Genomic DNA, 144,179 nt, shown 5'->3' on the forward strand with positions numbered 1-144,179 from the left:
TGCTTTGCCTATTTTCTCTTATTTAACATTCACAAAAGTGTTCCATGATGAGTGATAGAAACTACGCCCTTCACTGAGAGGTGTCAAGCAGAAACACTCAGTCTGCCATTCCCTTCCCTTCTCTCCTTGCAATAATCCATCTTCACCAAGATACCAAAAATGTCAGGACAATGGTGGTGCACACCTTTAATCCTAGCACTCGGGAGACAAAGGCAGGCAGATCTCTGTGAGTTCCAGGCCAGCCTGGTCTACAGAGCAATTTCCAGGACAGGCTCCAAAGCTACACAGAAAAACCTTGTCTCTAAAAACCAAAAGGAAAAAAAAAGTCAGGAACCTGCATATATATTATTTACATAACTATTCTGCAATGTTTAGTTACTGTATTTAATTACTATACTTAAATATTTAACACTGTAAACATCATTCTGTAATATTTAGTTATTTCCTCCTTCTGAGGCTGACCACCAATGTCCATCTATCAAAGAATTGAAATCCAGCAATCAAAAGCCCCTTTGACCCTAAATAATAAATCTCCTAGTTGTAATATGGCATTAAAATGCTATAGAATATGCTATACAATCCATCTGATTATTAATGTGCACAAACATTACCTAGACTTCTAAAAAAACTAAAGGAAGAAAGAGGCATTTTTTACAGATGTAAAAAAAGTCTAATATTCTACACATTTCCATATTACAAATGACATAAATGACCTATAAAAGGGAGGTAGAAGTCACTTGAGAAGAAAAAATTTGATTGATCTGTGAGTGGCAGCACAGGCCTGTAATCCCAGCTATCCAGAAGATGACAGACTGCAAATTCAAGGGCAGCCTGGGCCATTTAGCAAGACCCTGTCTGAAAACAAAAGCAAAACTAACAAAAAAAAAATTGGTTAAGATAAATAACGAGTGATTAAACAGCCGTTAGCCCATTGTCACTGCGACGGTAGACAGTCCTGCCAAGGTCCACCTTACCCAGGTCTCTTTTTGCTGAGTGTCAATAAACAACAGATGTGTGGCCGTAAGATACAGGGTTCCCGTCAGTGACTTGTTGTTGGTACTAAACCGGTCAAGTAACTTCACTTGTTCAACCTAAGAAAGAAAAAGATGTTATTTTTCATTTCAAATATAATTATTTTTATTTCTGTTGCTGACCAAAACACTGACCAAAAGCAACATAGGGGAGAAACAGGTTTATTTGGCTTATAGTTCTAGGTCAAAGTCCACCACTGAGGGAAATCAGGGCAGAAACCTGAAGCAGAAGCCACGGAGAAACGCTGCTGGCTGGCTTGCTTGTGTGCTCCCAGGCTGACTTAGCTGGCTTGCTTACACAGCCCAATACCATCTGCCCAAGGAATGGTCCTGCCCACAGTGTGCTGGGCCCTTCTACATCAATTAACAATCAAGACTCAGAGACATGACCACAGAGCCATCTCATCCTGGCAATTCCTCCATGTGGATGACCCTACCCTGTGCAAAGTGGATAATCAGGCTCACCAGGACAGTAGCTGAAGTGCTCTAGTAGGCCTGAGCATGGCAAACAGGGCTCTGGCAGGCCTTGCCCTTCCCCGATTTCCTCTGCCTTGCTAAACTATTAGATTACATTTCTTTTTTTTTAATTTATTTATTTATTATGTACACAATATTATTCTGTCTGTGTGTATGTCCGAAGGCCAGAGGAGGGCACCAGACCTCACCACAGATGGCCGTGAGCCACCATGTGGTTGCCGGGAATTGAACTCAGGACCTTTGGAAGAGCAGGCAATGCTCTTAACCACTGAGCCATCTCTCCAGCCCTAGATTACATTTCTAAAGCTGGCCACCAAGGTCCATTCCCTTATTTGGCCACTTCCTTCTCCTGAGGCTGACCACCAAGGTCCAGCAATCAAAGTATTGAAATCCAGCAATCAAAAGTCCCCTTTGACTACCCTAATTAACATGTCCAATTAAAATTAACTAACTCATCCAAACACAGGGCTTCCCTGTTTAACTTTATAAACTGTCATTTACCTGTATCTGTCTCTTCTCTAACCACAGGCAGTTCTTTGTCCCTCTGGGACAAATATCCCTGCCCTTTTCCCCTTGCTCCCTCTTCTTCTATCTCCTGTCTTTGTCTCTTATTCCCTGTCCTCTGACTCTCTGAAGCAAATAAATCTCCTTTGTGCTGAGAGCTTAGTCTTGGGGTGTCTTGTCCCAACTCTGAGGTCCTTTCAGCAATATAAATGAAATTTTTCTAAGCCCAGAAACCGCACGCATCATTATGTTTTTTCCTCCTCTTTGTCCCCAAACACAATAAGTTAGTTGATTAATATTCAGGGTAAAATTTCATCTGTCCTTGGAAGAACACAAAAAAGTCACAAGCAACACAGATATTATTTAGATGCCAATGCAAACCAGGGAAGATTTTAAGAAACACCAACACTAATATACAAGAAGTGTGCATTGTGTGAGCAAAGTACTTTTCACATCTAAAAGCCCATTTTACTGTATGTGTTGCCAAAGAGTATCTATTGTGCAGCAGTTTCCTCCAAGATTGAAACATTCCCAGTCTCCTTAATCAAGAAAGTAAACAACTCAAAAGAGCGTCAGGAAGTCCCTGAAACTGACCAGATTCACTAAGCCCCTCCCTTCCAGAGTAAGCAATAAAGTTGCTGAGAGTCATTCTTTAGACAAGTCAAGCTACAAAGCAGACTCTGTGCCCAGATCCTCTGCCTGAAAGAAGTAGAGACTAGAAACCAGCTGAGCTGGCTCAAAAAGGTTTAGATCAACCAAACTGCTTAGAAGGGACACTCTCAGCTGGGCAGTGGTGGCACACACCTTTAATCCCAGCACTGAGAAGCTGAGACAGGCAGATCTCTATGAGCTTGAGGCCAGCCTAGTCTACAGAGCAACTACAGAGCAAGTTCCAGGACAGGCAAGGCTACACAGAGAAACCCTGTCTCAAAAACAAAAAACAAAAAACGGGTACTCTCCAACCTGCAGGTTGTGTAGTGTGTTCCAGGTACCAACTTTTATGTAGTGTGACCAGTGTTGGGATGGGCTTTTGGTGTGGGAGGTCCTTCTGTATATGTGTTACTTTTATTGGTTAATGAATAAAGAATCTGCCTTGGCCTGTGATAAGGTAGAATAGAACTAGGAGGGGAAAACTAAACTGAATGCTGGGAGAAAGAAGGCAGAGTCAAGAGATGCCATGTAGCCACTGCTGCGAACAGACATGCCAGAACTTTGCCAGTAAGCCACAGCCACATGGCAATACACAAATGAATAGAAATGGGTAAAATTAAGATGTAAGAGCTAGCCAATAAGAAGCTAGAGCGAATGAGCCAAGCAGTGATTTAATTAATACAGTTCCTGTGTGGTTATTTCAGGGCTGAGCAGCCAGGAACAAACAGCGGCCTTCCACTGTTTGTTTGGTGATGCAGCTGTCTTGGAGCCATGTATGATGTTGTGAGTAATCCTTCACTTACATTGCTGTAAGTAACTACAATAAAACTCATGGTTCACCAAGTTGAACTTCGGTGGTATCCTGTACTTTGGGCTGTTGTGGGCTCCCTATCTGAGCTGAGTAGAGATGTATGTAGTGTCTCCTCAGGAAGTTTTGTCACATGACACTATCCAATCATATACATTTCTAGAAGTATATGACTGGGCAAATTAAACCATGAAACCACTGTTTGCGAGCTCCAGCTTATGTTCTATATTCTCCCTGCTGCACAGACATGGCTGCTGTGCAGCCAGCTCTGGCTCTTGCTCTCCTATCCTCGACTCACCAATGCCCTACCACCAAAAGTAACTCTTACTTAGAAAGTTAATTTGTTACTTATATCACCTTGTCTCTTTGCTCAGTTCCCTAACACAAACTATCCTAAGTTGCATTGGCTTCCTATGGTATCCAGGATGCTGAGATCTACAATATGTTATACAGAAGTATAACAGCATTCATGTCTATTAATACTGGTGTAAACACACAAACACACACAGAACTGCTACAGGAGTGCAGAGTGGAACTGGGACTAGACAGGAGACTATAGCTTTAAAATTTAATGTCATCCATTTTATAGGAAAAACATATAAGTGTTTAATGTCCAGCTCTGTCACAGGAGGTTGTGTAGATCTTCGGACCAGAGAGCTCACCGTTCTATCATTAATTCTATACTTACCTGACATGTTTACTGTTCTCCTACCAGCTCAAGAATGATACACTCCCATTATGAAGTGGTTAATCAATAGCCACCACTCAGAAGGCTGATCATCTCACCCTTCTTCACTCTCTAGAATTTTCTTCCACGGAGAATGAGCACTTATAATACCACTGTTCAAATGAGTCAAAACTTCAATGTAATTAAAAATGTTTAATACAAGACTTTATTTGTGTGATTAAGACAATAAACTTATTGTGGATACTTCCCACTGGAAACTAAGAGATATAATCTAACATGCAACTCAGGTCTGACAGTGGATCTGACATATAACAAGTGATCATTTTACATAGACTCTTAAGAACACAGGAAAGCCAGGTGTGGCGGTGCCCTGGAGTGGCTGAGGAAGGAGGATCAGAGGTTTAAGACCAATGCATGGGGAGGAGGGTGGTAAGAAAGTTTTGTGCTCATGAAGATTTCTCCTAAAGGTCAACATTTCTTTAATTGTCTAGGCCATTTCTTTCTTAAGTAAAAAATATGTGTAGTGATATTTCATTTGTATTTTAATAAATAAAGCTTGCCTGGTGTTCAAAGAGTAAAACAGCTGCACTGATCAGTCTTACAGACCAGGCAGTGGTGACACACACCTTTAATCCCAGTAGCCACACGAGTTTGCCAAAGAAACCGGGTGGTAGTGATACACACCTTTAATCCCAGCACTAGAGAGAAATATAAAATGGGAGGAGACAGCTCTCAGGCCCAGTCTCATTCTGAGGTTCCTGGAGGCAGGATCGCCATTTCAGACTGAGGTAGAGGTAAGAGCCAGTGGCTGGCTGTTTTGCTCTTCTGACCTTCAAGCTGAACCCCAATTTCTGTCTCTGGGCTTTTATTAATCATGCTATCAATATGGCTTCATTTTATCACACTGAAAACTGAAACTTTAATTTATATACCTTTAAAGATAAACATTCCTCTCCAACTGTCAAGAGCTGGCTGAAAAGGAACAAAGCTAGCAACCAAGACCAGACCATGGTGGGCTCTCAGGGCAGGCTCTCTTACCTCACTTCCTTTCACAAGAGCGGTAGTGAACACGCATGGAGCTAAAAAGTATCAACACCACTGGGAAGATCAATGACTGGAGTACTTCAAAGAGTTCCTCAGAGAAAATAAAACAGGGTTTTAAAGGGTGTGGCTATGAGCAAACAGGAAGTCTGCTTTAAAAGGAAGCCCATGTGAAGCTAAAGACAGAAATGCTTCTCTAACTCCAGCCTTAAACTGTCATTTTATTTCCATATTCGGTGCAAATCGCAAAGCTTGTCTGTAGGGAAGACAATCCCAGTTTCCACTCCATTTTAACTACTGGTCCCTCGCAGCTCTGCATTCCAGTACAGACTAATACATCCTATGCTGTGCTGGCCTCCTGCAGTGCTGGAGACAGGGAAGGGCTGCATGTGTCTCTATGGAAACTAGTGCACATCAACAGCCAGTTTCAAATTGAGGGAAGAAGAAAGATAGGAAGCATCTTATTCACCCAGATGAAGATTACACCTACTATTCACTATTACTTTTTCTCCTTTCTGGAGGGTACGGGAATAGTTTTGCTACGTAGCCAAGGTTATATTGGACCTTTCCATCTTCTTGATGCAGACTCCTGAGACTTGGGATTGAGGCATTACAGGCACACCTTGCCTTAAGCAGCTAAGGGTCCATTCCCCATATGAATCTTATCCATTACCATTACATTACAATATATTATCACTACATCATTAGCAAATCAATCTATTTGCTAATGACTCCCCAAACTCTGACTGAACTCTCCGAGTTCTTACTGTTTGCTATACATGTAAAAATATTTCCTTGCCGGGCAGTGATGGCACACACCTTTAATTCCAGCACTCAGGAGGCAGACACAGGCAGATCTCTGTGAGTTTGAGGCCAGCCTGGTCTACAGAGTAAGTCCCAAGACAGGTCCATAGCTAAAGAGAAACCCTGTCTCAAAAAAAAAAAAAAAAAAAAAAAAAAAAAAACAAAGAATATTTATTTCCTGACAAAGTAGTATGATAAATTCTTGCCATCCATTATTTTCATTTTCACAAGCCCAGTGGGGACTTACTACCGACACACAACTAGCAGCAGCTAGCTGCTAACCAGGACAGATGTTCCAACCTTGTGTGGGTTCACTCCTGAACTACAACACTTGGCCTAGCATTATGTTGTCTGCACTTGAACATCTTAGGAGTCACAAATCGCTGATTCCCCCCCCCACACACACACACACAAACACAATCCTAATTCTGCATTTCACACGTGACTTATATCATGCCATCCTCATCAAGTCGCCAGCACTGGAAATCACCCTACTGATTTCCTGACTCATCCATCACCCACTCAAACTCTGCTCCTCCTACCAGTATCAGAGTACCGACAGAGCTAAAATGACCGCCTCTTCCAGTGCCTGTCTCTCCCACTAAAACTGGAAAGTATCTCAGGGCAATCACTGCCTCCTTTTTCCTTCTGAGCCCCTCCAAAAGGCTAGAATAGTGTTTGATACAACAAAAGTTTACTGACCTGGATGAACTGCCACTGAGAACTTACTTCTCATACGGGAAAAGCAAATGGAAGATGTAACACAACACCTGATGACGGAAGTCACAAAATAATCCCACACCAGTTCAGAATTATGAATAATAAAAGGGTTTTTTATTTAAGGGGAAAACTTATAGATCACTGTCCTAGACAACAGTCCTCTGCACCAACAGGAGCTGAGTCTAGCAGCCAGAAGCAGGAGCCAGAAGCAAGAGAGCAGGCACATGCTTTACAACTGCTTTTAGAGTATCAGAAACCACACCTAAGTGGGCTGGTATCTTAAAGGCTATTGGCTCAAGGAGTAGAATGTACTCCCACAGCACCTCCACCTTTTGTTTAAATAAGAGAGTTCCAAACCCAATACAAAACTATATACACTAGGAACAGATATCAAGTATAATTAGAATTACAACCAGCATAAACAATATTAAGCAAGGAGCCCATGTTAAATGTTTTAATAAACATTCTATCCTAAGGAGTCTAAGTCTTGTATAGGAAATGGCTTGGCTAGATCATAAGAGGGTGGTAATTATGACTATCTTATCTTCAACCCCATTGAAGGCCTAGAAGGGAGATAATATTACTTGAGCAGGCAGGAAGTACAATCAAGCAGCTTCCAAAGCAAGCAATATATGACGGAGACAATTAGCTACCTGAGCAATCACCCAAACTCTCATTTGCAACTGGGATGGACATAGCATAAATATGATAGCAATAATCTGGAAAATGCCCTAGCAAAGATAGTCATTGTACAAGATAGCCACAGCAGTCGTCTGGCTGATGGCAATTCCGGAGCAGCCACTACAGCCACAGTGATCCCAAAGTCTCTCTCAGCTGGGGCAGCTCCACTAGGCCGGGCACCACTGGGCTGGGGCAACGTGCCTCCCACCACTGCTGGAGGGGCTGAAAAGATTGCTCAGCGGTTAAGAGCACTGACTGCTCTTCCAGAGGTCCTGAGTTCAATTCCCAGCAACCAAATGGTGGCTCATAACCATCCATAACGAAATCCGGTGCCCTCTTCTGGCCTGCAGGCAGACATGCAGGCAGAACACTGTATACATAGTAAATAATTCTTTAAACATACACACAGACATGTCCCTGAACATGTACATAAATACACAGTATTAAAGAAAGGGCACTTAATGGGTCTCTCAGTAAAAATCTATTGGCTATTAACTCAAGGCTAACCCATCTGGGTCCCTCGCCTGGAACACAAAAGCAACTATTACTAAGGGAGGAACAGGTTATACAGTGAATGCCAAGTATTATACCCTGGGTGTCCTACAAATAGAGGCAATAAAATAAATGAAACAAACCTTCACAAAATTACAACAGTTATCTGGTAAGGCAGCCTGTGGCCTACATGTCCTCGTTTTACCTATCTGAGCTCAAAAAGAGAAAGGAAAAGTGTACATGGTGTTTAAGATGGCCCAGCAAGTAAAGATGCTCGCGTCTCTCCAGGCATGACCAGCTGAAGCCAATTCCTAGGCCCGCACATGGGGGAAGGGGGAAACAGGCAAAGTTGTTCTTTGACCTTCACACTCGTGCCATGGCAAATGTGTACCACAGCACATAGTCCTCATCCTACCTTCCCCCCACACAAAATAATTTGTTTTTAAAAGGCAAATTTAGTACTTAATTAATTAAGCTGTAATGTGGAGTAAACAGAACTGTCGATGGAGGAGCCACAGCAGCGTTGTATCTGATGGAGGAACACAAACCGGCTTTTAAGTGCCCCAGTTTCAACAGGGAGGGGAAACGCTGGGCCGGGCGAGGTAACCATCAGAGACTAAGGAACTGCAGATGTGGATGAGGGCGACAATCGGGCCTGAAGTAAGCAGAGCAGAGAGTCTAATAATTCTGGTCTAACAGCAAAACTGATGTCAGGAAGGAGAAACTGAAAAACCCTGTTTATTCATTAGTGTCGCCTTTAAGCTTGTCAGAATGGACACCGAGAAGGGAAAGAGTCAGAGAACAGCCAGTCTTGAGTACGGTTGATGATGGAGTTAATCGCTGCCTTAGTAAGGGCCAGGTTACGTTCAGACCAGGGACTACAACCGTGAAAATAATGACATAACCAGCAGGTTCTACAGCATCTTGGCATACAGATGTTACAAATGGAGACATTTACTCTGAAGTTAAGCCAAAACATTTACTTTCTGCTTAAAGTTATAGAGAATATAAGAGTGGTTTGTGGGAAATACACTCATCATTCTGTCCTTTGCTGCAAATCAGCCTCCAAAAGCCAGAAGTACACCATTTTCTCTGCTATAATCATCAGCATACAAATTACAAGCCGGACTAGGGCCCAGCACCTCCTTTCCATTTCCCCGCCCTGGGAGGAAGCACCCAGCTTCTCTTGCGGGTGCCTAACGGTACCTGTTTTGGAAGCAACTACAACTATTTTAGGTCACTACCACTGAAGCATCATAAAAACAGCATCAGGACCCTTAGAAAGCAAAAAGTAAGTGGGGGAAAAGGTAATGGCAAAAGAATGAAAAAGTAATGGGGCAAGGAGAAAGAAACTGGAAGGTGTGGTCACTTTGTCCAGAGGTGATAAGTGCCAGCCACGTTACTTAACTGAACTGTTACCAACTACAGGCTCAGGGCCTAGAGGAGAAATTCAAACTTAGCTGACACTGGAGATAAAAACACAGGCCATCACAAACAGAAAATTATAGTATAAGAAGTTCAGACCCTGTTCTTCCTTCTCTGTGACGGGAAGGGACCAAGGGCCTCCTTTGACCAAACTTCTGCGACTAAGAACTGTGGCTACTCTTAGCTATGCTACACTGTGGGCGATGGCTCCGGTGCACAGACCACAGTTAGCTACCGGGAGGACTCAGCTTCCTCCCTCCAGCCAGACCGCTCCTAAGACATTGAGACTGTTCCACAGACATCCTATGCAGAACTAGCCATAGGAAAGGAAGAGGACATTACACTGGTGTGTACGCGGCAGACATTAAGTGAGGCACCGCCTCTTCGATTCCGTGTCCTCAGTTGCTAGGACATCTGGCAGCGTAAATTACCAGTAAAGCAATTACGGACTTCCTAAGACAGGAAAGAGCAGTCTCGGATCATAAGTCCAGTGGGGACTTTTCAGTTCTGTTTCACTTGCTCTTCTGCAGTGTTGAGCACAGAACTTCCTATCTCAGAGAGAAAGCAAAGGTTTATAGAGGTGGCTCCATGGGTAAAGTCACTTGCTGCCAAGCCTGATGACCAGAGTTCAAATCTCAGGACTCAAGATTGAAGAGAAGGGTAGAAGAGACATCTCCTGAAAGTTGTCCTTTGACTTCTATATATACAATGCAGCGCGCATGTCTGTCTCTGTCTCTCCCTCTCTCTCACACACAAAACTTTAAAAAGTTAAAAAGGTTTTACAGTAGCTTGCCCTCCCCCAATTTTAACACTCTATAGAAACCTTTATTGACCCCGCTCTGGCTTCCTCACTAACTAGTTCTTAGCTACGAGGCTGGCAAAGGGGAATGTTGTTGCCTCTGCTGCCCGCCCCCCCACCCCCTTCCGATTTCTGTTGTCCATCCCACACGCCCTGGTAACCTCCAGAGTCCCTGCTTGCTTCATTTGCTCTCCCGCCTTTTCCACCACCTATCACAGCGTAGACCCGATCCATCAACTCTATTTATTATTGTCTTTCCTGATTCAAAATAGATTTTCTCAGAACAGCTTTTGCCTGTGCAGTTCACTGCCATCGGCCTTGTTTCCTAGTGTGTAGGACAGTGCCTGGCCGGGGCAGAGCGGGCACAGAGAAGGGAGTTAGGGCAAGGACGGAGCTCTCCGGCCATCTCACTCACAGGTGAGGTGGCTCTTCCACCTCAGCGCCCCAACTTTGGCATGCACCTGTCTGCAGGTCCCTGGGCCCTAACACTCCTCTTTTCACCGGAGTCTCAAAGGGTTCTCTTACACACTCTCCATGATTACCTAGACATCCACACCCGCTTCTCTCCCTCGCTCAACAACCTCCCGACTAACTGGTTACTACACAAAACCTCACTGCCTAGCTGCTCTGGTGAATCTCTCGGTCTCCACTCCTACTCAGCTGCCCTGCCCCCACCGTCTAACCTCTTCACCGGGGAACTATTCTGTTATGCAGGTGACTGTGGTAGTGAGAGAGGCCTTGTACGAAAGACCTGGCTCACAGAACCCAGCTCCTACCAGCAACCAGTGAGCCAAAAATTCTCAGGCAGCTGATACAGGATGAGTTCATCTGACAAACTGCAGGTTTCTCACCTGTAACATGGGATAGCACTAAAGACGGACAAAATGGTGTCCTGCTTGGGGCAAGTGTTCAAACGTGTCTCAAAATCTAAGATCTCAGGGGCTGGAGAACTGGCTTGGGGGTTAAGAGCACTTGTGGCCCCTTCAGAGGACCTAGGCTTTGGTTCCCAGCACTCACACGGTTGCCCACACTCATCCCTAACTCCCGTTCAAGGACATGACCTCTGTGGGCACCAGGCATGCACGTGGAACACATACATCTATGCAGGCAAAGCACTCGCACACGTAAAAATAAATCTTTAAACACAACTGGGGACTAGAGAGATGGGCCATGGGGTAAGGGCATTGTTGCTCTTATAGATGACCCAGGGTCAGTGCCCATTACCCACATGGCATTTCACAACCATCAGTAACTCCAGTTCCAGGGAATCCAACCCTCTTGGCCTCCTTGGGCACCAAGCATACACATGGTGCACAAATATATACATGGGCAAGCATTCACATGTAAAAGAAATAAATCTATTTTTTTTAACTGTGCTATACATTTTTCTCTGCTCCCCTCTCTCCTTCTACTCTCTCTTGTGACCCCCACACTATATTTAGTAAGGCCATGAATTTGGGAGTATGGGGCAAAGGAGGAATTGGAGGGGGATGAAAGAAGTTGGAGGGAAGGGCAAAGCTTATGTAAACAAATACAGTACTTATGTATGAGGTTCTCAAAAAAACATTTTATTAGATTGATTTTTTTACATTTCCAGGATGTGTTAACTAATTACATTCCGGATTGCCCCTCATCCCTGCCAGTAGTCATTTCCCAATCTGGAGCCTCTAGCTGAGACTTGTAGAGGAAGGTACTTGCTAATCAGGATTCTAGATCTAAGTCTTCGATTATGGTTCACTGTGTTTCCTTCGGCCAGCCTTGACTTCTTCATTTGGTAAATAGGTGTGGCTGTCACATAATTAGCATCAGTACAGCACCAGTAATAAAGTCCAATTGGATGGTGCCACAAAAATAAAATAAAAAATAAATCTAATTAAAAAAAAAACTTAAGGTTGCACGGCTGGGTAGATAGTTCAGTGGGTAAGAGAAATTGTTCTGCAAGCACAAGTAACTGAGCACAAGACTCTTAGTCTCAGGGTTGTCGGTTTGAGCCCCATGTGGGCACCATTTTGTAAACAGACTGCTCTTTTGTTGCCAAGCACCCAGACCCGAAAAATAACACAAAAACTATATTAATTACAACACTGCTTAGCCTGTTAGCTCAGGCTTCTTACTAACTCTTACATCTTAAATTAACCCATTTCTCTTTACCTGTGTGTATCGGCATGAGGCTATGGCTTATTGGTAAGAGTCCAGCGTCTGACTCCTTCAGCAGCTACAGGATGTCTCCCTGATTCCACCTACTCTTTCTCTACATCTCTGTTCAGATTTCCTGCCTGGCCTTGCTCTGCTAAGCCATTGGCTAAAACAGCTTTATTCATCAACCAATAAAAGCAACACATATACAGGACATCCCACATCAGTTTGAATTTCCAGCACCCACTTAAAAAGTTGCACGGTCATGCGTGACTGTGGCCCCAGCCTTGGGGAAGCCAGACAGGAGACCAAAGGAGCTCAGGCAGCCTGTCTGCAAGGTTGAGCTTCTGGTTCAGTGAGAGACACTGTTTCGAGGCAAATGTGACGAAAATAGGGCAACATACTTAACACTGCATTTTGGAGCTAGTAAATTATTTAATTAGTACTCAGCTAAAAAACTAATCTCTAAAGCAGACCACAAAGCAAATAATAACTCTAAATGATGAAAAAAACAAGAATATAAAACTATTACTTATTATAAATTTAAAAAGGAAATCCTTTTAGCCATTATTTCCTAAGTGAATACTAATTTAACAATTTTATTAAAATATTCATTCTGGGAAAAGCACACCTAGCTTTTGAAATGAGACATCAGTTTAAACTCTGACCGCCGTACTGTATGTGGCTAACCTGGCAGGTTGTCCAAACTCACCAATGTCTTCCTTCTCTAAAACCACTGCCAGCATCCGGTCTTAAATCAGTGACTGTCCTAGTTCCATTTCTGTCACTGTGATAAAATACTCTGACATAAAGCAAGGGTCACAACCCACCATTGTCGGGAAGTCACAGGAGCAGGGGCTCGAGAGTCAAGAGCAGAGAGAAAATAAATGCATGAAAGCTGTCCCCTTACTTTCTCTACTTTATACATTCAGAACCCAGACCACAAAATGCTGCTACCCACATCAGGATGGACCTCTACCCCAACCCAATTAAGAAAAAAAAATCAATTAGGAAAAAACAAAACCCCTCACAAGCATGTTCTCAAGCCAACATGATCTAGGCAGTCCCTCATGTTCTCAAGCCAACGCAATCCAGGCAGTCCCTCATCGGGATATGCGTGTTCCCAGGCCAACGTGACCCAGGCAATCCCTCACTGGAACAAGCATGTTCCCAAGCCAACAAGATCCAGGCAGTCCCTCATTGGGCCTCCCTCCCCAAGTGATTCTATACTGTGGCATGTTGATAATTAAAAGGAACCACCATAGTCATAATATCTAATGAATTAACATGTTTGTGAAATGTCAACATTGGGGAATTATGACAATATTACATAACTGTGTCCACTGATATAATTGCCAACAAAAGGTAACTATAACTTTTCAAAAACAGCTGTTAAACAACATAAAACATCACTAAACAGTCGTACAGCATTATAGCCAATTAAAAATGTTTATTACTTTTCCTCGGGGTGGGGCAAGGCGGGCAAGCATAGGCCATGTGTGGAGGTCAAAGGGCCACGTTCAGACAGCGGTTCTCCCCTTCCACCATGTGGGTTCTGGAGAACCAATTCAGGTTGTCAGGTTTGGCAGCTGGCATCTTTTCCCACTGAGCCATCTTGACGATTCTACAAACAATTTCGGACCATGCTAACTAAATTACGCAGCAGAGTTGAAAACAGCAATTTATTTCCGGCTTTGAAATACAACTTTTTTTTTGCAGCAAATTAAATATGTCTAGATGAAAAGTACACATAACAAAACCAAAAATGCTGGCTATGTTCAAAGCAATTGTGTAAGAATATGCTCTTTTTCCAAACAAGGACTTACGGTAATGGTACGGTCTATATGATATATACACAGTATCAGGCTACATGGCGAGGTTCGTGTTGATCTTGCTGTGGTCTGCCTAGTGTCAGTCAAGTGTGTACACACTAGTACCTAGCAAACTTCTGTTCCACTGTAGTCCACATACACCCACTTAAGATTATTCCAGAGAAGTGATTGGATGCCACAACAATCACACACAGTAACAAAGGAGCTCCCCTGAGAAGCAACTTCAGTAGGAAACCAGCCGAAAAGCTCTTAGCCTTTAAAAAGACCTTAAAGGACCCTTATCCAAACACCAGCAAAAGCAGCCTACCTAACGCCAGCATGGGCCAGCCATGAAAAGTCAGGCTTAATCAAGAACAGTCTTCAAGATCATAAAAGCTCCAGTTACACACACACACACACCCCAAAGCCAGAGATATTTATCAATCATAAACTGAAGGAGGCCATTTCTTAAATAATAAAGCGAATCATCGAGATTTTTTCACCAGTGTTGACTCTCGCCATTCACTTAGCGATAGGGCGTGTTCTGCTCAGTGGATTCAGTGTGCTTTCACTGTGTGTGTGTGATTCATAGCAGCAACCAAATGAGAGCTGCAATGAGGTTCAAAGAGTAGAAGGCAGTTTCTGCGCCAACAGCTGCTAGAGCCCTATGACAGGGACAAGAACTGGTTCTCATGCCCACTGATCCCTTCCCTACCTTCTACTGGGTATCTAATCACCCTCCCGTTTCAAATTTTAAATGTCAGCTACTTAACCTCCCCAATTATTTTATTTTCCTTCTCCTTAAAGAAAAAAAAAAGTCTTGGAAAAGGATTGAATTTTCAGCATTTCCAATTTTACTATAAACTGGTTAGGCAAACTCCAAAATAAGTCCTAACAACAGTCCGTGTTATGTTATCCACAACACAGAGAGCTGTGAAATGTTTTGCAGAACAGTGAAGATAATTCAGCTTGTTCCCAAATGACCGGTAACTTTAAGACCTTTAGGACAGGTAGCAAGTGACTGGTATGGCTTTAGCAAAGCCAGGAGAGCTAATTTTCCCATTTTTTTTTTTTTTTGGTATTTTTTTTTTTTTCGAGACAGGGTTTCTCTGTGGCTTTGGAGCCATCGTCCGGCTAATTTTCCCATCTTAAAATGATATTCAAACCTATTGATCTCCGTTTCTGCTTTGGTCCTTCCCTTATGAAGCTGGAGTTTGGCTAACATATTGTTGGTAACAGTCCGGTGTCATTTCAGCTTTTAAACTTAAAACAAAAATCATTTTTAAAAAATCGTTCATTCTCTAAATTCCTTTCACACAGAAAAATGAAGCACGAACTTGACAAGCTCGGTTATGGGGAAATTCCATGGACCTTTTACAATATGACACAGCCTTTCCCCTTCTGCGTAACTGCTGTCAAGCTGGCTCCCGACACTTAGGACAATGCTGAAAGTTGGAAGCACAGAAGTACCAGATCTAAGTGACTGGCGGACTGGAAAAGTGAGCGGGCTCGGATGCTCTAACCTTAGCACCCCGAATGAGCGGGCGAGGCACGTAAGCTAGAGTATGGCCAGTTCAGCCCAAGATGCGTGAGCCACCCGCCCGGGGGCGAGCCAGCCGGCGATCGGCCGAAACCCCAAAGTAAAAAGCAGCCCCGATCTTGCCCAAGAGAGTGGAGCTCCCTGGGCTGCCACCGTCCGTCGACTCCCCAAGCACCTCCGCCAAGGCGCCTGCGCCGTCCTCACGGCCTCCGCACCCCCAAACTGCCGGCCCGCAGCTGAGGCCCCGCACGCCTAAACTGCCCGCCCGCCTCCGCCGGATGGACCCCGGCGGCCGCGAGGATCTCCGCCGGCTACCTTGGTCGTCCGGATGTGCTCCATCACGGGGCGACGCCCGCAGGCAGCTGGCTTCAGGAGCGCACCATCGGGAGAGAAACGGGGCGGTGACAGCCACCGGCAGGAACTCCCTCAACCCGCCAGCGTCAGCCAGCCCGCCGGCGGCGACCACTGCGCAGGCGTCGTCCGCGAGCGCTGTCGCCTAGAAACACTTCCGCAAACCCCAACCACCGAGGGGATCCTGGCTGCGAGCAGAGCGTCTCCAACCGAGATGGGCGCTGGCAGGGTCGCACCCGTGGCAGATTATACAGCGCCCTCCCTGGTGGAGGACTGACATTGCCAAGGCCGACCCTTGTTCCAGTCAAAGACCAACAAAAGCTGGGTCCCTAAGAGGCTAGAAGACATTTCTAGGTTTGAAGATCAGTCCGAAAGGAATTGGCCAGTGAGGGAGAGACTGGATGTTTCTAAACTCCATTACCATTCCAGTTTAAATCGCATTTAGAAACCCACGGGGCACTGGGCTGGTGTAATGAACTATTAAAATCCTATTATGATTATTAGTATTAAATCTGAGTACATTTTATTTGATCTCTGTTGCCAAGAGTTAGGATATAACGCTTAGAGGTTTGTAGGCACGTCTGTGCTTTGACTTAAGATGCTACATGAATGCCTTTTTTTTTTTTTATTTGAAAGACATTTTTTTTTTCAGGGCTGGAGAGATGGTTTATCAGTTAAGTTTGTATTGGAAACTTTCCTGAGGTTTTGTTTTCCCATAAATAAGCAAAGGTAGCTGGGGATAAACAGTTTAACTTCCTAATAGTTGTAGACCCTTGCTCCTCTGGCTGCCTTCTGCAAAAGACTCTTCAATTAAACCAATGCTTTTAAAACTGTGCCAAAGCAACACAGAGAAACCCTGTCTGGAAAAAAAAAAACTGTGCATGGGTGGGGGTTAGCTGACCAAAACTTAATTAAAAACCAAATATGCAGCCAATCGGAAGGATACAACTGTTTCTGGCATTACTTTTCTTTGTGGACTTCGTTCATGCCAGTAACCACGGGTGCAGTGCCCCTGCTCAGATTTCATCTCTATATGTTAGGAACTGAAGTGTTTTCACCGTTCGTACAAAATGTTCTGCTCTTACAGAAACAGTGATTTAACTACAGAAAGCAAAAACTATCATATTTTCCTGTTATCATTCTTTAGTGCTGTCAAATTAGTGTATATTTGGTTTGAGCTGTGTTAGAAAAACATACCCATCTCGCTTTTAGTCCTTAATAAGTAGTTACAACAAATGTATCCAAAAGAATTGTTTTAAGAAACAATTTATGCTCGGGTGTATTGGGGCATGCCTTTAATCCCAGCGCTCCAAAGGCAGAAGCAGGTGATTCTCTTTAAGTCTCAGGCCACCCTGACCCACACAGTGAGACTGTAAAGAACAAACAAAAATATGTTCAGCAAATGTCTGATTTGTACACACACACCCCCACGCCGTTAACACTGCCATTTTCTATGCAGACTTTTTAAAAGTCACTAGCACATCATTGGGCAAATGTCCAGATGCTGAATTCAGCGTTATCTTTTCTTCTCCTCTCCCGTTCTTCATTTCACCATCGTCATCGTCATCTCCCTTTAAAATGCATTGTTTGCTATGTGGACATTGATAGTGCAGTAAGTCAGCGCTGCTGCAGGCGGCATCCTCAGAGCTTAAGAGCTAACATCTTCATCAGGGCAGCTGTGATGCTTGCACACTCAGGCCTGTTGACAAGCCCTCGACGGAGGAAGGAGCAAGGAGGGTCATGGGGCCATGAGGTTCCAGCCAGTCCCTCCAGAACCTCCTATTGACATTTGTTGTATGTTTCTGCCCTAATTGCACATTGTCTCAAGTCTCCAGACATGCTGGAGTACGTAGTGTGAGAAGGTTCACTGACAGAGGGACTTCATCTGTGCAGCTGGAGAAGTAGGAGGCGAGAGCTGCTGGGAACATGAGAAGCAGCATTGGGGTCGCCCATGCTCTGTAAGTAATTCGCTCACTGGTTTGTCAGGTTAGACTTTGGTGGAATCACACTCGGGGTTTGTTGGTGGTGTCCTGCAAGGAAGAGGCAGACATTTGTTGAAGTCTCCTCAGAGAAAGAGTTCCTCAAACAGTTAAAAATAAATTAAATGGAGCCAGAAAGGTAGCTCAGCAATTAAGAGAACTGGTTGCTCTTCCAGAGGACCCTGGTTCAATTCCCAAAACCCACATGGCAGCTCACAACCATCTCTCACTCCAGTTCCTAGGGATCTAATACCCTCTTCTGACCCTCACAGGCATGTGGGGTACACACATACATGCAGGCAAAATACCCGCATACATAAATGTATAACATTTTTTTTTTGAGACAGGGTTTCTCTGTGGCTTTGGAGCTAAGAGGCCCTATTTCTAGGCTCATCCCAGAACTGTGACAACTACACAGCTTTGCATGCCAGTACCTGAAGCCTGCATGGAAACTTAACTCTTAGTGGCTCCTGCCTGCGGAGGCTTTCACCAAGTTGTCCTCAGCTATCAGACGCTGAGGGCTACACAGACTGTCAGAAGACCAGCTTGTTCCTGCTCACTCCAAGATTTCTGTACAGGTCTGTGGTGAAATAACCTTTTTGTACACTGTGAAGATGTGTCTTTGCCAAGGTGCCTTCTGATTGATTTAATAAAGAGCTGAATGGTCAAAAGGGCAGGAGGTTAGGTGGTACGTCCAGGCAGAGGGCAGAGAGAGAGAGAGAGAGAGAGAGAGAGAGAGAGAGAGAGAGAACACATCTAGGCAGAAGAGAGCCAGCAGAGGGCATGGAGAGGAACCAGGAAATGCAAAAGAGGTAAAAAGACATGAGGCAAAATGTAAATTAATATAAATGGGTTAATTTAAGTTATAAGAACTAACAGAACAAGCCTAAGTCATAGGCCAAGCTTTCATAATTAATAAGTCTCCATGTCTTTTTGTGAGTTGGCAGCCCAGAGAAAAATCCATCTGCACAGATCAATTTAAAGGACCCAGCCAGTTGGTCTGAAACACTTGCATTTCAGTTTGAGAAGCAATTCTACTACCCCCTAGGATTTACTTCAAAGAAATAAGACACTGTAGTTTTATTTGAAACAAATTCCTCATTTCCTCGTAACTGCAGTACATTCATTCAAACGTTAGGGTAGACACCCATTAAAACTGACCCTGGGGAGGAGGACTGTAGAGGAGGGAGAGGGGGATGTAAGGGGGAGTGGGGGAGTGGGGGGTGGGCTAGGGCTGGAGAGGTGATTGGTGGCTTAGCAGTTAAAAGCACTAGCCGCTGTAAAGCAGAACTCAGCTTTCAGCACCCACATCAAAGTCAGATGTGGTAAACCAAAAGCTGAGGGCAGATGAAGACGGGATGGCCAAGGTCTGCTGACCGCCAGCCTCACGGACAAACACCACCTTCAAGTCCAGTGATAAATCTTACCTCAGAGGAACGAGGTAAGAGTGATAGAGGTGGTCACCTGATGCCTGCCTCTGGCCTCCGTGTATGCCCCTCCTCCACACACACCTCATACACATAAACTAACTCAAACGGTGATGATGTATTTCTCCAGGAACAAAAAGCTAGCCACAGTACAGCAAATTCAACGAGACCATAAAATAGTTTGTAGGGGTTGCAAGCAGAGCCACGGGCAATTTTTGTAACTCCTCTGACATCATTTAGGAGCGTTTTCTTTCCATGGGACGTAAAATCTGAAGATGTTTTTGTTGTCTTGGCTGGGGAGGTTGGCATAATACCACTGACATCTAGTGGATCCAAGCCAGCTGCAGTGTGCCAGAGAAGCCCACACAACAAAGTCCTCCTTCCCACCCTAGAGGGCACCAGTGGAGAGGTGGAGAAGGCTGCTCCATGCCCTTCAAGACTTCTAACTCAGCAGATTCACATTCGTAGGTAGAAAGTGGTACTTTTAGGTGGCTCAATGTGGAAAGCACTTGCAACAAAAATTTGATAATCTGAGTTCAATCCCCAGAACCCCAGAATCCCCATGTTCTGCAGCACAATTGTGACACACACACACACACACACACACACACACACACACACACAGCTCTGCAAAGAATGGAAATGAGGAGAGTACAGAAAGGCAAATTCCACTGCATAACACATAGCAAGATTCCTACAAGGAAACTTTCATGTCGTTTTGATTCAATCTCTTATCTGCTTTTCACCCTCCCCCTCTTACTTCCTGACAGTTCCCATTTTCTCTCTTCCAAATGATCAGGCGGTAATCCTGATGATAGCTAATGTCTGCTGTGATTATAAGGTAACAGGAGGGCTGGAGAGATGGCTCAGCAGTTAAGAGCACTGGCTAACCTTCCAAAGGTCCTAAGTTCAATTCCCAGCAACCACAAGGTGGCTCACAACCATCTGTAATGAGGTCTGGTGCCCTCTTCTGGCCTGCAGGCATATGTGCAGATAAAACACTATATACTACATAATAAATAAACCTTTAAAAAAAATTAGGTGCGGGCCGGGCGATGGTGGCACACGCCTTTAATCCCAGCACTCGGGAGGCAGAGGCAGGCGGATCTCTGTGAGTTCGAGACCAGCCTGGTCTACAGAGCTAGTTCCAGGACAGGCTCCAAAGCCACAGAGAAACCCTGTCTCGAAAAAAAAAAAATTAGGTGACAGAAAGGACACTAAGTACCATTTCAGTGTTATGGGGCAAGTGCTGTCACTTCTCTTATTTCAAAGATGACAAAGCTGAAATACAATGAAGTAAGTTGTCTGATATGACAGAGTAGAAAAAGCCAAGAGTCATGGCAGAAAGCCAGACAGCCTGACTCCAGAGCCTGTGTTCTTATAAAACATTCTATATTGACTTGCTTTTCAAAACCCCTATTAAAGTTCCATCTATTGGTAATATGAGAGGCCAGAAAAATCATTCTGCTTAAAACAAAGCTCAAGTAATGGAAAACAGAAACTCAAATTCCATGAAGCACTGAGTAACTGGTAAGATAGTTAGAACGTGTATATAGACATCTGAAGGGATGTGTGAGTCCTCAGAGGCCAGCAGGACACTGACGCTGATGCCGCAGGAAGACCAATTCAGTCAGGCCAGTTGACTGTTTCGATACCCTCCCAGCACGCCCAGTTAAAAGCCCGAGTGCAGGGCCCAATTTAGGCGGGAATCTAATAGTCAGAGAGACACTCTGAAGAAGGAAATCTACCTTGGCATTGAGACGGGAAATGCCTGACATTACAACATAACAATGTCACGAGACAGATTTACATCCTAGATTCATTTTCAGTTACCCAAGAACTGAAAATCAAGTCCTTTAGAGGTAAATAGAGTTTAAATGGGCCGGGGTTAATTGCACCTCAAGACCTTATTGTAGCAAACACAAATCCTTCCTGGTAGAATATGCCTCTAGTAGTAATAGAGAGAGGGGGCCTGCTTTTCATCCCAGCACCATTCTGTAACAGGAGGAGCTGGCTGTCTCCTTCTGCCTGGCCAGCTTAACCCCCAAAATAACCACACAGAAACTGTATTCATTAAATTACTGCCTGGCAGGGCTGGAGAGATGGCTCAGTGGTTAAGAGCATTGCCTGCTCTTCCCAAGGTCCTGAGTTTAATTCCCAGCAACCACATGGTGGCTCACAACCATTTGTAATGAAGTCTGGTGCCCTCTTCTGGCCTGCAGACATACACACAGCAGAATATTGTATACATAATAACTAACTAAATAGAAAATATATTTATATAAAAAATTACTGCCTGGCCCATTATCTCTAGCCTCTTGTTGGCTAACTCTCACATCTTGCTTTAACCTATTTCTAATAATTTGTGTATTACCACAAGGTCATGGTTTACCGGGAAAGATTCTAACTAACCAGTGTCAGTCTTAGGTAGGAGAACCATGGTGTCTGTCTCACTGCCCTTCTTCCCAGAATTCTGTTGTGTCTTCTCCTCCTACCTGAGTCCCACGCTATCAACTAGGCCAAGGCAGTTTCTTTAATAACCAATGAAAGCAACACAAATACAGGAGGACCTCCTACATCAACGTCTGTAATGAGCCTCAAATAATTCTTATAATTAATCTCCTAAGGAATTTAAATTAAAACCACAGCAAAGTAGCATAGGAGGAAAAGATCTTGAAGTAGGAGCAACACAATGACAAAAAGAGATTATATAACGATCAGGCTTAGCTTACTAAAAAAAATATGCTAGATATGTATAAGAAAATAAAAGACAATAGAAATATGTGTACTTAGACCATCCTTGGAGAAGGCCTTGTTGCTTACACTGGACTATGTTCTGTGTGACCTTGTCCTAGGGAGCTGTGAACGAACGGCCACTCACTAGGTAGAACACAAAGGACACACCCCACCCAAGTCTAGTTTGGGCAGCCAACAAATTCATTGGGCTTACTTTCAGGAACAGGCTGGGGGCGGTTATGAGCACAAAACAGCTGCACACTGAAGTCTTAGCTCAGTACGGGGAGTGACTCCCGTCTCCACAAGTGTGTAGATGTAGTGCTCGCTTCACATGGTGTATCTTTACACACTACACACTCCAGCACCTCCTGACACCACCTGCTGCCGGGGCAGAACTACTATGAATGGGAAGTGTCAACGGAGACAGGACTTTTTAAGTTTGCTGTTCCTGGTAGCATGCCATAGGTAATACCTCCGATCAAACATTCCAGGTTGTTTTTTGTCTATGCCCCGAGTCTCTGTGGAATATGGGGCCACTTATCACTGTAGAATAACTGGACTTCGCCATACACCAAACAAGAATATCTGAAAATTTTATTAAGTTGAAAGAATAATTTTCTTGTTAACTTGGAGGGCTCATCTGAGAGCACAGCTTTTCTTCTTTTTCTATTTCTTCTCCTTCTCCTTCTGCAAAACCTTTTATTCGAGTTAGGTTGAAATGTTTAGTAAACTTTGAATTTTAGAGTTATAGATTTACAGATTACTGAGTGTAGTTGTTTTTGTTTGTTTGTTTTCTTTTGGGGGGCCTGCCACCCAGCTGACAAAGAAATACACGAAGACTTATCTCTACTTAGGAATGCCTGGCCTTAGCTTGACTTGTTTCTAGCCAGCTTTTCTAACTTAAACTATTCTACTTCTCCTTAACTACAGTTTGCCCCTGGGCTTTTTTTAACTTTCTTTATCTATATCTTTTTCTTTCCTTCTTACCCCATGGCTGACTGTGTGGCTGTGTGGCTGGTCCCTGGCGACTTCCTCTCCTTTTCCTTTTCTTGATCTGCCCTTTCTTTTCCCCAGATTTTTTCTATGTATTCTCTCTGCCTGCCAGTCTCGTCAATCCTTTCTCCTGCCTAGATCCTGGCCAGTCAGCTCTTTATTAGACCAGTCAGGTGTTTTAGACAGGCAAAGTAACTCAGCTTCACAGAGTTAAACAAATGTAGATAAAAGAATGCAACACATCTTTGCATCATTGAAACAAATATTCCACAGCATATAAGAAAGTAGCACATCTTAAACTAATATTCCACAACAACTGTTCCAATATGCCCACAGCCAGTTTTTCTAATCATGAACTTGCTCGTCTCTACTATATTTTAACATAATCAACCCTTCCCACTGACTTCATGTGTCCTAAGTGCCAGACATGTTGCTCTTGCTAATTTTATGTTGGTATCTTCACGCTTTGGAAAGAGTACATTTGACAACAAAAAAGACTATCTTTCTATAAAAATCTGGGCTCATCTTTAAATTTTTTTTTCAGTCAAAAGGAAATATTCTCAATTGTAAGACAGCCCTACCCTCTAGCCATGGTGTTCTCTAGATTTTAAACATATGATAACTATTTGTTTTCTCCATTTCAGCAGCTATGATTTTTCCCATACCAGTTCATGTCCCTTTTCTTTAAAAAAAAAAAATCATTTCCACTATCACTTTTGCTTCGAGTGCTATTTACTTTTCCTCTAGCATAAATTTTTGTTCATTCTTTGATAATTTCATACATGTAGACAACGTGTTTAGGTCATACTACCCCCCCATTCCACGTTCAACTCCTTCGATATCCTCCACCACCACATGCTCCCCCCAACTTTACAGCGTCTTTTCACAACCCAGTGAGCCCCATCAGCACTCTCTTTGTGTGCGTGTGTAGACCACACACTGGAGCACGGGTGCTCTGATAGAGGGCACCTCTCTGAAGAAAACAGACTCTTCTACCCCAGAAATTAGCAACTGCCAAAGCTCCCTAGCTAGGAGCAGGACTCCACGAGCCCTTCTCTCACCTGCACCGGCATTTTGGCTGCTTGATCTTGTGTAGGTCTTGTGTGGCTAACCATATCCACTGAGTGTAATGGATTTTACCTCTCTAGAAGCAACCTTCTTAAACCCATCTTTTATCTTTCTGTCTCTTCCTTTAAGATGTTCTCTGAGCTACGTGTGTGTGTGTGTGTGTGTATAATATAAATATCTTATTTAGGAGTATGCATTCCAACACCACTCATTTTCTCCACTCTGCTAGCTGCAGGTCTATGCTAATTTCTGTCTGCTGCAAAATTAAGCCTCTCTGATGAGGATCGAGTGCTGCACTAATCTTTGAATACAGGACTAGGCATTAGAAGGGAGTTTGTTCTGATACTATGCCTGGTTAGCAACATAATATCAGATTATCCTCTTGGCCAACCATGGGTTCTTGGCCAGTTTTACAGTGCCAGGCATGAGTTCCACCTATGGATTGCATGTCAATTTCAAGCAAAAGGGGACTGGTTACCTCTATATCCTTCATGCCACTACTGCACCAATAGAGGTATCTTACCAGGTTAGTTCTTGTAGCTTGCACAGTTCACTGCTGAGAAACTGTTGATTTTTCTCACTTAGTAGACTGCAAAGCACCTTCCGGCACTATGTACACTAGCCGGCAGGAAGGAAATTTTCAGGTCAGTATCTGCTTTATCCCTTCATATTCTGTGATCTAAGTGTGTGTGTGTGTGTGTGTGTGTGTGTGTGTGTGTGATATCTTCTCCAACAGGGTCTTACCACTAGTTCTGGTGAGTAACCAAGAGAAAATGGCAATAGCCCTTTTTGTTTTAGTAGTCTATGGGACCCCTCTTTCAAGGCATAGATGGTATGTTAGTATGCTTGGGCTACTGTAACTAAATGTGTTCTTACAAATGCAATATACCAGAGTGGTAAAATACTTGCTTCTCACTGCGTTGGAGCTTGAAAGACTAAGATCAAGGTGTCCACAGACTGAGTTCCTGCAAATGGTCTTACTCCTGCCTTTCAGAAAGCCCCTCCCAAGGTAGAGAGCTCTGTAATCTTAGAGGGTACTAATCTCATCATATGCAAAACACACCTTCTGATGTCATCTAACTTTAATCACCTACCAAAGAGAAATGATGAGGAACAGCGCGTTAACATTGTAAGTAAAGGGACACTAGCCCACTGGAGCACGTGGCTCTGGCTTGCCTTGCCCTTCTCTCCCTCTGCCTTGCTAAAAACCCTATATTATTACATTTGGAAAGCTAGCCATAAAGTCTGTTTCCTTATCTGGTCACTTCCTCCTTCTAAGGCTGACCACCAAGGTCTAGTTATCAAAGTACTGAAGTCCAGCAATCAAAGCCCCGTTTGGCTCCTCTAATTAACATGTCCAATTAAAATTAAACAGTTCATCGTAACCCGGTGTTTCCCCTTTTACCTTAATAAACCGCCATTTTTCTATGGGCCATGCTGTCTCCTCTCTGTTCAGAGCCAGTTCTTTGTCCCACTCCGGAACAAATATTCCTGCCTCTCTCCCTTATGCCTTTTCCCTTCTCCCCTGTCCTCTATATTCTGTCTTTGTCTCTTGTTTCCTGTCATCTGTCCCACTGGGACAAATAAATGTTTGTGCTGACATCTTGGTTTTGGTGTATCCTTAGCCTATATACCCTTACAATAAGTATTTGGGGGACAGGATAGGACTATACTATGGATTTGGATGATGCCCTAATTCAGCCCACTGCAGGTCGCAATGCCCAACACAAAAGAAGTGCTGAATTATGGTTGAATTGTAAGAAAGAAAGTTTCAAGAATTTGTCATATAGAGGGCACTGAGTGCTAGATCTAGAGGCCTGTGAGCTTTTGTTCAGAGCACGACCATGGTAGGTTGTGCTTTAGAATAAATCTGAGGGATGGGATGATGGGATCAACTTCGTTGAACGTGACCCTGCAGGTAGGCAAAGCATTTGCAGGAACAACACGCCAACTTCTGAGGGAGAGCTAAGAGCCACATCATGATGGCGGCGCCTCTAGACCGACCACCTCTAGGAAGCTTTTGGTGCTCATGTTACACCAGGCCCCCGAACATTCTCTTAGAAGTACGTTTCTGTTGTTGTATTTTCCACTTTGTAGTTCCTCCAGTAAATAGCCCAAGGTGTGGGAAACACGCGACCACGAAGCAGCCACTAGGGAAGGTCCCCAAGAATGGCAAACGTCACACCCCCAGAGTGGCAGCGGAGACAGGGAGTGCAACGCCGCTCGAGAGCCCATCCGGAGGCACACCGTGCGCGAGTCGGGAGCATAGGGAGAGGATCTGGCCGGAAGCGTGTGTGAATTAAAACCTTTGGATTTCCGGACCATCAGAAAGTAGACACTCTTTTATATGGGGTGCAATGACACCCAACGAAACCCAGATGCCCCCTTGAAGGAATATGAGGGGGGGATGACCAAGATCCTTTCCAATTCTGCGGAAAGAAACAGCCCTTGGGGGTCTTTATTCAGGAAGTAAGGCACAAAGTACCGCGAGACTCTCCGGAGCAGTCGGCACTCCGGTGTTTATCTCTTCAAGAGAGTAGGCGGGGCGCCCAGCCGGGCAGCCTGACGCTAGGACCACCTCCAATCCGATCCCAGGGTTCCTTGCGCGGCGGGTGCGCTTCCGGTTCTGTCGGCGCGGGCGGACGGCGGCGCGCGTGTGGCTCCGCCTCCTCCGGTCTCGCCGCGCAGCTGCAAGGGTTGAACTTCCCGCCTGGTCCCTGCTGGGCCACGGCGATGCTGCAGGTCCTGGCGCGGCAGTGAGGGGACAGAAGCGTCCCAGGTCTCTCCACCGTTGTTGACGGCGTCGCGCCCAGGGCCGCCATGTCCACGGGGTTCTCCTTTGGGTCCGGAGCGCTGGGCTCCACCACTGTGGCTGCCGGAGGGACCGGCACGGGCAGCGGGTTCTCCTTTGGGACCGGCACGTCTAGGTAACCGTGTTAACAAGTCTTCAATGGCCTGCTGCTTCCCCGCGTGGCTCGGCTTGTCGAGCTCTGCCTCCAGGCTGCCTGGCTGCCCTGCCAACCCCGCAGCGGGCCGGCGACGGCGGGGTTGGGGACCTGTGATGCCAGGGCTCTGCGGTCCCCAGCCGCGCGGAGGCCCGACTGCGGGAGGCGGCCTGGCATCGCGCCTACGCCTTCGCGACACCACGGTCTCAGGAGTGAAACGGGTGTCGAATGAATGACAGCTTGTTGCTGGCTTTTCGGAGTAGAAAAATAGGAGGGGCTAAGTAAACATTTTCCCTTGATAGTTAAGATTTCATTAGTGTTTACGATTACGGTGCATTTTGAATTTGTGATTATTTTTGTTTCACGAGATTTTCAAGTTTTTGTGCCACAGAGGAACCAATCCCGCCTTTTTAAGCCTTTATAGCACTTATTAGTAGTAATTTTGTACCGTATGCATAACCTAAAGAATTTTGTATTATAACCATCAACATTGTTTCCTTTCACTCCAAGCTTAAGTACATTCATCAGTTTGTGTAATATATTCAGGTCAAGTGACAGATGCATAGCTAGGGATTTCAGACGGCCATTTCAATGAAGGAGCTAAAGGTTAAAACGCAAGTCTTTTGTAAAGAGTTGATAAAATCAGGAGCTGTGTACTGGAAGGACAGGGTATCACCTGAAGCTTAACGATAATGCGGATGTAGACTAAAATGGCTAGGGATTTAATATCCCAAGAAAGCTCATTTTTTCCCCCATCCCATATTAGATACAGAAGATCTAATAACAGTACTATCAGATACGCCTTCTTGTACTACCTGTGTGCTGTCCGGACACAACCCACTGTATGCTATATTGTCTTTTTTTTTTTTTAAACTTTCACTTTTTTCTTGTTTGATTAATTGGCTTTAGGTTTGTCGTTTTAATGGTGTCACTTAGTTCTTTCTTATTGTTTTTGTTTAATGTGTGTGTGTGTGTGTGTGTGTGTGTGTATGTTTTGCCTGCTTCTGTGCACCATGCCTGTACATTGCCCTCAGGGGCCAGAAGAGAGTGTCAGATTCTCCCCAGGCCTGGAGTTAAGGCCCACTGTTGAGCTCCCACGTTTTAAATTTAATGTGTGTGTGTGTGTGTGTAAGTGTGTAAGTCAGACCGTGCTTGCTACAGATCAGAGGCTGTGGTAAGTCATCTCGTGCGGGTGCTGAGACAAGAAGCACTTTACCTTGCCTTTTTTACACTGCCCCATCTCTCTAGCTCTACTTGGTTTTAATTGTAGTCAACAGTATGTTTTACAAATACTGGTTTCGAGCCAGTGGAACGACCAGCACAATGGAGTGCTCCTGCTACTGAACTCAATCCTGAGTTCCAGCTCTTCAGGAAGCTCCTCTGTCACTACGAACCACTCATTAGACTTCATCTGCTACTTCAGCTTCCGTATTGAACCCATACATTCCTACTGCTTGAATTGCAGCTTTCCCCCTTGGGCTCCTAAAAGTGTGCCTAAAAGTGTGCCGAAAGCTGAATGACTCAACTGACTGGGATTGATGGTTTCTGGACTTCAGTAACTTGGAGTGATTAATAATCTGACCAGGAGTGATTGTCTTAATTTAGCTAGCCAGCAGTATGTTTGTTGAGTAGGAGCTGTCTTGGGGGTTGGTTGCACCTGAGGCTTTGTGCTTGGTAGGTGAGCCTCCACTCCTGAGTCATGCCCTGCCTCTTTTTAGGGTTTTCAAACAAGTATTCTGCTGCATTCAGCTGAAGGTGTTACCCATGTGCTCCATTACTGAACTGTATCCCCAACATCCTTTTTTATTTCATGGTAATCTGAGATGTCCAGGTTGACCTTGAACTCACTCTGTAGCTCAGGTAGGCCTTGATTTGGCAACTTTGAGACTCTCTGAGTTGCCTAGGCTAGCCTCAAACTTGTAATTCTTAATTCTCAGCTTCCTAAATAACTGGTTGCAAGCATGTTAGCATGCTTGGCATGATTTTGGTTTTCTGAAAGGGCAGAATTAGAAGTGATGAATATATATAACATGAGTAGTGAGATTGTAGCATGAATAATAAAACCCAGAGACAAGGTTCAACCTGAAGATCCGAAAAGCAAAGCAGTCAGCCACTGTCTCTTACCTCCTCTACCTCAGACCGAAATGGCGGTCCCACCTCCACAAATCTTCAGAATGAGACTGAGCTGAGACCTGTCTTTTCCTGTCTTATATTCATTCCTCTTTAGTGCTGGGATTAAAAGCTTGTGCCACCATCGCCCAGCCTCTATGATTAACTAGTGTGGCTACTGGTGTGCCAGCCGGGTGGTGGTGGTGCACGCCTTTAATCCCAGCACTTGGGAGGCTGAGGCAGGAGGATCTCTGTGAGTTCAAGGCCAGCCTGGTCTACCAAGGGAGTTCCAGGACAGGCTCCAAAGCTACAGAGAAACCCTGTCTCGAAAAACCAAAAAAATAAAAAAATAAAATAAAGGTGTGTGCCACCACTGCCTGGTCTGTATGGCTGTTTTACTTTCTGAACTTTAGGCAAGCTTTATTTATTAAAATGCAAATGAAATATCACTACATAAAATTTCCGATTGTGTTTTATGTATAATCTATTAATTTCCTACATGATTTTCAAGGTGTCAGATTGTTGAAACTTTCTATTTTCACAACCCCTCCCCCCATGGATAGCAAACACGGGCCTCTGAGGCTTGCTATGAATAATTAATTAAGAAGTTTTGAACTTCCCATTCCCTGTTTTTACCAGCTGTTCTTTATTCAGGTTTCCAGAAGTCTGTCCAGCTTCTTCTGTGAATACAGTCTTGACAGAGGACATGGTACTTACTATAGCAGTGATGGGGTAGCAGTGGAGAGACCTAGAATATTGGACTGTGTGTCTTTCCACATGTGTGTTCTCACAACAGCTACGTGAGCAGCTGTTGAACTGTTGTACTTAAGTGTGAACTGTACTTAGGTAGTTCAAAGGAAAAAACAATCATTTTTGGCAATTTCAAGTATTCTAGGGTTCAGATTAAAAACTTCAGAGCCACATGTTTGTGCCCCTGCTGCTGATTGTCTTACAATCCAGTCCTCATTGTGAAGTAGTGAAGCGGTAGGGTCACGTGCTCCCTGCTGCACTGTACCTCAGGCCACACGGTTTTCTTAAGACGTGGTCCCATTAAGCTGCCCGGACTGACCTTGTACTCACTCTGTGGTCCAGCCGTGAAGTTGTGATTCCTTTGCTTTAGGCTCCTAAAGAGCTAACAGGTTCAGGTGTGTTTCCATATTGTATTACTTAAGATTAACTTTACATTTGGCTTGTTTTTAAGGAGAAAAGGGAGGTATTTGAACTTGTTAGGGAATATTCTTTTTTTTTTTTTTTAAATATTTATTTATTTTGTATACAATATTCTGTCTGTGTGTGCCTGACGGCCAGAAGAGGGCACCAGACCTCCTTACAGATGGTTGTGAGCCACCATGTGGTTGCTGGGAATCGAACTCAGGACCTTTGGAAGAGCAGGCAATGCTCTTAACCACTGAGCCATCTCTCCAGCCCGGGAATATTCTTTTTAATATCTTTTGGATCAAGATGTTATGAGAGAAAATTCTAAGCAGTTGTTTTTTTGTTTTTTTTTTTTTCCAAAGTAAATACTAGCCTTCATAGCCTTTTTGTTTTGTTTTGTTTTTATAAACAAGCACACCTTCTGTGGGACTCAACTTTGGAACTCTCGGGAGCTCTGCCACCCCGGCATCTACATCCGCTTCTACCAGTGGTTTTGGAACAGGATTCTTCGGAGCTAAGCCTTCCACTGGCTTCACTCTAGGAGGAACAAGTTCAGGTAAGGTGGATAGTTTTGTTCTCCAGGGTAAATGAGGTATTTCTTTCCTGCTTTCCACCTCTGTTTAAGAGGCCGTCACTGATTGTAGAGCTCTAAAAAGAAGGAAAGATTTGGAGGATTGGGTGAAGGCGCAGCTCCAGACAAGCACTTGAAAGTAGCAAGTGTGAATCAGGAGGATTCTTGTAGTAGATTATATAATGCAGTATATTTTTCTTCTTTAGTAAAGATTGCTTAAGGCACTTTTACCTATTTGTTTTAGTTTTTACTATTAAACCAGTTGTTTTAGCAGAAAAATGTCATTCTTGAAAATTTCTGATATACATTTGAGTGATAGCTTTTGTTTCTAGTACTTCAGAGCTCTAGTACTAGATGCTTCAGATAGCTGTTTCCGTATTTACCGTGCCTTTTTCAGTTACAGAAGTATTTAAAGCATACATGGCTTTTGATGTGGAGGTTTATGTCACACTACATTTCCAGGTATATGACTTTAGTGGGAAAAGTAGCAGACTAGGGGAGAGGTTTAGGATTAAGCTCTGGTTGCATCTCTGAAAAGCTTTGCGTTGTTAATTGTCCTATCCTATCTTGGAGCAAAGCTTTTTGTTATCTCTAATATTATAGAGTTATTGGACATGGGACATAGCTCAGTGAAAGAACACTTGCTCATTTGCATGTGGGAGGCTGTCAAAATGAAAAAAATACATTAATGAAAAATTTGGATTCGCTTCCCCCTTGAAGACATGGTAGTTTCTTAGCGATAAGCTTAAGGGAACGTGAACAACTAGAGTGTCAGCCTGTCTTTGGGCTGGGTAGCAGCAGATAATGGGTGGCCACAAAATAGAAAGAGTGAAGGGATGTTAAAGCCCGGTGTATGTCTGTAGTCCAAACACTCAGGAAGATCACAGGTTGAATACCAGTGTGGGCTATTCAGTGACTCCTAGGCCAGCCTAGGATAGCTAGCAGGATTGTCTCGAGAGAGAGGTGTATTACGTGTGTGTTAAAAGTCTTGTGTAAGATTAAGGTCATCATTGGCAGACTTTCCAACTGTTTGCCAGTTAACTAATAGTTTTGATAGCATTGGCTGTGAGGGCAAACAGCAGACCTTGTTCTTGTACAGCTCATCCTCACATAATTGTAAAGCACTGTGCCTGGTAATAAGCTCCCAGTTGTCCTGAGGGCTACCCAGCAGCCTGGCTCCTCACTTCTCAGTAACTCCAGGAGAAGCTCAAATATGGGTTGCATTTCTTCATTTAACATGATTTGAGCAGTTAGTGCTTCTGAACTGTGTAGCCTGCATATACATTATGCCTTGGACATTCAGTAGTAACTTGAATTTACAGTGGCGAACATGGTACTAAGAAGATGATTGTGTCAACTAGTGCAGGGACGAGGCATTTGTGAGCTCTGATATGGAAGAACATGTTCTTGTGTCTGATACAGTACTAAAGGACAGGGATGGCAGTGTGGAAGACAGAGGAGAGAAGGCTTATCTGGAGTGGGAAATATTTTACACAAAGCAGATAGAAATACAAAGTTGAAATTATAAAACAGTTTAAGGGAATGTAAAAAATATTGTTCTTGAAGCTTAGGATTCAGAGGTGGAAGTGGAGGAATAATTGATATGTGAAGATCTGGTTAAGACCACAGAAGAATGAGCAGTGTTTTGCCAGGCTCTAGACTTTTAGACATGCTTGAGAGCTCATGGGATCTTTAAGGTGGACAGAGTTACCAGATGTTGTAGAGCACTGTCCTCTTAGCTTTTGCTGTTTCAAAATGAGGTTAATTGTGGTCAACTACCTGGGCTCATAAGATTGGACTCACTAACATTCCCTCTTGGGGAGGGGAGGCTCACTTACACTGGGTTGCTTGCAAAGGCAGGCCTCAGGTCCTAAGAGTATATAAACAGTTTGTAAATGCTGTGGGCAGAGAAACTTTTTCCAGTGTTGTAGTTGCCCATGCTCCTATAGCTAAGCCATCAATCACTCGTGCTTCTTTGGGTCTCCCCAACTAAACTCATGGTTGACCAATGATTTCTTTTGTTTGTTTGTTTTCATGTGGGATGAATAGACACTAGCTCATGTCTCCTAAAGGAAAGTTAATGCCAACACCAAGATGCCGTTAAAGTGACTGAGAAAATACTAAGAGTAGATGAGAGATTGGAAGAGACTGACAGGTTAAGAGGTTGTTGTTAGAGATGGCAGGTGCCAGTAATCCAGCAATATTTTTGAAATAGAATTATTAATAAGATTTGGAATTAAAGCAGTGCACAAGTAGGAAAAAGTATCAAGATTTCTGCCTTGAGTGATTGAATTGACTGAGGTGAGGAACTTAGTAAAGTTTTGTTGTGGTGAAATGCATGAGTCAAAGGGACATTAAGGTCCAGCAACCAGTGGGGATTCAGGTAGACAGATTTAGACTCATAGGGAGGCTAAACCAGCAGCTTTGTGAATTCAAGGCTAGCATAGACTACTTAGTGAGATCCTGCCAGTAAAAAAAAGAAGCTGGTGGTGGTTAGGGCTAGATTCATGTACCTGTAGTTGGAATGATGACAGTGGAGAGAGCAGTGGAGGAAGCAGCAACAAAACCTGGGAGTACTAAGGCCTGAGTGGAGGAAGGAGATCTAGAGGCACAGACGGGAAAGGCAGAGTAGGAAGAAGCTTGGTGTTGACAGAAGTGGGGTCCAGGAAGAAGAGGATTTTCAGGAGTATAGAATGGTGCTTGTGTAGTCTGGGAGAGCAAGGAGAGTGAAGGGGATAAGTGCTATTATAGGTGAGTGTCTCTTTTTCTTTGTTTTTGTTTGTTTATTTTTTAGATAGGGTCTCACTTTGTCTCTCAGGCTATCCTGGAACCCACTCTGTAGACCAGGCTGGTCTAGAACTCACAAGAGATCTGCCTGCCTCTGCCTTCAGAGTGTTGGGACCAAAGGTGTGTGCCACCACACCCATCTTGCATTTCTTTTCCAAAGGACCATCTTTTTTTATATTCAGCATGATTTAGTCCCAACTTAAGTCTTTTGTTTCATACCTAAAATCCTTTTATCCTACTTATGATAGAGAAAAGGATCACAGACATAAGGATACTAATTAAAACCAGCCTAATATCTATATGGTTGAGGTAAAATGAGATTTTTTTTAAACAGGAACACCAGCTACTACATCTGCATCTACAACAGGCTTCAGTTTAGGATTTAGTAAACCTGCAGCATCTGCCACACCATTTACCCTGCCTGGTACTTCTACCTCAGCGAGTGGGCTCACTCTTTCATCTGCTCTGACATCCACTCCAGCAGGTGAGACAGAATGGGAAGAAAGTTGAATTAGAAGAAAATTACATTAAAATTTTGTCCAGTTAGAGAGCATCAGTAACCATTTATATTAAACATAATATCAGGCAGGGGAGATGATTCAATGGGTAAAGTGTTCATTGTACAAGCATAAAAAATTTTAAAAACAAGCATTCTTTGGAAATTTTCTAATTGGATTAGTTAGCAATTTTGTCTTACTGAACTATTGGCTTTTTAGAGCCAGGTTTAGTGGTCCACACCTAATGATTTGGGAGGATGCGTCAGTAGGATGTGGAGTTCAAGGCAAGGTTGCCTATGTGATAAGACTTTATGTGGACTTAAGTTAGCACGACTGCCATTAAAGCAGTAGTGGCCATCTTGACATATGGCCTCTACTCAGAGTAAAGAGGATCAGAGGGCTGAAATGCAGAGATGTTTTATCTTTGTTTTCAAGGGATTGTTTATGGCAGAAAGTATAAAGACATTCAGAAACTCACCCGGCTCAGGATTCCTTTGCTTTTAAAGGCTGGGATTATAAACTATTGCTGTTAAGAATCAGTTACTGGATCCATTGTAATAGTGCCCAAAGCTATTTTGTTGAGTGAAGGGACAGAGGGCAGGGTTCTGCCTTGAAGCTACCATTCCTCTTTATTCTGAGTATTTCCAAAGCTTTCTTGAGCAAGTGGTTTCCCCAAAGATTCAGCTGTGTCAATGGGATTCTGTTTTTGAGAATGTACTATTTTTCTGTGGTGTTAAGTGCTATTTCTATATGAAGGCTTATTCTTCTCTCTCTCTTTTATTCTCAGCATCCACAGGATTTACTCTAAATAACTTGGGAACAACACCAGCCACAACTACAACAGCATCAACAGGGCTTTCTTTAGGGGGAGCCTTAGCTGGTTTGGGAGGCTCACTTTTCCAGAGTGCAAACACAGCAACATCAGGTAATTGATTGTATTTTTTTCCAGAATAGTAAATACTTGTATTTAAATTTACTTTATTTTAGCTTGTTAAAAAGAACACTTTTTAAAGATAATCTATTTTTCCTTAAGTATAGAAACCAAAATAATGGTTTTCCCATGTAAGGGAACATCTTAGCCATGTTTTAGAATAGTTGTCCTTTGTCCCCAGTGAGCCTGTTTAAGGAAATATTCAGAAAGCTTCCACAGAAATTTGTCTTTTAAATGAATGTCAACTAAGTCTTGGGCAGGGGATGTGGCTCAGTGGTGAAATTTGCTTAGTTGGAGTTATAAGAAAGGCTTACATCCTCACTTCATGTGGTATAGCCAGGTAAGCCTGGTTTTCTTTCAGGAAGTCTAGAGAGGGCGTTTTTTGAGAGTAAGTAAAGCTTTCCTGTTACTTGAAGACATTGTGTAATTATTTCACATAGGAATGTAATTTCAGGAGTTTCTGGTTAATGGTTCATTAATTAGAAAAGGTTTATATTTATTTAAATTACAAAAACTTGAAAATATATCATGGGAAACAAATTTTGTAGAAAAAGTTAAATAAAAATTACCTATATCAAATTAGATATAGTTGGGCCCTTTGATAATGAAAGATCCCCAACTTCCAAACTAAATATATTGTTAAACCCAATGAGATTATCAATATTTACCCAAATCCTTTGCTACAGAGTTGTTTCATGTTATCTTCCTAAAACAGATAGTAAGAAAATTTGTATCTTAAAGTATTGAGTCTTTGGTCAGTAACAGGGGATTCTTTTAAAGTCAGGAAAGTTGATAAATGGTATTTGGTTCATTTACAGGCCTCGGACAGAATGCTTTAAGCTTATCTTTGGGAACTACGGCACCTGTTTCAACTGCAGGCAATGAAGGCCTTGGTGGTATAGATTTTAGCACCTCCTCAGATAAAAAGAGTGAGTGATGTTACTCCAGTTTCCTGTAATGACAGCACTGTGAAGACGCTTCCTCAGTTCCTTCCTGAAAGATCACTAGCTGTATAGCCATTAGTACCTTTAAATTTGTTTATATTATCATCCATATTTCACAGATTTGAGCATAAAGTACTGGCTTTTGTGAATAGTTTAAATTTGCATGTGTATATGTCTTACATAGCTACAGTAATGTGAATGTCAGTGCTTATTTATAAATCAAGATCATGATCAGTGTGTTTTGTAATCTACTTTTACTCAGCTAACGTTGGAAATACTTATGTCAGCAATTTTAGTTGATTTTTTTTTTTTTAACTCTGAAGAGAGGAGTAAGAGAAATGTACATCTTTATTTCCTTTCTTTCCTGATCCCTCCCCATTGTCCTACTTTTATCCTGTGTCTGCGCTGGAGTAGAACAAAGATGATGTGAGAATAAGTACCCATGGTCACATGTACCACCTTCCCTTTCCCTTCGTTGGGATTGTCTGTTAGGAGTAGTTTGTTAAATCACGGGATGTTTTCCCCCGTTCTCTGTTATGTGTGTATGTGTGTGTATTGGAAGATGTAAAGGCTCACAGAGTTCAGAAAAAGAATCAGATCCCCTGGAGCTGGAACCACTGACACGGGCTCTAGTAACCTAACTGGGGTTCTGTGTGAGAGCAGTACATGGTCGTGGTCCACTTGTGCTGGTTAGTTTTGTCAGTTGAGAAAATGACCCCCTTAGATTGGCCATGGGCAAGTCTGCTAGGCATTTTCTTGATTGTTGGTTGATACAGGAGGGCCCAGCTTACTGTGCACTGGGCTGGTGGTCCTGGGATCTCCAAAATAAACCGTTTCCCCATTGTTGCTCCCATTGTTTTTTATCACAACAGTAGAAGCCTAACTAAGATACCATTGATTGTGTCTCCAGCCCCAGGTGTCTCTTTTTGTCTAGTAGCTATAGCAGTTAGCTCTGGACTTATATCGATGGGATTTAGCCAAATGGAGGAAGAATAGTAGGAAATAAAGAAGAGGCAACGTGGAGTAAGACTTTGCCCTTCTGAAGAATTAACAGAGGACAATATAGGCACCGGCATCAGATGTCAGAAGTTATTAATGACTTTTTATACCACATTGAGTTTTGTAATTAAACTGGAGGGTTTTGATGATTTGTTTTAAGATTTCAGAATATTTCTTACTGTTCATTTTAGTCAAGAGATGAAACCAGCCTAGATATCAGCAGATGAATGGACAAAAAGAAAAGGTGGCATATTCACAGTGCAGTTGGGTTCAGTTGTAAAGAAGGAAATGATGATACTAGAGTAAAATTAGGTGATCCTGGAGATCATGTTAAACAGATAACCCAGATATCCCTTGATTCCCTCCTGCTTCCCCTCTCGTGTAGGGGGTGGTGGTCATGAAAGGAGAAGAGGACTAAGGTCTAAAGGAATGGGGGAGCAGGAGCAAAAAATAATCAAATGTGTATGCCATGGAAGCAGGAGTGGGAAGTGTTTGAGGGGAAGAAAGGGACCACTGGGATGAGAGATGGGGAGTGAGGAAATAAAGCAAGTTTAGTGATGTGTGTGTGTGGAAAATAAAAGGGGGGGAGTGGAAGGTAGAAGGATGAAGGACATTTGGCTGCGTGAAAAGTAGCAAGCCAAAGACTGCAAGAGTAGGATAGGAATGTTTCTAAGTATGTTTACTGAGGCAGAGTGGGTGGACGGATAGGGCCTATGATAATGTAGCCCTTTTTGCATGTTGTATGTAGAGAATTATAGCGCAAAAGTAAAGTATCAAAGAAGCAGCACATGATGAATTACTATTCTATTGCTGTGTTATAAAGGCAGCATCTAGAAGAGTTTATTTGGCTTACATTACAGCTCTAGAGGGGTAATAGTGTGTGTAACAGAGCAGAGATGGTCGGTGGCAGGCAGCTGGAACAGCACTTGAGAGCCCACATCAGGAACAGCAAACAGGAAGTGGGGAGAACAAACTGGGAATGGCGTTTGGCTTTTGAAAGCTGAGCCTGCCCCTGGTGACACACCTCTCCAGCAAGGCTACATATCCTAATCCTACTCAAAAAGAAAGCACCACAAACTGGGATCCAAGTATTCAAATTCCCTAGTTGATGGAGGACATCTCAATTCAGACCACCATAATACATCAGTTTTAAGAAAATGTGCTATTTGGGTTAAAAAAAAATTAAATTCTTATTTTTATTACCTTGTCTCATCAAATCTTAGACATCATTTATAGAAAAGGAAGGTTCCAAATTCAGAAACGTTGAGCTGTGAAAGATAATGATGACCTAATCCATATTCTCGTGGGAAAATAAACATGAGTAGTCATATGGAAGAACTAAGTCAGAACTCATCTGTATGTAAAGATAAGTGACATTACAAAGTAGAGGACTTGATTTTTGCATGTGTTCTCATATTTTAACATCCCTGAAATCAATATGTGTCTTATAGATCCAATTTTAGAAACAGATGAATGAAATGTGATATGTCTGAATCAAAAATACGCTTAATATTGAATAGCTTGACAGTAATGTATGGCTCACAGGCGTGAGCAGTTCACAAATGTAGGAAGCGTATTCATATAAAGAACATTTGAAAAAGTGTTTCCCTCATTACTGCTGTAAGAGAAAGGTAGATTGGCATTTAAGAATGATGCCCGTTGCTGAGAGTGAGATGCGTTCTGTGTTTGGGCAGATGGAAATGTACATGGACACAGTTAGCTGTCTTCAAGGATTAACAGAATGTTTTATTGAATTGTTTTAGGTTGGAGGCTTTAGGGCATCGATACTGGTGATGGTGGTATCTAAGTGTCTAGAGTTAAATTGATGGACAGAGACATGAAAAACTGTCCATGCAGGAAACTTTTTTGAAAAGTTTCTTCTTGAGGGAAGTGGAAGCAGCTGAGCTCTGTAATGTGTTTGCTTGGTGTCAGATCACCATCATCATCCTGTGTTCTTCTTCCGAGTTTAGGACAGGGAAATCACATTGCATGATGTTAAAATACGTGTGTTTGTATTTTATTTAATTTCTGTCCATTTAGAACTTGGAATGTGTAAATGTATTGTTAAATGACCTATTTTTACATTTTTATCTAGGTGATAAAACAGGAACAAGGCCAGAGTAAGTTTAAAATTTGACTTTAACATATTTTAATTACATTTTATTACTAAATTGTTGGCAGATTGTATAGAAAGAAGTAAATTATTACAAAGTATGCATTTAGAAGGCAAAAATTAGTGTCTACCAAAAATGATAAATATATGTTTGGGAAAACCTGAAATGTCAGATCTTTGAGGAAATATAAAGCCGTTTTTCTTTTTTTGGAAAAGGTAGTTGACATTTCCCAAATAATACAAATACTTTAGTTTTAGCCTTCTCAGTATTGAGTATTGAGCCCAGGGCTTTGTGCTTGCTAAGTGTGGGCTGCACTACCGAGTTATTCCTGCAGCTCTTACACTATTGGTTTTCCACCCACAAATTACTATGCCAGTACCATTTTACTCCTTCGTGTCTTCAGCCAAGATCATGCCTTCCATATGCATTATGTGCATGTCTGGACTATGATCGCTGCTTTACTCGCCAGCCACTGAATTTCTTTATTGCCAATTACCCGCCCAGCTTGTGTTCTGTCAGTCATTGTGAGGACATGTCAGGTCCACTCCTCAGAAACGTGCATTGCTCTAACCTGTTAAGGTCGAGTATCCATGACACCAGAAGTGTTTCAGATTTTGGGTATTTGTATAGATTAACAAGTTGAACATCTATCTCTAACCCCAAATTCAAAGCTTTAAAAGTTTTGAATGAAGCACCTGAGAGAGATTGGGGGTTCTAGCCAGCATTGTAAAATGACTTTCTTAGAGTGTGCTAACCTTTATTCTCTGTGTTATTTGTAATTAAGTAAGTAGGCTGTATTTTCCCATTTCAGAGAAGGTTATAAAGTACTAAACTATGTTGAGTACCTTGTGAAAAATGCTGTAGGTTTTCTTTAATTAATATCTTTCTGTTTTTTAATTGAATATCAATCATAGAATCTTTGAATAAGTAGAAACATAGTTCAACATTTCATTCAGTCTAGTATTTTCTGATTTTTTTCAGGCATTTATTTAAATATTTGTAAGGATATTTATGATGGACACCAGTCTTTAGTAAGAAATGTTGGTGTCAGATAAATTAATAAAATTATTTACAAGTCAGCAAAATTATTTTCTTTATAAAGACTTTGAAATCAAAGAAAATATTAGTAGAGAACATTGCTATATTTTCATTTCTTAATATAGGAAAATACAACTCTTTGTCAGTTCTTAGAATCTGCATAGTAGTGATGCATTTGTGGATGGCATTAATGTAGGTGTGACTCTTTCTTAGGGATAGTAAAGCACTGAAAGACGAGAATCTGCCTCCTGTCATCTGTCAGGATGTTGAAAATCTCCAGTAAGTACCAAGTGTAAATAGATAAATAAAACTGGAAAATTCTTGGGTACATTTTAGGGAAAACATCTTTGTGCTAAATATTTTGTGGACTGGGCCTTCCCACATTAATTAGAGAGAGAGAGAGAGAGAGAGAGAGAGAGAGAGACACCAACCCAACAGACTTGTCCACAGGACAATCCAATGGAGGCAATTCCTTAATTGAGGTTCCTTTTCTCTTTATAAGTGTCTCTAGTTTGTGTCAAGCTTGTAAAAATTAGCAGGCACACACACAAATAATGTTGAAAAAAATTTAAGCGGAAAAGTAAGGATTATAACTCTTTTAAGTATCACGCTGTTAAAAATTGTGAATTGTAGTTTCGAACATTAGACTTTTGACCAACTTATTTTAAGTGTACTTCTTTTTCTCTAGGAAAAAAAACTTTCTTTTTAAATTTTGGTTTCTTTTAATTTTTAGTTTTTTTTTTGTTGTTGTTGTTGTTTTTTTTGCTTAAATTATTCTTCTGGAGATTTACTTTACATGTATGAGTATTTTGCCTGTCTGTATGCCTGCATTGTGTGTGTGCCTGGTGTCTGCTGGAAGAGGACCTTGGACTGGAGTTAGAGCTAGTAGTGGGCTGAGTGTGAGAATAGCATATTGCTCTTCCTGGCAGAGCTGTCTACGTGTATATCATCTTCCTCCCTTCCCCAGCTCTAGCCCCATCCCCATTCCTGTCATTTGTTGTGTTCTTTTGTTCTTTTAGGAAATTTGTCAAAGAACAAAAACAAGTCCAAGAAGAAATTAGTCGAATGTCTTCCAAAGCGATGCTTAAAGTCCAGGAAGACATCAAGGCTCTGAAGCAGCTTCTGTCGCTGGCTGCCAGTGGGCTGCAGAGGAATACCCTCAATATTGACAAACTGAAGTTGGAAACAGCTCAGGTATGCCAGTCATCAGCCATATTACTGTGTACATTTGGTTTGATTTTTTTTCACCCCGAAATAAGCTGAAAACTCTTTCTAAAGAAGACAAATTAAACTTGCAATAAATTTTATTGAAATTCTTTTTGAAGAACTGTGCATAAAATTCTGCAAACTGATAAAAATATTTTCAGCAATATGTATAGCAGCTTGTTCTATTCCGTTTTTAAAGCATGTCTATCCAATTGTTTGACATCGCAGTCCAGAAATGGTTTGTATGCTAGCCTAACTCTTACCTATGCTTTTTTGTTTGTTTCCTATATGTGTTTAAAAAAAATCTCTGCTGTATTAGGAGTTAAAGAATGCTGAGATAGCTTTAAGAACCCAGAAAACACCTCCTGGACTTCAACATGAAAATACAGCTCCTGCTGAGTAAGTTATTGGGTCTTTTTTTTTTTTAATGAAAGTTTTTCATTTAAGCAGAGCATTAATCACATACAGATTTTTTTTGAGAAGGCTTAACTTGAATCTTTATTTTGATTTCTCCTAATTATCCTAAGAGGCTAGTTTATTTCTGGCTCACTGCAAAGAAAGGCTAAGTAAGATCTGAATTTCCAGCCGTCTTTGCTAAGATAGCAGCATGAAATAGTCCACATGCTCACCTTGGTCCTGAGCTACCCCATCTTTCAGTCTGTGACTTCTAGTCTTCATGACCTTGGAGTTCACAGAAGCTGGTCAGAGTGTGTGTGTGTGTGTGTGTGTGTGTGTGTGTGTGTGTGTGTGTGTGTGTGTGCCTGTGTGCGTGCGCATGTGATTCTTGCCCCTGTACTTTCCCACTTTTTACTTTTCCTTCAGAAAGTTATTTTAGAATTGCAGAAAATTTCAACAACAGAAATTTCCTATGTACCTTATCCAAATTCCCTACTTCCTAAATTTATCTTGTGTATTTTGTTTTTATATTCTGTATGTTTACATCCCTGCCCCAACACCTTGCATTATTTGCAAACATAATAGTTTAACTGTGAATTTCTAAAAAATAAGGATAATTGCTTACATTATGCTATAGTTACTCAAGTTGAGGCAATAACTGTGATACTGATCTTACTCAGATTAACATGACATGCATCCATAATGATTTCATCTTGCCTTTTTCATACCAACAACAGAGTTCATGTTGCCAAAAGCTTTCATTCTTTCCTCCTGTCCCCCTTTCCTCTTTTTCCCTCTCCCCTCCGCTCTGTCCCATTTTCCTCCTCTTTCCTGGCAAGTAAGTGCTTCATCACTAAACTGCCCTTCTATCTGTTACCCATTTCTTACCAAAAAAAAAAAAAACAAAAAACAAAAAACAAATTTCCTTTATTATTCTAAAAGCTGTTAAGTACTTTATTGTAAAATTTAGTGATAGCCACACTTTAATTTTAAACTTTACACTTTCAGAGAATTTATAAAAATAGTAGTACAAAGAATTTGCATAAATTCCTTATTTCGTTGTCACCAATATTAACATATTATAGAACTATAAAACTAACATTGATAAAATGATTTTTTTTGTTTGATTTTGGTTTTTGTGTTTTCCGAGATAGGGTTTCTGGCTGTCCTGGAACTCTCTCTGTAGACCAGGCTGGCCTAAATTTAGAGATCCACCTGCCTTTGCCTCCCAAGTGCTAGGATTAAAGGTGTGCACCACCACTACCCAGCTATAAAACGTTTGTAACTAAAACAACTTATTAGAATTTTACTGATTCCCCTCCTCCCCACCTAAGCTTCTGTTGTGGGGTTATATTGCATTTATTTGTAGTTTCCTTAATCTCTACCTGTCTGTAATAGTTAAGTTCTAGCTTGTGTTGGATGACCTTGCTGTTTCTAAAGACTGAAGTCACTTTGTGTAATTTGTCCTCCATGATTGGAATAGTGATACATCAATAATGTTTAGTGCTTGGGAGTTGCTTCAGTGCTATCTGTGAATTGTATCTTCATCCTAAACTGAAAGCCCCACTTAAAAGAGGACAATTACTACTTATTTTTTTTTTTTTTTGCTTTTTCGAGACAGGGTTTCTCTGTGGTTTTGGAGCCTTTCCTGGAACTAGCTCTTGTAGACCAGGCTGGTCTCGAACTCACAGAGAACTACCTGCCTCTGCCTCCCAAGTGCTGGGATTAAAGGCGTGCGCCACCACTGCCTGGCCTACTTACTTTTTTTTTTTTTTAAGTATAAAGGAAATAATGTTTTAAATATTTGATTTAACTTTTTATAGCTACTTCAGAGTCTTGGTTCAGCAGTTTGAAGTACAGCTTCAGCAGTACAGGCAGCAGATTGAAGAACTAGAAAATCACCTTGCCACTCAAGCAAACAATTCGCATATAACCCCTCAAGGTAATATCCCTACCATGGCAGATTTTGAGGGCACCATTATGTTTATTGGTGGGTGGTTAAACTTGGATAGTAGACAGGCATACAACTCCTAGTGCTTGTCCTAAGCTGCTTTAAGAAAATTTCCTAGAAAGTTTTTGGTAAGTCTTGGTTCCCTGGAAATTTACAACAGTCATTGCTGTGGTAACGGGGGTGGGTGGTAGGGGGCTTGGGGTGGGGAGCCTTTCCAGGTCACTGATGGAAACGGCCTTCTCTCAGGCTTAGTCTACTGTCTTCTGTAGTTGTAGAGGAACATTGATAGAGTCTTTTCTAAAACTAGGACTGAGTAGTAGAAAAACAAAATAAAAATTATTACATATTTGTTTCATAATTTTCTGTTACAGATTTATCAATGGCTATGCAGAAAATTTATCAAACATTTGTAGCTTTAGCTGCACAACTCCAGTCTATTCATGAAAATGTCAAGGTAAGTGTTCATTGTCAGTTCACCATCTGCGTATGTAGATGCCAATATTTACCTGGTAACGTTGCCGTGCTTTTTCAGGAACAGCTCAAATGATGTGTAAGTAAGAAGGCCAGTACTACTCTAACTCATGATCATACCCAAACACATTCATTAATAAAAACTAAAAAGAAAGAAAAAAGCTTTAAATTAGTACCTTGGGAATAATTTCGATATCAATGCCCATTTTCCCTCATTACTGTTTTTGATAATTTACAGTGATTGTGTGTTCGTGTGATGCCTGTGTAACCAACATTCAGGTTTCCATCTCTTTCCCAGTATAAATAGCACTATAGAAAACAAATATCCATAGTGGCAAATTCTTTTTTATGCTGACCTAGTCTAATTGTGTTTTATTAATATTTATTTATCATAAAGTTAAAGAAATTTTGCTTAAAATTCCTTCTAAGTAGAGGAAATCTTCTTACCAAATAATATATTTGTTTAAGTAACGTATATTGAATAATGTAAATGAAGTAATTTTTCACTGAGTATTTTGATCTTTATGTAATAATGCTAATTTTAAATTTTATTTATGTACAGACCAGATAGATGGCCCTCTTTTAAGTGAAATGTAAAATAAAGTACACTTTTCTTATTTGCAGCTAATTAAACAAATATAAGTTTTTAGTTACCTATACTACAGAAAAACCTTGAAAATTCAAAGAAACTAAACCTGAATCTAAGTAAATTATATGAACATTTCATTGAGTATGATCATATCTGCTTGCTTTGTGATAATGGAGTTTTTTTTTTAGTTAACTTTTAAAATGGGTCATTTTTAAGCTTTTAGCACTTGTGAACAGATTGGAAACAAAAGCATTTTTAATTTCAGTTTAATTTCTGAATGAAGGTTATATGATTCTTTAAAATCTCATCACTATAACAAATGTTGCTTTAAGATTTTAAACTGATAAAAATGATTTTGTGTTGAGGTATGTGATGATATTAAAATTAGTTTATCGTGAATGTTTCTAAAACAAACAAAATAGTAGAACACTGTACAATGGGTGCCTAGGTTCCTCTGTTTCCCCTCAGCCATCACCAGAACCTGATTGTTTGATGATTATGCCAGTCTCAGAGCTTTTGCTTCTTTGATTATTTTAATTTTTTTTTGTTTTGTTTTTTCGAGACAGGGTTTCTCTGTGGTTTTGGAGCCTGTCCTGGAACTAGCTCTTGTAGACCTTTTTTTAGAAGTTATTTTTATGTGTATGAGTGTTGGCGTGCATATGTGTGCACCATGTCTGTGCCTTGTGCCTATGGAGACTGGAAGAGGGCATTACCTCCCCCTCCCCCGGAACTGGAGTTATAAATGGTTGTGAGCTAATAAGTTGCACAAGTCAGCCTTGAGCTCCCTCTACATCCCAGGCAAGCCTTTAGTTAGTTATATCCTGCTTATCCTTTAGAGTATCTGGGATTATAGACCTTTGACACCAGGCCTCATCACAAAGTTGTCTAAAATGGACTTCTTCCCCTCTGGTTTGAAAAATAACCTTTTTAGTAATGAGACCAGAAAATGGCTGATATTGCCATAAATAGATATTTGAATAGCCTGTTGTCTTTAATCTGCTTTCTGTTTGAGTCAGTGTCTTGTATATCGCTAAATAGGCCTGGAGCTCCTGTTGCAGCTCCCCTAGTTGTTTCCAAGAACTAAAGATTTTACTCTGATCAGATTCATTATGTGTCTTAGTTAGGGTTTCTTTGGGGTGAAAAACACCATGACCAAAAGCAACTTGGGGAGGAAAGGATTGATTTCCTCTTATAAATCTCTGGTCACACTCATTACTTAGGAAAGTCGGGATAAGAACTGAAGCAGAAGCCATGCAGGAGTCTTGCTTACCAGCTTGCTTCTTATTGCTCGCTCATACAACTCGGGATCACCTGGCCCGGGTTAGCCTAGGTCCTCTCACATCAATAACTAATTAAGAAAATACTTGATAGACTTGGCAATAAGTCAGTTTTATGAAGGCATGCTCTCATTTGAGAGTCCGTCTTTCCAAGTGAGTCTAGCTTGTGTCTTGATAGTTAACAACTATCTAGGAAAGTATTTTACCATTTATCTTCAGCTGAAGTAGTAAGTGAGCTAAACATAGAAGCTCTACATTTGTTCATCTTTGCAAATCTCACAAGAAATTGTCCAGCACACCCCAGTGACATTAACAAAGTGGGAAGTTTGAGAATTCATCATATAAACCGAGACTGGTGTTAGGTATGTGGTTGGTCCCTTCCCCCCCCATGTTTTTGTAGTCTTAGGTCATTATTTCTCATTGGAAGTTGTACTATATGTGGGAATGTATATGAAATGCAGGGAAAGTAAGAATGGATTTGAAGACAGTAATGAGATTGTTTCCTTCACCTGCTGCTAATGCCACATTTGTTAATATTCAGTTCTTAGCAGGTCCACTTTGGTCCTTTATAACAGTAGTGAAGCTTGGAACTGGAATATTAAAAATGGACAGCCACACAAAGGGATGATAATTACTTTAAGTTCTATAAGTAATAGTAAAATTTTAAGTGTGTTTCTGGTAGTGGTAAAGAGCTTAATGTTTAAGAAAGGTAAGAAATATGAAAACTCTACCTCTCTTTAGAACTATATAATTAAGTTACATCTGTAATAAAAATGTTTAATAATTAGTGTGAAATAGGGTTAATGGCTTTAATGGGGCTTTATATTGCATTAGGTAACTTGGTAATTTTTTTTACCCTGGAGTTGTAAAACTCCAATCTTAGGGGTGAGAAGGAAGACTTAGGCATACAGGCTCACATCTCCATTGTGTAATCATCGATTAGAGTTAACAAAGTTGAAGCTCTGCTTAGACCCTCAGCCTTTCTGTGCTAAAGGTGTAAAATGTGGTTCCCACTCATTTAAAAATGTTTACTTAACTGGTATATATTTAGTACTTCCATCTAAAAGTTATAAAAAAAAAACTGGTTGCTTAAGGGGAAAGTTAGGTGATAAACTATAGTATCTGTTTAACTATTCTGCTTGCCTATAATGTTAGCCTAGGTGGAATATTGTAAAGATTCGTGACGGCAGTGACAAGCATTGTTTAAGGTGGTGCTAGCGCTCTCAAGCCCCGCTCTTGTCTTGTCAGGGTCAGTGGGTCAGTTAGTAGTTTTATTTGTAGCTCACCTGGAGCTGGAATGTCTAATATGGCCACTGCCTTGGACTTTTGACAGCTTATTTCATATGAATACATATTCTCAACCTAGAACCTAATTTCTTTTTCCCTCCCTCCACTCCTTTTTTTTTTTTTTTTAGGTGCTTAAAGAACAGTACCTTAGCTACAGAAAAATGTTTTTGGGTGATGCAGTAGATGTGTTTGAAGCCAGGAGAACTGAAGCCAAGAAGTGGCAGAATGCACCCAGAGTTACTACTGGACCTACTCCTTTCAGCACCATGCCAAATGCAGCAGCCGTTGCCATGGCTGCAACACTTACACAGCAGCAACAGCCTGCTACAGGTCTGAACGCATTCAAGTTATAGCTTCTTACTGTTCAAATGCAGAGAACATTATGTGCATTTTTATAAGTCTTCCTTTTGTGTGAGCACTGACAAAATTTCTATCAATAGTTGTTCTAATACAAATCTAAAAATTGTGGTAGACACAATTATAAACACACCTGAAACAAAAGGCAGGGTAGTCTAGCAATAATTATACATCAGATGTTGAATATTGTGAATTTAAGTTACTGTTACTTGCTGTATTGCTATAGATGCCCTTTAGAACATAGTGTTTCACTGCTGAATTACATTTAAGAAAAACATTAGATTCTCAAGTTGTGATTGTATCCTTTATTGGTTTAAACTCAGAGGTAATCCCACCCATACGTTGTGTTTTTTAATGATAATAATAGATGGTGCATTCTTACTCTCATACATATTGATTGCAGAGTACTTGTATTCTGGATGCAGTATCTTTCTGTTGACTGTTGGTGTATTGAAGGTCAGTAGGTTCATTTGGTTGTTATTTGACTGGAAACAAAATAACAGGTTCTCTATAAGAGTCCAAACCAGAGTTGAAGAAGATGCATGCTAGGGTTTTTATAACTCCAGCATGGACTGAACAGTAGCAAGATTAGGAAGAAGGTTTGAGATGGATTGTACATTATGTAGACCTTAGTGGTTGAACACCATTTGTAGTGTTTATGAGATGTGATTCCTTGGTGATTCATTTGGAATTTTGGAAGTTGCTTAGTTGCCTTATTCTTGGTAGTTTTTTTTTTTTTTTTTAAATTAGGTTTCATGTTTGACGTAGAAAGTGCAGTCTTAATAGTTTAGCTTTTTTCCCTGGTCATTTACAGATTTTTGAGTGAGGCTTACTTATTCTGTATAATATATGTCTTTCTGACAAATTCTGTATAATCCAGTAAATTGCAATATTAAAAAGTGAAAACCAAACAAAACCCATGTTTGGATTACATTCAGGCCACCTATACTAAAGAAGCATGCTCTAGTTACTGTCTTCATATTTGAATGTCAGCATTGACCCTCCATCAGTAAAGAGCTGTTGATGGACTTAGGCCAAACCCTCCACATTCCATCCCTGCATCTGTGTAAATGGTGGTTCCATGAGCACTATCTAGTAGCTCTCTAGCTAGCTGGAGTATAGACTTCTGTGGACAGATTGTGGGGAGTCTTTGCTCTATAGTAGGATTTTTCATTTTCACTGTTTTAACAGCTAATAAGTCACAATTAGTCCTAAGATAGGTCAGAGAAATGTGATTTGGATAAGTGTTAATAAATTATAGTTTATTTTCAAGAGAATAAACAAAGCTTGAGAAAAGTGAACTGTCCAAACTCTTGTGCTTTAAGTTAATCTCTTCTATGGTAAAGAGCTAAATATGAAGCAAAATCATTTGTCACAGTGCTTTGTTTTTTTTTTTTTTTAATAGACTAGAGTTTCTCTGTGAATCCCTGGCTATCCTAAAACCAGAGATTTGTCTGCCTCTTTCTCCAGAGTGCAGAGATTAAAGTCATGTGCCACCATGCCTGGATTTTTTTTTTTTTAATCGTGTAGACTATAATCTCGATGTTTGTAGGGCGCAGGCATGAAGACAAATGCTTATTCTATAAATGAATGTCTCCTATGAGGTAGGTTTGTGGAATGCAAAGGTAGTCAGTGCAAGAAAGGCCTTGGCTTTGTGTCATTTAAAGAATATTTGTTTAACCTTGCAGGAATTATTGGGAGCTTTGCTCATGCGCTTTAATTTTGCCTGTACTTTTACCAGGCTTTGCCCTCCCCACACCCCACATCCTCCCACCAGGGGCAATAACTGCTTTTAGTGTATCCTTGTAGTTTTTAGGGTGTATATAAGACTTTCTAATTAGGTAGCAGGAATTGGAATTTATCAACCTCAGAAATATTATGGTATGTACTTTGGAGTTGTATCAAGTTGTTGAACTATTGATAAACAACAGTGCTTACAATGATACCTTCTGTTTCTTTCCCTTTTTTATTTTTTCCCTAAAAGCTTCTCCCAGGTTCTGTAGTCACTCTATAACCCTCCCATTACAAATGCTTGTTTAGTTCTCTTAGGACGCTGGATTGTGGTGGTTAGGAGTTTTGTTAGGTCCATGGGTAATGGTGTTATCAACTGCATCCCATTTAGTAAAGCCCTGTTGTTTTGTTTTGTATCAAGGGAGGCACTCCTGTGCAGTACTTTTCATGAAATCCTTCTAAGTCCCAATTTAAAACAACTTGCATAATGTTTTTATACACAATCATTACTGTATAGATGTATTAAAGTATTTGCTTCATTTACATATGGATTCTTGATTTAATTGATGTGAACAGGGACACAAGGATGATAGCTTTTCTTAGATTGTTGCCTCTTTTTGAAGGTAGCTTTTTTTCCCTCTTTCTAGAAGGTGGAAAGGTGGACTTAATTTTAAATGACTTGTTGGGTTTTGTTTTGTGCTTTTTTTTTTGTTTGTTTGTTTGGTGGTGGTTCTGGGATTGAACCCAGGACCTTATATATGCTAATAAACACATACTCTACTACTGAACTCCTCCCCAACCCTTCATTCTTTTTTAATGAAAACAAATATACATTTGGGCTTAGGCATGTTCAATTTGTGGCTGTTTGCTATGAAGGCTGAGTTCATAAAAACCCAATCAGCTATTCATGCATAAGATAAGCATCGATGCATGAACAAGTTCATGTACACTCACCCACAAATGTTCCTCAAACCTCCCAAAAAACTTAGTAGATTTTATATTGGGATTTTCAATATGAACTTGATTTAGAATAGATTTTTTCAGTGTATTGAGGTTGAATTTTGTTGTGTTTTCACACTTAAATGTTGTTGATGTTTACATAAGACTTTTCTCGTGTGACTTAGCTGCTGCTTTTACGGAGAGCTGAGGTGTTTGTGAGGAATTCCTGCTTTCTGACTCTAGGTGAAGGTTTGGACATTTAAGGTGTAGAGTTAAATCAGAAATGTTAAGTATTTCATCTTAGTTTCTTATGGATTTGTGATTTTGTTGTTTTAATAACCAAAGGAACATTCCCCATTAGAAGTAACAAGAATAAATTTTTCTTACCAGGGGAAGACATTTTTTGTTATTAAAAGGTAACTTATGAGCAATGTTGGTAGTTACACTAGACATTTTTTGTGACTATGGAAAATTATAAGAAATTCTAGCACTTTAGCTATAAATGGAAGTTTTACATTAAATAAGGTAATATTTATTCTAGAAAATACGGATTACAGTGCAAACCTGATTTTGTTGTGTGAATTTATCATGGAAACTTTTGTAAAATGTTTCTTTACATGGAAATTTCACTCTAGGCAATCATTGGTTTATATTTATTGATTTGATTTCACTTGTGGAACTAAGAGCCTCTCATTGAATGACTATTCAGATTTCAAAGTGACTTGAATTGTTTACATAGCTTCTACCTGAAGGATTTAGAATCTGTTTTCTGATAGTGAAACTAATATATATATATATATATTATGGCCAGAGTATCATATGTTAACACTTTGGCGTGGGAGATAAGTCATCATAAGCTTTTACTACTTAAAATGTTATACATTTGCCTACTAGTTTTATAAATGATGTTGCCTTCAGAATTTGTGTGAAGGTAGAAACTCAAACTATCTCGCATCTATTGTGCAATGGGAGTCTGTCACTGTTAGATGCGTTCTGTGTCCTTATATGATGATTGCAGAAACTGTTTTGTTGCTCTTAAAAATGGACCCACACATAACAAAACCATGGATTTGGGTGACTCCCCATTTGTAAGGCTGAGGACTGTGGTGGGCATTGGTCTTTAGCGTCTTCACCAGCAGTGCCTCCTGCTAAAATGTGACAGTCTCCTAATGTTAAAGAAACTGGACATGTGCTCTCTCTGTTATTTTTGTTAGATGTAGAAAGTAATAAGCAAATTTCTTTTCCCTGTTGTAACATTTTACAAAAGAGCTGCTAGTCAGGTCTTTATTCTTAAATTAATCTCAAACTGGATGTAAAAACTTAAAAATATTTTTTAATTTATTTTTTTAATAGTAGTGTAAGAACTCTGGCTGCTATTTAGTTATTCTGTTTTCTGGATAGAAGCTATTTGAAAAGTCCAGTTTCTGTCCCAGGGTAGCAAAATGTACTTCCTCATTTTGTTGTTTTGTGCTTTATAACTTTACACTACCTTTTGAATATACAAACCTCATTCTTCATTGAACAGCGTGAAGACTTTGATTTTTTTTTTGAAGTTAAATTTGAAGATGCATATGTCTTTGGCATTCCCTTGCCTCTGAGATGTACTAACAAATGAGTGCAGAGGCCAGAGCTAAGACTGTACTGTGAGATTTACTGAGGAGTTTCCATAAATCAGTATCAAATAACAGTCCTTAAATTTTTGTATTCTGCTTAGTTGACAAAAAAAAAAAAAAGAAAGAAAGAAAGAAAGTGTAGTTACTGTGAGGGGCCTAGTAATGCTGTTCTTGCCAAACAAACTCAGCCAAAACCCCGAAAGTGGCAGTGTGGAGAGGATGACACACGGCTCTGAGTGCATTTTCACGAGTGTTGGAGCTTCTGAAGTCTTGAATGTATCGGGTCTGTCAAGGTACACACGTGCCTTTGTGAATATTCATTCTGGATCTCACGAATCAGGCGATGAGTGGTGGAATGTAGTAGCAGAGCTGGAGGATAGAACTCATAACCTTGTGAACAAGTTGGAATTGTCATGTTACTGTGTAATTGGTTTGCTTTTAAAATGAACAATAAATTAAATAAAATAAAACATTGTCTTGTTTTTTATCTATTATATATACCATTTCTATACTATAAGAAGTCATGCCTAATTTTTTGGGTACTTTATGAAGTAACATGATAGTTTTGCTATGTTAGTGTCAGTCTCTTGATTATTGGGACTTGACTCTAATACTGGGAGCTTGTTTTTTTAAAAAGGGAAGTGAAATCTTCCTTATTACACCAAATAGTTGTATCAGAAAACAAATAGAACTAAAACAGTTCTAGAAACAATAAACCTATAATTTGTGATGCATTAAGTATTTCAGACTATTAGTACATTAAACATTTGAACATTTTTCATTGTGGTAAGCCTCTTAACTGTAGCTATACGCAGATTAATTAAAAATTCTTTTTCAGATAAAACATTTGGGATAGATAAGCTAGGTCAGAAAGGAATCTTGAGATCAAAGTTTTAACATGGAATTTGTTTAAAAAGTAATCAATGTTCAGTTTTAAAATAATCTCATATAGGAACTTTAATCTTGAAAGAGTAAGGCAAATTTGTTTTCCCCCCGTTTTTTTTTCACACCAGGGCCACAGCCATCTCTGGGAGTTAGTTTTGGAACGCCATTCGGCTCAGGTATTGGCACTGGCTTGCAATCAAGTGGCTTAGGTTCTTCAAACCTTGGAGGTACACTTTCCCTTTTCTCCTATTTCATTGAGCAATGACATTTGAACTGCTGGTAGCTATAGCACGTTTCTGAGAGGATCTGCTGCTGCTTGGGAAGTTAAGGCTCCTTCCACCTGGCAAAAAGGATTCTCCAAACATAATCACTGCTTTCTAGCATTAGCTTCAGAGCTTAAAAAATTCTGTCCTCTATGGAAAGTAGATTTAAAAAACAAAACAAAAAACCTAAGTGGCAGGGAGGGTGTTTTTCAATCAGAATGCTGAAATGTGAACTTGAGAATTAGTTTAAATCAAATTAGTTTTAATTGGAGTTTTAAATATTAGTTCTAAGTAACTTTGAGATCCAATCTACACCTAGATTATATACATACTCCTGATCATTATATTTTTACCTGATAGTGACCTCTTAAAATGTAATTAATTGTATTGTAAATTAAATAGCTCAGCTTTTGTCATTTCTATGTATGCTAGGCATATTTGACTGTATGCATACATAAGCAATTCAGATTATTCTAATTGTTTCATAAATTAGTAAGGTAAGTCTATAAAACATGTTAATTATAAGTGCACTCACAATTCTTTGTGCATAATTGGGAATTTATTATATTTTGACAGAAGTATGATATTGTAAAGAAGGTTCCTGTATGAAGGTTTCACTAAAATACAAAGAAAGGCTACATGCTATCACAGTTATTTCATACTATCTGTTCTAATTGAGAATTTTAGAACCACAGCAGGTAGCATAATCTCTCGACTACCATCCACTTTCCATAGTGTTTTTATAGCAGTGATAGTTCACTTTTAACTATTTCAGTAAAGCCATTGCAGAATAGCAAGAGGAATTTGGCTTTGCTGGAGGTTCATCTTAGCTGTACAATGCTTATCCAGCACACATGAAGGCCTGGTTCCACCCCCAACTGCAGATAGAGAGAGAGTGGTGGTGCATCCCTGGAATCCTAGCACTCAGGAGGCAGAGGCAGGAGATCAGAAGGTCATCTGCAGCTACATGGGAAATAACATAAGACTGTAATAAAAATAATTGGAGTTTGTATAGAGAATTTCTGGTGAACTATCTTTGAGTACTTAGAATTTCTTCATGGGCTTTGTATGATAAAAATGTTTTAAGAGGGAAGACAGTTTTTTTAGTGTTAATATGGAGAGTAACATGGCAAAATTGACTGTAACACATAGAATGAGGTAGCTAACTGTCCTGTACTTAGTAATGAGCGGAGAGCACATACCTTGGAATATTGTAATATTTACACTGTTGTGCAAGTTACGCTTGCTTATGAATTTAGTCAGCCTTTTTATTTTTCCAAAATGAAGTAATGTTTTAGCTAGGTATATATTTAACAGTCTAGTCATTTCAGTGGTCAGAATACCAATATGATCTTGACTTTAGTAGCCTCATTTTTAAAAATTGCTGCTAGGTCCTGAACTAGTCTGGATAAAGTAGTGTTTTATTCAGAATTAATCTGCTCAAGAAGTCTTAGGTAAGGGAGTAGGTCGCAGACTTGCTGAGTCGTGTGTAAACACCGTTGACTTGACCTGTGGTGGTGGTTGGTTTTCTTGAGTGCCCTGTGAACTGTGTTTTATGCGCACTGTGTATCTCTCTGTTACCTTCCACTAGGGTTTGGAGCTAGCTCTGGTTTCGGATGCGGCACCACAGGGGCCTCCACATTTGGATTTGGAACAACAGATAAACCCTCAGGAAGTCTTAGTGCAGGTTTGTGTGCTTCTGCCTGAATTCCAGGCAGGCTAAAAAGTACAAATCATTTTACTAAAGATTACACACGTTCTTATTCCCAGTAACCCCTGGAGATCCCCAATTTACTTTCTACTCTGGGGAAGCATGTTCGACTGACAACTGACTAAATTGTGTAGCCTTACTTTTTTGTTGTATGTAACAAGACCTGTAAACAGTTAACTAGAGAGTCATTTGAATCCTAGTGAGTGACTTTATGGTTAAGGCTTCTTTCCTCCCTAGTAACCCAGTAGTTATAGTTGGTGCTTTGTTTTTTCATGCTGGAGAACTTTTTTTTTTTTTTTTGTACTGGGGGTGGACATTATGGTTTTACCCATGATAAGCAAGGAGTATACCACTGAGCTATTTCTCCAGCCTAGTTTTACCTTTCACCTTGAACCACAGTCTCACTGAGTTGTGCAGGCTGCTCCTGCCTCAGCCTCTTGAGTAGCTGATACAGTAGACCTGTACACCAGGCAGCCCAACTAGGAGATGCATCTTAGTCCAAGCAGGTCATCTTTGGTTGTTAGTACCTCTGATTTTAAGGTATAGTGTAGTTTATGAATAATGGCTGACTTGGTTCTTTGTTCATTTTAAATAGGTTTAATCTACTCCTAGTAGAAAACTCAAAATTATGTTTGCCTTTCTATTCACTTTATATTTGTAAATATTATTTGGTTTGATATGTAATGTGTAGGGATAAGTAGCATGTCTAAAATAATGATGTAACTGTTAAAAATGTGCTCAAATTTAGGAAATTCCACTTATTATAAGAAGTGTTTAAAATCAGCACTGCCAATGGAGTAAGATCTGTAATCATTGGTATCAGGACTAGAATCTAAATACTACATCGGACAACCAGGCAGTCAAAACACTTGCTCTTCATTGTAAAGGCTCTTATAATACACACTATTGCCTTCTCTTGAACATTGAGGTGGGTTGAGGCTTTGCTGAAAGGGCTTGGAATCTGAGGGCAGGTCCAGATGCCGTGAAGGCCTTTTCTAAAATGTTTTTGGTGAGCTTGAGTAGGAAGGTACTAACAATGTGTATATAATGATGTAAGGTAATTTTATACACACAGCACATAAAATGTTAGCATACAGACAAGGAAGTTTCTGGCAGCTTTAATTTCCTTGCAGATTTCAGTTATCTGTGCTAGCTTGCTTTCTTGGCCTGTATCACTGGACTTCTATCTCAAGATGCTCTTTAGCTGTTATCTAAATTACTTTTCTGTGAAGTTCCATGTTAGAAATTCAAGGGCTGTAGACATTTTCTACTCTTAAAAATTGTATATTCTCAGGTAGAAATTTCCACTCATCCTTGTTTTTTATACTTGTTTTTGTGATTTAACTTCTCATTTGAATATTTTCTTCCTTGAACATAAGGCTTTGGCAGCTCAAGTACGTCTGGGTTTAACTTCAGCAATCCTGGCATCACGGCATCAGCTGGTTTGACATTTGGGGTGTCCAATCCTGCCTCTGCGGGGTTTGGAACAGGAGGACAACTCCTTCAGTTGAAGAGACCTCCAGCTGGAAACAAAAGAGGAAAGAGATAAACATACGGGTCGATGTGTTGGGAATGCTTAGCAGGCGCCGCTCATTCTATGATTCTATTTTTCTAATGATGTAGTAATTGAACTGCATCTCGGGAGATTTATAAAGTTTTGATATTCTTACTCTGGAAATTGAACTTTGTTTACCTTACCAACATCTTTCTTGTGAATTCAAAATCCAGTTGCAGTTTTGTTGCTATTATTTTTGACTCTTCCATGTAAGAAATATCGTGAAATTACTGATTGATAGCAGTTAAAAAAAACCATCAACCTATGATTTATTCTAGTGTTAATAGCAATGCTTTTGTGGCTAAGGTTTATGCTGTGAATACATGCACATTGATTTCTTACACAGATTGTATGAACTCCAGGGCTTTTGTTAGAAGTAGTTTGTTCCTTGACAAGGCCTTTAGAACTGTGCTGCAGGGCATTTTGTGGATATGTATGTAATTATATATAGCGTAATGCACACAACGTGTGTGCACATGAAATATATATTTACACACCTATAACTCTTGCCTCAGACTGTTCTCCTTTTCTAGTGTACTCAGTTACTCATTTTATGCTTTAGATCCTCAGTGCTTATCGGAGGAGCTCGGGGTACCTTGTCATTTCATTTGTTTACTAGAAGTGATTATTGGCATAAATATTTAATCCATTCAACTTTATTTATATTTTGACCCTTAGTAGTTACTCCAACTGAGGAATGCTCTAAGGTTCATCAAACAGATTTTAGAAACCTTTATTATCCTATATATTCTCATGGTACTACTATGGAATCTTTTGTCATAAATGAATGGACTTTAAGGAGTGTATGTGAACTCCAGACTCATGCTCTGGGGCAAAGAGCTATTAAGCCAAATTGAATCTATGCAGGTAAAGGATGCAATGTTAACTGAGTGAGAACTTGTTTAGCTGTTCCAATACAGAATTCCTTTTTATAGGTCTATTGAGAAACCAAATGAGGTGGCTTCTCAGCCTCTTAATATTTTAAGTGCTTAATTTGGACTAGAGAAACTGCATTTTAGGATAAGTCATTGTAGCAACTGTAAACTTCCTGGTTTCAAGAGTGGGTAGAGTTCCAGGAGTGCCACAGAAGTATGTTAGATTGTGTCTGTGTGACCTCTGTCTGTGCCACCATCTGGTGTTGAGTGAGTGGAGAACATTGTAGAGGGAATTGCTATAGGACCATGTCAGCATGAAATGTCGCTCGATAGTTTCCAGGTGTAAGGAAAACATGGAATTGCACAAAAATAGGCTAATTTTTATGTAGAACGTTTCATACATAATGTTCATCAGTGAATATTTTCAGAATCATTTTTCACCGAGGCACCTTTTTTCTAAAATAGGTGTGGTGTATATAGATGCATATATACACATATATTTTTAGTATAATGTTAGTTGGGTTTGAAGTATTGTTGGTCTGTTTTATTTATCTGCATATAACTGATTGGCATTCCTGAATTCAATATTTGCATCTTGATGTATTAACATAAGGAGAGCTATCTGTCTCTGAGTACTAAACTTGTTTTTATTTGTATATTTTTGTAATTCTGCAATCCTCAGTCTAGATTACAGGGGAGGATAGGAGAAAGGTGTACTTTGACATTTTAAATTACTGTCAGTTACATATACCATTACAAAAATAATACTGCTTTGTTGTTTTTTAAGACATTGTAATGTGCTGCAAATACCTGAATATTTATATTTCTCTTTTTTTTCTTTATATACATTTTCATATGTTGAACCACTGGAGACTTGTAATGTTCATTTGTGGTAGGAGTCAGTGTTGTCCTTGTCTCCTTTGTCTTCACCTTGTCCAGAGCCTGTTATGGAAACAATAAAATGTGTTAGTTGCTTTCAATCCTTGTAGGTCTCAGCAGTTGTACATATGTAATTTTGTTATTGCTTCTTTATTCTCTCTCTCTCTCTGTCGTTTCTTGAGACAGAGTTTCTCTGTGTAACCGCTGTGGCTGTGCTGGAACTTGCTCACGTAGACCAAGCTGGCCTCACTTCCTTATTCTCTTTGGTGGACTTTTAGTGTTTCCTACACTAGTAAGTTATAGTCTTGCTTTCTTCTTTTGTTTGTAACAATCTAAAGAAAATAGAGTGCATTCTGTCTGGGCAGATGGCCCAGTTGTTAATGTGCTTGGCAAGTGAGCGCTGTGTGTGTGCGTGTATGTGTGTGTGTGTGATGGCCCACCTGATTTCAGCCACGTGAGCTGGTTAGGGAGACTAGTCACACCAGCAAGCTCTGGGTTTGACCAAGAGACTCTGCCTCAATGAATAAGGTAGAAAAGCATTCAAGAATGAGTTCTAGCTTCAACCTCAGTGTACCCCTCCCCCCATACATATAAATGGGAAGAGGGAAAAGGAGGATAGTAGGTTCTTTGTCATTTGGTGTTGTCTTCTAAAACATATCATTACACATCATAATTAGGCAGGTGGACATGGGAGTAAAAAGCTAAGGCTCCTTCAGTCAGCCTCAGTCTTACTTGACCAAGTGTGCTCTTTAATTGCTTGGGTCTGGCTTGCCACCCTGTTCTACAAATATCCTTTCAGTATGTATGAGTGATCATTCTGCTTTTTTTTTTTTCCTGTGCTATTCTCATTTTATTTTCTCTTAGCTTCTTTTCAACAAGCAGGTTGCTAACAACAGAAATACCCTCTAGCTTTGATTTCTTCCCCTTTGTGGTATATTAACCCCTCTTCCCATGTCAGTTCACGGAGATTGCCATTTGTACACTTTCCCTCTCCTCCCTACCCCAATGGCCTGTTCTCTGTTGTTGGGTTCAGTTCTGTAGTTGTGGTGAGTATCCTTGCACATGGCATGGTAGGAGGCCCCGAGAAGTTAACAGGAAATGCCTGCAGCTGGTCAGCGCTTTGCGGTATCTCACTATCCTCTGTCGCCAGATTCCTTGCCCCTGTACTACAAATGGCTTGTGGTTAATTCGCTGCTTGCTTAATGGGGCAGTTGAGCAGTCTCTATTAAACAAGCACAGTGTAACCAATCAAAATACCTATCCCTCTGGGCTGCTCTGGCTGTGGATAAGGGATCAGAGCAGGTTAAAGGCTCTCTGTTCAGCTGGATGGCCTTCAGCCTGTAGGCTGTTGTATGCATACAAGTAAAACTGCTTCTGGCTCTCAGCTTGGGGTTTCATCCCTTGGTTTCCTGTGGCATTTCTGATGAATTGACCAGGAAGTGGTTTCACTTCTTTTTTCCTCCTCCTCCCCCTCTTCCCCGGTGTGTGTGGGGCTGTGTTTTCAGGGCTACGGGAGTGGCTACTTGCCTGGCACCAATGGGCCATTTAATCTTTAAGATCTTGATTGGCTTTTCTTATTGACTTTTCTGGGGAACTGGGACAAAGCTGAATGTGCAGCTGAATCCAGACCCATGAGCCAGGTCAGATCTCATCAGATTGGTAAGAACTCAGTTCGTATGGTTTTGGTTCTAGTTAGCTCACTCCATTGAGTGGGAGAGAACAGTTGTCTAAGAGTCCTAGAGCTGTCTGTGTAACTTGGTTACAAACAACAGGACAGCAGCTCTGCAGTGACTTCTGAGCATCGGGCAAGGGGTGGGAGTGGAGCGAGTGTATTCTAACTGTGGACAAAGGGTGGAGAATCCTGTGTATTTGAAGAACTGAGAAAGAGCTGAGTGTCGTCTACTGGGTGGCCAACAGTAAGCCTACACCTGTAGGTTGTATTACAAACAATTTCCAAAAGGGGTATTCAGGGTTTGCAGTGAATGCGAAACTCCCAAAAACTTGGGCTTTTTGTAAAACATACTGGCTGAATTTGAAGGAGGTGGGACAGCCCCATGATAAAGAGATAGTAAGGTGTTTAAGACAGGAGACTGAGAGCACCCCGGCGACAGGACTCTGCCCTCTCAGTATGTGCTGCCTAAAAGCCTGCTTGGAAAAGAACTGTAAAACCATGGTGGTAGGATAATAGTCTTCTTAATATAGATGAGAGCATAAGCCTGCCATGAAACCTGTTTGAGCTGAGGAGCCAGGAGAAGTCCCTCCATCATATATACAGTTGTACCCTCTCACTGCCATCACCGATGCCATCAGCGCCTGTGGGAATGGAGCCCTGATACTCCAGCCCTGCCAGTGCCAGCATCATCACGAGCACTCTTCAGCAGAACCATCACTTCTAACTCCCCTCCGCGGGAACAACCATTCCTTCCGAGACCCCTGGAACCACTGGATATAACTTCCTACACGCCAGTGGGAAAGAGTAGAGAAAGCCAAATCCCAGCCCATTGGACATGATAGATACCCTGGATGCTCTGCAGGTACCATTCTGAGAGATTTGAACAAATAAGAACAGGTCCTAGGAGACAGCGTACCAACCTTTCTGCCACTGACTTCTTAAACTGGAAAAATCACACCCCTCACAAAAAAGGCCCAGCCTTGACTCAGTGCATCTCTTATCCAAACCCAAGTTGGTAACACATGGATAGATTGTTTACTACTACTCCTAAGCATGCTTAGCCCCAAATGATGACATCCAAGGCCTGCTTCCTCAGGAGGTCCCAATGGGACCCCATTGATGGGGGTGGGGTGGGATTGGAGAGGTTCAGGTGATACACTGGAGATGCTTTTAATCTGAAACAAAGAGGTAGAAAGGCAATAAACATGGCGGCGGGGGGGGGGGGGGGGGAATCTGAGAAGTGCTTTGGGGACCTGTGGAGAGCTTGAATATTCTGTGATAGGCTCTGAAGCACCCCACACTCCATTTGACTTAATAGCAGCTAAGAAAGTTGCTTTCTTGGAAGGATAACAAAGTCAATGCAACCTGGGTTGTCAAGGCTTAGAGACATCAGATGCAAGTTGCAGAAATTTGGGGAGGTTTTGAATGGGTGCCTTAGAAAGTTTCTGAGACTAGGAAGCCAAATGTGAGGCCAATCAAAGGTTCAAAAAAAAAAGTAAATGTGCTGTTGTTCGGGGCACGCATGGGGCAGTGTTCACCAAACTGTAACTGAGGCCAGTAGGGAGGATGGCAGCACCACCTTGATCAGAGGTGGAATCGGTTCAGCCAGTGCATATTGCCATAGAAAAACTATTGGAAAAATGAATACCCATGCAAAGCACAGAATGCCTGCTCAGGTCCCAGGCAAGGAGAGCCTGGATGGTAGCAGCCTAGACTCTGAAAGTCAGAGGACCCAGGAAAATGAGATTATAGGCTTAGCTGATAGAGAAAACTGAGGAAGTGTAGACTAGGTCTGTTGCATTGGGCCTGAAAGAACATACAGTCAACTTCTGGAGCTGGCCTGTTGACCTTATATGGATGCTGGGACCACCTATTTGTTAGTGACCATGGCCCCATGACTGGCTGTTGGGCGTCTAGGAAACCATGAAGTTATCTGTTACTTTCTGTATCATCCTGATTGTACAGTGCCCCTGCTGGGTCTACCTGGGAAAGCTGCAAGCTCAAATAACCTTTATTTAATTCCCCAGGACCAGGAAACTTAAACTCCGGAAGTGTTGACTCCTACTGTCCACTGAGGGAAGGAACGATGACTCTTTGGCCTGGCTGAGAAACCACAACAGGCACCTGAGCTCCCTTTCACATTTCTTGGGTTATGGACTGGGGTCAGCTCACTAGGGCTCTCCTGAAATATTCCTCCAGTTAAGACCAGGAATAGCCCTCTCGTCAGAGGCAATATTCCTCTCAAAGAAGCATAAGTTGGACTTTAAAATGTCTAGAAAATCTCCTAAAATACAGAATCCTCTAGTCCTGTCAAAGAGGTTGGGGGCACCTCTCCTGCCAGGCCAGAAACACAGGCCTGATGATCACAGGACTTAGGGGCAGTAAATCACAGTAACGCTTCATCCAACTGTCCCCAGCCCTTACATCGTCCTTGAGTGTCTGATCCTGCTGAGGCTGTTCACTTTAGATGGAAAGAATCAGCTTCTGGATTCACACTCCCCATCCCAACAGCCTATTTTTGCCTTTCAATGGGCAATTCCTGAAAACAGTGACAAAAGTCAATTGACTTGGACCAGCTTGCCCCAGATTTTAAAATTCCCTTACCATTTTTGGCACTGTGCTCATTGACCAGTGTAACTGTAGGCTGCTCCAATATGTAGATGATTTACTGCTGGCCGGAGCCACCAAAGGCTGGAGAGACACAGCATGCTTTATCCTGCTATGGAAAACTGAGTATAAGCGCAAATAAGAAGCCCCTATCTCGCCAGGTTTTCTGACCTTCAATCCCAGGACTTGAGAGGCAGAGGTAGGCAAACCAAATTGAGTCTGAGGATTGTCTGGTTTACATAGCAAGTCCCAGGCCAGCCAGAGCTATATAGAGAGACTGTCTCAAAACAACCCCCATGCCATACACACAAACACAAATCTGACAAGAAAAGGTTAAATATCTCAGGTTCTAGTCACAAGGGCAACTCCAGCTTAGTCCTCAGAGAAAGCAGGTCATTCGCTCTGTTCAGTTCTGCAGACCCCCGTGTCAGAGGTCTCAGATTTGTCAGGGTTACCAAATTTCTCTGTTCTGGCAGGGGGGTGGGGGACACGTCAACAGCTTTATAAAGGGGCAGAGCAGGGAGCAAGCCTTGCTGAGGAGAAAAAGGCCAATAAAAAGCTTTAGAAGAACTCAGGCTTCTGGTTTCTTGTGTGTAAACATGCTGTCAGATGTGGGGTCTCTGCCTTCTCCCATAGCTTATCTTCATAGACTGCTGGGGCTGTGACTTTGTGCCGGCCGCCCCGCCTATGTGCATCAATGCCACAACACTCTTGGTAAGACCTACAAATTGTGAGGATTTAACTCTTGGCTCCATTTCTTTTCCATATTGGGTTTCATGGTCTAAGTTGATGAGGACAACTGACCGGGTTTCTTCCTCAAGAGGGCAGCAGATCTCATTGCAGATGGTTGCTGGGAATTGAACTCAGGACCGTTGGAAGAACAGGCAATGCTCTTATACTGACTCACAAATGCTAGGATGGCCAGATAGCAGGGAATGCTGTGTGAAGCCCATGCATTTGCCTACAAGTGGTTCAAAATCTAAACCCTGTAGCATTGCCTGTTGGGCCAGGTTAGCCAAGTCATGACCCCGTTGATGCCGTGATGAGGTATTTTCTGGCAGGCCAGATCTAACAGACATACCTAAAGATCCTGATGTAGCCTGTCTTATTGATGGCAATAATTTTATAGAAGGAGAAGGGTACTCTGATGACCCTCAATTCTTCCACGGAGGCAAAGAGTCTGCCCAAGGGGACCAACACAAAAGGTAGACCTCAGCTTCCATAAGAGTGCCGCAGGTGGCGGTAGGATGAACGGGAGCAGATGTACAGGTTCGTGGGCTGCACCTCGTTGCTTGTGCTCAGGGCTGTATATAAAGAAAGGGGTTGATCAACTCAGGAAGGAAAGGTCTAAAACACAGCAAAGAAATCAGAACTCTTAGAGGATGTGTAGCCCCTAAGCAGATGGCTGCTGTGCAGCGCTGAGGACATCAGAAGGGAAGTGCTATCACTTCCGGGGGAACTGCAGAGAGGATCAAGAGGTGAAACTACCAGAAGGGCAGGGCTGGCAGGTGCTACAGTCCCATTATTTCCCAGCCAGCCAGGGAAATGGCTTGGCTTAAGACTGAAAATGGGAACTCCCGTGGGGTGGTGGAAATTTCAAAGATGAGGATCACTGTTGCTGAAGCCATTGCCTCTGTATGGGACCTCATGTCAGCTGGACATCTCTGGAAAGTATGTTAGGTTGATACTTGTATTCCTGCTTCCCCATGTGGCTTGACGAACTTGTGAACACCCGTGCCTGGAATAACCTGTTGGAGGAACCCTGTTTGAGACTGTGGTTGTTGACTTTACAGAGCTCCCCCGAGCTAGGGGCGGCAAATGCTTGTTTGTCTGCATATGGGCATCGTCAGGTTGATTAGAAAGAAGTCTTTTTTATGCTTATGGGAAGGGCATCTGAAGTATTATGGCTTCTAAGAGAAGTAATTTCTGGGTATGGGATTCCTATTGCTGTAGGGTCAGACATTGGACCAGCATTTGCAGCAGAGGAAGTACAATTGGTAGCTAGGGGGTTAAAAATCACCAGGAAGCTACACAAATCCTACCATCCATAGAGCTCTTGAAAGATGCGGTATGTGAACAGTAAAATTACAAATAAGCAAACTGGCAAAAGGCTCACAAAATATTGGGACTAGTTGTTGACAGTTGCTTTGTTAAGAATCAGATCCACTACCAAACAGACAGGGTTTTCTGTTTATGAAATCCTTTGTGGGCATCTTCTTGTCAGAGGAATACAGGGGAATTTAAAAGGATCGGGTAATATCCCTTTAAGACAGTAGATGCAGGGGCTACGCTCAGCCCTGCTCCCATTCCTCACAAAGCCAGGAAGCCTAACTCCAAACACACACTCCTTTAAGCCAGGAGATACAGTCTGCATAGAAGAATGGAATGCCCAGCCCCTGGAGCCTTTGTGGAAAAGTCAACTCACTGTTACTTTATCCACTCCCACTGCAGTAAAGGCGGCCAGCGAGACTCCCGGGATTCATCACAGCCAAGAGAATCCAGCCTCCCATAGCTGGGAATGTGCTCTTGATCCAGCGACGCCGTGCAAGCTGACCATCCGAAGGAATCTAGCTGCACCACGAAAGGACATGAAGAGATCAAGATACACAACTAGACCAGAGAACAGCAGCAGCCCAACTCCAGCAAGCTGACTGACCCACTCATGCTGGAACCTTGGGGAATCAGCCATCGGTGGGACAAAAGCTGCTGCTCTTCCTACTGGCTCGTGAATGCATTACCAGTACCTCGCTCTTAGCTCTTGTAATCCTTCTGCTTTGGGCCCTAGCTACAGGTGGCTGCCCCAGCGGACTGGTGGCCAGAGGCTCCTGTTAGCCATCTCTTACCTCTTGCACAAGATGCATGGCTGTCAATCTGTTTCTGGTAACTTGGCTCTCTGTCACGGTCTCTGAACCATTCTGTGATTCTTGCATGGGGTTACCTGGACCCTGTTCTGTCATACTTGTTTTTGTTGTTGTTGTTGTTGTTGTTTTTGTTTTTGTTTTGTTTTGTTTTGATTTTCAAGACAGGGTTTCTCCGTAGCTTTTGGTTCCTGTCCTGGAACTAGCTCTTGTAGACCAGGCTGGCCTCGAACTCACAGAAGTCCGCCTGCCTCTGCCTCCTGAGTGCTGGGATTAAAGGTGTGCGCCACCACCACCCAGCTTGTCACACTCATTTTGAATATCAGGAAAATACCTCAAGAACTTGACTCTGAAGACCAGTGTACCTGTTTTAACCCCCAGTACCTGCCCCCTTTTGTGAGTGGCTAGAAATTCAAAGATGGGACAGAACCCTTTTACAAAAACACAGCCTCTGGTCCCTCTGCATCAAAGACAATCTCTTTTGATGTATATGGAATCGTAAGACAAGCTCAGTCCATTACAGCAGCTTATGCGGCAGCCTCCAACAAGGACAGTCATACAGTCAATAAAATAATTCTCATATAAACAACCCTAATTTGTGCTGGGTCTAGAACAAACTAGCTATAGAATTCTCGGGGGCGGCCGGTTCCCCAAAGAAACTGAGGACAACAGAGTAATGACATATCATCAGTTGAGTAGTTGGGGTGCCTCCAGGTGGATGTAGCCACACCTTGCTGTGAGTCGGCCTGAATAGCATTTTGACTTTATTGTCTTTGAACCAGGAAGCCCAGAATCGAGAAAGGTCCTCTGTTTGAAATATGCATAGTCAGTTTGAACTCAAGGACTTTCCTGTAGGTTGAAGGGTTAATGTCTTGTACTGAGCCTCCGCCCATGCAGCCTTCTTTCTACCGTGAGGGTGTACTATAATGAGATCAGATACCCCACCTAACTACAGGGGTCTGGCTCCTCAAAACTTAAATCACTGGGGAAACTATCACTTCACCTGTGGAAATCTTGGCATGTTTGGGCCAGAGGCTTTAGGATGCTACCATCCAAAGAACTCTGGTGAGTATCTCCTCACTGCTATGAACCCAACTCCCATCCACTGTCACACTGTTCTCGCCTCTGACAGGGACGGGATGCTGTGGAGCCCCATGTGGAGTGTGTTGGCTCTTTGGGAGAATAGCATGAACTCCACCAAATTAGCCAGACCTCTGCATAACGATGGTGCCACATAGCCTTTCTCCTTCCTACTCCCTCTGGAACAGGGAACAGACAGAGGATGCATGTGCAAGGGCTGGATATTCAGGGAAAGAAAAAACACTAGCCGTAAAAACTAGTGACCAGTTTTTATGACTCAATATTCTCCGGTCCAGTCACTAGGATAGTAGATAGGTCCCGGAGCTAGCACACTGTCTCTGTATGTTAAACTGCAACATTAGGTCACACACTGTCTTTAGATTTATGATTAATACAACTTAACCCTGCTCTTGAGTTGCTAACTAATCAACAAGACAAGATATATAGTGCAGTTTATCAAAACCATTTGGACTGCCTCTGTGGAAAGTTCAGCCTACGCAGAACAGCAGAGACTCTAGAGGGCATCGCAGATATGGTGACAAAGCTTGCTCATCCCCAGTCCAAATATGAAAGACGTTGGGATCCCTGGGATTTATCGGAAGATGGTTTTGGTGCTTGGGGGAATTGAAAAGCCTCTTAGGTGCTGTACCTTTTGATCCTGGTTGGTTGCTTGATTCTGCCCTCTAGTTTCCTTGGCTAAAAACATCTGTGCTCATAGTAGAAGGCACAATTGAGATAAAAAACTGACACTTATGATAAGATGGGAATAAAAGCCTATAAGCCAAGACGATGTGCTGTGACCCGAAAAGGAATCTAGCATCAAAGCTGGGGAATGGAGCAGAAGGGCCTCCGGAAGCAACAGGCTAACATTCCTGAGATCTCACTGTGCCTCTTCCTTCCTGCACTATAAATGGCTTGTAAATTCTGCTGCTTGGGTGAAAAATTCTGCCTATGGGGGAGCTGGGCAAACTCTATTAAGCAAGCTCGATAAACCAGTCCAAAATACCTATCCCTCTGGATTGCTGTGGCTGGGGGTAAGGGATCAGAGCAGGTTAAAGGGCTCTGTCCAGCTGGAGACCTTCAGCTCAATAGACTTGTCTGCTGGGCTGTTGTAGTAACACAGTAAAACTGCTTCTGGCTCTCAGCTTGGGGCTTTCTTCTCTTGGTTTGCTGTCTCTTGTGTCTATGTTTAATGCTTTGCGATTGAGTCTCAAAAGAATTTGCTAAATGGCGTGTAAAGTTCGTTTTAAAATTAGACTGTCTCCCGCCATTGCCCTGCACATCACTACCGGTGAGTAGCAGTATCCGTTTCCTCAGATTCTTTGTAATTCCAATTCTCAGCTGGAAATCAGTAGTTACTGGAGTGGAGTTTTTAAGTATGGGTGCCCACACATCTTAGCTGTGTGCATTCGTATAATTGCATGCAGCAGCCTTTGCCCTTTTGAACACCAAGTCACCTGGCAGTTTTCCTTGGTGGCTTATAGGATCTCTGTTAATGGGTACTGAGATTTTTTTTTTTGTCTCTATTTTTTTTATTTTTTTTCTTTTATTCTTAAAGCAATCTTTTCTCATTTTACATACCAATCCCCTCCTCCTGCTCTCCCACCTTCCACCCACCCCACCCCACATCCACTCCTCAGAGAGGGTAAACCTTCCCATGGGGAGTCAATAAGGTCTGGCATACACTTGAGGCAGGACCAAGGCCCTACCCACTATATCTAGGCTGAGCAGGGTATCCCTCCGAAGAGAATGGGCTCATTGCCAGTGACCCACAGACTGCCCAAGCCACACAACTGTCCCCCACATGCAGAGGGCCTAGTTTGGTCCTATGCAGGTTCCCCTGCTATCGGTCCAGAGTCAGTGAACTCCCACTAGCTCAGGTCAGCTGTTTCTGTGGGTATCCCCATCATGGCCTTGACCCCTTTGCTCAAATTACCATTTTTCCATGTTTTCAACTGGACTCTGGGATTTTTTTTTTTTTTTAATTGCTGTGAGATGTCTGGAGTCAGCCGGGTTCAGAACCGTGTCTTCACACTGCGTGATCTTTTCTAACCCAGACCTCAGCCTTTTCAGCTGAAGGTGAACCTGACGTGCTTGCTCGGTGGTTGTATTAAGAAAACGAAGGAGAGAGAGCACAAGCAAGGAACTCAGGACCGCGAGGGGTGCACCCATACACTGAGACAAGGGGGATGTTCTATCGGGAACTCACCAAGGCCAGCTGGCCTGGGTCTGAAAAAGCCTGGGTTAAAACCGGTCTCACTGAACATAGTGGACAAGGAGGACTACTGAGACCTCAAGAACAATGGCAACGGGTTTTTGATCCTACTGCACCTATTGGTTTCGTGGGAGCCTAGGCAGTTTCGTGGATGCTCACCTTACTAGACCTGGATGGAGGTGGGTGGTCCTTGGACTTCCCACAGGGTAGGGAACCCTTTGGGCTGACGAGGGAGGGGGACCCGGTTGGGGGAGGGGGAGGGAAAGGGGAGGCGGCGGTGGGGAAGAGACAGAAATCTTTAATAAATAAATAAATTTAAAAAAAAAAGAAAACGATGTACCGGAAATAGCTCAGGAAGAGCCCTGTCTTTTGTTCATTCTCTTTGCTTTTGTGTGGGGTGTCTGTTCTAGGACACATCGATTCGTGTGTTAATTTTCACTGACAGTTCCGCTCCTTTGTGAACTTTAGCTGTTTTCACCCCACCCTCCTTTCTCCTCTGCCTCCTTTCCTATGGAAGCCCTGTTTCCCATCAAGCCCCCTCTTCGTTTATTACGTGTACATGAGGGTTTGCCTGCATTATGTCCATGAACCACATGCATACCTGGTGCTGTAGGAGCCCACAAAGGGGCACCGGATCCCCCGGAACTGGAATTACAGACAGTTGTGAGGTCATAGGACTGGCAGGCCATGGGCCTGAGGGTCGAACTTGGATCTGGCTTGGCAAGGTGCATTGATGATGTTCATGCCCAGCTGCTACAAAGCACAAGAGGAATGCAGTCACATGACTTATATGCATGATTGTAAGCAAATCACAGACTGTAGATCAGGGCAAGCGAGGTAAATAGCCAAGGCTGTGGGATTTTTAAGGGGAAAGTAGTTACAAAGGGTGTCCTGAAAAAGAGGACAGACATCACTGAGAGTTTCAAGGGGAAAATAACACTTACCCTAGCAAGCAGGGTTAGGGATTTATCTGCCCTGGAGAGGGTTGAGGGGTGGCTGTAACTATTTGATTTTCAGGAGTTGTTGAAGAGACGTTTACAAGAACATCTACAGGAAGCTTGTGTGACGCCTGCTGCAGGCTGGCTCTCTCACCTGTGGCTAGAATTCCAGCTGGACCTTTAAATAGCCTAAGAGAACCATAGGATGAAGAGAAAGGATTGCTGGTTTAGAACGGCCTGTTACTTTTCTTTTTCGCTCTCATGCATTTCTTGCTTTTCTCACTGGTCTACTTGTCAACGAAATCAGAATGTCTTCAGCGGCTCAGCAAGGTCGCAGTGTTCCGTGTGTTTGAACTAGTGATACTTTCTTGTCCGTTTCCCTTCGTGGTAAGTTAATTGACTTCAGTACACATTTTTCGGTCACGCGGTGTTGTCAACCACTAGTGTGAAGTTAGTGCTGTCTGTATCTGCTGGAAGTTGTCAGCACCGAAGCAGGCAGGACCTTCTCTAGGTGCTCCATATATTATTTCCCCAGCCCTATGAGGCGAGTACCACCTCTAACATGAGGAACTGGGCACAGAGACAAATACCCCAACAGGGACTGAACGGATGAATGGATAAGCCTAGATTCAAATGAGCAAGCTATGATAGGCTTTTAACTACACACTAAGAAAGGATTCTTGTTCATTGATAGATGCATTAATTTGCTTAAGTGGCAACAAGACAGTAGTTGGCTTATAGCAATGAGGATGAGTTTGGTTTATGAAGCATCACAAAATTAAAGAGCCAAACAATTTAAAGTAATCCTTGGGGTTGCAGGGGTAGCTTAGAGGTGGAGCACTTGCCCAGTACACATGAGGGCCTGGGTTCAGCACTGCAAATCATCTACATTTGAGCATATTAAAAGGGCTCCAAAGTAACTTGTGCTCCACTCTCCATGTTCCTGTTCAGCTTTTTTCGTCTTGTTCCATAGTTCTTGGTGACTTATGATTGTTTCTTTTGTTTACAATTAGAAGTTGTCCTTCTGCTAGGGTAGGTGACGTTGGTGTCTGGTCACGGTAGATCTCCTTTGCCCTTCATCTGGCGGCAGAAGCAGCTCAGTGAATGTTGGGCTAAGTCATGATGCTAAGACACGCTCGCCCCAGGTACCTTTCACGCAGAACCTTGCAGTCTGTAGTTCCCCGTGTTAATACTGCTCTCTGTGTTCTGAAAAGTTGAAAAGGCAAAAGAAAGCTTCCTCTGTGGCCAGTAAGCATTTTCCTTACCTGTTTCTTTTGCAATTTTGCCCTGTAACTGAACACAAGGACTTAAAGATACGAAATCCAGATAGAGCGCACAAGTGTGAATTCCACATCCCCGCAGGTACTGCTTGGAGAGCGAACCCCACTGGACCTCTGGACTGTGCTTGCTGGAGGTAATGGTTCTGCTGAACTTTAAAAACTGTCACTTTAAAGCATATTTTGTACTATAATCACTACGAGTGTATACATAAACTTGAATACAATTTAAAGCATGATTGGAAATTGTCCCTGTCTTTACTTTTTATTGAAAAATTATAAATTAGCACATATGATTTTATTATGGTATTTAGATAGGACTGTTGATTTTCACCCCTTTTTCTCAGCCCTTCAGCCCCCTCGTGCACTCTCCCACACTCCATAGCCTCCTTGACACTTTCCTGTCAACGTGCGCCCTAGTGCCCACCCTCCACTGCTCAACTTTGTATCTGTGGTCTTTCTAGTTTCAGAAGTGTGTCGTCTCTCACTTAAGTGTACACGTATATTATAAGCCAGGATCCACGTGTGAGATGACAGGAGATTTTGTCTCTGTGAGTCTGGGTTGCTTGATTTAATCTTCACTCTTTCAGGGTCACCCATTTTGCCTTCATTTCTGGAGATGCCCCGCAAACACACAGTCATCCTTTGAAATGTGCCTTTAATGAGCGTTTCAGGCAATGTGCTGTGGGCATTTGGGTCCCTACCTCCCCACTGACCTCCTCCCAGGTCCACCCCACCTTCCTACCACAACAACCTTTTAAATAACCTGCTGGCTCTGCTTTGTAACTATCCATATACTTGTGTGTGTGTGTGTGTGTGTGTGTGTGTGTGTGTGTACACATACATACTGGGGCTGTCCAGAAGGACATGGTCAGCCTACCAGGAGTTTGCACAAGCCTACCTAGTCTGCACCCTTGAGGAAAACTCACTCTCCTAATCCCAGAAGCCTGTTTATTGCTCCGCAGGGGTAGAGCACCATGCACCCCTTCCAGTCCATTACAGAACATTGGCCTACTTGATTTTGTTCAGGCAACCACCGCTGTTGTGGGCTCATGAATACCAAGGCCTGTCGTGCCCAGAAGACCCCATTCTCCCTGCTCTCTGGTGCTTCCAATCTTCCCACCTCCCTCTTCCTCAGTAGTCTGTGAACCTTGTGAGGTGGTGTGGTACAGATGTCCCACTGTGGCTGTGTTCCACTCACACATTCTCGGCACTTCGACCAGTTGTGAGCGTCTGTGATACCCACTGTCCACTGCAGAAAGAAACCTCTCTGGTGAGGTCAGAGCTGCACCAGTCCACTAGTCCAGCTAGGAGTTGGGAAGGCGGTTTGACACTATGTGCATTTAGTGGGGTAAAAGCAGTAGGCTCACCTGTGAGTGTGTAAGCTTACCAGCTGTAGGTTCTTGGCCAGATTTACTGTACCAGGCACATGTTTCTTCCTATGGCTCAGGGATTAAATCCAAGCAGACAGCAGTGACTTCCCCTCATGACAGCTGTACCTCTATTGCATGACCTATCTTGCCACGATGGTCATTATTGTAACTCAGAGTCCACAGCTGAGTAAGGCCATTGATAACGTTCCCCTACAGCAGCCTGCATTGCACTCTCCAGTAAGAAAAACGAGTCAGCAAGAAGTAAGCTTTCTGGTCAGTACCAATTTGACCTCCCTGTGAACTGTGACCCAGGTCTGTGCTGTCTTCAGCAGTGGGGTCTTACCATTAATTTCTGATAAGCAGTCAAAGCAATGGCAATATCCCATACTGTTTGGGGCTTCTCTGTTTAACAGCTCAAGGGAAGTACCCTGTACCTGGCACTGGAATCTTTATTTGACAGCCTAGTCTTCTGGAAAGAGCATCACACCTCGTAGAGGGTAACACCAATTAAACTTCTTTATATAAATACATATTCATATGTATATAGATTTTATATACATATATAAAATATAAAATATTTTTTCATTAAAAAATCCAACTTCTCTTTAAAAGTTCGTCTCTCAAGTAAAATTAATAAACAAATTACAAAAAAAACCCAAATTATATACTTTTTATTCCAAGAGGAAAGAACCAAGGCATACATCTACTACACTTAGGAAAACCAGTATCCAGCAGTGTAGCTCCAAGTCTTATGGTTCAGGGTCTGACATCTGGTACCTGTGATCTTTTGGGCTTCAAAGGGTTTGGGTAACTCCATTTCTCTGATGCCATACATAGCATACACAGCTTGTCTCACAGGCTCAGGCCAACTCCATTCCACATCTGCTATTATCATTGGTGGTCATAGCATGTGTGTACTGTCCCGTGGTCTTGGCAACTCCATTGTGCTGGGGCCTCCACTGCAATTGAGGCTGCACCTTCACCAGCATCCTCTCCTGGTCTCGGCTGCCCTCCATGACCCATTCATGTCTTTAAAGCCAGTACCATCTGACAAGCTCTTACCTATTATCCTATCTGCTTCCAGCTTGAGACGGCGCCGTAGTCCCCCTCTGAACCCTTGCTTCTGTATGGCGATCCTGAGTAAACACTTGGAAGAAGATTTGACCTCAGTAACGCTGGTCTCCCACAGCCACACCTGATGTTTTAGCAGTGGCTAGCTAGCACTAACTGTCCAGTAAGCAAAGGTTTCGTTGCAGAGGCGCTAGTCTCCTGTCAATCACAGCTGATTCTTCAGTCTCAGCTGACTAGAAACCACAGATTCTTAATTCAGATATATCGCATGAATAACCCTGAAAGGGTCTTGGCTTCCCTCTGAAACTTTGCGTTCCAGGTCTCTGCCATCTGCATTTCTCTCTACGCTCTTCTAAGATTTCCAAAACACTTCTACCAGTCCTACCTAAAACAGCATGGTCAAGTCTGGCACAATAATACTCCAAACTCCTGGTGTCAGTTTTTAATCCTAGTATGCTTTCTATTGCTGTGACAAATACTGTTACCACAACAATTTGGTGAGGAGGTTTCTTTGGCTTACTCATCCCAGTTACACTCCATCTTTGAGGAAGTTGGGGCAGGAACTTTAGTAGGATCCTTTGGAGGAAAGCAGCTAACTGGCTTGCTCACCATGGCTTGCTTGCTCAGCTTGCACCATTCGCCTAGGGGTGGCACCACCTACAGTGGGCTAGGCCCTCACATCAACCATCAGTTTACAAAATGCCCCCCATCCCTGCCCCACAGGCCAATTAGAGGAATTTTCTCAACGGAGATCCCCTCTTCCCAGGTACTTTAGTTTGTGCCAAATTGACAAAAACCTAGCCAGCACACTTTCCTATTCTTTCCAACTCCAACAAACACATTTTCTTCCATACTTTATGTGTTCTTTTTTTTAAAGTTTTTTTTAAAAATTTTATTCTATGTGATGGGTGCTTTACTTGCATGTGTGTTTGTCCAACCGTACGACTGATGCCCTCAGAGGTCAGAAGAGAGCACTGGGTCTATCTAACTGGAGTTTCTGATAGGTTGTGAGCTGCCACATAGGTGCTGAGTGTTAAACCCAAGTCCTCAGTAAGAGCAGCCAGTAATGCTGAGCCATCGTTTCAGCTCCGTGTTCTCCCTCTTTTCTTTTTTCTTTTTCTAAGTCCCACTGAGTATACTTATTGCTGCCACAATATTTATGGTTGTAGAACCACATAGTACTGGTGCATGGGTAGCCTTCCAGAGACTCTCCTAGAAGAACCAGATTCTTCTCTAAGCAGGCATCAGCTGCCGATAGTTCCTCAGCCGGCGCTGGGACTTGATGAGCCCCTACCCCTCCATGCTGAAATGCTGGCTGGTTTGATCTTGTACATGACAACCACAGCCTCGGTGAGGTCAGAAACAGTTGGGGAAGTCTGATAGGACTCTAGGGTTTCCACAAAGAAAATAGTCTCTAGTTTCTCTGTTTTGAAATGACCATTTTCAGTCCCATCTTTACCCTGGTAGAAATACAAATGACCAATTAAGGTTAAAATTTAGCTTTCATATCTCCTGAGTCAGCCATTTCTTTTTTTGCTTGCTTCCTGTTCTCATTGTTTTTGCAGCTTGTGGGCACCGTTTGAGGTTTTAATGTTCTTATACCATTATTCAGAATTCACCTAATTTAAGCTTCTTTCCTTTTCCACTTTTGGAAGTTCTCATGGTCCCTTAAAAATCATGTCTGGCCACTTTTCAATAATAATACTCAACACATTCGTATTTGTCATTGATAACTTTAATATTTAAAGTAGTCAAGAGGCTGGGCATATTGTACATGCCTGTAGTCCTAGCATTCGGGAGGCAGAGGCAGGAGGATCTCCCTAAGTTTAAGGCTATATACAAGTTCTAGACCAGCCAGGACTACAGGAGCAAGAGAGGGCGAGACCCTCTGCCTAAGCTTAAATGTCACGTTTGCAGACAGTACCATGCCCTAGGATTTGAAATTCCCCAAAGCCATTGACTAAAGGGATTGAAATCCCATAGCATACCTGTTATAAGCTAACCAAGAATTTGGTAAGTAATTCTTCTGTAGGTGAAAAAATATGGAATCTGCGCCATCTAAAATGGTAACTCCTGGTCACATGGGGCTTGAAGTGTGGCAAGTTCAACTAGGAATGGGGCTTTAAAATGACACTTTAAAAAGTTTAAAAAATGCATTTAAAATGACACTTATCTAAAATATTAAACGTTCAAATGTGTTTAGAACAACTTGGGTTTAAGAATCTGTATTTTCTTCTTTATTTTTTTGAAACAGGTATTGGTTGTCCTGAAACTTGCTTTGTAGCTCAAGAAGTCCTTGAACTCACAGAGATCTGTCTACCCCTGCCTCTGGAGTGTTGGGATTAAAGGCATATGCCACCATTACCTGGCTTAGAATCTGCATTTTCAATTTATTTATTTTAAACCAAATGCAAACCAAGTAATTTCCAGGAAAACCTGAGGTCACTTACATGTAAAATTCACATTAGATTTTAAAGATTTATTGTAAAAAATATGCAAATTTCATATTAATGGCATGTGTGTATTGGTTATAATGTATTTTGCTGAACCTAGGGCCTTGTGCATGTTAGACAAGCGCAAGCCACGTCCCCAGACCCTTAATGCAATCAGTGTAACTTTTAAATTTATGTAAACCGTTTGTCCTGTACCTCTGTCAAGCCATGCTGTTTTCTTTCTGTGCTACTAGCCATGATTGTGAGCCCACCCCAGCTTACAGACTTTAAAGAGGAAGGAATTCCAGGTGTTTAATTCACTCCGTGTCTTTTAAACGCTGACATCAACTGTTCACACAGCGTCTGGTCTGGGATCCTGCTCTCATTGCTGCTATACCCCTGTTTCTCCTCAGAGTTTGTACACTTCATCTCTTCAGAATGCAAGGATGATCGTGTGAAGCCCGTACTCATGGCTCCTTGTTATTCCATACGGTAGCTCATCACACACGAGGGCCCTCAGTCTGGCTCTTACTCCCTTCACCGAACCTTCTGTCTGGATCTCTCATTCAGAGACCTTTCCAAAACCTTGTGTGCCCTGGGACAGTTTCAGTTCACAACGTGGATGGTTTCTCTCATCTGAGATAAACATTAGCTTGTGGGTGCCCCCTTTCTTTATCCTTCCTTAGATCCTACAGCAGACAGTCTGTAGTAAAAGGAGCGGGCCACGTCCCACTGCCCGGCTAGCTTACACCCGAAATAATCACACAGAAATTGTATTAATTAAATTACTGCCTGCCCCATTATATCTAGCCTCTTCTTGGCCAACTCTCACATCTTGATCTAACCCATTTTTATTAATCTGTGTTTACCACAAGGTCGTGGCTTACGGGGAAAGATTCAGCATGTCTGACCTTGCAGCTTCATGGTGGCTCTCATTCTCTCTTCTTCCTCCCAGCATTCATTTCTGTCCTCCCTGCCTACCTCAGCTCTGCCCTATCAAAAGGCCAAGACAGTTTCTTTATTCAACCAATGAAAGCAATACAAATACAGAAGAACCTCCTACACCAGGTCTGCAACCACCTCACTCTGGCGGATGGTAGATCTGTGTATGATAAATACCACATTCATAAGTTTTTTGCTGCCATGCCCAAGGCAACCTACAGAAAGAGGAGTTTACTTGGTTTCATTAGTTCCAGGAGGGATGAGAGTCTATCCTCATCAGAGGGGGGAGGCCTGGTAGCAGACAGGCCTGGTAGCTGGAGCAGCAAGCCGAGAGCTCATATCTTGAACCACCAGCATGCAGCAGAAAGAGTGAAGCGGGAACCATGAGCGTACTTAACTTTCTCCAACAAGGCCACCCTTTCTAAGCCTCCCCAAACAGTGCCACCAACTGGGGACCAAGTATCCAAATACATGAGACTGTGGATAATACCTGGTTCAAACCACACCTGCCATGTTGTAGTTTCTATTGTTTGGTGATACACTGACATCCCTTGTTAATCCCAGAGGTCCTATCTTGTTTTTATGTGTTTGGGTCTGTATCATCAATACTTAGTGTGGGATTCAATTTTATGAACATTTCTTAATTGGTAACTAATCACCCTCCTCCATACAGGCATTCAACTGTGTGTCTAGGGTTGGATCTCATTACCACCACTAAACAGAGCTGCCATTAGGTCAATGGTTGAGCATCCTGTGCCTCCTTAGTAAAAGGAGGTAATGCTCGCCTTATAGAGCGAACAGTTGGATAAGTTAGCACTGGTAAGTGTGTAAATGTAGGCCTTGTGCAAGGCCAGAATGTGAGAAATAATAGTTATTATTTTCGTAGCAGTCTAAACTACTTCTCTCTTTCTCTCAGGCCAAAAATCACATGTTTTAACTGGATTTCGAAAGCCTAGTGTTACAGAAACCAATGAACTGGGAAGAAAAATCCAGTTCTGAGCAGCCACTGAAATCAACAAGTATCTACTTTGCAAGGAACGTCTGGCACTTTTTTTGTGACTCTTGTTATTTCAGAAGAACAGTGTGAGGCATAGAGTGAGTCGGCTCAAGATGCTTAGAGTTCAGGAAGGAAAACTTGGCCTCCATGTTTTAGAATAAACTAATAGATCATGTATTCGATCCGGGGGGTTGGGAAGATGGCTACCGACTCAGTTATAGTGGATTGTGGGAAATACTCAGATGAAGTAGGCAGCACTGACACGAAATAAAATGGACCCAGTAGAGTGAACTGAATATTTATAATTTTAATTGTGCCACTCTGAAAGTCTTGTTGAGATACAATGCACATTTATCTAATAGCAGCTTACAGTTCAGTGGTTTTTTATTTATATACTGACCACTCAAACTCCATTGTCTTTAGCTTTCATTCCCCCTTTCCCCACTATCTCTCTGCCTCCCTTAGCTCCCTGTTCCCCACCTCTCTATAGTTTCCTATCTGAGTATTCCAAATAGCTTCCTTTCAACTAGCAGATGATTTCAAGGACATTATGTATCAGTACTTTGTTCCTTTCTTTGCTAAACGATGTTTGGTTGTGTGGCTCTGATCTGTTGATCTACCTATTGGTCAGCAAACATACAGTTTCCTCTTTTCAGTGAGTACAGCCAATGTTACTGTGAGCAATCATGGACAGGAGTTTCTGTATGAACAAATGACTGTGGTTGTCCCGGAGTTTGTACTAAGAAGTAGAAATTCTGGGTCGTGTGGTAACTATATTTACTATCTTAAGGGACTGTCGAACTTTGCAAAGCGGCAGCACGTTCTCCATTCTTACCAGCACTGCACGAGTACCCCGGTTTCGGTCCAGATTTTGTTATTGTCGCCTGAGGGGCAGAGAGAATAAATAGGAAGAGAAATCTAGGTTGAAAAAGTGAAAAGGGAAGGAAAAGGAGAGAATGAGGAATACACCCAGAGCCAGGCAGACACCAGCCAGTGAAAGTAAGATGTACAGAAGTAAGAAAGGTAATACGCCCTGAGGCAAAAGGTAGACAAAGAAACAGGTTGATTTAAGTTATAAGAGCTAGCTAGAAACGTACCAAAGCTAGGCTGAACATTCATTACTAATAATAAGTCTCTGGGCCATGATTTGGGAGCTGGTTCGTGGTCCCAAAGAAAAACCCTGGTACACATAATGCTGGCGTTTGGCTCTCTGCTTTAGAGAGGAAGGACTCAGGACTCCGGATGGGGAAGAGCAGAGAGGCTCAGTAGCGAAGGGGTGCTTTGCCCCTTTTGAGGCTGCCGTCAGGGATTCACCACCCCGGTAGATATGGCCAGTCATTCTCCTTTAGACTGGCTGGTTTTGGCATGTAAGTGACAGTCTTGGTTTGAATCAGGTCTCAGGTTCTTTCATTCAGGGACAAGGGAGCTGGAGAAGGATGGGGGAGGGTGGGGTTAGACTGTAGAAGAATACTAAATAAGGATAATATGATTGTAGATTCTGAGGAATGATGATATACATTGGTGGTGTCAGTATTCAATTTAGAGAGTAGAACAAGATAAATACTGCTGAAACTTGGGGGCTGGATTTGGTCTAAGCACATTATATGCAGACACGTATGAATGTTAAATATTTAAAAACATTATTGAAACTGTCTTCTCATCCAGCCTTGTCTCCCGAGAGGATAAGCCAATGTCCTGGGATTTAATTTTTACATTTTCTTTAATGTCTTAAAAATAACTGTATGACTTGTGCCTATTTCCCTAAACACTTCACTTTTATTATTTTTTAGTGCTATGAGTATATTGTTTGTTCTTTTAAAAATCGCTTAGACTTGCTCATATTTTCCATATTTGCCCATGTTACATTTATACAGCTCGTGAGTTCTTCCCTGGACTCATCAGCTGTGACTATTTAGCTACCCCTTCTCCAGACAGCAGACACCTACTGACCCCACATTGCTTCCTATTATGAAAAATGGTTGTCATGAATGTTTTTCACGTGTTTCCTGAGCCATCATGTGAGAGATTATCTTGGGAGGTGTTTTGTCAAACTGTGGGTCGTGATACATAAGTCACGGAAGTCAATTTAGAGGAAGTCAATTTAGCGTTACAGAAGCAAAGGGGGTTTAGGGGTGCGTGAAGGCTCCAGGTTCCAGCCAGATCTGCAGCCGTCCCAGGTCTCTACCTGCTCCGTAGGAAGCCACACACAGGAGGCTGTAGGCATTCAGGAATGAGGAGGGGCCTACCTGGAGACCTCACAGACGTTTCCATGGCAAAAGAAGAATGTAGAATGTCAGACACTATGGCTGAGTTTGGTGGCTCCAACAGCTGCTTGCCAAGAGGATGGATGTGTAATCTGAGCATCTGGGCACTGTCACAAGCGGAGACAGGTTCCTGAAAGTGAAGAAAAACCATGGACGCCAAATGGAAGCCAAAAGAGAGAGACTCGCGGGCTCAAAGGAAACAGCTGAGCGCTCTACCCCCGGGAAGCCGCTTCGTGAAGCACCAGGGTAAGGAATCGGCGCACCTACATAAATTTCTGCACGGAGGGTGTAAAAGACGTGAAAACCCAGAAAATGTCATCCTGTATCACACATAGTAAGAGCAAGTGCGTTTTCGTTAAACCAACTTCACTTGTAAGCATTCTGAGCTTGCTATTTCTAGTTCTGCACCGAGGTACAGGCTCGCTCTTTTTCTTTTTTCCTTGATTTTTTTTTGAGACAGGGTTTCTCTGTGTGTCCTGAAACTCGCCCTGCAGACTAGGCTGTTCTTGAACTCAGAGATCCGCGAGGTACAGGTTATTTCTTACCCACACTGAGGTACAGGGTATTTCTCATGGTGGTGGTGTCGGTAAGAAGACAGAATGGGGGATGCGCCTGTGCAGTTTTTCCATGTGAATTTGTGCCTGCGTTCTTCCCGTGTTCCTGCCGTATAACTACGCTGGCATGCTCAACAAGAGATCCCTTGACTGTTGGTAACCTATTTGGTTCTCAGTGGTGTCTCCTGGTGGTGCTCTAAAATTTTAAAACTCGCGTTTTCAGATCTATCCCTAATACATGAGCTGGCTGTTTGGAGCCCATTTCCTATACAGAGACACCTTGCTCAGCCTAGACACAGGCAGGAGGGCCTGGGTCAGGCATCAATGCAGTGATGGAATAGACTTCATTGACTCCCCGTGGGAGACCATACATTCCCTGAGGAGATGGGAGCAGGCCAGGGGAAGGTGTGGGGAGCCGGATAAGGGGGAGGAAGGAGAGCTAGGATTAATCTGTAAAATTAAGAAACAAACAAAAAAACCAAAGTATTAAAAAAAAAAAACCTCACATTTTCCTTTTCTTATTAATGCGAGCATTCCAGCTATTCACCTTTGGCTGGTTATGTTGGTCCTAGTCTGTGTCTTCTTTTCCCCACCTATGATGTCTTCTGATGGATAGAAGCAGTTCTTGGCTTTAATGCCATTGGACTTCATTTATTTTTCCTTCATGGGTTTGTATGGTTTTTAAAAATGTTTTTATTACAAAGACACAGGACGTTCTTATCTATTGCATTATTGTGGTTTTAGCCTTTCTGATGGAAACAGAGTTAATGTGTGATGCGAGAAATCAAACCTCTCTCTCTCTCTCTCTCTCTCTCTCTCTGGAAACTCGGCAGTTTATTGACTCATCTGTTCACTCCGCTCGAATGTGAACTGTTTTATGGAGCTTTCTGGTGTGTATTGTATGTGTGTGTTATGTTGCAAGGATCTGAACCTCAGCCTGCTTCACACTAGGCAATCCTCTCCCACTGACTTTACCCAGCCTCTCATACTCCCTTCTCACCTAATGTGTGTTCAGCTTTTTCGGGTTCTACGTGGAGTCGGAAAGAATATATTTTTTATTTTAAAATTACACTTATGTATTTATTGTATACGTACACATACATACTCAAGCACACCATTATATGTGTGGAGGTCAGAGAACAGCTTGTGGGAGTTAGTTCTCTCCTACCACGTGGGCTTGGGCTTGAATCTAATCATCAGGCTTGGTGGCAAATGCCTTAACGTGTTGAGCCATCTCAAAGCCCAGAAGGCATGTTGATTATTTTTGGTGTGCAAAATCCTTATGCATATCCTATACATCCTGCTTTATTGGTTACATTGCTTAGGTCCTCATCCTTATTTTTGCCCATATCACTTGATTTGCACTGAGAATGCTAACTGAAAATAAAATCTATTATTAGCTTGATATCTTTTTCTCCTTACATCTCCTATAGTTTTGTGCTTGCTTCGGCAGCACATAGACTAAAATTGGAACGATACAGAGAAGATTAGCATGGCCCCTGCGCAAGGATGACACGCAAATTCGTGAAACATCTCCTATAGTTTTATGCTTTGTAAAAATGACTGACAGTTTATTTGGAGCACAGATCATCACTATCTCCGTTGTCAATGCTTTGAGAATTATGATGTTTTTGTTATATGTAATACTATTATGGGCTGAAATTCTGCTTTGATGTCATAATCTCAACATTAGCGATCTTATTTTACTTTACCCTTCCCTTTGGTCTAGCCCTTTGGAGTCACTGTGTTTTGTTTTGTTATAGGCGGCATATAATAAATCTACTATGTGAGCCAAATTGAACCCCCCCTTTATAGTGTGTTAAGTGAGCCCATCACATTTATTGATACAGTTAGTATATTTAAGCCTAACTCAATTGTGTTTTATGCTGTAATTATTTTATTTTGCGTTTGTTGTGTTTCTCCATATATTTTCCACTATGGTTGAGATTTTAATTTCTGATGGTAAGAAAGACTTCGGTTTAGGGGAGCTAAAGATGTCTCAGCAGTTAAGAGTACTGGTTGTTCTCCCAGAGGACCTGGGTTTGGTTCCCAGCACCCATGGCTCACACCTGTCCATAACTCCAGTCCCAGGGGATCTGACACCATCCTCTGTCCCCCTTAGGGATACACACACACACACACACACACACACACACACACACACATACACACAAAACATTTATACACATAAAATTTAAAAAATGACTTCAGTTTCTGTTCTATTACTTAGTACTTAGACTTTTTTTTTTTTTTTACTGCCTTTGCTCTCCATTTCCCCACTTACCATCTTCCTACCTTGTTTTCTAGGTTCTTCCCTCTGTCCTTCCCTCCCTTCCCTTCTCCTTCCTCGCTCCCCATTTTCTGTCCAAATCCTGCTGTATTACCCAGGCTGGCCTCAAACTCATGACCCTCCTGCTGCCCTATCCCCAGTGCTAGAGTTATACAGCCCAAATGTCTTGTTTGTTATATACAGCCATGTCTTGTTTTGTTTGCTGATCTCTAATATTGTTGACTTCTGATTATTACTATCTATGTACTAATCAACGAACTTATTCCACCTTCTTTCCCCACTCACATTTATGCACGCGGATGACGTCACCTAGTCAAAACCTACAGTGGATGCTCTACTCAGGGACCCTCACTACAGTCCCCTTAGGTGTGCATTTGAACACACTAACTGCTCACGGCTGCACCTTTTGCTGCCAGTTAGAAAGAGTTCATCTTCTGTGATGCTTCTCAGGGTCATGTGAGGATGGCGCTTGAGCACTTGTGTACATGGTGCCTTTCATGTCTGTCGGTTGTTAGCTTTTTGTAGTTTTTCATTCCTTTCTTTCTTTCTTTCTTTCTTTCTTTCTTTCTTTCTTTCTTTCTTTCTTGTCTTTCTATCTTTCCTTTCTCTCGCTCTCCTTCTTCTTCTTCCTCCTCCTCCTCCTCCTTGTTCTTCTTCTTCTTTTTTGATATTTGAGATAGGGTTTATAACTCTGAAGCTTTGGAGCCTGTCCTGGAACTAGCTCTTGTAGACCAGAGTGGTCTCGAACTCACAGAGATCTGCCTGCCTGTGCCTCTCAAGTGCTGGGATTAAAGATGTGTACCACCACTGCCTGGTTTGTAGCTTTTCTTCTCTAAAAATATTTTATGTGTATAATTGTTTTGCCTGCCTCTATGTGTGTGTACTACATGCATGTCCAGTGTTCAAAGGAGGTCAGAAGAAGGCATCAGATCCCCTAGAACTAGAATTATAGATGGTTGTGTGAGCCACAATGTGGATGCTGGGAACTGATGCCATCTCCCCAGCCCCTGGAGCTTATGTCTTTAAGGAGCAGAGCAGGCTCATTCTTGCCTCCTCTTTCCTTCATACTCTGTCCCAGTGTCTCTCTGCTTTCCTCTGCAGTGTTGCTTCTGTATGCTGCCTTTTCTATGTTAACGCTTAGAGAACAGTCCAAGTCTTTTGCCCTTGTAAGTTACTTGACTCGCTTTATATCTAAATAAAAGCATTTTAAAATTTTTATTTGGTATTTTGTTTTTGATTTTTTTTGAGGTAAAGTTTCTCTGCTGTCCTGAACAGACTGTGTAGCCCTGATATGTTGCCTTAGAACTCACGCTGAAGACCAGGTTGGCCTTAAACTTAGAGATCTGCCTGACTCTCCTCTTGAATGCTGGGATTAAAGGCGTTTGCCACTACTGCCTGGCACAAGTCTGAAAGCTTTAACTAGGCTCTGTTTATTTCGTCTGTTCAGTCAGGTTTTGTTTAATGTGAGAAACATTCTCTGTGTCATCAGTATAGCTTGGGCGAAACTCTCCTGATGGTCCTTTGTAAATGCCAGTATACATGCCAGACCTTCATTTTTGTCTTTTGTTTCAACTTTTTTTTTTTTTAACTTTTAAAATTTATTTTACTTTTAGTCGTGTGTAGTGTTGTGCTCACAGGGCCCAGAAGAGGATGTCAGATGACCTGGAGTTGTAGTTACAGGCGGCTGTACGTTTCCAGATATGGGTGCTGGGCCCCCAACTCTGGTCTGATGGAGAGCAGTGTCAGAGATTGAGCCATCTCTCCAAGCCCCCATTCCAACATTTTCTTCTTCTTAATTTCTTGTTTATGTTCTTTGCTGTTTTCCTTCTTTTATTTAATGCTCATTATAAAATTTCCATTTGAGTCTATTCTTCCTTTGCTAACCAGTAATTAACCTGACTTTCATTTCTGAGATGTTGTTACCTTTTGCTATAATTTATTTCCTTGTTTTAACTGGATTTTATCCCCTTCTTCCTGTCTGTAAGTGACCTGCAGCCAAGCCATGCTCTTTGCACCAGTACACTTTGAATCCTGTGTGAGTATTGTGCTAGCTAGCGCTTCCTCCTGCTGCTTGAGGAGGGTACTGTGCACGAGTTCTTTGGTGTAAATGCTTTGGTTCTTATTTTACTGGGTTTTTCATTTTGTTATGTTTTTTCCCCAGTAGGTTTGCATAGATGCATATTGGTTATATCTGTATGCGTGTATCAGTCAGCTCATACATATATATACATATATACACACACATATATATACATATACATATATACATATACATATATATATATGTATATATATATATATATATATATATATATAGTTTTATTTTTTCGAGACAGGGTTTCTCTGTAACTTTGGAGCCTGTCCTGGAACTAGTTCTTGTAGACCAGGTTGGCCTTGAACTCACAGAGATCCGCCTGCCTCTGCCTCCTGAGTGCTGGGATTAAAGGCGTGCGCCACCACTGCCAGGCTAGCTCTTTATTTTTTTTTTAATTTTTTTAAAAATAATTTTATTTATTTATTTATTATGTATACAATATTCAGTCTGTGTGTATGCCTGAAGGCCAGAAGAGGGCACCAGACCTCATTACAGATGGTTGTGAACCATCATGTGGTTGCTGGGAATAGAACTCAGGACCTTTGGAAGAGCAGGCAATGCTCTTAACCTCTGAGCCATCTCTCTAGCCCCTAGCTCTTTATTTTTTGACAGCAACAAATTATCACAAAATTACTTGCTCAGGACCAAAATTTCAGTGGCTTGTAAGTATGTATTGCTGAGCAGATGGAGCTTCACGTGCCTTACCTGGCACATTCATGAAGCCACATTCAGCTTCTGGGTTGGCTGATGACAGGGATGGATAGCTTGGACTCTCTGTCCCTGCAGCCTTTGGACTAAAGGTGACACCCTAAGAAAGTGTCAGTGAAACTGTGAACATGTGTGAGGCCTCATCTCAGACCTTCCAGAGTGACAATTCCACTATGTCCTGGCAACAGAAATCACGGTACTAACCCAGATTCAAAAGAAGGAGAAATCAAGGTCCCAGGCATACTGAAGAGACTTAGGTAGCTGAGAAGAGGGGTTGGCACACTAGTCCTTGTGAATAGCACGGGAAATTCCTGGCTCAAGGGAACAGTGTGTATGAAAGAGATGCATCAGACACTGTGTGTTATTCTTCTGAGGATGCTAAGGCGACAACTCCCTTGTCTCTCTCTGGCACGCTTTTATCTTTGGAACACTAAACCCACTACTACTCAGCTTTAGTTTGTTACTTCGCTACTAACTCTCCAAAAGGGAACTCACTTGCCAATCTTAGTTCCCCATGGTACCAGCTCAGGTCTCTCACACAGCTAAGCCCTCCCTGTGCTCAGAGCTAGCTGTCATTTTCAGCATTGTCACCCTTGGGAAGGAGTTTTCTTTCCTACTGGGTTTTTATTTTGATTTGTTTTTGAGACGTGTCTTACCTTCTATCCCAGTTTAGCCTTTAACTCAGTGGTCCTGCCGCAGCTTCCCTAGAGCTGGAATGGTGGGCATGCAGTACCATGTTGCCCAATTTTAGGTAAATCTTAAACCCTTGTTTCTTGGTTACTTTTCTATTGCTGTGATAAGACATCAAGAGCAAGGCAACTTAGAATGAAAGAGTTTGATTGGCTTCTGCCTCCAGAGGATTAGCGTCTACGATGGCAGAATGAAGGCGTGGCCACAGGTATCTGAAGCAGTAGCTGAGAGCTCACATTCTACTCACTAGCAGGAGGCCGAGGTCACACTGGGGCCACACCCCCTCATCCTTCCTAAACACTTCTACCAGCTGGGGAGCAAGCATTCAAACACAAGAGCCTGTGGGGGTCATTCTCATTCAAACCTCCACATCTTGCGTTCTTTGCCTTCTCTTCCATGGTGACTGACTTTCCTAGTCTCCTGGCAAAGGCTGGGGCTGGGATCTTAGTTACATCTTTCCTGGACATTGCTATTTAGTTTTCTGTGTTCAGGTTATTTGAGGTCTGTAGTCCTTTTTGTCTGCAGTGTCTACAGCTCACATAGATTAGTTTATTTGTCCTTCGCTGTTTGCTGAACATTGTGTAGAGGTGCAGCTGCTGATGGCCACCACTGTCTTGGCCTTTGATGACTAATATTTCTGTCTTCTTCTCCATGTTGAACATCTAAATAACATTTTCAGATTTTCTTACAAATTCCCTTTCCAGCTGAAACAGCCATTTTTATTTAAGGTATATTTTTGTTTTGGAGGTTTCCAGCTTACCCGGGGAGTTCAGTTCTTACATTGGGTTTTGTAGGGGGAAATACTGCCTCAGGGGAATCCTTGCCCATCTTACAAGATTCCTCATGGGTCATGGGTCTTATTTTGGCTCACTGCTTTTCCCTCACCCTACATCTCTAGATACCTTTTTCTGTAGACTTTCTTTTAATGCTTTCAAAAGTTTGATAACATCACTTACGAGGCCCGGGACTCGTCCCCATGGGCTATTTTCTATGACGGTCATCTTCACTGTCACTGGGCTGGTGGCAGCCTGATGAGAAAGAACCATTAGGAGGAGCAGGAAGGGACTGACTAGATGCGCAGAAACAGAAGAAATAAGTTGCAGATAGACTGAGGACTGACGTAACCTGTGACATGAGGCAGACCAGGGTAGGACCTAGGAATCGTTTGTGTCTCCAGGGGCTGCCTCCGAGGACACGGCTGCCACGCTTATGTGATTGAGCACACAGTGGTCTGATCTGACAACGACGGAGGCTTGCTTTAATCCATTCATTCGCTATCTCAGCGGATGAGGCTGATGACAAGCACAAAAGCCTGTCATCTATTTATAGCTCGAGTGTGGTGTGTGTGGTTCCAGCTCGCAGCACAAGATGCCTTTCGGGCCTTCTGAATACTCTCCCTGGCTCCCCAGAGACTGTTCTGTGGATTTTAGCCATTTTTTGCTGAGCAATCTCGAAGCTGCCAGTTTCTGATGCAAAGACTTTTTAAGTATCAATCCTCTCATTTCCCACAAGGCTGACTCACTCTTGTCCCCTGCCCTTGACTTCCACCTTGCTCTTTTATTGACATAATTTGCCATTTGGTAGGTATGCCCATAACCTAAGCCTGCCTGCATCCCTCAGAACAGGATGGGGATGATTCTGTTTGGACAGAGAGAAACTGAAATGACGAGGGCCAGCCCACAGCCGGAAGCGGCACCATGAGCGAAATACAGAGCTCTTTCTTATAGGATAGCTCTGTCGTTGGGGTCATTGAACCACCACAACTAGACAAATGTCTTGGATGAGGGATGTGGTGTGGGGAGTTACATTTACTTATTTGTTTGTTTTGTGTGTATGTGTGTGTGTTGACATGCTCATGGGGATCAAAGGACAACTCTCCTGAGTCTGTTCTCTCATTCCGCCATCTGACTGCCAGGGATGACATTTCAGTCTTCAGGTTAGGCAGCACGCACAGTGCCCACCGAGCTACTTTACAGGTCTGGCTTGGGGCAGGGGTGTTTAGTAGCAATCTGTTTTCCTCTATAGGCTTTTGGGGCAGCTCTGTGGGTTAACAGAACATCCTTTCTGTGAGCAGGGCCTGGATGGCACATGCCTGTAACTTGGTTCTCTAGAGAAGCTGGGGTGTGAGGCCATCAGGGGCTATATAATAACCTGTTCAAACAAACACCCTTTCTATGGCCTAGGGGAAAGAGAGGGAAACAATTCTGAAAAATTTAAATGCCAGAGAAAAGCTCTCCTAAAGGGTCCAGCAGAGTGGCTGAAAATGTAGAATCATGACAATTAATGCTGCTTCCGACCTGAGTGGTCCCATGACAGAGAAGGACATATACAGGGCTCGCTGCCCACTTGCCTTTCTTCTGCAGCAGTGGGCATCTTGTTAGCCGGTGTCCTTTCAGTCTTTAGGTCTAATAGACAAAGATCAGGACGTCAATGGGGAATGGTTTTTTAGGAAGTCAAAGGCTCCGTCCCTGAGAAGACCACATAAACACCCCACCTTCTGAAAGACAAGACCATGATTGCCAATGGTAGAGACAGATGTGGCTTTTCAATGAGTTCTCTGCAATGTTTTTTTTTTTTTTTAATAGGGCCCTGGAACAATCTACCCCTGCCTTGATTTGGTGGCTTCATAACTAAACAGGCAGAATGTCTCTTAACTCCATCTCTGCATCCCCAGTTGCCCACTATGGGCGGCTTCTGCAGAGTCCATACCGTGCTATGCATATTTTAACTGTCACCTCCTTGCCCTCCCAGCATCCCAGGGGAAATGCACAGTCCACTTTCCAGAAGGATGAGAGAGATCTGGGTCCAGACTACACGGCTCCACTTGTTCCTCCAGTTCACTAACAAGACATTTTAGCACCCCTCAGCCCCTGCTCTGCAAAGAAATCCATGCCTATTGGGAAAACTGGAAAAATACAGAAGGAAGAGAGGGAGGAATGGAGGGGAAAAAGGAAAGCATTAATGCTGTGGTGAGATCATCCATGGGTCTCCAATTACAGTTTCAATTGAATAGTTTAAAATGCAATAACCTAGTGAAACATTAGCAGAGAGACTTTGGTATAGGAACATTTCCTGGTGTGACCTGAGCACACCAATCCTTTATGAAGATCAGGGTTAAAAACCTTACCATGAAAACATGTTAAAGACCAAAGCCATAAATGATATTGCCTTCCCAACAGTTTCTTAGGTGATGAAGGAAGACCACCCTAAACAGTGACTATAGAGTACACAGGGTAAAGATAGACAGCTGTGTCCTCTGCCATCACAGTCTTAATTTTGCCCCCTGGAGTTTAGTAAACCTTTACTATCCTTCTAGAACCATCCTCCAAAAAGGAATGAAGGTTCAAGTTTGAACAGGGGGAACACAATAACTTGAGAAACGGGTCATTGCTTTAGAGGGTGGCCTGGGACGAAGAGTGTTCTCCAACATGAATTCCATAACTTTCAAGGTGATGCCCTGAAAGAGTTTGACTGCCTGAAGCACCTTGCTGTCTGTAGGCTTGCTTTCCTGGCCCTGTATCTCCTGGGTCCTGTGCTACCTGTGGTTGTCACCATTGACAGCCTCTTCCGACTCCTGCAAGCTTGGCGGCCTCTTAATTCTTGGTCCCTCAAGCTCTGTCCAGGAGGTGTGTGAGGACACAGTGTGAGGGACAGATGGCTCAGTCAGTGGCCACCATAGTATCTGTTTCTCGGAATACCTAGGCCTTGCCCTGGCTCAGTGGTTCATTGGCTTTGAGTATCTGAGGGTCATGCTCTTTCATTAATTCTGTGGGGGTTCACCATAGTCAGCGTCTGAAAGGAATCTCTAACAGATAATTGTTCTTGGGATGGGGAATCTCATGCTCAGCTCTAAAACAAAACAAAAATAACACAATATCGTGTGAATAAAGTACCAGTTAGAGAAACATAGACTTGAGAATGTCAATGGCAGCTAGGCATGGTGGTGCCGGTTTTTAGTCTCAGCATTCAGGAGGCAGAGGCAGGGGAATCTATGAGCTTGAGGCCAGTCTGGTCTACAGAGTTCCAGGACAGTCAGGGTTACATAGTGAGACCCTTGAGGTTCTGTCTCAAAAAAAAAAAAATCACAAAAATGGATGCTATCACCAACAATCATGAAAAAGCGTGTAGTTTTCCTGAGCAAAGCTACGCAAGCATTCCAAAATGGGCATTGGATGCCTCTGTAGCTACACTGTCAGGATGAGCCACTGGCTGCCTTACCAGGCTACTTGTTTGCTCTCTGGGGACTCTGTTCTGAAATGGAACTCTATGCCCTTGACTTTCATTAATGTGTGGTTTTTCTATGGCCAGGTCTTCCCCATCCCCTGAACTTTTCTCTTATCAGTAAGGGAGGAGGGAAGGGAGATGTATGTACAGGAGTCCAGGAGTCTGCTGAGTAAGCCTGGGTACTAGAGGGAAGGAATAGAGAGGAAGGGAGGGGTAGGGCGGGGTGAGTAGAGGCCAGAAGAGGCCGCATTGCCTTTACTTGAATGCTCAGGGCCCTGTAGCGCCTGGTGACCTCCTCCAGCAGATGAGGCCAGAAAACACCAGGACGCCGTCATAACATGCAAGTGAGCATGTGGGGGTTTGTTCCCAAGATCTGAAGGCAGCCTATGAGTGAGTCTTCCAGTCTCTGACATTTGGAAGTCAGCAGTGCTCTTACCGCGTCCTGTTTGTTCCTACTCTTTATTTTTAAGTGAGCACCATGCTCCCCATAATATGAGAGGAGAATTGGGCTGAGTATATGTAATAGGCTTGTTTTTCGAAAGGTCAATGAAATGGTATCTATCGGCAGTGTTTTCCGGGGAGAAATAATTGGATTCATTCTGGCAAATATTCAAATGCATGATCCAAACAGAGCTGCTCAAATGCCACAGAAGTGGGGTTCACCTGCTCTGTGCTGGGTAGCCTCTGGCAGCCCAGGACGCCCACTTTCTGGTAGGTTGCGGCTTGGTGGGCTGCACAAGCTGTGTATCGGGAACCTATCTTTCCCTCTCTTGTCTGGTCTAGTTCAGACCTATAAAGTGCTGGCTCCTCCCCTTCCTCAATGGCCATCACATTCAGAAGGCCCAGAGATTGCTCCATTCCCTCAGTGTGCAACCCACAGCGTTTTTGGATGCTTAATTATTCAAGACTGGTCTTGGCTGAAATGTGTCTGCCTTTGCTATTTCTTTGTACTCAGCTAAAGCGATCAGAAAACAGTGAGGGAAAGATGTGGACACACATGGACACCGAGCTAAAGTGTTTTTAGCCCCCTGAAAACAATGGATCTGTCTGCAAATCAACTTCACAAGGTGACTTTCGCAAAAATACCTTTAAATTTTGCCCATGTAGGAAATCCTCACCACTGAGGAGCCCCTTTGCCGAGATGGAGATGTTCCTGTTGAGGGGAGAAAGGAGTGTGTGTGTGTGTGTGTGTGTGTGTGTGTCCCAATACACACTTTAATGTGTTTAGTAAATTCCAGCGTAGGCGCTTTGAGGTCCCCCCGCCCCCACTTTCCTTTTCTCAAGTGGGAAGAATTCCCATGGCCTAAATCAAGCTGCAGTCCAGATACAGGGCGGAGGAAAGAGACATATTGATTGTAACTGATAGCACTGGGCTGGATCAACAGAGAGAGCAAACACTGCTGGGTGCTCTTCTGAGTGCTGAGGCCCCGCCCGCCCCCAAAGCTGCAGCTCTTGGGTCTGCTCTTGGAGCCCTTTGTAAGAGGGAGGGGCACAGGGGCCTCCTCTAGACCACTCCTTCCCTGGCTTTGTCCTCTGTGTCATCCTGACCCACTCCTCTTCATCTAATAACCTATGCTTGTCTCCGTAATTACGTCATAGAACAACCCAGTCTTTTCTTCGGTCTGCTGTGCATTTCCCCAGCTGCAGTGGGCCAAGCTGCCGGTAGCACAGGGACTCTGCCCTGGGATGGGTCCTTTCATCCTTGGTAGCATCTGTACACTCAGTAGGCCCCTCATTTCAAAGAACTCTTAGACGCCAAAGCTTGATTTAACTCAAGATCTAGATTTTGAATAATGTATATTTCTTTCTTTCTTATATATATTTTTAAAGTTGATGCTTTGGGAATTTCACATCATACACTCCAATCCCACTCATTTTTCCAGTCTCTCCATGTCCCTCCTCCTCCACCCTTGTAGCCTCCCCCGCAAATGAAAACATAAAAACAATGATGTGGCTGAGTGTATGAATGTGCACCGTGGGCATCCAGGAGCCCGGAGGTCAGATCAGGGCATTGGATCCCTGGAACTGGACTGGCATATGGTTGTGAGCCATGTGAGTGCTGGGTATTGAACCCAGGTCCTCTGCAAGAACTGTAAGTACCCTTAACTGCTGAGACCTCTTTCCACCCCCAAATAACACAGTCTTCAAATGACTGATTTTAAAGATGGCTCCTGCCTGCAAGGACACAAGTGAAGGTGCCATACTCCCCATGTGGTTAAAGTCTCCACCTACCCCAGGACAGAACCCACCGTGGTTCTTCCAGTGTCCTTGTTGCCCAGCTTATGCTGGGTTAACTTGCACATGTGGCTGCCCTGGTGGTATCTTGCCAGGAGAGCAAGAAGAGACCTTCTCAGAACTGAGACCCCTGTATCCCATCTATACAGCTTACTGCCCGGCTTCTCAGAAGAAACCTGCTCACCTCAGCTTCCAGCACTCGGTGTGAATATGTGCACTAGGCTCTTAGCACAAGCAGAGACTGTGCATATTCCAGTAGTCTCCAGCAGCTTTTAATGGCGGCTAAAAAGCGAAGCTGTGTCTCTACATCTGTTAGTTCTGCTTCCTCTAATGGATTCAATTAACTGCAGCTGGAAAACAGACAAAAACTGTGTCTGTGCTGAACGCCTACAGACTTTGTTTTCTTGTCATCACTTCCTAAACAATGCAATCTTCAAACTCCTTTTTAAAAAATATTTATTTATTTATTATGTATACAATAGTCTGTCTGTGTGTATGCCTGCAGGCCAGAAGAGGGCACCAGCCCTTATTACAGATGGTTGTGAGCCACCATGTGGTTGCTGGGAATTGAACTCAGGACCTTTGGAAGAGCAGGCAATGCTCTTAACCGCTGAGCCATCTCTCCAGCCCCATCTTAAAACTCTTTTTATGACATCAGCATTGTATTGGGTACCACAAGCTACTTAGAATGATGCAAAGGGCCCAACATTGCAATACGGCATTGTCATCCAAAAAAATGCTGGACCATCATTACAGATATCCTGGGACACATGCGGCCTATGGGCCACAGGTTGGACACGCCTGAAAATTATTATTGAGGAAGCATACAGAGGTCTGTGCAAGCACTATACCATTTTACAGCAGGAGTCTGAGTACCTGTGGATCTTGGTCTCTGCAGGCATTCAGGAACCAGTCTTCTGGAGCGAGAAGGGCTCCTGCTTTATAGATGCATGCTGTGGGGACCCACGTGATAGGACATGGGCCAACCAGTCTCTGTCTGATACAGATGTGACAACGTGTATAATGGTGGCGTCTTCTAAGTCTGTCAGTATAGGGTGAACAGGTTTCCCTAGTCTTCCTGTACGCTTCCCTGCTCTGGGCTTCCTCTTCTGCCGTTGACTCAGTAGCAGACGCTGGCTAAAGTAGTGCAGGGCTCAGCGTGTACAAAAGCGGCGTATGCACTCCACGCTTCTTTACTCCAAGATAAAAGTTAGCCCCGATGTGCGAAGGCTCCCACCGTCACTGAAAGCCCAGCCCTGGAAGCCTTCCCTTGCTGTCCAGGATTCGTCGGGATCCTTCCTCACTAGGCTGCCTCTCAAAGCTGTACCCTTGCCTGCTTCAGCCATCTTGTCCTCTGAGTGGCAGTTCTGAGGTTTGGGGTCCACGTTTTCCCTCCCCGTCAGTCCAGGGTACTCGGAGAGACTGGGGCCCTTGGGCAGTGATCATCCTAAAGGCAGACCTAAAATTCGCATCTGTTGAAAGCCTGTCATTGCTATGTGGCTGGCCCTGGAGGACACGGTGCTGAGTGAGATAGCTGAAACACAGAGCAGACGAATGCTGACCGTCTTCCTCGTGTGAGGATGCTAACTGATGACCTCATCTGCAGAGGAGACGACAGTGGGTACCAGTCTGGAGAGGGAGCAGGGAGAAATGGCTACTGGGGACAGGGTGTGTAAGTGGGAGGGCTCTTTCTCAGCGCTCCAGACCACATCCATGACTGGCGGTATTTGGTTGTGGAGAAGGTTCCTAATGCCAGTGAAGACTGTGAATCCCCGTGATGCCGATTTCTCTGACCTGACACCACACCTTCCCATGCTACTTGCCACACTGTGTGCTGTGAGTGCACACAGTGAGTGTGCTGCCTGAAATACCAAATGTGAAAAGTACGGAAGAAAAGTTCCCATTCTTTCCTGTGTCCCTGGAGACTGAGGTGGTGATAGAGGCAGGGCCGGAGGACCGTGCGTCAGGAGCCCACCCTCTTCCCGAACTGCTCAGGGGTGATTTAAATGGTCTGTGATGTTGCAACCTTCGTACTGGAATAAACCTGAGTTCATGTCAGGAGGTAGTGAGATAAAAGGATCTTTATTGAGTGAGTTGTTTTAAATTTTTTCTATTTATATGTATGATGTCTATGTGTTCCACAGCTCAGATGTAGAGGTCAGAGGGCCACACTGTGGGGTGGTTCTCTCCCACCATTAAGTGGCTTCCAGGGATTGAATTCAGGTTGTCCAGCTCGTGCGCCACACACCTTTACTTGCTAAGCCGTTTCAGTGGTTCTCTTTATTCCTATTGTTTTTTGTACATGGGCTTCCACTTACCTCATTTATCATTTGAGGAAAATTATTATTTTAATGTATAAAGTAAAAAATAAATTTGCCTTTCTCATAACCACTGTGTGGACTTAGTGTCTGTCTCCTTGCTCTGCTTGCACAGCTGTGGTCATGGGAATGTTTGCTGTGCCCGCTCTTCTGGGCAGGTACCGGGGGTGGATATCCACACTTCTCCCTTGTCCGTCTTGGGCATGTAGGAGAGAGGGCAGTCTTTGCATCCCTGACTATTTGGAGGTGCTGATTACACTGATTTCAACTGTGGCAATGCTCACACAGTTTACAAGTTTGCTAAGAGAAAGACTGGGGAATCACAGACATTATTGGTAGATGGTGTGGTGTTGTAAGGTAACTCCTTCAGAGAACACACAGGCTCTTAAAGCCAATAGAAAGTCTTTAGATCCAGGTAGCTCTCTATAGTTTCCTGTTTTAGGGTGGAGACATCTGGAGCCTCTGGCAAAGGTGGGGGAAGTTCCTGGGACCCTTGAACATCTCCCGTTGCACATCCTCTAGGAACTGTCCATTACTTACACTATTGACCCAGGGAAACCAAGCTTCTCCCACCCCAATCTCGCTGGGGCCTCCAGAATGTTTTGAGGTAACGCCTTCAAATATCACACTGAACTTTTTTTGTTGTTGTTTTTGTTTTATTTTGTTTTCGTTTTTGTTTTTTGGTTTTGTTTTACAAGACAGGATCTTTCTATACAGTCTTGGTTGTCCTAAAACTCACTACATAGACCAGGCTGGCCTTGAACTCAGAGATCTACTTGTCTCTGCCTCCTGAGTGCTGGGATTTAGGGCATGTACTCAGCCTCAAACACATGGACTCTTAAAGCCAATAGAAAGTCTTTATTTACTGACTAGCGGGCTATGTAGGGAACTTCCCCAAATGATATAGCCCAAACTCTCACTGTTCTTTTGCCTTTTATGCCTAAAAACCACATTGTAGTAGATACACTTTGTTTAGGAAGACCAGTTCATGAGAAGCAAAACTACAGAAGACAAAAAAAAAAAAAAAAGTTAGTACAAATATAATGTAGAAGTCATTACTTCTACACATCCTTTTGTGTTTTATACTCTCATCCTCTCTCCCTCAAACAGCAAGTCCTCCTGAGATGATTTCACAGAGGGTCCAGTATCAAAGTCACCCTTTAGCCTCTGACTACAAAGACAGAGAGGTAAGAATGGTGTGGGTGGCAGCTGTACCTCCAAGGCTGTTTTCCTGATTGTTTCTTGGAGCCCTGTGTGTCTTAGGGCAGGGTGACACGTATGCAAGCCCCTACTCTTCTTCTGCTCACTAAAATGCCATAGAACAGGTGCTTGGACGAACACAGCTGCCTGTCTGCTCAGTCACAGAGAAACACCCCTGGGTTGAAGACGACTCCTGTTCTTGGTCACATGTGTATGCGCTGTGCCGTCACACTTCCCTTGAGATCACCGTGTTCTCATCTCTGCCCACTTTCTTCTCTGGCTCTCCACACACCTATCCCTGCAGTTACGGTCTTAGGGTTCTCTCCATCTGAGCCCACCCACAGTGGTTCTGACTCTGCTAATCAGGTACCTGAGCTTTGCTCACCACCGGAGGCCCCAAGAGGCAGAGATCTATCTGCAGGGTCAGTGACAGGAGAGAGCACACCTGCTTCCTGCTGATGCAAAGCACAGATGACTGGGCCAAATCTGAAGCCGTTTTCTCAGAGTGAGACACAGATTATGCATATGCAAATCACCTGGATGCTTCTAAAACTCAGATACACCGGACTCTCCAAAGTCATAATTAGGCAGAGGTAGGAAGTGGGGATCTGCAGGTCAGTAAGTGCCCCGGTTTAACTAGAGGAGAAAATTATGGACGAAAGTTGGACATCGACTAGCCTAAGACTTGAGAAGGAAAGGCGAGTGGACTGAGTGAGTTCTGCCATAAGGGGAGGAAGAGGCTTTGTACCGTGGTGAGTACAAAACCAAAATACAGAGCCAAGACGTACACAAGAGGCATTGGGTACCTGAAGGGGTCAAGAAGAGCAGAGCGGTCATTTCCAAAGCAATGCCCTGGTTGCACAATGGGAGTGTGGGTTACCCACTCCTGAGCATAGTCAGAGGGAGTCCATTGCCGACCATGCACAGTTTCAGAACCCAGAGCCTGTGTGAGAAATAGAAACACCTTGGGGCATGTTCAGCTTGTGCCATGAAATGTTAACTGACAGTAAAGAAAAGGCTACCATGGAGGCACAGTGACAGAGGAGTCTGTCTCTAATGGCACCGTCCTTATTTAGTGGCCAACACCAGATGCTTTATACAATGTGGGTTTGTCATTTTGTAACCATCGACTTTCAGAGTTTGAAGGGATCTACTCACAGCATTTTTGCTGTGGAGAAACAAGGCCAAAATTCAGGTGGTGACTTGGCCAAGGAGCCACATTCTTTATCTAACATGTTCTCGGTGACAGCTCCAAGAATGTTCTACTTAATGATGGGGGAGGCAAATCGGTAAAGGAAAAGCCGAGGGAAAGAGAGATGAGCAAGCAAGGGTGGTATGATGCATTAGTCACCTTCCAGATCCCTCTGCAAATGGAAGACCAACTTCCTCTGGTGATCAGATTGGCCTAGGGTAAATACAAAGTGAAAACACAAGAACTGGACGGCCAAAGCTGTCAAATCTGTTTTGCTCCACATTGAAAGGCGCTTACGTCATGCAACTTGATCTTTTAGAAATAATATATTCAGGCATGGTAGTACAAGCCTCTCATCCCAGCACTCAGGAGGCTGAGGTAAGACTGGGAGTTTGAGGCAAGCCTGAGCCACATCATGAGTGCAAGACTAGCTTAGGATTGCAAGAATTAGCATGCCTTGCAAGAAACATGTATTTTTAAAAAGCATTTAAAAGCTTATATATTTCTGTGACATTTCTAATGCCAATATTTAAAAATCAAAGAAGAAACATTTTAAAATTAAGAAAAAAAAAAGCCCAGAAGACTGTCATATGGGTGCTGCTTAGACACTGAGTCCTGAGTTTGTTGTAAGAAAAGCAACAGATTGAGAAAACGTTTGATGAGCTGTGCCGTTCCTGAAGCGAGGAGGCGTTTACTATTTTGGCTTCAGATTTCCTGTGTCACTCAGCACAACCTTGAACCTGTGATCGGTCTGCCTCTGCCTCCCAAGAGCTGGGATTACAGGTCTGCTCCATCACACCGAATTTGTGTGGTGTTGGGGACAGAATCCAAGGCCTCCTGCTTGCTAGGCCTGAGTTACAAGCCGAGCTACATCTCAGGCCTGGAAGCAGTTACTTTAGTCAAGGAAAATGAGATAAATGAAGACCGCGAGGGAGACTTCTCAGAGCCGTGTTAAGCTGTGGTCTTAATGGCTTTTTCCCGTACGCTTTACACACTGGGAAACAAGAATACCCAAAAACGCATGCAGGTGCGAGGTTACAGTTTTTTGTTTGTTTGTTTGCTTTTGAAGCATGATAGGGCAAGCATGGTACATTGGATATGGCTCACCTAGAGCTGGGCTAATCACCACATCCAAATGAACCAGGGTTCCAGGGCTCTAGAGTGGGGCTCCACCGTGGGTTACTAGCCGATGCTCATAAGCAAGTATTGAGAGATGCTTGAGAGGCAGTGGGTGGTTTCCCTTTTATGTCGACACCCTTGTGTATGCACACGTTCCGTATAATGGCCTGCTCCAGGTGAGTGCGATGAGGAGCAAGGACAACAGCGAGTCCATACTCTTCTGCTGATGAATGTTACCGTAATTTGTATTGTCCTGGTTGTAGCTTGAGGACGGTTACTTCCCATTCCCAGCCATTTCCATTCTCCTTCCAGACGTCTATACCCTAAGTAAAGCAATCCTATGGGTGAGCTATTCCATCCTTAAAACTTTTCCATACATGCATTCTAGAGCTGTAGATATTCTGGAATAACTGGAACTTACTGTCCTATGAAGTCCAGTAAAGCAGATGGGGCCTCAGAAGGGCTGGTTACCTGGGGCAAGCTGCATCATCAGAAACTCAGTCCCCTGCCAGCTGAGATGACCATAGAGCCTCCAGGAAGCCCCCAGTTCATACCCTCTCCAAATGGAAAGTCTCTGCCTTTTGGTGTCTTACTCTGCCTCTGAGTCACAGCCCCAGCCCCCTGGCGGGTCCTGCTTGGGTCATGTGATCACCAACAGATGAAGTGTTGGAGAGGTGGACCTGTGCGGTTGTGCTACTGTTGGACTTTGAAGCCCATCACTAGAGAGCAAAGAGCCAGCGATCTACAGATGTGTTGCCTTGTCAACCTCTGGGAGTAGCTGTCACAGAAAGCACAGATGCCCAGTTGAAGCTTTCTGTGCTGCTGACATTAAAATACGGCTTTTGATTTGTGCTCTTGAGAGTCGAGAATTAATGTTTGATCTTCCCAATTCTCTGTGGCGAGTCTGCTTTGGGCTAACTCACGTTCTGTTACGAGTCTGTTTGATGATGTGGGTAAACTCTTTAACTCCTCTGACCCAGAATTCCCTCATCTGCAAAACAGATGCCAGCACGCTCAGCCCTTCGCATTTCTTTGAAACTTAATGGAGAAAGTGCTAGCAATTTCATTTATCCTGTTAGTTGATCTGGAGTAGGCATTCTGTCATCACTGTTGTAGAAAAAGATCCTACGCAGGAGACCAGCTGACATCATCCAACTGCTGTGTTAGCAGTGGAAGTCCCCACGATCCTTGCCTGTGTTGTGTCTACCAAAAAGATGCCATGTCTCTGTGGTTGTCTGCTTCCATGGTGCTGGGAATCAAATGTAGAGCCACTCACAAGCTAGGCAAGTGTTCTGCTAGGGAGTCACAGCCTCAACCCGCCCCCATCCTCTCGTCTAGACATTCGTCTCTTCCCCATCACCCCACACCCACACTACTCCATTTTCTGCTGATATCCCAGTACCACAAATCGGGCAGATTATAAAGAGCAGGGATTGCAGGTCTCCATTCTACCCCAAGGTTGATTGACAGAGAACTAGGGTGGTGCAGACCATTAGCTGGCAAGAGACAGGGAGGTGTGCCTGTGTCTTTCGTTTTCTCTTCCCCCTCACAGGTCTAGCAGCGTCCCACCATGGGGGCTCTACCCTGATGATCTTATGGGATCCCGAGTTCCTTTTCAAGATTCTTTCACTAAGGACCACAGTTAGATTGAGGCCTTCCCGTCTTTCCCTTCACAATGAGCAGCAATGATTGCTGTGGTTCCTTCAATATTCACTGCAGGCACAAGTCCAGCCTTGAATGGAAGCAGAGTCTTTTAGGGCAATGGTCCCTCTGTAATCCTATATATCATCGGAGATTATGCCTGTGACCCCAGTAATTAGGAGTTTAAAAATCAAGGCTTTGTCGGAAAACAACAAAAAGAGGACTGTTTCCTATTGTATTTTTAAAGTTGTAAAACTGGCCTGTGAAATGGCCAAGCCTGATGAATTAAGTTCTACCCTTTGAGCCCACTTGCCAGTGGGAGGGAAGTGAATCCTGCAAATTGCCCTCTGACCTCCATATGAGTGCTGTGGCATGAATATATTCTCATCACAGAAATAGAAATTAAAAACTGTATAGAATAAAGAAGGATCTAGAAGTTTTAATACTCATTTCTCTAGATGTGGACATAGATTCATAATATAAAGACATACTGATGATGACAAGTGTTCATATAGTTTGCATATATCTATTGAAAATAGGTATATATATACACACACACACATTATATATGTATACATATAGATTCACATCTCCACTCCCGTTTTTGGAGATAAGATCTTACTGTATATAGCCTAGGTTGGTCTCTAACTCAAGATCATCCTGTCTCAGCCTTCTGAGGTACTGGGACTACATGTTTGAGCCCCATGACAGACATTTATTCTTTTTTCATTATGGGTTATATTACAAGGACTGGAGAAATGGCCCAGTGATTCAGAGCAACTGTGGCTCTTCCAGAGGACCTGGGCTCAATTCCTAGCATCCACATGGTAGCTCACAACCATCCATCACTCCCATTCCAGGGGATCTGACAGCCTCTTCTGACCTCTGCATGCACCAGGCACTTATATGGTACACATACATCCATGAAGGCAAAACATTCATATACATATAATAAACCTAATCAGAAGATTTTAAAAAGGTTATATTATACATACTTTTCAATTTATCAAATAGTCTTAAAACATTTGTATTTAAAGACTGTCAAGGTTCTCTTTGTACACTGATGGTGGGAATGGTGCAGATACTATAGAAATCCACAGAGATTCTTCAGAAAACTAAAACTAGCATGTGATTCAACTGTACTTACTACTCTTGGGTCTGTATCTGAAAGATTCTGATTTAATACACCAGAGACACTTGCACACCCATGTCCATTGCTCTAGTGTTCACAACAGCCAGGAAACGGAACCAGCTTAGCAGTTCATCAACAGATGAATGGTAGAGAAAAAGTGATACATATGTAAAATTTTATTCAGTTATGAATGAAAATGAAATAAGGACATCTACAGGCAAATGCATGCAACAGGAAATCATTGTTAAGTAAAATAAGTCAGACCCAGAAAATATGACATTTTTTTTATATGTGGAATGTAGGTTTAAATCTCTCTTTCTCTGTGTGTGTGTGTTTTGTGTGTAGGTTGTAAAAGTAAAAAAAAAAAAAAGCTACCATGACTACCATGAGAGGGGCAAACAGCATCTTGAAGAAGAGAAGTGTAAGAATGTAGAATGTAGTTGGCTGGGCATGGTGGTGCACACCTTTGATCCCAGTACTTGGGAGGCAGAGGCAGGTGGAGCTCTGTGAGTTGGAGGCCAGCCTGGTCTACTTGTCAAGTTCCATGCCAGTCAAGGCTGCATAGTGAGATTCTGTCTCAGAATAAAAGGAATTGACATGAAAGGACTGTCATCTAGGGACAGACGGGGGCTTGGAGAATGACCGTGGAGGAAGGGGATGAAGTGAGCGAGCTATATATGTCTGAAAATGCCACACTGGAGCTTCTCTTTCCATGGCACACCAACTTTAAATATTAAAATAAGTCAGGGCATTTTATTTATTTGCACATCTTCTTACTCACTGGGCTTGTTCTCCAAATGTTTCCTGCTGAAATAATGTGACTACTACATTATTTAAAATGTTATTTCTTCTATTAGTATTTCAAAGGTCAAGACAGTGAACTGTGAGCCTCTCGACTATACAATTTTACAGTCTTAGCATATGCTCCCCATATCCACCCTTTGTTGACAAACAAGTTTCTGTGACCCCGGAAGTTCCCTTGAGTCCCTTCCCTTCCCAGCAAACCTCCACAACTTGACCGGTATTGTTGTGAATCTAGCTGAGTCAGGTCACTCAGTCATGTTGAATGGGTTTCTAGATTCATCTCCGTTGTTTGCTGATCTGCTCCCCGTTGCTGAGTCACCTTCCATTTTAGGACCAGACTCCAGTTGTGCCTCCGTGACCTGTTAATGGCTGTTTGGACTGTCTCCAGCTTGGAGCTATTATGAACTAGGCTGCTATTAATACTAATTTTGAGTATTTCTGTAGAAATGTTCACTTCTCTTGGGTATCTGAAAGTAGACTTTCTTAGCCACAAGGAAGGTGCGTATTGATCTTTTCTGAGAAACCGCTAGGTCTTTTTTGTCTGTCCCTTAAGTGGTTATACCAATTTACACCCCCACTAGCAATATAGAAGTTTGGGTAGCTCAGCATCCTCCACAGTATTTGGAATTAGTTTTTGATTTGGACATGCTGACCATGGCAAAATAGATTACTATTTTAATTTCCACATTCCCGGTGACTACTGACAACTGTCACCTTTCAGGTGACTATGTGCATTTTGCTTATCTTCTTTGATAAGTGCCTGTTTAGGTATTTTGACCAGTTTTGAAAAACTTGATTTGTGGGAATGATTTACACATAGAAAGTCCTTTGATTTAAGTGTTGTGGAGAAGTCTCTTCCCAGTTCATGGCCTGCCTCTTCTCCATCTTTTGCTGAGTAGAAGCTTGTTTCTAATGCTAATGATAACGTTTACTTTTATGGCTAGCACTTTTCATGTCCTTGCATGACATCTTTCCCCCATTTTTTCTTGAAGATTGAAATACTTTTTTTTTTAGTATTTATGATTCATTTTAAGTGTTGTGCATGAATAAAAGGCTACACCTCCCCTCCCCATTCTGGGCACTAAGCTGCCACAAGATTGTCTATTGAGAAGATTGTCTCCACTCTACTGAGTTGCTTTTTAGTGTCTTTACCAAAATTCCTTTACCATATGGCTCTGGATCTATTTCTAGACTCTCTGTTCTGTTTCAACGAGCTAGTTCTCTATCTATTGCTGACACTCTAAGGTCTCCTTGCTTTTACCATGTTCTCTGGGAGTCTGCATGCCATGTAGTCAGCATATTAAGTGTGGGGAACTCACACATCTTTTATTAAGTTTTCTGTACACCTGACAGTGTGCTTTCCAGTAATATTTTATTAAAATTAAATGAGCTCGTTTCTAGTTCTGCTAGATTGTATTTCCCCAAATGGCTGCAGCGATGTTTCCACCTCCCATGCACTTCCAGAATCTTGTCGCTCTGTTTCTTGCCTGCTTGTGCCGACTGGGCCTTTGTGACTGTCTGGACAACCAGGACGGGGCAGAAGTGGCGCACCCTGCGTTCCCAGGCCAGGTTAGGACAGGTGGCCCTGTGTCTTGAACTATCTACTCTTGGAATCCGATCACCTGGTTTCAACAAGCCCAGGAGCAGAGGTCCCAGCAGCAGGCCAGTAGCAGATGCCAGACATGAACGTGAATGGATGAATAGAATAATTGGTGGGAGGAGCTCCCTTGATGACTGTCCTGTTTTCACTGGGAAGACAGGGAGCCGCAGCCTACTATGTCTTTATTCTGTGCACAGTTTTGGGGTGCAGCTATCTTTCAGAAAGGAAAGGAACTCTTTAAAAATGAGAATTCAGATAGAATTTAGGCCATCATAATGTAGCCATGGAATCTTTAGTAAGAATCTGTCGAAAAATGAGATTTACCTGACGTGATCTCCCTTCAAAGACCGTTTACCCAATACTGGCAGAGCTGAGTGTTAGCTTGTTGGTCTGTAAATAACAAGCAAGAAGAGAAAGTATACAAGGAAGGAAGGAGTTAGTCTGTGGGATATTCTGATTGACATTTTCTTTCAATGTGTTGTATGCATGCCCCTTTCTTTTTTATATATTGCTTATGTATAATAGTCACACGCACTTGAAAAGAAACTGTTCTAGGGCTGGTAGCTTAGTCAATTTCAGTGATGCTGGCTCTCCCCAGGCATCATTCCTCCCCTGACAGGCTGCTCTGTTCTTGACTTGGGAAAACCTGCAGCCATGGCCAATGAATTGAAGCAATGACCTTGAAGGTAATGTCATACTGCTTCCAAAAAGTGGATGAAACACACCTCCAGGACTGTCCTATTGCTCTGGATTTTGTGCCTGCTTTTCTTTCCCCTTGCTGTTGGGTCTTCTATACGTCTAGCCCAGACTGGGCCAGGACAAAAAGGTTTCTGTTCAAAGCCAGCACTGGTTGTGTGCGATTCATATAACCATAGGATTCTATGCTTAGGAAATGATGGAATACCGCTCGTTGCTTTGTTTTCTCCTGAGTGCCTATGATTCCTTTTAGTACCTGGATGATGGGACTGAGGTCTGGATGCTGGGGCTGGGGCCAGTCTAATCTTTTCAGCTTTGTAAAAGGCAGTGAGGCGAATTTACCGTGGAGATAAGTGCAACTCCCCTCTATGGCTCTTGGTGTGTGGCAAATGAGCTAGCTGCCTTAATGCTCCTTCTACATGCATGAGGGCTCACACCTGTAACCTCCACACTTGGGAGGCTGGGGCAGGAGGATTAGCACCAGTTCCAATCATCCTGGGCTACACAGCCAGCCAGGGCTCCAGCACGGTAAGACTCTTATTCTTCTATATCACCGCCCATCACACTTCTCCAGAGCATTTGGCCAGTTTGGTTACTGGAAGATACCTAAGGAGGCAGGAGCAATAAACTCGTTTTATGCTCTGATTCTGTGAAATCAAAGGACAATCAAAAATAACCATTGCCTATTTTGTTATTGCTCTCATCTAGTTCTCCTCAATTTTTTTTCCTTGTTTGGGGCATGATAATAACAAATAAGTTTTCCTTCAAGCCCCTTTCAATATTTTGCTTATTCCTCAGGGCATTATCACAGAAAGTGTATGGAGTGGTCCATTTTTATATCTGCAGTGCCATGGTCAACCTAAGCTATGAAAGTACCCTTCCTTGGTCTGGGAGATTCACTGAGAAGTTCTGCTACCCCGACCCTCAGCTCAGCACTTGAGACATTTCCCTCTTGCGACCTTCCTGCTAAAGATTCCTTTCTTCTCAGAACCGTGTTTCCTCTGAGGACCAGAGCTGAGCTTTTTTTGTAGGAGGCACGGGGGTCTCCGTGTTCACAGATAAGCCCTTGGGGAACCTGGAATGTTAAGCACACAGGGCTGTGTCTTCAAGGGATGGAAAGTAAGGCCTTTCCTTGCCCAGAAGGCTGAACGGCTTCTCCAGCCTGGTGATCTTTTGCCCCATCTCTGTGGCAAGGAGCTCCTCCAGGACCAGACCCTGACCACAGACTTGTTTTTCTCAGTGGATCTATAGAACCCATCTGTATGGACTTTACAGAAAATTTTGATGTATTTTGAAAATTTTGATCTGTATTTAGCTGCCTTTGTTTCTTAAGGAGATTTGTGTGTGTTTTGCTGTGCACGTGGGACTGAGTTAACACCAGAATAGTTTTCACCAAATTGTGCTGCGCTAAATATGCCTAAAATAAACCCCTCGCCCGCCGTCAGACTCGGGAAGTTTGAACCCACACGGGCTACAGAGTCGTGTTGAGCCAACTGCCTTCCTACCTCCTAAGGCTCATCTCTCTGCAGCCCCCTAAGGTCTCAGAGACTCCCCTATTTTTATGCAAAAGGAAAGGCAAAGGTCACTTCTGCAAGCGCAGGAGCACAATCAGGTTGGCTGGCTTGTTTTTTGCTTTTTTAGTCTAAGGTCAGGATTTCATCAGACACAGTAAAGATTTAGTTGGTTTCTTCCTCACTACCCCCATGGAACTGCGCTCAGAGGGATTCAGCTTAAACATTAAGAGAAGGGAGAAATCAAACAAAAGCAGGTCGAATGACCTTGGGCCAGTCACCCCTTACCTCTCAATGGATTTGTTTGCAAGTAGAAGGTGCAGTGCGTGTATCGTGGGCGTGGATGTGAGTGGTGGGTGCCCCTTATAGCGTTCTGAAGGACTGACGATTGTGACAAGCCGTGGAGGTCAGGGGCTGCAGACCCAGCACTTCTTTGAGTTTCAGGTCCCAGCTTGGATCTTCCTGTTCTGCGCAAAGGACCCAGGAGGACCCCATCGGACTGGATGCAAAAGAAAAGAAGCTGCTAACGAAAAAGGGAAGAGAGTAGGAGGACCCACGGCTGCACGGCACAAGTGACAGGCAGGGGAGATAAGGTAGCCGACTTCCTGAGGCCCAGAGCCGCCCAGGTGCGCCCATCCCCTCCCGGAGCCCGCACCCAGCCCCAGCCCCGTAACCCTGCCCGCTCCTCCCGCGCCACCTGCCAGGACTCCGACTGGCGGCGCAGCCTCCTGCGGGCCCCCGCCCCCGCGTTGCCGGGCCAGCGAGGCCGCCGCGGCGTTCGGGGCGCCGCCGCATTGGCCGCTGCGGTGCGGGAGGCGCGGTCGGCGCAGCCTCGGGGCTGCGGGCACAGACTGGAGCGTCCCGCGGCGCTCGCTCTGCCCTAGGTCGGCTCGCCCATGGCCCTGGCTCTGTGGCCCTGGCGCCCAGCCCCGCACGCAGTCTCCATCGCCCGCCTCTGGTTGTCCAGTCCGCCAGCCGCGCGCGATGCTGAACGGTACGGGCCTGGACCAGGCGTTTAAGATGTCGTTGCCGCGGAGGGCAAGGATCGGCGCGTCCGTGGGTGAGCGGGGAGGGTGGGCCACTGGGGCGGGGGTGGCGCACGCGGCTGGGAGACTCTGCTCCGCCCTTCGTCCTGTCCCCTCCCCTGGGCGCCTGGGGCTGCGGGACTCCGGACGCCACGCCCTACTGCCCCCTGGCTGGACGTCCTTGCACCCACCTGGCACTAAGCCTCCTACGGGGGCGAGGGAGCGGCAAGTGTGAGAAGTCTCAGGCTCCTGACGTCGTTGTGTATGCATGTGTGCGTGTGCATGTGTCCGTGTGTGTGTGTGTGTGTGTGTGTCCGTGTGTGTCCGTGTGTGTGTGTGTGTGTGTGTGTGTACAGGCTAGCGCGCGCGTCAGGTCCGTGCGCACTTACGCGGTGATGCGGATGCCGGAAAAGACCAAAGCAGCAGTTTTCTGCCCTGTACCCAGTCCTGGTGGGCACAGTTTGGTCACTGGGAGGACTTGTTGCCTCCCAGGCTGTCTGCTACAGAGACTTAAGGGAAGGAGAAGGTCACTGAGAGTGTTTTCACCACCTGGGGCCCAAGTGTTCAGGCTTACACTAAGGACCGAGAGGCTTAGGCTTACATTACACGGGAAAGCTGCAGGAAGCTGCGGAGACTTGATGCACTCATAAACACCCGCTGGCAGTGGCCTGGGTGCGATTGGAAATACAGCTTCTCCAACTAGTCACTTTAGATGTTTTTGTTGTATAATACTCTTAGACCAGGCACATCCAACGCTCTGTGGCTATAGCACTTGATAGGTGACCTAGATGCTTATGTGTTGCAGAACTGAAGGGGGAACCTCCAAAATAATGCCCTGTCTTGCATTTCAGGCCTCCTTGAAAGGAGTCTGGGTAGATCTCTGATGCAGAGGGTTCAAGGTTTAGGTTTGGAGTTGAGGCTTGTGTGTTTTGAGATAACAGGCATATAAAAATAAATGACCTTTCCATTTCCACTGTTGAGCAATGTGAGGGAGAAGAAACTCATTTTAGCTAGTGTTTGCTCAAGTTGGGCAGTATCAGGACACCGGCACATTCCTTTCCTGAAAAGGTCACTAGGCAACACACCGAGACTACGGAGGTAGGGAGTCCCAGAGGCATCAGGGAGTAGTGTCAGAGGGACAGCCTAGGTGCCAGCAGAGGGAAGGAAGTGTGTGCTTTTCAAAGCAGTGCCACGGATGCAAGGCTTTGTGTGCAGAAAGAAGCATCCCTGGATGGGAAGGGTACAGAACTTCTTCTTTGGGGAAAAAGGGAGAATGTAAGATTTAGTTTTGATCATGTCCCGTCAGAGATAAGATGCCCACTGGTGAACAGAGTGGGGATGGATTGGCTTATGAGCCTGCGTTCACAGTCAGAGATCTAAGTTTCAGAGTGCTCCCCAGGATGCCTCAGTGGGTACCTCCCTGCAGGTATGCGGGGCCTCCTCCCAGAAGAGCCCCTCTTTAATATTCTGCATCTTTTTAAGCTTAGGGTCTTGATTTCTGCACAGGGGCACACCATCTCATTGTTCACTGGGTCCCCCCCCAAATTATGTAACTAATACCAGAGGATTCTGAAGGTGTCCTAAGCATTCCAGTATTTTCAAATTTGGAGGGTCTTAGGGGCAACAGAAAGGGACTGGAATAGGATGTACCGGATCCCAGCAAGTCGGGAAAGCCGCCAAGAACTCCAGAAAGAATCTGGGCATTGATGCTTGGCTTCATCTGTGGAGGTCACTGATGCCCTTGGAAGAGCTGCTATTGTATAACTGTGGGGCAAAATAGCTATTAGAGGGGGTGCAAGAGAGGAAGACAGGACTTGAAAACAGACTGTCTATGACACTCTTTAGGGAAAATTTTGCAGAAAACGGAGGGAAAAGCAAACGGAGTGAGCTGTAGAAAGTAAATTCCGGGGAGGACGCTTTGCAGACTGACTGCCTGGTCCAGCTGTGCAATAGTATGAACCCTCAGTCAAGAGCTTCTCAGTGGTCTGCGGTGTGAGCAACAGTAAGGAGCAGGGTTCAGAACTCAGCAGTTTTAGAGAGAAAGGGCTAGGAGTTTCTGAAGGTGGAGGGCTTTGGGACCTTGTTGATGACAGGTGTGGGATGCAGAAGAGAAAATGTGTGGCTTTACAAGACGGGTCTATGTAGAGCACATATATCATGGATGGGCAAGAGGGAGGCTGGGGTGGAAACCAGGGCAAAGGCCCTGACAATTGCCTACTCCCGTAAAGTAGAAGGGACATGTGACTTTCGAAGAAGCCTGCTGCTTCTCATTTAGTGCAAACTAGCAAAGGCGCTCTGAGGTTCATAGCTCCTTCAAGATCAGGGGCCACCCAGTCGACTGTTTACTAAAGCACTTCCGGAATCATTACTTCTGGTGACTGTACCTTGGACTCCCATCTTACTCTGGGTGCTCTGGCATACCTTTGTCTGCTCCTTTCTGCAGCCATCTGTCATTCACCAAATGATGGGGATCCAAAGACCAGCTGACTTTGGTTGGCTGTAACAAGAGTTCCTGGATATGTATTGACCACCTTCCATGTGCCAGACACTTCCAGGCTCCGGTGATGGATCCCTGGACAGGATAGGTGCTCTCTGGACGGAGCCCAAGGTCTAGGGAAGAGTCCAAAGCATACTGTCAGAGCTCTCAATTGTACCCAGCCTTGAGTCCACGTGCACAGGCAATGCACACAGTTGAACAGGGAAGTGAAGCACACATGTGCGTATAGGTGTGTGGGCAGTGACATGGGGGAGGAGGACAGAAGGGAAGGGAGAGCTGTGTTCTGGGGACGACAGCATTCGTGTTCTCCAGGGTAGAAGCTTCTTTCCTCTTGCTGAGTTTCTGAATTCGGCTTCATGAAAGATTGGCAATAAAGAGCAGGCAGACAGCAAGCCCAGGGCCTGTGCCTTTAATTAGATTAAATACAGGACCTGGATGGCTTCAAGTCCTACTGAGGATGCCCTTGGAGGTCTGTTCCAACTTCTTTACCCAAATCCTTTCATCTCCCCTGGCCTCTTCGGGTCAGTAAAGTATTTTGTTTGTTTGTTTGAGTGGACTCCTGTGTGGGCCTAGTTTTCTTGCATCTCCTGTAAGTGCCTGCGCCAAGTTTTAAAGGAAGGGGGTGGGGACAACAGAAGATGCCAGAAGCTGTGGTATAGAATCTAAGAGCTGGTAGATGGCACAGAAGTGCTTTAATCCCTTCCACTTTACAGCAAACTATTTCAGAGCAGCTGGTTCATTTCTAGCAGAACCAACTAATTTCCAAGGCCCATTGGTGCGGTTCAGGATCAGTTCCAGTCTAAACAGGGCATGCTCATTCTTCACAGTTTCCTCTGCTCTGGTAGGAAATAAGGCAGACACGGGTCTCATATCCCTCGCTTCTGTGGTCTGCACTACCCAGTGGGCACTCTACACACAGATTTAAACCATCTCTGTCCTAGATACTTTTGTACTTGACCTGAGGGTCTAGATTATATTTGGAAGTTCTTGGAGACAGTGTCTGTTGGGCGTAGATACCAGACTAGGTTTAGAGAGAAATAGGTTCAAACTTTGAAATTGTCTTCTGCTTCCTATGGGCCATTTCTTTACTTACATTATAGAATGAGGATGTGAAGAAAGAGTCCCCCCCCCAGAGCTCGTGTGTATGTGTGTGTGTGTGTGACTTGCATAGCTCAGCAGTGCACATATTAATTACTGGATGCACGATCAAGTAAGACAGTCGCTAGTTCTTAGGTTGCCCATCACAACCTGACATGGTCTTCTCTACCTAGACCCCTATTTCAAGTGATACAGAAGCAGGGACATCTTTAGCTATAAGATTTCCCCCTCTAAATCTAATGATGGCTTACCCAGGATGTGGCTGCATAGAGGTATTTCTAGGTTTGCATGACGCAGAAATCCATACTCACCAACTACCCAGATCCTACCCTGTCCGTTCTCTAGTGTCTGACAGTTGTCACCTTCCCTACACTGTCCTGTCTTATGCCTGCAGGTGCCCACTATGCCCTTAATTTGATGACTTTAGTTGTTTAATAATTAATTCACCTTTACAATGGCTGCTTTATCTTAAATCCTCATCTGATGGAGGTGCCAGCTAGACAGATGGATTACATTAAAGTTACTCTCTTAGAACCTTTGGATGGTTTATGAGAGGATGTTCAGACAGTGCCTCTGAAGCCCCTTATCCCTGGGGCTTTTCACATTTGCTAAATATAACCCCCGGTCAATCGCACACCGAGACAAGATGTTATTTACATCCTATTAGGCCAGTGAAAGTGCCCAGGGCAAATGTTAACAACCACTAAGAAAGGCTAAAAATAAAAGTGAGCTCACACTCACGCCCTGGCAGCTTCTCCATATCATTGTCAAGGGCAGACACAATGCCTAACCTGCCGTGTGGCGCTGAACACCACGGAGATGGGGACAGTTATGTCCGTGTGTCTCCCAGGCTGTGCCCTTAGGGGTGTCTGTGAGAGTACAGCCAGGTCTGGCACGTCCCCTTGTTCCAGGGGCTTTGAAAGGGTGAGGCATGTAGATTGCCTGAGCCCAGTTTGGGACAATGTGGGCAATTCACTGAGAACTTGTTTCAACAACAAAAATATAATAAAAGAAATATACACATAGGGTATTGTCCATTCACAGCAGTCGGTGGAGGGCTCAGTATGCCGGCCTGCTTCCTTACTCCTGTGTGTGCCCTGTGTCTGTGCTCCTTGCACTGAAGGAGTATCTCTCACCTGCTAGTGAAAGAAAAATGGGTATGTCGTAGCGTCTCCTAAAACTGTGGCCTCATCTTCGCTCCTTTTGATTCAAAGATTTCCGCGTTGAGAACGTAGTTCCCTGCATTTGAGTTATTGTGTTGGGCAATGAGCACGCGTTCATTTCGGACATTCTCCAGGAGCATCTGAGCACAGCTTCATCGTCAGAGACACCACGTCAGCCAGAGGCAGAGGGTTCCCAGGATTGCTGTAGATGTTTCAAGCACATCACTGAGACTGGTTGTGCAGAAAACTGGGGCAGCAAAGGATTCCTCGGCGTGAGCACTTTTGCCGTGCAGAATCTCACTGCAGATGCCACGTTTAGAGACAGTCGCTGGTGTCAGGTCCTGGCATCTTAAAGGCAAGGAGCTGTTCGTTCTTATTCAGAGGGCACGGCCGTGGCTGGTCCGCGGTTATCCAGTTAGTGAGGGATTAGGCCTCTTGCAAGCCGTTTTCAGGTCAGCTCCATAACCCGTTATCCCCATATAAGACTCTTGTCCATTTCCTTTTTACGTTTTTCATCCTAATGCCCCGAGCATGCATATCTTGATTTCAGAACTCTGGAGTTTTTGCCTTTAAACTCCACACTAGTGGTCACTGTCTCTGTGACAAACAAGTTAAGTGACAGTCCTTTCTTTAGAGTGCCGGGGAACCTGCCCAGCAGCTAGGTTTTAGTCCAGCAGTTGGCTTAGGGTTTACTACAGGGTCATTGGTGTCATGCCTCAGCCTGTATGCTGCTGCCCCAGATGACCATGCTGTTCTTTTCTGCTGGAACACAACCTAAGTTTACGCAGCTTGAGTCCATCTTCCTTGTTACTCTTTCTAGATGTTTGGAAATGGATTTTTTTTCAACTCTATTATTTATTCCGTGGTCTCATTTTCTGGTGGTAGGGTTTGGGCAGAGTTTTGTTTTTGTTTTTAAAGGGAATACAGAAATGTGGGCAGGTAAGTGGGTGGGATCTCCCAGTGAGAATCAGCCAGGCTGGATACAAACACGGGACATGAGTGGAGACTGTAAATGAAGTCTAAAGTTTGGTCGTGGCTTGGCAAACGCAGAATGGCAAACATTAAATGTTTGCTTTATCATTCTTTAACTTTATGGTTGTTTGCTTTAGTGGTGGAACTAGTGGGGTGAGCGGGGGAGGGGAGAAGCTTTTCCTCCTCGTGGGAAGTGGTTGTGTTGTTCCGTTCGTCCGCCTGACAAAACCGAAATGTTTATGGAAGAGGGAACTTCAATTAAAAAATTGTCTCCATCAGTTTGGCCTGTAAACATATCTGTGAGATAGTTTCTTGTTTAATGATTAATGTGGGAGAGCCCAGGCCATTCTAGGCAGTGCCCTCCCCGGGCAGATGGTCCTGGGCTGTATAAGAAATAAGCTGAGGAGCTGGAGCCATGACTCAGCAGTTAAGAGCACTGTCTGCTCTTCTAGAGGTTTGATTTCCAGGACCCACATGGCAGCTAACAACAGTCTATAACCCCAGTTCTGATGACCTCCTCTGGCCTCTAGGCACTGCATGTACGTAGTGCACAGGCATATATGCAGGCAAATACACATATACACAAAGATTAATTACAAAATGAAAGAGAGAAAGGAAGAAAGAAGAAAAGGGAGAGAAAAAGAAAGAGAAAGAAGAAAGAAAAGATCTGAGCAAGTCATGGAGAATGATCCAGTAAGCAGCTTTCCTCTATTTTTCCTGCCTCTGCTCCTGTTTAAATTCCTACCCCGACTTCCCTCTAGAATGGATTGTAATTAGGACGCATAAATCAGATAATCCTTCTATCCCTAAGTTACTGTTGGTCAGTTTTCATAATAGAGAAGCAAGCTGGACATGATGTTTGCACCTCACTTGTCTGATAACGTCTTAGATTTTTTAAATGTGTATGTGGAGGCATCTGTCTGTGTGTGTGTGTGTGTGCGCGCGCGCGCGCGCGCGCGCAGGCGCGCGTGTGCTCCTGTACTTGCCAGGGCACACTATGAAAGTTGCACAAATTGCGGGCGTGGGTTCTCTCCCACCATGCGGGTGAGACTGAATATAGGTCATCAGACTGGTCAGCTAACACCTTCACCTGGTGGGCCATCTCACTGGCCTTATGCCTCACGTGTTTTATATTGTCTTTGAGAAAGTCCATGATGTCATGGGTATGGTAAACAATGCTTTGCAGACCGCTGTCAACAGATGGTCAAAGAGGAAGGTGAATTTGTAGATGTCAGCCAGCCAGAATGGGGGCACGAGCTCTGTGGGACTGACTGATGGTGAGTCAGAACAAAGCTGTACTGTAATGTAAAAATACACACCGAATTTACAGGACTTATTATGGAAAGGAAATTTGTGGGGCATGGTGGCCCACATGGTTAATCCCAGCACTCAGGAAGCAGAAGCAGATGGGTCTCTGTGAGCTCCATCCAGCCTAATCTACACAGCAAATGTCAGGCCCAGCCAAGGCTACACAGAGAGTACACACACACACACACACACACACACATTCAATGTATATATCATATGTATATATATGAAAGTTATTCATCATCCATATATTCAGTTATACATTAGTGATAATGCTTTCTGTTTACTACATGGTGAAAAACTATCTAGCGTATATCAGATTAAAAATGTACTAGTTAATTGTTTATGTAATTTTAATTTTTTTTTTGAGACAGAGTCTTACTGTATAGCCCTGACTGGCCTAGAACTTATTTTGTAGGCTAGGCTGGCCTTGAACTCACAGAGAGCCACCTACATCTGGCTCTCAAACGCTGAGTTTAAAGGCAAGCACTACCATACCCAGCTTTTAATTTTACTTTTATTTTGTATGCCTACTAGAAATTAAAATAATTAGTATACAAGGTATTAGGTTTCATTGTGGCATTTTAAATCTAGTGTTAAAAAATTTAAAGGATGTTCATAGCTTGTGTCGTATTTCTGTTGGACAACACCTTTACAGATCAGGTTCAAGTTTTATTTTATTCTCTGACAGTTTTATCCACGTCACATTGATCATACTCACTCCATGTCCACTCCAATTCTCCCTCATCCTCTCATTTTCGCTCTGAATATCCCAACATGTCCTTTTCTACCTTCATGCTCCTCGCTTTTGTAACTGAGCCCAGTTAGTGCTGCTTGATAGAATGTTTATTGGTCTTGTTGTCTTGATACAGTACAGGCCTTGTGCAGGTGACCATAGCTGCAAAGGAGGCCTTGTGCAGGTGACTACAGCTGCAAGGGATTCATGAGTCATGTCTGGTTCAAACATTTCTGCTCTGTTGTACTTGAAATTGTGTACTTCCTAATGTAAAATGATCCAAGTAGGAAACCGAGACTGTGGGAGGGTGGGTTCCAGATGCTTGCCTAGGGTTTTCAGCTTCTTCCCAGGGACACCAGAGCCCACGTCTTAGATTCATGCAGAATTCCTTCCAGGCCTATATTGTCTTCTTACCTTGTATGAAATCTCCTTTGGGAACAATCTATTTTAATTTTGAAAATAAACTAGGTCATACTACTGTGAAATTCTATTCTATTTCTTTGAACCCAGTCTCTGACGAAATCAAACTGCTTCAGTCTTTGACTGTTGTCTGATAATTTTAGCCAAGGTTTGTAGAGATTGTTGGATATGATGCTCTATGAATTCATGGGATAAAGGACTCATGACCTCATGTGGCACCTTGTAGAGAGAACAGCCTCACATCCTCACTGTCCAGTCCCAGTCCCCTTCACAAGACCAGTGGCTGTCTCAGATGGCATTTCTTTTCTAGGTATTAATTAGTGTTGAGCTGGGCTTGTTTTAGAGAAACAGGTGTTACCCCACCCACCCTCCCTCCATGTACTTCTTCTCTTTACTGTGTTACCTTCTCACCTAAGTGTAACAGAAAAGCTCAGGAAGTAAACGCCAAAGGGGGAAAACCCCTGAGTAGATTTGCTATAGTCTGGATATGGTTTGAGTCTGTCCCCAGAGGCTCTTGTGTCAGAAGCCTGGTTTTCAGTGTGGTGATGCGGTGACTTGGGGGCTTAGCATCTTTAAGTCAGTGAGAATGTGTCCTCAGAGGAGACTGAAGTCATTCTTGTGCGACCTCTAGTTAGTTCTCCCAGAAGGTTGCCATAAAGGATCAACCTGGACACTCAGCGGCTTCTCTTGCTTCTTCTCATACCATGTGACTCTCCTCCGCACGTGTGTGCCTGCCAGTGCAATACTAGCCATCACGAGGTCCTCGGTAGATCTTAGTTGAGGCCCGGACCCTTCAGAACTGTGAGTTAAACAAACCTCTTTTCTTTTTTTCTTTCTTTTTTTTTTTTTTTTTTTTTTTGGTTTTTTGAGACAGGGTTTCTCTGTGGTTTTGGAGCCTGTCCTGGAACTAGCTCTTGTAGGCCAGGCTGGTCTCGAACTCACAGAGANCAGGGTTTCTCTGTGGTTTTGGAGCCTGTCCTGGAACTAGCTCTTGTAGGCCAGGCTGGTCTCGAACTCACAGAGATCCGCCTGCCTCTGCCTCCCGAGTGCTGGGATTAAAGGCGTGCGCCACCACCGCCCGGCCACAAACCTCTTTTCAAATTAAAGTTGTTTACCTTCCAGTGTTTCAGTAGAGCAGCAGAAAATGGAGCAAGACTGTGTGGAAGCACACTGGGGCTCTCAGCATCCCTAAGTCTTGTGGAGGAGAAGACAAAGGTAGGTTTTATTACAAGGGATAATGCTGAAATGCTTTAATTGTTCAGGATTCTGAGAGTTTAGGGATTACATTTAAATCACACATTCTTAAGTTTTTCTTAAGCTGTCATAGTAAACAGTGGCGGTGGCCAGGCAGCAAACACCGTGTGATTATGTGTAGCTAACATTGCCTGGGTAGTGTACGGTTAGTGTGCATGCTCTTTGGATCTACGAGTCCCATATATGATGAACGGCTGACTGTAGTGTTTAGTAGCTTTCAACAGGGAGTCTTAGACCACACACATGGGGAATAGAGTGAGGCTGAGGGCCACAGGGAAGGGGAGCCATTCTATAGTTATAAGTCTCTCATCTAGACTTTTTAAGCATGAGGAATATGCAGGGCAATGCCAGTCGTGATAAACTGAGGGTGTGTGATGACATCACAGTGTCGCATTGTGGTGTCGGCACCACGATGTCAGCATGGTAGTGGCTGTATGAGGACACACTTGTAGTTTTAAGCGGAGACAATGTTGTGGCATGTCTCCCCACAACAGTAGCATACAGAATTGCTCTCCTGCCCTAAAGATCTCTGTGCCACATACACTTGTCCCATCCTCCTTCCTGACCCTTCGGAGCCCTTGTGAATTTTACATTTCCATATGCTTTTGCTTCCTGTAAATGTCAGACATTGGGAGTCAGGCCATCTCTACCTCTCAGACTGGTCGCTGTCACCTTGTAAGATGTACTTTAATGTTTCCTCTTATTTTATCTGGCTTGGTAATTTCTTTCTTTCTTTTTTCCCTGAACAACAGTTAGTTATCTGCATATTTTCCATTCATCCAGGGGAGGGACATCTTGCTTGTGTCCAGATGGGCGGAATGTGCTGGCTAGTGGTTTGGTTTTGCTTTTGTCATCTTGACATAAGCCAGGGTTATCTGGGAAGAGGGAACCTCAGCTGAGGACTTGCTGTTACCAGACTGGCCTTTGTAGGCAGGTGTGTGGGACATTGTCTTAATGATTGTTGTGGGAGGATCCAGCCCACGATGTGATACCACCCTCGGGCAAGTGGTCCTGGGTTGTATAAGAGACCAGCTGAAGCCATGCGGTAGTGCGCAGGCCTTTAATCCCTGCACTCAGGAGGCAGAGGCAGGCGGATCTCTGTGAGTTCGAGGCCAGCCTGGTCTACAGAGCTAGTTCTAGGACAGGTTCCAAAGCTACAGAGAAACCCTGTCTCGAGAAACCAAAACAGAGAGATGCCTGTCAGCAGCGTTCCTTCATGGGTCCTGTTTGGGTTCCTGCCCTGCCCTCCCTCAGCAGTAGACTACAAGCTATAAATGAAATAATTCCTTTCCTCCCCTATGGCCGGTGTTTATCACCATAACAGAGAGCACACAGTGGGGGGAGTTATGGTTTAAGCTGCTCTCAGAACATGTGTGCAGGCTTCTGTGTGGACAATCGTTTTCATAACAAAGCAAAATTGCTGGGCCATATGGTGAGAGTGTTTTGTTTTGTGCGAGTGTCTGTTGCCTTGCAAACATCTGTAGCATTTTGCACTCCTGTTGAGAGTTCATGTCATTCCATGTCCTCACCCACCTGCGGCATTGTCATTATTTGGAATTTTAACCACTCAAAAGGCATGTATTAATATTCTGTTCTTTTAACTTGCAAGTTCATGCCAATATGGGATGGACATCTTTCCATGCTTAATCGCCATGTGTATTTCTTTCCATGCTTAATTGCCACGTGTATACCTTTCTTTCCATGCTTAACTACCATGTGTATACCTTTCCATGATTAATTTGCCATGTGTATACCTTTCTTTCCATGTTTAATTACCATTCGTGTACCTTTCTTTGATGAAGCATCTATCCAAATCGTTTACTCCTTTTCAAACTGAGATGATTTCTTACTAGTGATTTTCAAGAGTCCCTTATATGTTTAGGATTCAAATCTTTTATCAGAGATGCATTTCCCAAACGCTTTCTTCTAGCCCATGGGTTTGCTTTTCATTAATGTAACAGTGACTTCTTGACAAATAGATTTTTTATTTTAGTTTTTAAGATTTTTTTATTGATTTTATTGAGCTCTTTATTTTTCTCTGCTCCCCTCCCCACCTCTCTCCTCCCCTTCAACCCTCTCCCAAGGACCCCATGTTCCCAATTTACCCAGGAGATCTTGTCTTTTTCTACTTCCCATGTAGATTAGATCCATGTATGTCTCTCTTAGAGTCCTTATTGTTGTCTAGGTTCTCTGGGATTGTGATTTGCAGGCTGGTTTTCTTTGTTTTATGTTTAAAAATCACTTATGAGTGAGTACATATGATATTTGTCTTCTGGGTCTAGGTTACCTCACTCAAAATGATGTTTTCTAGCTCCATTCATTTGCCTGCAAAATTCAGGCTGTCATTATTTTTTTCTGCTGTGTAGTACTCCATTGTTTAAATGTGCCACATTTACCATATCCATTCTTTGGTTGAGGGGCACTTAGGTTGTTTCCAGGTTCTGGCTATGACAAACAAAGCTGCTATGAACATAGTTGAGCACATGTTTTTTGTGGCACGATTGAGCATCCTTTGGATATATACCCAAAAGGTTACAGAGGTGAGATCACACAGCATATGCAATTCTGAGGCTGGACCACACTAGGCAAACACTCGACTCTCTGGGCTGTATATCCAGTTCCCAACATGGAGTTTGATTCTTTGTGTCTTAGAAAATGCTCTTTATGTTCTTGTAGTCAAGCGATGGTTTTGGCTTATGGGATCTAGGCACTGCTTACCTTCAGTACCTGGACATACTGCTGTGCGGTCGCCTGACCCAGGTTTGCTGAGTGGAATCCTTGCCCTCATTCTCCTTCATTTCATCTGGGCTAACTGCAGATTCGCCGGTCTCCAGTGATGTAGCTGTTCTTAGCCTTGTGAAACCTCAGCAGGTGTTTCCCGTTACCTCCTCAGTGCTGAGAATTCCCGTTTGACCTGAGGATTGTCTCTGTCCTTGTCTTTGGGGGAGAACTTTTCAAGTCACACAGCTTCAAGTTTTCTCTCCCTGCAGCTTCCCACCAGGCTTCTGAGACACCATCCTTTACCCAGTTCCCCCTTTGTTTTCTCCATCTCCATTTGTTTAGGACAAATTACTTGACTTTGCTACTTTGTAATCCACAAGTCAGCTTTTCCTCTCCACTTGCCAGAAGCTATCAGGCTTTCTTCCAAAAGTTAGTCTATTTTTTTCTTTTCTTTGTGACTGTAGGACAGTGTTGAATATTGGTGCCTGGCTTCTGTCCTGGAGAAGACGCATTATAGTCACGCGAGGGCCTTTTCTAACCACTTTGATATTTGAGTTTTTTGATAAGTGAAACATTGCCTCCTTTTTCACGCACAGAAATTACCTATGGCTCCAGAACTCCATTGTTCCCTTGAAGTCAAGGGTTCCTGGAAGGTGCAGAGAGAAGCTGCAGGGGCCTCCAACAGTGTTTTTAGTGAGCGCAGGGTTGGGTGGGACCCATCGCCCTGGTTGGACTGCACTGGTGAGACTTGCTCCGTAAGCCTGGCTGCTCATGGTTCCTCCCCTTGCCGTTGTCATGGTCACAGTGCACTATCTTGTGAATGGAAGGGAACCCCACCAGAGGGAAACAGCTTCCCCACTGCCACAGGCTGACATGTTGAAGTGCATTGTGGGTCATATTAGCCACGTGAGGTATTTCTCTTAGGCTTTCCTCTTTCCTTCCTTTTTCTGGACTGTGTGCTTCCCGTGATGCTATTTTTGTTTGATTTTTGTCTGACATGGATTTTGAATTCAGGCAATTTCGTGACCCGGATGACTTAGACAACTTACTTCCTAAGTATCCTCAGGGGAGTTACCTAATTCTCTTAGTCGCGCCATCTCCTGTCTGTGAAGAGTGGCTGCTAACTCCTTCCTACCCTGAATGAATTCTTGAGCAACTTAAGCAAGGTAACCCCTGTAAAGCATGGGCCACGACCCAGGACTTAGTGTTGCTTATCACTGTGAAAACCAATTGCTGAAGCTATGGCTACTAATGTGGTGGTGTGACATTCTTGAGTGTCATGCTAGGGGCACAGGGACTGAACTGCCTCCCCACCACCTCACTGCATCTGTATCTGTGCTCTTCTTGCCTCTGTGTGCCATTTGAGCTCTGCATGGAATCAGCAGCATTGTGGGGACAGTCCAGCCATCACCACATTGCAGAGCAGTGAAGGTGTGGGCAAACCCGCCTCCCACGGGAGGAAGAGGATCTTGTCTACATGATTATGGTATTTTGTTAAACTTAGAATGGTGATCAAGCGGTGTCTTGTTAAGTAGCCCCATGATATACCCTTGCTCCTGGAATGGAGGCTGAAGCAGGCTGAGTCGATTCAGTAAAGCTGTTCTTGGCTGTGTTCTGGACCCAACCACTCCCATCTTCCCCTTACTAAAGATGGAAGGCAGGAAGGACCACCAAACTTTGCAATAATGTAATGATGTCCCATTTTCTTCTTAATTTCCACAAAGCACATCTTACTGAGTGATCTTCTGCCTTCCTGTCTCGTCCTGTAAACACAGGATTCTGTGTCTTCTCTCTCAAGCCATAGGGATGTTGTTGATGGTCCTAACTCCTTGAAAGCAAAGCAAACAGGATCATTGTGAGCTTGGGACCAAGGGAACTACCATAACCAGAGAAAATGTTGCTGAGCTGGTTCTACCTAGAAAGCAATTGAGGATTTCCAGGACAGTGTAACAGCCACGAGCCTCAAATGACATGCATTAGCAAGACTCAAAATAGCACAAATCCGTCTGAGCTGCACGGGGGCAGTGCTGTATGTTTTTCATCTCCTAATGCCTTTCCTCTCTCGTTTAAGTACATTCACCTCTGTTAATACTTCTGCCTTTCTAGGAGACTCCGGGGTGGCAGAGTTTACATCCCGGTTGTTTGTGGGTTCCAAGTGAGCTGCTGCTGGTGTTTCCTTAGCAGACCACATGTATAGTGGCAGTTGGCATCATTCCTAATGCAAGCACAGGACCTCTGCCTCATATGCCTTGCTGGTCTCTAAAAAGGGTATCAATAACAAACCCCTTTACCAACTCATCTCAAGGCCCCTGTCGTGAGTGTGCTACCTCAGAAACATAGATGGACACACTTATGTCTTTCCACAGTGTCAGGATTTATTGAATAGCAATGGTCTTACAAGCTACCCTGATGCCAGCTGAGATAGTTTTTTCTTTTGTTCCTGTCTTAACTACTAGTATTAACTGCTGGAACATATTACATACTACAAAGTAAATCTATCATCTATCTATCTATCTATCCATCTATCTCCTATCATATAGCTATAATCTATCATCTATCAGTTATTTATTGTAAATGAAGGCTTTTCCCTCTTTCCCGGTCCCACATCCACTTTAAAAATAGTCACTTGAAGGCTTAATATTAATTACAAACCATTTGACCTATTGCTTAGGCGTATTACTAACTAGCTCTTACAACTTGAATTAATCCATTTCAATTAATCTATATTTTGCCATGCGACTCCATGGCATTATCTGTTCTGTTTGGCATCTCGGCTGGCTGGCATCTCCGCGGACTCTACACTTCATCTCTCTGTGTTCCCGCATCTCTGCTTGGTTTTCTCATCTGGCTCTATCCTGTCTCACTATAGGCCAAACCAGCTATCTTATTAACAAATGGGAACCAAACACATTCATAGCATTCAAAAGGGTTATCTCTCATAGCAGTCTATTATGTTTATCTGTCATCTATCTATCAATTATCTATAATCTATCATCTACCAATTATCTATTATTTTCTATCGATCATCTGTCTGTCAGTAGGAGGCTGAGGGGGCTGCAAAGAAAGAATGTGAAGGGCTCAGATGAGACACTGTGCTGGCATTCCGCTGAAGCGTAACTGCAGAGATAAGCCAGAGTCAGGGTCGAGATGACCCTTGGTGTCACACTTAGTTGCAGTATTGAAGTACAGGCCTGTGGAGACTGTGGAAGTGAAGGGTGGGACAATGTTCAGATGGTGACCAAACATAATGACAGATAGCCATTCGGGGAGACCTTGACAATAATGGAGATCAAGCTGGACTGAAGCCCCTGAGATGTCAGTCAGGAGTTCTCTGCCTGTTGGTGACTTGACAAACATGCCAAGTGGTGAAACGGTAGATCAGTAGGAGCTGCAGTCATGGACATGGCAGGCGTCCTCCCTCCCTCTCACAGGGCCCAGGTGAGAGTCTTGCACCCTTTCCTCAGTCTGATAGGTTTGGTGGTTTCCTAGGCCCAGTTTTCCTGATATGATTTTACTACCTCCATAACCCCTAGCACTCCAGTTTACGTAGATAAATTTCTAGGGTGGCACTATTTACTTTTAGAAGTTACCAGTGTGTGCTTTGTGGGCACCAGATAGACGGTGCTGGTTACGGGCTCAGTCAGACAGCCTCTGGGTTTGGACTCAAAATGGAGTTAAGTGCTGCTTGGAACACGTAGCTCTGAGAGGAAAGTATAATCTGAAAACCACTGTTCTACCTGATACAGCAGGAAGGATAAGGGAGAGAAAGGAGGAAGAGAGATAGAAGGGAGGAGAGAGAGGAGGAAGAGGGAAGGAAGGAAGGATGGACCTGTCTCAGTGAAAAGTTGGAGGGAGAGTCTAAGGCATAGTAGTATGTCCCAGGAACAGGTGTGTAGCCTGTACCGGGTCTGCAAAAAGTCTGTAGTGAGTCTGCCAAAGTCTGCGGCAAGTCTGCAAATGTCTGCAGTGAGTCTGCAGTGAGTCTGTCTGCAGTGAGTCTGTCTGCAGTGAGTCTGTCTGCAGTGAGTCTGTCTGCAGTGAGTCTGTCTGCAGTGAGTCTGTCTGCAGTGAGTCTGCCAAAGAGTGCGTAAAAATGCTTTCATTACCTGTTTGAATGAAATTGATTTGCCAAGAAGGCTAAGAGAAATCCGACAAACTAAATCAGGGGTCTCAGACAGAGCTCTGTGATGTGAAAAGATCATTCTGTAGCCGCAGGGGATCGATGGCACAAGACAAGCTGTCTGCTCACGATGGAGACCAATGAAGACATTGCCTCATAAAATGAAATGACAAAGCAAACAGTGGCCTGGGTAAGGTAGTGGCAGTCAGTGAGACCTGGAGGACGGGGGCTGAAGTCTTTGCTTTCCTTCTCCGAGCTGAAGATAAGCAGGGCAAAGGAAACCCCAGCTGATTTATTTATTTACTCATTTTTTTTTGAGACAGGGTTTCTCTGTGCTATTTACTCCTTTTAATCTACTCCTCCGGTTAGCACACAGAGAAGTTGGTTTCACTGTGACATGCTCACACATGTATGCCATTCTACTTTGTTCTGCCCCTCCGCTGCCTTCCCACACCCCCTTTGCTGTTCTCTGCCTCCCTCAAATCATTCCACCACCTGCATCCCGCTCTCCAGTATTCCTGCTCCTCCTGTCTTTAGAAGCCTTCCCTACTTCTTATGGGGTTCAGTCTCCACCCCCTCTCTCTTTCACACACACACACACACACACACACACACACACACACACACACACACACACACGTCTAGGCTCTTTATTTTAAGTCAGGCTTATTTTGCTTAACACGATGATCTCCAGTTCCATCAGTTTCCTTTCAAATGTCATGATTTCTCTTTTCAGCTGAATAGAATTTCATCTTGTATATTACCACGTTTTTTAAATTCCTTCATCTGTTGATGAGCATCTAGGCTGGTTATACTTCCCAGCTGTTAAAAATAAACACGGACATGCGAACATCCCTGTGTGTGTTGACTCATAGTCCTCTGGGCATATACCCAGGAGTGTACATATGGTCATATGGTTCTAGTTTTAGTGTTTTCAAAAAATCTGTTGGTCACTTGTATTTCTTTCTTGGAGGACTAGTCAGTTTATCAGCTCAGTTTATTGATTGGATGGTTTCTTTCTTCGTATTTAATTTTGAAGCTCTTTATGTGCTTGTTTATTAAACATCCCCTGACTCCCTGACGTTGGATGTTTAGCTGGCCAAAGATTCTCTCCAGTTTTGTAGCTGCCCCTTCACTCTGCTGGGCAGAGTGTCTTTTTTGCTTTTCCATTGCATGCAATCCTAATTGGAAAATCCAACATTTTAGATGCAAAGGAAATAAAGTAGAAATTCTTAGGATTTATGGTGTTAAAGCAGAAATAAAACTTTATTTATTTGAAATTTTATTTTTCTTGTATGTTCTCCTTAAAATATTAAATCTGGACTTAATAAATATTTAGTAGCTGAGGAAATAAGAAAATAGACTTAGCATAAGGTCAGACAAATTCAACACTCTTGGTGAGGCAGGCCCCAGTGGACCAGACTCACTGGGACACCTTCAGGCTCCTCTCTCAGGTCAGTGGACAAATCAAGTAGAGAGGAGAGGGATGAGATCTAGGGATGAGGGACTTAGCTGCTCTGAGTGGCTCCAGGAAGCATTGTCTTTGGTGACAGATAAGGAAGTGTCTTTGGGACCCTGTTTATCATGTTCAGCTTTGCAGAGAAGTACCAAAAATATCTCTGTCTAGTGAGTTCTTACTCAAACCCTACCAAGCTTTATTGAATATTTTTCATGTCCAATGTGTCAAGCAGTGACCTGGATTCAGACGGTGATAAAGGATGTAAAATTTGGTTCTCTTTGATAAAGGATGCACGGTTTCTGTTCCCAAAGAATTTGCCTTGGGGGCTTGAGAGCTAAGACCTGGACAGAGAAGCAAGGATAGAAAACAAATGCTATGCCAAGGTAACCATGGAAGGTTCCACACAGCGTGATTCATGGCTGATGACTTCACAATGATACACGGACACTGGAAGCAGAGACCGGACATGGCGTGTGCTGTAGCTTTTAATTTAAAAAATTACTTTGAAAATTTTTATTGGGGGGGGAGGGAGAGGAAGGGAGGAAGGGAGGGAGGGAGGAAGGGAGGGAGGAGAGGGATTTGTACGTATGAGGCGGGCATGTGGCAGTCAGAGGGCGACTCCGTGGAGCTGGTATCTCTCTTGCCTTACATGAGTTCCGGCGATTGAACTCAGGTTCTCAGGCTCTCTTGGGTGGCACAGCCCTTTACCTAGTGACTCATCTTGCCAGCATGATGATATGCTTTTAATAAGATTTGCGTTAGATTCTCTTTTTCGAGTTATTTAATTCAAAATGTCACTCGAATGGCACAGGCAATCTTCACCTTCTATTTTTTCCACAGAGTCTCACTGTCTATAGCTCCATCTGGAGTTTGATAGGACTAGTAGGCCGGCCTTGAACTCGGCCTCAATCCTCCTGCCTCCGCCTCCAGAGAGCTGGAACTCTAGGCACAGATCACCCCGTGCTTTTGCTGTCTGGCCGCCTTCGCTTGCCACACGGCTGTAATGCCCATCTCGGTGATAGCACTCAGCAATATGAAGAAACCAACATACACTACCCGTGAGATTTCTTGGACGGAGGAGGAGGTGGTGGTAGTGATGGTGACAGGTGGTTTGCGGGGGACAAGGGGAAATTTCCTTCGCTATATGAAGGTTCACTGCCATGAACTGACGACAGACTGAGACAAGAACACAGAAATGCATTAATATGTGGTATGGGTTGGATGTGAAATGACCCTCAAAACTCATTTTGATGGTCTTGTTACCAATGCAGTGTTGGGACGAGACTGGATTATGTTTGCCCTGACTTAATTAGTAGATTAATTAATTGATGGGTTTATAATAGGATAGTGTTCTTTAGAGGCAGTGGAAAGTAGGAGGGGAGGTGTCGCTTGAAGAAGTCACTAAAAGTGTATCCCTGAAAGATGTAGCTTGCTCTTGATGGGAGCAGCTTTTCTGCCTCTAACCACTGTCCGTGAAGTTTCTGCCTAGCCGTGGGCCTGACCACTTACATTTTTGAAAACGTGAGTCAAAGCAAACCCCCTTTTAAGTTACTTCCTCGGTTTTTTTTCTCATAGCAGTGAAATGTAATGTGCACAACATGAACAGGGAAAGAAACACAGCATGCCTGGGGTAACACCCAACAGCAGCACTTCTGTGGCATTTGAATGTAATGCCCCCCTAATCTCATAGGGAGTGGCGCCCTTAGGAAGTGTGGCTTTGTTGGAGGACAGGGCAGGCTTTGAGGTTCCCTATGCTCAGAATACTGCTCAGTGTCTCAGTCAACTTCCTGTGGCCTGCAAGATGGACTCTCAGTTCCAGCACCAAGTATGTCTGTCTGCCTCCATGCTTCCCACCATGATGATAATGGACTGAACCTCCAAACTGTAAGCCAGCCACTCTCAACGAAATGTTTTTTATTCCCCATAGGAGTTATTGTGGTCATAATGTCTCCTCACAGCAATAGAAACCCAAACTAAGACAGCTTCCCTGCAGGGTCCAGACTTCTGAGAGGAACAGATGCTTGGTTGGGGGGAGAATTTGGGGTGTCTTGGAAGTGGCTGAAGGCAAGCCATAGGAAGGACACAGACACAGGTTGCCTTAGGAGACAAAATCTCTTAGGCTAACTCTGAGAGTTGTCTTCACATAAATGAAAACCATCCTGTCTTGAGCCCATTGACCCAAACCCAAACCAATGGTCTTGGCTTTGTTTTTGCTTGATGAACAGCAATTCCATTCTTCTGAGAGAGAGTTACCAGAAGATCTCCCTCCCACCTGTGGAAGAGTGAAGGGATTCAGAGACAAGGTGGGGGATGCCAGAGAAACTTGGAGGTGCTCCTGTTAGTTCCTACACTGTTTCCTGAGCTCTAACTCATGAGTGGCATGAGTCAGAGGACTGTGCTGCAGAGACATGGCCTGACTCTGACAGAACCCCTGAGTCAGAGAGCTGCACTCCCCGATACTCAGCTCTGCCTCACTATGAACAAATCCATCCCAATCCAGTTCCTTCCTTATGCTCTCATGTGCCATATTTTCTCCCCACCCTAAGCTTGTTTGCACCTGCCCATTCTTTGTCTATCTGCCCGTGCATCCATTCTACCTTCGTCTGCTCATTTCCTTATTCATCATTTGGAAACCTTTGCTGAAGGCCTCTGCTGTGCCAGGCACTGGGCTGTGAGCAGGTCAAACAAGCTAAAACTCACAATCTCTGCCCTCAGGAGCTTCTTAATGTCCACTAGAAGGGACAGCATTAAAGCGGACAAGGAACAAAACCAGTGATCAGACACAGTAACAACTGCTCTGCATTCCTGTTCCCTTTCCGTGTGACTCCTTAAGGGGTGGCAGGTCACTTGGCCTGCAATTTCATGCCTTGAATATCATTATAAGTTCAACTGGTAAAAATAACTTGAGTTAAAGCCTTTTAGGTTTTTTTTTGTTGTTGTTGTTTGTTTGTTTTTATGTCAGGGAAATAATCCTTTGAGGTTCTTGCCCCTGCATGGTGATAGTCAGAGACCACTACCATGGGAACCCTTAGGTGAGTTTTAGGGTGAGGAAAATGAAAATGTGGTGACAGTGACATTGTCCTCATCGAGGATTTGGAGCTGAGAAAATGGCTTGTGATATGCCAGTGGGCAGCAATCTGTCATAACGCACGATTGCAAGTACACGGTTTAAAAATAAGACTATCAAATGCACTTGCCCCAGGATGTCCCTGGGTGCACTTGTTGATGCTGAGCCATGTGATGGGAACACCATGGCCATGTCCCCTGCCTGGAGAGTAGAGATGCTCACTAATGCCCTTGCAGACTCAGCCAGGCTGGGGACTGCAGCAAGAGAAGCTGTGCCTTTTCCGTAGGTCCACACATGTCTGTCCTGCCCCAACGGGCCTCTTTGGTGGTGTCGGCTTCCCTGATTGAGATGGGCAACTTTTCTTTTTCCAAGTCACTGTGTCACTTTATACCACGCTTGAATTTATGGTTGCTTAAAAAACAAAACAAAACAAAACAAAACCTTCTCAAAAGTATTTAGATTAAACTTGACACCTTTCATTGCCTTGAGGGAAGAATTCGAGATTGGTCCCATTGTGTACTGACATGAACTGTAGCAGATGCTCAATCATCAGTTTAACTCTAGGCCTCGGGAGGGTCCAAGCTTCAGCACCAGACACTGGCCATGAAATCTTGGGAAAGACACGGTTGAATTTCCAGACACTGGCCATGAAATCTTGGGAAAGACACGGACCTTCTCAAAAGTCAGTCAACCAACCTATGAAACAGGAACACCTTCTCAGGATAGGGGGACAACCTGTGAGTTGCCTGGCTTTTGATAGCTTTCCCATAAATACTGTTTTTATTCTCTGGCTGCTGTTGAGCAATTAAATGAATGGTCAGTATAACTGTCATCACCTTAAATTCCATCTTAAAAATGGGTTGCAAGGACTAGGAGAGCAACTCTTCCGCTAATGTGTGAGAACCTGGGTCAGTCACTAAGACTGCAAAATTGAAAACCAATTTCAGAGGTTTTAATGTACAGTTTCTGTTATCTAAGTCTACCTTATGGACTGTAAATGAGCTGGGCTTGTGGTTAGTGCCCAGCAAGACCACTGATGGAGAGAGAGGGCAATGTGACTGGTCCAGGATATGAAACCTCAGCGGAAGTTAGGAATGATGCAGAGAAGTTGGACTGAGGCAGGCGTCAGCAAAGATGCTGCCTTAGGAGAGTTCATAACCACGAGCTTGCTCTGTGAAGTTCTCAGTATCTGTATCTATTCTGTAATCAAAAAAGTTACTGTTTTGTAGCAATGATGTAGCAATCAGAAAACCAAGACAAGCGAAGTCTTAAGTGTGAATGGAATGTAACAGTTTAGAGCTGACTTGACTCCTGGGCTGCAGGGTCCTCTAGTCAGAGCAGGCAGAAGGGAAGACTGGTTGCCGGCCAGGCAGCTTGGATACAGGCTGCTCCGACTGTGAGCCCTACTGATGTGCCACCCTCACGTACGTCTGTTTGATGGAAGGACCATTTCAAGATAAGGCAGTCAAGAAACAGCAGACAGAGAAGAAAAGTGAACTACTTTGCCCATGTTAGCTTAAAGGAGGACATGCATGGCCATTTGTGAAGGTGTCTCCAATGGACTCTCAGCATCCTAGAGCATGAGGGACTCCATGATAAACCTTGCTGAGCAACCCTTATCTTCCACGGCTTTCTCTGACCATTTTCCTTCTTACAATTTCCTGAGTCCGGAAATCGTTCCTTTCTCTCTATCTTGTCGAAACTGTGCAGTTATTATCTTTTGTTGAGATGGTGTGCAAGTTCTCTGGACAATGTATTTCTCTGCCTCTTTCCCTTTCTTAATGTTTATAAAAAAAACCCTCCATATGCATCTAAGATATCAAAATGCAATTAAAATTTTAAGATGGAACTCTTCCAGTTCTCAGTCTGAATGACAGGGCCCAGCTGTTGAACTGGCTGGGACTGGCAGAGGGAAGGGATTTTGTCTCTTCCCCCATGCTTGTCATCATTCTTCTGGCTGCTCCTCAGTTGGCACTGGTCCAACTCTGATGTGTCCACAGTAGAAGCCATCCTTTCAGAGACAGGCCTTGGTAATACACCTGAAGGATTCGAAGCCAGTGCGCTGCAGGCAAACCTATGTACTCACGTTTATGGAGGCACTGTTTGTAGCAGTCACGTTATTGTGGCAACCTAGAAGTCCAATGGGGGACGAATGGGATAATTACAGTGTGGTGTATGTACACAATCAAGTTTTATTTACCCAGAAAAAGAAGTAAATTCTGTCATTTGCAGGAAAATTAATAGAAGTGGAGAGTCTCTTGTTAAGAGAAATAAGCCAGACTCACGAAGACAAATGCTACATTGTCTCTCCTGAACAGAATGTAACATGTGTATACACATGTCTGAAGTCTATGATATAGTGATATAATGTAGCCTCTTGCTTTCTACAATGGTACCTAGTAATGCTTTTTAAAATTACCTAAGGAAAGGGCTTGGTGCTTTATGTGTCACGCTTACTTTCTATGATCCTGGGCTAATTTGCCCTTGACCCCAGGTAGCTCCAATTGGCCCTCAGCCATGCAGTTGCTCTTCGGTGCATGCTTTTCTTCATGGTCTCCACCTTCCTTCTTATTAACTGGATCTTGAGGCTGATATTTTGGTGATTTTCAACGCTGGCTCTGAGCTGGGGGTGGGAGGGAAAGCCTGCTTTTCTCATGGGTGCATTTGCTGTCTCGTCTACTCTCAGACAGACGACCAAAAAGCAAGCTCGCCCTGAGCCAAGATCCATCTCGGGGGTTGACGCAGAGCACTCCAGTGATGTCCTTCATGGCTATCAATCCACTGACACTGGAGTGTCGGGGCAGGACACTCAAAACAAGGGAAGCAAAGCAGCTTTCTTAATCACAGACAGGCAGCTGAGGACACTAGCAACCCGGGATCAGGGTGAGCTGCTTCCCCAAGGCTCAGGAGAGTTGCCCATGGCAGAAGGAGTCTTGTCTGCACATCCCCCACCTGCGTTTAGTTCTACTAGGGTTTTTTACAACAAGGGCTCATGGGAGTGGCTGGCTAAGCACTCCATGATGGTCCTGGGAGGACTGTCAGAGCCCAGCCTGTTGCTGGTGTGTTTATGTGTGTTACGTGGAGCCCCAAAGAGCCAGTGTTCTGAAACACGTGCTTAAAATCTAAAGATGCACAGGTCCCTTTTAACCTTTTTGTCGCGCTGCCGGTGAACAAGGAGTGTGTGACTTCTCAGTCTGACATGGGGGTGGGAGCCTCTGCTCTTCACCCACCTTGACTCAGTTCGTGCTCACTGTGCAGGACCAGCCACTCCTCGTATTCTACTTCTTTTTTTTTTTTTTTTTTGCAGATATTATCTACTTATTTATTTATTTGTCTGTCTGTTTAGTATTGTTATTATTTATTTTTTAAATTTATTTATTTCTTTATTAATTAATTAAAGATTTCTGTCTCTTCCCCACCGCCGCCTCCCCTTTCCCTCCCCCTTCCCCAATCAAGTCCCCCTCCCTCGTCAGCCCGTATTCTATTTCTTGGAACTCATTCTTCTTGACCAGAAATCACCCCCTTTTAGCATTCTCCTTTATAATTTACGATGCTCTTCCCATGTTTACAGCCAGCTGACTACTGTAGGCCACCATGCAATGGTCACCTCCTATGTTGCTCCTGCACCATTAGACACTGCTGACTGCGTGCTCTGTGGTCGGAATCCCCGAGATACAAACTTGAGCAGCTTCTGGCCCATCCTTGAGAAAGCTGGAGGGAAGGAAGATGCTGTCTCTCAAAACCTATGGATAATGTGACTGGAGAGGCGCTCAGAGGTGGAGGGCAGTTGCTTTTCCAGATGACGCGGGTTCAGTCCCAGGACCCAGTTCCAGGGGATCCAGTGACCTCTTCTAACCTTTACTGGGTTATGCAGATGAAACGCACATAAAATAAGATACATCTGGAAAATACCTTTTAATAAATGCTTAAAAAGCTACGGGTAAGATTGGGAGGAGACAGAAAAGAGGGTGTGCATTCTCTCCTGGGATGGAGGGGACAGAGAGATGAGAGGAAGTGATGCCATCAGTCACAAAACCTCCTTCCTCAGCAGTAGCCTCTGCACACATGTGTGCCGTTAGCCTTTCGGGTCTTTATCTCTACTTGAGAAGGTTGCTGCAGGGGACGGCCATTACCCACATGCGTCCGTCTGCAGACTGACCGAAGCAGAATCCCACACCTGCAAATGAGAACTGGGTATCTAATCTACACGTGTGACCCCGGGGATCATACATGGGGAATTTATCCCTGGGGATCATACATGGGGAATTTATCCCTGGGGATCATACATGGGAATTTATCCCTGGGGATCATCCCTGAGGAACTCATACACTGCCAGGCAAGGGACTGCTGGGTGCCGCCTAATTCTCAAACTGAAGTTTGCATGGTGTAGCCTGGGTCTTGTGGTGTGGGCTCTGGCTTACGTGGTCTTAGAGGAGGACAGAGAACTGTGTTCTAACTGTTCTGTGACTATACTTCGGAAACTACTTGTGTCTGCTAAGATCGCAGTTTCTTGGCCCCTCTGGGGAGCACAGTGTTTCATATATGTAGCCAGACCATGGAAACTTGTCGCTTCAGTGAGGGCCTTAGCTTCCTCCAATCTTGAGAGCGCTTACTTCTGGAAAGCTTTTTCCTTTGGATGCTTTCTTGTCCTGAGGGATTTGAACACCATCGGCTCTTTCTTGCTGACTCAGGACCACTGTAGTGAGCATCCATTATGGTTGCTCTCAGAAATGCACATGGGGTCACATTTAAGCCATCTGACTCCAAGGAGTCTGAGACTGCGCCAGCCAGCCCAGACTGCCGTCATAACAAACCAGGGCAGGCCTGGAGCCAGGGAGGGGTGTGTAGGTCCTTCTGTTCTTTGGCAAGTACTGGTCTTGTGATTGTGTGCTTATGAAAAGGCTTTGGGGGGGTGCGAGGGAGGGACCTGAGGGGGTTGGGCTCTGGAAAGAGCTTGACAGTGGCCGTTTACCTCAGTAGAGAGGCATTTCAGTGTTTCCAAACAGTAAGGCTGTACTACCCGCCAGCTTACTGTTCTATAACAAAACACCTAAGATAATCAGGTTATAAAGAGGAAAGGTTCATGTCGGCGCATAGCTTTGAAAGTTTCAGTTCATGATTGATTGGCTCTGTTGATTTGAAGCTGGGACAAAGTGGCACCTTATGGTGGGGAGTGTGTGGTGGAACAAAGCTTAGGATGACTGGGAAGTGACCTCTGTCTCACTGTATCTATCCTCCAAGCGACAGACATCTCCCAACAACCTAAAACCTCCCACCAGGCCCCATTTCTAAGAGGGTCTATCACCTCTCAAGACAGAGACCAAGCTACAACCATGTGAGCCTTTAGGGGACATTTTAGATCCACACTATAGCGAGGCGGTGGTGTCAAGCTTCAGTGCCCGTCAGCTTGGTGACGTCCTATTGAATGACAGGTTTGGGTTTCATGTTTTTTCTTTCTTGCTATCAGGTCCTCATTCATAGTTACCTTTTATTATCCACCGTCAGGCAGACTGGGTTCATACCAGGATGAACCAGGCACGCGATGAGTGTGCTGCCCAGCTGGAAGGGATGTGTGTCCTTGGCTTTCCTGAGACATTGGATTCTCTTGGTAAAGTGTAAATGTGTTTGTGGTGGTTTGCATAAGAATGGTCCCTATAGGCTCATATTGGAACACTTGGTTCCCAGTTGGTGGCCTGTTTAGGAATGTGTCATGTGTCCTGGGAGGAAGAGGTGTGTCATTGGGGGTGGGCTTAAGGTTTCGAAAGTCCGTGCCAAGGGCTAGTCCCAATCTCTGCCTCATGCCCATGGATAAGATGTAAGTTCTCAGCTACTATTCAAGTACCATGCCTGCCCGCCAGCTGCCATGCTTCCTGTCATGATGGTCATGGACTAAGTAAGCCCTCAATTAAATGTCCACTTTTGTATGTCGCCTTGGTCATGGTGTTCTTCACAGCAATAGAAAGGTAACTAAGACAATATTCATGCCTTTAAACCATTACAGACTGTCTGTGTGGCTGTGGTTTTTTTTTTTTCCTTTTTTTCCGAGACAGGGTTTCTCTGTGTAACAGACTTGACTGCCCTGGAACTAGCTCTTGTAGATCAGGCTGGCCTTGAACACGCAGAGATCCACCTACCTCTGCCTCCCGAGTGCTGGGATTAAAGATATGCGCCACCACTGCCCAGCTGCAGACTATCGTTTTAAAAGGCTTTTCTCAAACAATCCCAACCTGGTACAAAATAACAGATGCTTATATTATCAAGTTACACATTTAATCAGACCAAGACCCAATGCATATTCCTAATAGATGCTGGCGTGGAATGTGGGTGAGGGGGCTCTTGCTTTTTTTATATCAGAGTTTTTTCCCCTTATCTTTGAAAATAAACATTTCTCATACCCCTTCCCTGATTTGATCTGCACCTTTTAAAAAGCAGTTTAGGCTACATTGTGACTGATACAGATGCTTGGGTCAGAAAGGGGAAAGCAGCAGTTGCCTGTGTGAGATGCAGTACTAGCCGGTCTCCATGGCCGTGTGTGGCTCGCTGTGTGGCACAGGGTGTGCGTCTTTTTATTTAGTTCTTTTAGAACATCTCTGATTTGCCTTGGCACTGGCTTCTGGGTTATTGGTTCATTTTCCTCAATTTGCGTGTTCAATAGGCAGTAGCTGAGTCAGACTGGGTGCTGAAAAGACCCCCGCGGAGACACTGTTTGTCATGTCCATCTGAAGTTAATGTTAGGCTTGAGTGTAAGTGTTGGAGTGTGTCAGTGCCCGGCGTGCACAAGGCCCTGAGTTCAAGCTCCACCACTGGAAGGAAAGAAAGCAGGAGGGAAAGGAGGGAGGGAGGAAGGAAGGTAGGTTCCATTGCTGAGAGTCAGTTATTGATGTAATAGAGGGCAGGGCTCTCAGAAGGCCGTTTGTTTCTGTCATGGGGGGGCCCTGTCTTTCCCTCAGTCTTTTCAATGTCCTCTAACAAAACACACCGTGGAATAGAATTTGCCTTTCACAGTTTGGGAAGCTGGAAGTCCAAAGTCAAGGCACCAGTAGATTCCATGTTTAGTGAGGTCTGGTTCCAAGATAGAGCCTCGCAGCAGCATCTCGTGACAGCAGAGAGAGACGTGAGCATGGCATACCTGGGGGAAGAGATGAGAGGAGCAGGAGATGAACTTGCTCCCCGGAGTCATCTCTTAAGGATGCTAACCCCATCTGTGAGGAAGACCTCTTATGATTGATTCACATCCAAATGAAGTTACTTTAGGGGTTAAGGTTCAACAAGGAGTTTGGGAGACATCCAGACACTTAAACCACAGCACCCCATTTCGTTCTTCTGACACATAAACACTCCGCAGTCTTGGGAGCAAAGTAAGCTATTGCTAGACCCTGGATCTGCAGGAGCCTTGAACTTGGACAGCCAGCCTCTCACACTATGAGAGATAGGTCTGTATTGTTTATAAATGGTCCAGGCTGCGGTATTTATCATCACAACAGAGCTTAGGCAATGATCCAGGCTGTGGTACTATCCTCACAACAGAGCTTAGGCAATGGTTCTCAGTGTGCTGCTAGACCCTTCTATGGGGGATTTCTGGGGAACAGGTTCTTGCTGTCCAAGCCCAGCCCAGCTTGACTAGTTACATTGTGCTAAAAGAGACTCATGATCTAGGGCTGTGAAACTGTAGAATGAGCTGTAAGGAGGAAGTTAGAATTGTCTCCTGCCAGAAAATTCAGGAGGAGCTGCGCAGCCTGGCTGCAACTCCACCAGAAACTCGCTAGCCTACTTTGAGCGAGTTTTCAATTCTTTTGCATCTAGATTCATTCTGTAACAGATTAGGATTTTTTTTTCTGTACAGTGGTAATCATGTCCCCTACCCCACCTTGAATCTAATGGGCACACATATTGTATCTGATTTTAATAAAATGTTACCAGTTGGTTACCTTCATCTGGTTACATCTGATGTCTACCCTTAACAATGGTTTGTTTCTCCAGTGAGATGCCATTGGAGAAAACTAATTTTCCATTTGCAAGTGACAATCAACTGGAGATAGCTTTTGAGTTAGGAATGAGCTTGTGTCTTCTGCTCTTAGCTCTAGGACCCCGTCTGATGCAGATTCATAGAGGCCTTGCGCATGCTGCTGCAGTCTCTGTGAGTTCATCTGTTATTTCTAGAAGGCTTTGTTTCTTTGGTGTCCTTCATCCTCTCTGGCTCTTATAATCTTTCTATCTCTTCTTCCACAAGGCTCCCTGAACCCTGGGGAACTTTTATGGCGACACCCCTTTTAGGGCTGGGTTTTCCAAGTCTTATCACTCTTCTGAAGATTGTCTGGCCATGGGTCTGTATTTGTTTCCATCTGCTGCAGGAGAAAGCTTCTATGATAGCTGAACAATACACTGATCTATGAGTATAGCAGAATGTCATTAGGAGACACTTTGTTGCTCTGTCCCTTTAATAGAACTGTAGTTTTTGGCTTTCACCTCAGTTCTTAGCTTGTCTAGTCTCAGGTTCTTGGCCACCCAAGCAACATTGGTGATGGGTTCCATGTCATGGAGTGGGCCTTAATTCCAATCAGATATTGGTTGGTTACTCCCACGAACTTCCCGCCAATATTGCACGGGAGTGTCTTGCAGGCAGGTGACCTATGTAGATTGGAAACTTTGTAGCTGGGTTGGTATTTCTGTTTCTCTTTTGGTAGTGTACAGAATACCTTTCAGTATTTTGAATACTAGTCTGTAGGAATGAAGGCTCTAGGTAGGCACCAGTCTGTCTTCTCCAGGTTCAATGAGTGCTGTAGGTGTTGTCTTCAGCAATAGGGCCTTACTGTTGGTTTATAGAGAGACACCAATGCCCTTAACAATGACCTGGGTTGTTTGGGTTTTCCTACAGGACCCCTTTGGCTAAGAAATCAGTTATATGTAACCCATTCCTAGAACTTGAACTTTCGTTTCTTGATGAGAAATATCTAATTAGGGCTCTGTGTCCTTCATTAGTTGGCAGTTTCATTCAGATCCCCTTCATATATGTATATATTGTATGAAGCTTCTACTGTGTCAGATTTCCATATGACCCTTCAAATGGTTCTTAGTGTTACCTTTCCCTCCCCATATTCCCTCCCTCATCTCCTTCTTCCCTTTCTTGTTAGATCGTCCTAATCTAGTACCCATTCTCATTTGTATCAAGCTATTCTATTTCCCCTTCCTAGGAAGATCCACCACCACCTCAGTCCCTTACTCTCTACCTAACCTCTGTGGTTATATGGATTGTAACTTGTTCATCAATGATAATATCAACATATAAGTGAATACGTGTAGTGTTTGTCTTTCTGCGACTGCTTTACCTCACTCAGGATATTTTTTTTCTAGTTCAATTCATTTATCTGCAAATTTCATGATTTCATTTTTTTTTAAAAAAGTGGCTGGAGTGATTTTGCTCAGTAAATGTACCCCATTTTCTTTACCCGTTCATCCATTGACAGGCGTGTAGGTTGTCTCCAGTTTCTGGCTAATATTAATAGAGCAATACTGAACACAGTTGTGCAAGTGTCAACCACGGTCAAGTGGAAAGATGAAGTGTATTTGGGTATATACCCAAGGGTGGAATAGCTAGAACTTGAGGTAGATCCAGTCTCATCTTTTTGAGGCATTGCCATACTGATTTCCATTGTAGCTGTGCAAGTTTGTGCCCCCACCAGAAATGGAGGAGCATTCCCCTTGCTCCATATCATCACCAGCAAGAGCTGTTACTTGTTTGATTGATTTTAGCCATTCTGGCAGGTGTAAGGTGAAATATCAAAGTAGTTTTGATTTTCATTTTCCTGATGGCTAAGGATGTTAAACATTTCTTTAAGCGCTTCTTGTAGTCAGACTTTCTTTGGACCACCAGCTCCTGAAGAATGATGTAGAGACTTCTTATTAAGTATGAGTGTGTGGCCTTTGCTTAGGCTTGTTCACAACTAGCTCTTAAAATTTTAACCCATATACAAGAAACATTCCTAAACATAACAAAAGCAATATACAGCAAGCCAACAGTCAACATCAAACTAAATAGAAAGAAACTCACAGTGATCCCACTGAAATCAGGAATAAGACAAGGTTTTCCACTCTCTCCATATCTATTCAATATAGTTCTTGAGGTCCTAGCTAGAGCAATAAGACACCAAAGGGAGATCAAGGGGATATAAATCAGAAAAGAAGAAGTCAAACTCTCACTGTTTGCTGATATGATAGTTTACATAAGTCATCCCAAAAATTCTACCAAGGAACTTCTATAACTCATAAACACTTTCAGTAATGTAGCAGGATAAAAGATTAACTCAAAAAAGCAGTAGCCCTCCTTTACACAGATAATAAAGAAATCAGAGGAACATCACCCTTCACAATAGCCACAAATAGCATAAAATGTCTTGGAGTAACTCTAATCAAACAAGTGGAAGACTTGTATGACAAGAACTTTAAATCTTTGAAGAAAGAAATTGAAGAAGACACCAGAAAGTGGAAAGATCTCCCATGTTCTTGGGTAGGTAGAATTAACATAGTAAAAATGGCAATCTTACCAAAATCAATCTACAGATTCAATGCAGAGCCATCAAAATCCCAGCAAAATTCTTCACAGACCTCGAAAGAATGATACTCAACTTCATATGAAAAAGCAAAAAGCCAAGGATAGTCAAAACAATCCTGTACAATAAAAGAATCTTTGGAGGCATCACAATCCCTGACTTCAAGTTCTACTGCAGAGCTACCATACTGAAAACAGCCTGGTATTGGCAATAAAAACAGATAGGAAGACCAATGGAACTCAATTGAAGACCCAGATATTAATCCCCACATCTTCAAACACCCGATTTTTGACAAAGAAGCAAAAAATATCAAATGGAAAAAAAGAAAGCATATTTAACAAATGGTGCTGGCACAACTGGATATAAAGTAGAAGACTGAAAATAGACCCAATATCTATCACCATGCACGAAACTCAAGTCCAAATGGATCAAAGACCTCAACACTGAAGCTCATAGAAAAGAAAGTGGGAAGTACACTTGAATGCATTGCCACAGGAGACCACTTCCTAAACAGAATCCCAGGAGCACAGACACTGAGAGAAACAACTTATAAATGGGACCTCCTGAAACACAGCTTTCCTCCCTTCTCCAGCCCCAAGTTATTTATTCCCACATATACCCACATATTCCCCAGTGACATATTCCCACAAGGGTTCCAAGCTAGAATCAGCTCACGTCGACTGGAGCAAGCATTTCCGCAGAGATGTGAGGGAAACCTAGATCTGAAAATGAACCTTAACCTTCTCAGCTCACACTACACTGAGGTTAATATGATTATATGTAGTGTGAGACAAAGGAGGAGAGCTGTGGAAGCCTGTCATTTCAGTCTTTTTATCAGCCTATTCCCAGAACCTTGAGGAAGCGCTACCTTAGGCGCCCAAGATCCTTCCTCATCATTAGGAGTTTCACTCATTTTGTTAGTTATTTTCTCATTTCCACAATAAAATACGTGGTGAGAAGCAATTTATGGGAGGAGAGGTTTTGGCTGATGGTTTGAGAGTACAGGCCATGGAGGCTGGGGAGCCCTGCTGGCACACCACACCTGGGCAGATTGGGAAGGAGAGAGTACAGGAGGAAGGACTGGCTAAGGCCACCCCATCCTTTTCCTCCCCCAAACACCTCTTAATGTTTCCATGACCTTCCCAAATGAAGCCATCAGCTATGGACCAAGTATTCAAAACCGTAAGCCTAGGGGGCCCTTTCCATATAAAATCCATGGCACATAAAGAAATAAGTTTTAAAAGCCAAATTATTCCCATTGTAGTTATTTTGGAAATGCAGTTTGCATTCATTTCTGGAGTGTTAGAATTACTTAGGACGGTCAGGTGATTGAAGTGAACCAGTAAATGGGGACTCTAGAGTATTTCTGTCCATTTTAGAGGCAGTTATGACTCTTTTTTTTGTAGATTTGTTTGCCTGGTTTCTCACTCCCCAGAACTTCCATTCATAACATGTCTAGGGAAATGTCTATGAGGCTGGCAAACAGGGTTTACTTCATTTAAAAGAGGCTTATTCAAGAACAGCGTGTGGAAAGTGATAAGCCGTTGGAAGACATTTTGGAGGGGAAACGACAGAGGGATCTGAAAGCAGTGGATGAAGTTGCAAAGGCTGTTGCCCACCCACCAGGGAAGGCTTCCTTGTCTCTTAAAGTTGAAGACGCTGTCTCCCGTCAGGGGAGGTGTCCTGCCCGCATTTTGTTGGGAAGTTCTACATGGATTCCCAGAGAGGTCACAATTACTCACCTGGTGAATTATTCAAAGACGGCAGCATCACTTCAGCACTGTGGCAGGGGTACCAAGCTGTCTTAGATGTGAGCTGTGATAACTGGGAACTCACAGAAGGAGGCCCTGTGGGATCGTTCATTCTGAGAGCAGACTCCATAAGCTCTCAATTTACATGAGAGAATAAATTATTGTTCTAATAGGTTTTAAAAAATAAACACGATGCGGTGGTTTGGATGATGTCACCTGCAAATCTCGGTCATTTTAATAGTTGGTGGTACCGTTCGGGTAGATTTAGATGGATGAAGTCTGTCACTGGGGGGCCGGCTTTGTCGTGCACTGCCCCTGTGCTGTCTGAGGTTTGGATGCGAGTACTCAGCTGTTCTTCCTGCTCTTGTCACCATGCCTGCCAGTGGCCATGCTTCCCCGTCCCCATGGTGGTGGACCCTGTACCCACAAGCCCAAATAAACCCTTCCTTCTGTAGGCTGCCTTGGTGTGGTGTTTCAGCACAGCAACAGAAAGGGAACAAATGGTAGGGAGTATTTATCATCCCAGTCTGCCACCGACCCAGCTCAGTCACTGCTCAATTCTTTCTTCCAACCTTCTCTGTGATTCTTTGTGAATATCTCAGTCTTTGGATCCAACCCTCGTTCCAGCGTTGTCGTTTTCTCTTTTGTCCTTCCTCAGACTGCATTTAGGAAGATAAGATAGATACATAGATGATAGATGATTGATAGAAGGTAGGTAGATAGATGATAGATGGATAGATAAATAGATGATAGATAGATAGAAGATAGGTAGATAGATGATAGGTAGATAGATAGATACATACATAGATCCATAGATACATATATAGATGATAGATGATTGATAGAAGATAGGTAGATATTGATGGATAGGTGGATAGATAGATGATAGATAGATAGAAGATAGGTAGATAGATGATAGATGATAGATAGATAGATGATAGATAGATAGTGTTGAGTGCAGAGATTTTCCTACTCTTGATTTTCAGTCTCTCCCCTCTAGTAGTGTTTTAAATCACAATGGTGCATTTGTATGTGTGGTGTGTGCATAAACATACATGTGTGCACATTTGTGTGCAGGAACATGTGCACTTCTGTGCATGTGGAAATCAGAGGTGAGTGTTGGCTGTCTTCCTTTGCTGTTTTCCACTTTATCTTTTGGACACGATCTCTCACTGAACTGAGAGCTCAATGACTCAGCTGGACTGACTGGCGTGGGAACTCCAAGGATCCGTCTGTCTCCAACCCTGCCCCCGCATGCTACACATGCAGTGATTCTCCCACTGTTTACATGGATGCTGGGGACCCCAACTTTGGCCTTAGGCTTGTGCCAGCACTTTAACCAGTGAGCCACCTCCCCAGCTTATAGTATGTTTCCAATATTGCGTTCTTATCACTCAGATCTCATAGCTGTCACTGGGGTTCACTCTTGGTGTCTGTACATTTTATGGGTTTTGACAAAGGCAGAGAACATGTGCCCACCATTACAGCATCCCATGGAGCGTTTCATTACCAAAACAGTTCACTGCCTTGCTTCCCTTCTGGTGAGCGCCAGCAGCTCCTGCTTTGTGTTTGTGCCTTCCTAGCTTTGCCTTCTCTGGACCACCAGAGCTGGAGTCCTATTGTGAGCAACCCTAGTCAGCCTGGCTTCTTTCTCTTGGTAGCATGAGATTACATTTCCTTTTTGTCTTTTCAGGGCTCTTTTCCTTTATGTGTTGTATACTCTTCTGGCCCCGCCCCTTCCAGCTCTCTAGAGCTCCCAGATGCCTCCTGGTGCAGAGGCAAGAGTCAAAGGGTCAACATCCCTTGGGCACTGAACTTGAAAAGTGCCTTCACTGGGGGAAAAGCACCTCTTTGAAGCTGTTCCACATGATGGCATTTGACAGTTGTTTTTACCCTGTTGTGATGGATGGAGGAAGCCCTGGCTTCTTTGTGCGGTGGACTGTCCTGCCTCTGTGGTAATGCAGTCAGCGTCAGCACCTGCCATTACTGCTGCTAGTCTGTGCTCTGCTGTGTGTTCTTGCCCAGGGTGATATGGCCAATCCTGGGTGTGGGCTGGTTTGGCTGCTGCAAGGTCATCACAATAGGTCTGATTTTATTCATGTGGTCCTCCATGGTCAAATGTTACTACTTCCCCCCCTCTGTTTCAGTAATAAAATCTTAGTTCAGGATCCTAAGTGAGCTATTCCTGAGCTCTAAGGTTCTTGCCAGACCAGTGGGTCAGTGGGCAGGAGCTCCCTGTGGTGTTATGTAGGGGTAAGTGGGCAGGAGCTCCCTGTGGTGTTCCGTAGGGGTGAATGAGAAGGAGCTCCCCATGGTTTTCTGTGGCGAGGTGATACACTCACCCTGAGAAAGACTGACTCTTTGTTCAGTTACTGCACCCGCCCTTTGTATCTACATTTCCATATAGCAAAGCAATTGCAAACTGTCACAAGAGTATCTCATTAGTTAGTACTGGCTGTGGGTTAGACTTAAATGGGGGAACACTCAAATCTCTGATGCGCCCTCATTCTCCATTCTTTGATTGGATAACTCAAGGAAACTAATTTTGCATATTTAACTTTCAATTTCTGATCTTAGATGCAGAAAAATAAATACCAAGATCCCCTTGAAATACTGCAGAAGGAAGCGCTTAGGAATTAAAATAATGGACTCTCGGCAATGATACAAGGGTTTTAGGAATGCATTGGGATAAAGCGTGGCTGTGATGCTTGATTCCAGGGCCCTTAGTTACAGTTTGCAAATCCACATATTTTATGATATTATAGTTGGACAGCCTCTGTTGTTTATTTTCCCTTTCTGTCTGGATTGTCCCGAAAACAGTATTTTCTAGAGGTAACACGGCTGGCCAGACCAGCAGGCTCTCGTCTCCTGTGGGCTGTGACGCACGCTGTCTGCTGAGAAATAATGGCTGCAGGCTTCATAATGATATCTAATGATAATGTCTATTGTGTCTGTATATAGAAAACGAACTCAGTGGGTCTCATTTCCTCCAGGGAAGGAAGAAGATGGTCACAGGTATTCGGGTATCACCCTGAGCATAATGATGTTCAAGCATGAAAAACATGAGAAACAGGATGGGGTACTGGACAGCTAAGATTCAAGATCTCGACTTTAATTCCAAATACCACAGGAAATGCTTGAGTTGTAATAAGAACAAGATGGTAAAATAAATATCTTGAAAGAGTCAGTGGAAAAGGTGATTGAAGCCTTTTTTTTTTTTTAAATTGTGGGTTGGTTTATTTTGCCAAAGTGGCATTTTACTTTTCTCTCTCAAAACCTTAACTGTAATGTCAAGGTACTGTGCCTTCAGGGGCCTCTTCAGTGGGATGGCCTTGCCTCTGAGATCCCTTTTAGAAAGATGTTCATTTTTATGATTATTTTTGAGACCTTCATGCATGTGCGCTGCATCTACATCACGCCACCCCTCCTTCCCACATCCTCCTGCCAGATTCATGATCTCTTCTTCCGTGTCACTGTACACGTATATGTATATGATGTATATACATATATGTATATGCATATGAAGTATATGTATATGATGTAGATGTGCATGTATATGATGTATATGTGTGTGTATGTGTATATATAGCGAGTCCTTTTAGCTCATGTACATGTGTTCCAGGGATGACCACTTGGGACTGGAGAGCCTATGTAGGAGTTTGTCTCTGGAGGAAACTGATTCTCTCTCTCTCTCCTGCATCCATTGACAACCTGTAACTCTTCATCTGTGGGTGGGGACATGTAGAACTGCCCCAGCCACATTCAAATGTCAACGTATGATACCTTTCTGGGCTTGTTCGGGCAGCCCATACTGTTGCAAGTTCCTGGGCACCTTTTCCTTGTCCTATCCAGGGGACACTGTCTGACAGCAGGTGTCCTGGCCTCTGGTTCTTACACTCTTCCTGTCCCCTCTTCCGTGCTGTGCCCTCAGGTGTAGAGTTTTTGTTGCAGATTCATTTGGGACTGGACACCTGCAGGCGTTTATTTTATGCATTCCGGCCAGTTGTGGATCTCTGTAATAGACTTTCTCTCAGCAGCTGGTTGGGTCCACATTGTCTTAGAGATTCTT

The 144,179-nt window shown here is 43.6% G+C and overlaps 3 protein-coding genes and 1 non-coding gene across 14 annotated transcripts in view; 3 read left to right on the forward strand and 1 right to left on the reverse strand.

Annotated features, from left to right (window-relative positions):
- The window catches only part of Mtmr6 (myotubularin related protein 6), a 41,575-nt gene extending 25,485 nt beyond the window's left edge, over nt 1-16,090 (reverse strand). For both annotated transcript variants that reach the window (XM_050152267.1, XM_050152268.1), the window contains exons 1-2: nt 15,924-16,090; nt 975-1,091 (exon numbers count right to left, since the gene is read on the reverse strand). In XM_050152267.1, coding sequence (XP_050008224.1) covers nt 975-1,091; nt 15,924-15,947 — 141 coding nt within the window. In that variant the 5' untranslated portion in view covers nt 15,948-16,090. The remainder of the gene's footprint in view (nt 1-974; nt 1,092-15,923) is intronic.
- Nucleotides 16,091-26,787: 10,697 nt separating this feature from the next.
- On the forward strand, nt 26,788-65,472 carry Nup58 (nucleoporin 58). Of its 5 annotated transcripts, none has more exons than XM_050152185.1 (15): nt 26,788-27,089; nt 30,785-30,927; nt 34,064-34,213; nt 35,014-35,151; nt 35,976-36,086; nt 39,196-39,220; nt 40,466-40,531; nt 41,272-41,446; nt 41,778-41,857; nt 43,678-43,796; nt 44,177-44,259; nt 47,558-47,759; nt 53,083-53,130; nt 54,809-54,904; nt 64,968-65,472. In XM_050152185.1, exons 1-15 carry the CDS (start codon nt 26,983-26,985, stop codon nt 65,165-65,167), a joined length of 1,743 nt encoding a protein of 580 aa, XP_050008142.1. In that variant the 5' UTR covers nt 26,788-26,982; the 3' UTR covers nt 65,168-65,472. The 5 variants fall into 5 exon arrangements, with proteins under 5 accessions (XP_050008142.1, XP_050008140.1, XP_050008141.1 ...); XM_050152183.1 differs by having other exon boundaries at nt 53,083-53,181; nt 64,968-65,464; XM_050152184.1 differs by lacking the exon at nt 64,968-65,472 and adding an exon at nt 56,308-58,338 and having other exon boundaries at nt 26,789-27,089; nt 53,083-53,181.
- Nucleotides 65,473-81,954: 16,482 nt separating this feature from the next.
- LOC126507697 (U6 spliceosomal RNA) lies at nt 81,955-82,061 on the forward strand. Its single transcript, XR_007593613.1, has one exon. It is a non-coding gene; the product is annotated as a U6 spliceosomal RNA (small nuclear RNA).
- A 24,390-nt stretch (nt 82,062-106,451) lies between these two features.
- Atp8a2 (ATPase phospholipid transporting 8A2) overlaps nt 106,452-144,179 on the forward strand; it is a 538,932-nt gene continuing 501,204 nt past the window's right edge. For 3 of the 6 annotated variants that reach the window (XM_050152328.1, XM_050152329.1, XM_050152330.1), the window contains exon 1: nt 106,901-107,032. In XM_050152328.1, the coding sequence (XP_050008285.1) occupies nt 106,957-107,032 (76 nt within the window). In that variant the 5' untranslated portion in view covers nt 106,901-106,956. Of the gene's footprint in view, nt 106,599-106,834; nt 107,033-144,179 lie in introns of those variants that run through there. The other 3 variants (XM_050152334.1, XM_050152332.1, XM_050152331.1) reach the window with 3 other exon arrangements.

The sequence above is a fragment of the Alexandromys fortis genome, unplaced genomic scaffold (assembly GCF_014885135.2).
Source record: "Alexandromys fortis isolate MF-2015 unplaced genomic scaffold, M_Fortis_MF-2015_v1.1 scaffold_75, whole genome shotgun sequence".
Classification (NCBI taxonomy): domain Eukaryota; kingdom Metazoa; phylum Chordata; class Mammalia; order Rodentia; family Cricetidae; genus Alexandromys; species Alexandromys fortis.

Excerpts from the sequence above, each read along its gene's own strand:
- Nup58 (XM_050152183.1), top strand. The coding sequence starts at position 26,983 with ATGTCCACGGGGTTCTCCTTTGGGTCCGGAGCGCTGGGCTCCACCACT. Across the intron at positions 27,090-30,784 it reads TTTGGGACCGGCACGTCTAG|CACACCTTCTGTGGGACTCA; the intron begins GTAACCGTGTTA and ends TTTATAAACAAG. Across the intron at positions 39,221-40,465 it reads AAAACAGGAACAAGGCCAGA|GGATAGTAAAGCACTGAAAG; the intron begins GTAAGTTTAAAA and ends ACTCTTTCTTAG.